General features: G+C 42.2%; 4 protein-coding genes across 4 annotated transcripts; 1 reads left to right on the forward strand and 3 right to left on the reverse strand.

The window, feature by feature from the left end:
- Positions 1-23701: 23701 nt before the first annotated feature.
- Positions 23702-24977, reverse strand: sox32 (SRY-box transcription factor 32). The gene is made up of 2 exons (XM_021564366.2): positions 24659-24977; positions 23702-24555 (listed from the first exon to the last, which is right to left on the reverse strand). The coding sequence occupies exons 1-2, from the start codon at positions 24966-24968 to the stop codon at positions 23900-23902; spliced, it is 966 nt and encodes a 321-aa protein (XP_021420041.2). The 5' UTR covers positions 24969-24977; the 3' UTR covers positions 23702-23899.
- A 7262-nt stretch (positions 24978-32239) lies between these two features.
- On the reverse strand, positions 32240-36963 carry LOC110489927 (39S ribosomal protein L15, mitochondrial). The gene is made up of 5 exons (XM_021562942.2): positions 36769-36963; positions 36171-36328; positions 35829-35994; positions 33453-33576; positions 32240-33341 (listed from the first exon to the last, which is right to left on the reverse strand). The coding sequence occupies exons 1-5, from the start codon at positions 36871-36873 to the stop codon at positions 33004-33006; spliced, it is 891 nt and encodes a 296-aa protein (XP_021418617.1). The 5' UTR covers positions 36874-36963; the 3' UTR covers positions 32240-33003.
- An 18-nt stretch (positions 36964-36981) lies between these two features.
- On the forward strand, positions 36982-39678 carry lypla1 (lysophospholipase 1). Its single transcript, XM_021562943.2, has 9 exons — positions 36982-37300; positions 37596-37627; positions 37762-37827; positions 37961-38008; positions 38099-38169; positions 38305-38378; positions 38486-38587; positions 38807-38983; positions 39128-39678. The coding sequence occupies exons 1-9, from the start codon at positions 37232-37234 to the stop codon at positions 39176-39178; spliced, it is 690 nt and encodes a 229-aa protein (XP_021418618.2). The 5' UTR covers positions 36982-37231; the 3' UTR covers positions 39179-39678.
- Positions 39679-48619, reverse strand: LOC110489929 (regulator of G-protein signaling 20). The gene is made up of 5 exons (XM_021562944.2): positions 48374-48619; positions 47208-47368; positions 41344-41427; positions 40660-40894; positions 39679-40519 (listed from the first exon to the last, which is right to left on the reverse strand). The coding sequence occupies exons 1-5, from the start codon at positions 48566-48568 to the stop codon at positions 40325-40327; spliced, it is 870 nt and encodes a 289-aa protein (XP_021418619.2). The 5' UTR covers positions 48569-48619; the 3' UTR covers positions 39679-40324.
- Between the last annotated feature and the right edge of the window lie 95560 nt (positions 48620-144179).

Genomic DNA, 144179 nt, shown 5'->3' on the forward strand with positions numbered 1-144179 from the left:
ACGTTTTCAATCTTCCTTTAGTCATGCTAACAGGAGGATGTTTGAAAACTTTTCACCTAAAGTTGTGGTAACCTCTGGTTTTGTGGACTTCCAGGGGGTCGAGCAACAATAAGACGGAAACGCAAAGTAAAATAATCAAAGTCACTTTCCTGAGTACATGACAACTATGGTGGTGTTTCTTCACTCATGTAGAGTATGGCTTCATAGGATATAAAAGCATTCCTCTTCAGTTTACAGTAATGTACTGTTAAACCAAGTTCTCTTTGGAATTTAAGGTAACATACTGTAAAAAAAAAAAAAAAAATTGCAGTAACTTACCGTAAAAAAAGCACAGGATTGTTTTTACAGTGCATATACAGAAAGGATAATGGCAAGGAACAAACACTTAAAACGTTGAAATGCCAAATGACCAGGGATATACGGACTAAAATGAAAGATAAGAATATAGGATGAGTCCCTTTAGGTCCCTACTGCAGTCTGTAGAGTGATTGGGGACGTGTGTGTCTGAGTCCAAATGAATCCAGACTTAAATGAAGGTACAGTCTGATTAAAGTGACCCCCTCCTGTCTATTCCAGTAACTTTACCTGTGATTGATAAGTCATTGTGTCATCATCACCATTTTAGGATAAAAAGGATAAAAGTCTCACTCACTCGTGAATCACATTTTAAAATAGAAGCACAGGGGTGACTATTAGTTAACCGGGGAAAGGGAAAACCCATGTTTCCTTACTCAAATGAACAGAGAGGTCAGTCCTTAAAGGGAGGACAATGACTGAATCCCAAATGGCGCCCTATTCCCTATGTAGTGCACTATGGCCCTATGGTCCCGGGTCAAAAGTAGTGAACTATATAGAGAATAGGGCACCATTTGGGACGTAACCGATCTCTTTCATCTTGATCACTTTTACTGCCCTGACCTGCCTAACTCTCCACCAATGACCACTGCATTGTCTTGGCCCGACGGGCTAATTGTGACTTGTGTTTATCATTTTTATGACTTTATCCGTGAAGACAGAGGTATGGCTGGCTTCCTGACACTCCAGGCTTCTTTTTAAACCAATCACATTATTAGGGTCAACATTGGACGCCCCGTCTTCAAACTGTATTGTTTTCGGCAGTGCAATAATGTTCCCAAACTGATAAGACCCTATCTATTTTGGGTTTTGCGCAGAAAGGGATTTGTCCCTGATACATGATTTCTGTGTTCCGGGGAAGAAGTTATTTTAAGAGTTAAGTTTCAGGGACAGCATACACTGTGTGATAAATGGGAGATACAGTCAAATCTGAAAAATATCTCTAAGATCTGTGTTGTGGTATGATCAGGATGACTTGTGGTGAGAAAAAAGTGTAACCTTTATTTAACTAGGCAAGTCAGTTAAGAACAAATTCTTATTTACAATGATGGCCTACTGGGGAACAGTGGGTTAACTGCCTTGTTCAGGGGCAGAACAACAGATTTTTACCTTGTCAGCTCAGGGATTCGATCCAGCAACCTTTCGGTTACTGACACAACGCTCTAACCACTAGGCTGTAGATTGTCTTTAAAGGGGCCATCAGCAGTTAAGACATCTATTTATGAACTTAAAAATGAATGACATGTACCCATTTATTAGAATATAACTTAGAAATGCCTCATGAGCTTAGCTCAATTGTCGTACCCAATCAGAACTCAACATACTGTATATGCTTGTTTACCTCCAATGTTTGTTTACAAAGTAAAAACTATCATTTTGATATCATGGATGGTCAGTCCTTGCATCCAGGGCTCTGTCTATGAATTTCTCCAGCCCCATCCCTCAGATTTTTACCGCTTTGTTATTGTTTCTACTGTTGATTGCCCGTTTAAACAGCGGTATTGTTCCTCTGACAACTAGCTACCACATAAATAGTACTCTCCACGTCTTGGCATGCATTTGACCCCTCCGCCCTGAAAAGAAGTCCCTCAATTCATCTCATCTGTCACACATACAAGCGACGCATAATAGCACCTTCCTATTTCTATTCCTACAGTTCAACACATGTAGATGCCTATGCATCCACGTTTGTGTGCCTTTTAACTAACTGGTGAGTGCAGAATATGAGTTAATTCCTAATCTGTGCACCGTGTGGCCCATGCCTTTGAATGGGATGAGAGGGACAGTGGGGCCTTTGTATGTGACAATCAGGGTATGAATCGATTCCTCAGGCGGTCAAATACTCCTCTCTCTTTCATGCTTGGCCTTTGCCTGGTCGAGGTGCTAAAGCGTCACCGCAGAACAAAACGCTGATACCCCCAAGGGTGCTAACTGAACACCATGTTGGCGCGAGAGGCGACCAAGGCGACCAATACCGATCAATAGTGTGTGATCAGTGGTCTACTCTCGCTCTCTCTCTCTCTTTCTCTCTCTCTCTCTCTCTCTCTCTCTAGGCACAGACAGGGGATCTATGGATCAATACGGTGAAGCACGAGAGCTGGAGAGGAAGAATGATCTCTTAGACAGAAGATAAGAGAGACACCATTGCATTCAGCGACAGCATAAACATCTGCATCACCGGTCTGGCTTGACTGGACTTCTACTTATTCAACACAGTGCCTTATGAAGAAACTCAATGCTACTGCATTGATATAAGTTTATAATCTCATGTGTGGTTTGTTCATTTGTTGACTAATTGATCGTTGTTTATTGCCGTGATTGAATGTCATACATTTGTCGTAAAGAGATTGCAATTACGATTTTTTTTTGGACACCATTGTTCATTTTCGGGAACTTCCTCACAAACGTAGTGACTTCTCCTTTGACGTTTGTTTGTGGCGACACGCTCTTCACAACGCTCATATCCCCTTCATATATGGAGATCACTGCACCGTCACAATGATGCTGACATAATACACATGCAGTGTATTCGGAAAGTATTCAGACCCCTTGACTTTTTCCACATTTTGTTAAGTTACACCCTCATTCTAAAATTGATCTTTACACAATAGCCCATAATGACAAAGCAAAAGCAGGTTTTTAGAAATGTTTGCGAATTTATTTAAAATAAAATAACGGAAATATCACATTTACATTAGTATTCAGGCCCTTTACTCAGTACTTTGTTGAAGCACCTTTGGCAGCGATTACAGTCTTGAGTCTTCTTGGGTATGATTGGCACACCTGCATTTGGGGAGTTTCTCCCATTCTTCTCTGCAGATCCTCTCAAGATCTGTCAGATTGGATGAGGAGGGTCACTGCATAGCGATTTTCAGGATGTTCAATCGGGTTCAACTCCGTGCTCTGGCTGGCCCACTCAAGGACATTCAGAGACTTGTCCCGAAGCCACTCCTGCATTGTCTTGACTGTGTGCTTAGGGTTGTTGTCCTGTTGGAAGGTGAACCTTCGCCTCAGTCGGAGGTCCTGAGAGCTCTGGAGCAGGTTTTCATCAAGGATCTGTCTGTACTTTGCTCCGTTCATCTTTCCCTCGATCCTGTCTAGTCTACCAGTCACTGCCCCTGAAAACATCCCCCACAGTATGGTGCTGCTACCACCACGATTCACCGTATGGGATGGTGCCAGGTTTCCTCCAGATGTGAAACTTGGCATTCAGGCCAAAGAGTTCAAGAATTCAACTCTAAGCGGGCTGTCATGTGCCTTTTACTGAGGAGTGGCTTCCATCTGGCCACTCTACCATAAAGGCCTGATTGGTGGAGTGCTGCAGAGCTGGTTGTCCTTTTGGAAGGTTCTCCCATCTTCACAGATGAACTCTGGAGCTCTGTCAGAGTGACCATCGGGTTCTTGGTAACCTCCTTGACTAATACCCTTCTCCCCCCCGATTGCTCCGTTTGGCTGGGCAGCCAGCTCTAGGAAGAGTCTTGGTTCCAAACTTCTTCCATTTAAGAATGATGGAGGCCACTGTGTTCTTGGGGACCTTCAATGCTCAACTGTGGGACCTTATATAGACAGGTGTGTGCCTTACCAAATCATGTCCAATCAATTGAATTTACCACAGTTGTAGAAACATCTCAAGGATGATCAATGGAAACAGGATGCACCTGAGCTAAATTTCGAGTCTCATAGCAAAGGGTCTGAATATTTATGTAAATAAGGTATTTCTGTTTTCTGTGGAAAAAGTCAAGGTGTCTGAATACTTTCCGAATGCACCGTATCAGCCCTTACAAAAATGTCCATTCAATATAATAGGATTATTTTCCTACTGTAGCAAACTGGCTCAAATTAAAATCCTACACCTGTATAATGCCCATAAAGGAAACACAGGACATTACACACAAAATGTGCTTGTCCACAAAGGACACACACAGCCATATCCATTAAAATATTCTTAATTAACAGTTCTAAATAATGAACTTGTAGTTGTGTTCATTAAATAACTTTCTCCAGCAATCCATGTCCCTACATGTTTTACAATATAATATAAAAACACCTTCAATTATGGGTATTCTTTAATTTATTGTGTTTCATATGTATGCCTAACATTCCAAATACAGCCTAATCAACTTGCAGATTTGTTCCACTTAAAACAATGGCTACTGCACATGCAGCTACAGTTGAAGTTGGAAGTTTACACACACATATGTTGGAGTCATTAAAACTCGTTTTTCAACCACTTCACAAATGTCTTGTTAACAAACTATAGTTTTGGCAAGTCTGTTAGGACATCTACTTCGTGCATGACAAGTAATTTTTCCAACAATTGTTTACAGACAGATTATTTCACTTATAATTCACTGTATCACAATTTCAGTGGATCAGAAGTTTACATACACTAAGTTGACTGTGCCTTTAAACAACTTGGAAAATTCCTGAAAATTATGTCATGGCTTTAGAAGCTTCTGATTAGGCTAATTTACATCATTTGAGTCAATTGGAGGTGTACCTGTGGATGTATTTCAAGGCCTACCTTCAAACCCTGTGCCTCTTTTCCTTGACATCTTGGGAAAATCAAAAGAAATCAGTCAAGACCTCAGAAAATAATTGAAGGCCTCCACAAGTCTGGTTCATCCTTGGGATCAATTTCCAAATGCCTGAAGGTACGACGCTCATCTGTACAAACAATAGTACCCAAGTATAAACACCATGGGACCACGCAGCCGTCATATCGCTCAGGATGGAGATGCATTCTGTCTCTTAGAGATGAACGTACTTTGGTGCGAAAAGTTCCAATCAATCCCAGAACAACAGCAAAGGACATTGTGAAGATGCTGGAGGAAACAGGAACAAAAGTATCTATATCCAAACTAAAACGAGTAATATATAGAAAGTAACCTGAAAGGCCGCTCAGCAAGGAAGAAGCCACTGCTCCAAAACCGCCATAAAAAAGACAGACTACGGTTTGCAACTGCACATGGGGACAAAGATCAAAATTTTTGGAGAAATGTCCTCTGGTCTGATGAAACAAAAATAGAACTGTTTGACCATAATGACCATCGTTATGTTTGGAGGATAAAGGGGGAGGCTTGCAAGCCAAATAACACCATCCCAACCGTGAAGCACAGGGGTGGCAGCATCATGTTGTGGGGTTGCTTTGCTGCAGGTGGGACTGGTGCACTTCACAAAATAGATGGCATCATGAGGATGGAAAATTATGTGGATATATTGAAGCAACATCTCAAGACATCAGTCAGGAAGTTAAAGCTTGGTCGCAAAGGGGTCATCCATATGGACAATGACACCAAGCATACTTCCAAAGTTGTGGCAAAATGGCTTAAGGACAACAAAGTCAAGGTATTGGAGTGGCCATCACAAAGCCCTGACCTCAATCCTATAGAAAATGTGTGGGCAGAACTGAAAAAGCGTGTGCGGGCAAGGAGGCCTACAAACCTGACTCAGTTACACCAGCTCTGTCAGGAGGAATGGGCCAACATTTACCCAACTTATTCTGGGATGCTTGTGGAAGGCTACCCAAAACGTTTGACCCAAGTGAAACAATTTTTAAGGCAATGCTACCAAATACTAATTGAGTGGATGTAAACTTTTGACCCACTGAGAATGTGATGAAATAAATAAAAGCTGAAATAAATAATTCTCTCTACCATTATTCTGACATTTCACATTCTTAAAATAAAGTGGTGATCCTAACCAACCTGAGACAGGGAATTTTTACTGGGACAAAATGTCAGGAATATTGAAAAACTGAGTTTAAATGTATTTGGCAAAGGTGTATGTAAACTCCCGACTTCATCTATACATGCAGGCCTACCCTGGCATTATATTGTCCTCTATGGTGCTTAAATTACAGAAAAAGTAGAGGAATGTGCAGTGTGTTGTTATCACACAGCTGTGGTTTTATGGAGGAAATGCACTGTGTGTGAGTGCTTCCTCTCTGAGCTCTTCCCTTTACTCTAACGGTGTATAGAAGCAGTACTATTGACAGGAAGGTCCTACTTTAATGTTTATACCACATGTTAATTAGCCTCACATTTTAATTACTCTCCCATACGTGTTCTCATCACTCACAATGTAAGGAGGCCATACCATTCACTTAACGCTCACATGTAGCATCCAGGAAATTAATACTCTCAAATATGCCTGTCTGTGCAGTCATATATCAAGACAGATGGTTTGTGACACTAATGATGCTGAACAAATGACTTGTGAAAATTGTATTTATTTTCTTCATTTGATGACAGCTTTTTTGTGGATATTATTTTACCTTTCAGTGCAGGAATTTAATTGAGTTAAGATAATTGATCATCTACAAATATGACAGTCAAATGAACGTAGCCAGTTGTCTACATGACATACATTTCCTAAACTTTACTCAGTGACATGCACACAAAGGAATCGTTTTATCAATACTTAAGGTTGGATGTCTTTTCGAAATTCAAAGGGACTTATTGCTCCGGATGACCTGTCACTGTCTGAGTTCCTGATGTTAAAACAGAGATAATCTCCTGACAGGTCATTTACACACAATGGTGTGGAGCATCAGTATCAACCCAGTCACCACTCAGTACCCTCACCAAGTCAATGTGCTTTCAAAGTCGACCTCAATCTATATATAAAGAACAACAACATTTTCCTCCATTAGAACATAAACTTATTTCCCAAAAGCCTTTCAAAGCTAACCCAAACAGATAAATTAGTCATGTAATTAGTAGTCGAATTCCGTCTATTATGGAAGGTAGAATGTCTTACAAGGATCAATAGTATTGTGTGTTGAGGACAGTGTCTGGATCTAAGCATTACACTTAGCCTCACACTTAACTTTTGAACTTTCAACCTAACCTCAATGACCAGTGTCAGATGACCAACTTCCCCCTGTGATATTCTCACAAGATAAGAGGGGAAACTCTCAGACATACAGTACATACCCACAGTCAGAGACTCTGAATACTATCCACTGCCATCAGTATACACATGCACAATACAGCATTCATACACTTACATGGTCAGCGTCCGAAATGGCGCCCTATTCCCTATTTAGTACACTACTTTTGACCAGGGCCCATAGGAAAAGTAAGGTGTGTATAGGGAATAAGATCCACAGGCATATTTTGAGACCTAAGAGAAACTTGACCACTTCTGAATGTAAAACATATCTTTCTGACATCGTGGTCGATGCGCAGCAAGTGGACCTTGAACTTTGTAGCGATTGCTGCATTTGCGCAGCAGGTTATAAGGCTTTCTGGCTCGATACCATCAAAAACATTGTCTTATTGCTGGGGGCTGTGGAGTATTTGGGACCTTATCAGATGGCCTTGTGGCTTTACAATAACACTGGCTCTATCAGGGCCAGGCAGACCCCTATCTGGCAGCGCTGGCCTACAACAACTATAAATACAGCATGCAAACTACGCACACACACACACACACTCAAGACGCTCCCAACCTGGGGTGTGTGTGCATTCACTAAAACATGGGATTTATAACAGACTGACCATGACACTGCAGGGCAGTAAAGGGTATTATTCTAGGACCATACGTGTCAAGTGTTTAAAGTAGGAGTGGTGATCTATGGTCAGTTTTGCCTTTTAGATCACAATGATTAACACTCCCATTCGGAGTCTCTTGGCCGATGATGAGAACAACCCTATTCCACCCGAGGAGGAACTTCATTTGAATGATGTGGAGACAACGTGTGACGTTGAATCGCTGAAAGCAAATTTCACATTTCATAACCTGCTGCCACATGAATGACCACTTCAATATAATTCAAGGCCCTAGGCCTACAGTTTTGGCATCACCAGTGTGGTGCAATCAAATACATTTCCACAGAATTGTGATATCTGTGGCCACAATATTGTACGGCGATGCACAGTATGAATTCCCCTTTATTAGGTAGGAGGTCAAGCACAGATTTGATGGACCGTTTCTTATGAGGTGCAGATCTACTCCCATTGTGTGATGAAGCACAGATTTGCTGAGAAAATCAAAGCTGCTGATTTCCTGCGCTGAGGAAACCCCCTTTACGGAGAATGGCTTGATAATGCCCCAGAGCGCCCCAAGCATCCGTTCAGATAAATACATTCATAAATAAAAACACGTCCGACGACATTAAATGTATTGTTCCTCTTTCAGGCTATGAAGTAGGAACCATATTGTTTATAATAAATAAGTGTATTAGCAGTTTTGGGCCAGGTGGGTGACAAGGTCCGGGATATCCCCCTACGGCCCCCGCCACTCACACCCCTAGGCACCTACGTGCCCTGGGCAGAACGCTTCCATTTAAGGCGGTGGTGGCCTAGGAAGTGGGGTGCTGGGTAGTGGCAGGCTGACTAGGCTGAGCCCCTGTCACGTTTTCTCGTGTGATAAGAGCAGGAGCAGGAAGCCATGTGAGGGCAGGAAGGAAGAGTGCTTAAGCTGCCTGGAAGGAGTGAGAGAGGGAGAGAGTCGGGAGCAGTGGAGAGGGAGACTGAGCGTAGAGAGAGAAATACCATCAACGTATATACGGGGAGTGAACGATAGTAGCAAGAGGAGAGCGGGAGTGAGAGGCGAAAAGAGAAAATCAAGCTGTATGGGTACGTCCCCAACGATACTATGGGTCCTGGTCAAAAGTAGTGCACTACATAGGGAATATGGTGCGACTTGGGACGTTTCCTGTACTCCAGTCCAATGACCTTAGTGGAGTCTCTCTGTCTGTCTGATGAAACCACAGGCTTAGACAGGTGGGAAGGCTACAGCCCTCTGGCCACAGTGGACTGAGTTCTCTGTTGGGAAGCCCAGAGGGAAATAGGGAACCTGAAGTCCATGGGGGAAGTGGGTGGACGACTACATTTGGTTAGAGAGGCCAGGAAACACTGCTACATACATCCACAGCTCCAACAGACCACACAATGACTAAGAAGTAATATGTGTGGAAATGATTAATCATAATGCCATATTGTGGTAGTAGTAGAGATAAAATATGCTTATATGATAAATGTGAATTACATAAAACCCACAAAAAAACATATACAGCTAATAATAAGTCAAACAACACATTCAACAACCCTTTCCTTCCTATGTTAAAAGTGGAAATAAATATGCGCTATGAATATAAAGACGGACACCCCATGACACACCTGAACAATTTGGGTCGTCATAGTCACAGGTGAGAATGTCAGAATCTCAGCTCCACCACTCAACTCTCTGTTTTTCTCAAATTCCCTCTTTTTAATCAGTCTGTTCATCTAAAAAGGATTTCTCTATTTTGAGGATTTTAATCCAGGGTCTGTGTTAATCTCTGGAACTCAGGGATTGGAAGAGAGTATGGACGGGGCATCAAATTAATTTCATGGGGCTCAGTGTGAACTGGGTATGGCCATGAAGGTCAAATAATCGCTGCCGCTTTGGTTTATTTTCCAGTCACATGAAAACATATTTGGAAACTTGAAGACAGGAATTCATGTCAGCCAAAGGGTGGAAATGTAACTCAATTAAATGTTATGTGAACAAGGACTGATTATATAAAGAGCAGTCATTGTGGCAATGTAGTCTTGCAGGCCAATGGATGTGGAAAAATACAGGTCAAAGATGGCTGTGATTAGGATTGATTCCACACAGCGCAGGTAGACGTTGCAGGCTAGAGTGAGCCCTCCCCTGGAGCTAACTGGGATTGCACCATTCTTCCAGGGCACTCAGAGTTTACTGCACTCCATGGATGTGTGCCAAATGGCACCCAATCTCCAATAGTGAGAGACACATACATACAGTTGAACTCAGAAGTTTACAATTCCTGACATTTAATTCTATAATTTAATTCTATAAAAAAAAATTCCCTGTCTTAGGTCAGTTAGGATCACCACTTTATTTTAAGACTGTGAAAGGTCAGAATGATAGTAGAGAGAATGATTTATTTAAGCTTTCATCACATTCCCAGTGGGTCAGAGGTTTACATACACTCAATTAGTATTTGGGAGCATTGCCTTAAAAATGTTTAACATGGGTCAAATGTTTTGGGTAGCCTTCCACAAGCTTCCCACAATAAGTTGGGTGAATTTTGGCCCATTCCCCCTGACAGTGCTGGTGTTACTGAGTCAGGTTTGCAGGCCTCCTTGCTCGCACATGCTTTTTCAGTTCTGCCCACAAATGTTCCATAGGATTGAGGTCAGGGCTTTGAGATGGTCACTCCAATGCCTTGACTTTGTTGTCCTTAAGCCACTTAAGCCACTATTTTGGAAGTATGCTTGGAGTCATTGTCCATTTGGATGATCCATTTGCGACCAAGCTTTAACTTCCTGACTGATGTCTTGAGATGGTGCTTCAATATATCCACATCATTTTCCGTCATCATTTTCAGTCATCATGATGCCATCTATTTTGTGAAGTGCACCAGTCCCTCCTGCAGCAAAGCATCCCACACAACATGATGCCACCCCTGTGCTTCACGGTTGGGATGGTGTTCTTCGGCTTGCAAGCGTCCTCTGTTACATCCGTCGTTGGAATGAGACCAAGGCGCAGTGTGGTGTCGCCGGAAGCTGTGAAATGTCGCCGGAAGCTCTGGACTGGGAACTCTCGCCAGAAGCTCTGGACTGGGAACTGTCGCCGGAAGCTCTGGACTGGGAACTGTCGCCGGAAGCCCTGGACTGTGGAGGCGCACTGGAGACCTGATGCGTGGGAGTGGTACAGGTGGCACCGGGCTGATGACACGCACCTCAGGGCGAGTGCGGGGAGGAGGCATAGGACTTACTGGACTGTGGAGGCGCACTGGAGGTCTGGAGCATAGAGCTGGCACAACCCGTGCTGGCTGGATGCTCACTTTAGCCCGGCAGGTGTGGGGCGCTTGCACAGGACGCACTGGGCTGTGAAGGCGCACTGGAGACACGGTGCGTAGCACCGCATAACATGGTGCCTGAACGGCGACACACACTCCAGGGCGAGTGCGTGGAGGAGACACAGGACGCACCGGACTGGTGAGGCGCACCAGAGGCCACCGGTGCACATGACTGGTGTCACGCTCTTCAGCACACCCGATCTACAGCGCTCTCAACGCCAGCACCTCTCTCCGGAATCTTGCGTCGAACTCCTCACTCGACTCCCTGACTGGCTCTGGTTCAACCCTCGGCTCCGCGACCACTCCGTGTGCCCCCCATCAAAAATGTTTTTGGGGCTACCTCTCGTGCTTGCGTCGTGTCCAAGATTCCTGATCTTGTCGCCATTCTCTCTCGCTGCCTCCACCTGCTTCCATGGCAGTGTCTTGTCCCCTGCCATTACCTCCTCCCAGGTCCATGATGTCCTCCACTCCTGGGCACGCTGCTTGGTCACTTGGTGTGGGATCTTCTGTTACGTCCGTAGTCGGAATGAGACCAAGGCACAGCGTGGTAAGCGTACATCTTACTTATTTTTAGATGAACACCAAAAAAAAAAAAAAACACGAAACGAACGTAAAGCTCTGTAGTGCTAAACAGGAACTATACAAAGACAAGATCCCACAAACTAAGGTGGAAAACAGGCTGCCTAAGTATGATTCCCAATCAGAGACAAGAAGAGAGGGGCGGCAGGGTAGCCTAGTAGTTAGAGCGGTGGACTAGTAACCGGGAGGTTGCAAGTTCAGACCCCCGAGCTGACAAGGTTCAAATCTGTGGTTCTGCCACTGAACAGGCAGTTAACCCACTGTTCCTAGGCCGTCATTGAAAATAAGAATTCGTTCTTAACTGACTTGCCTGGTTAAATAAAGGAAGGAAAAAAAATAAAGATTCTTGTTTCATCAGACCAGAGGACATTTCTCCAAAAAGTACAATCTTTGTCCCCATGTGCAGTTGCAAACCGTAGTCTGGCTTTTTTATGGTGGTTCTGGAGCAGTGGCTTCTTCCTTGCTGAAAGGCCTTTCGGGTTTGTCTATATAGGACTCGTTTTACTGTGGATATAGATACTTTTGTACCTGTTTCCTCCAGCATCTTCACAAGGTCCTTCACAAGGTCCTTTGCGGTCCTTTGCTGATTTGCACTTTTCGCACCAAAGTACGTTCATCTCTAGGAGAGAGAACGCGTCTCCTTCCTGAGCGGTATGACGGCTGCGTGGTCCCATGTTGTTTATACTTCAGAAGCTTCTAAAGCCATGACATTGTTTTCTGGAATTTTACAAGCTGTTTAAAGGCACAGTGAACTTAGTGTATGTAAACTTCTGACCCACTGGAATTGTGATACAGTGAATGATAATCTGTCTGTTAACAATTGTTGGAAAAATTACTTGTGTCATGCACAAAGTAGATGTCCTAACCGACTTGCCAAAACTATAGTTTGTTAACAAGAAATTTGTGGCGTGTTTGAAAAACACTGACTTCTGACTTCAACTAATAGATAGATAGGTAGATAGATAGATAGATAGATAGATAGATAGATAGATAGATAGATAGATAGATAGATAGATAGATAGATAGATAGATAGATAGATAGATAGATAGATAGATAGATAGATAGATAGATAGATAGATAGATAGATAGACAGTACCAGTCAAAGGTTTGGACACACCTACTCATTCAAATATTTTTACTAGAATAATAGTGAAGACATCAAAACTATGAAATAACACATATGGAATCATGTAGTAACCAAAAAAGCACTAAACAAATCAAAATATTTTAGATTTGAGATTCTTTAAAGTAGCCACCCTTTGCCTCGATGACAGCTTTGCACACTCTTGGCATTCTCTCAACCAGCTTCATGAGGTAGTCACCTGGAATGCATTACAAATTAACAGGGGTGCCTTGTTTAGAGTTCATTTGTAGAATTTCTTTCCTTACTAAAATATTTGAGCCAATCAGTTGTGTTGTGACAAGGTAGGGTTGGTATACAGAAGATAGCCCTATTTGGTAAAATACCAAGTCCATATATATCATCCCATCTGGTTTGCGCTTAGTGGGACTATCATTTGTTTTTCAACAGGACAATGACCCAACACACCGCCAGGCTATGTAAGGGCTATTTAGCCAAGAAGGAGAGTGATTGAGTGTTGCATCAGATGACCTGGCCTCCACAATCACTCGACCTCAACCCAATTGAGAGGGTTTGGGATGAGTTGGACCGCAGAGTGAAGGAAAAGCAACCAACAAGTGCTCAGCATATGTGGAAACTCCTTCAAGACTGTTGCAAAAGCATTCCAGGTGAAACTGGTTGAGAGAATGCCATGAGTGTGCAAAGCTGTCATCAAGGCAAAGGGTGGCTACTTTGTGGATTTCTTTTTGAATCCTACCTTCTTTTTGTATCCTACTAAGTGTGGGTTTCTCCCTTGCTGTAAACTCTATCAGGTACAGGGGCCTCCCCAGCTGCCACTAAGCAGTAAATAAATATGAGACTATTGTTTTCCTTCAGCCTAACTGTCCTTGCTCTCCCGTGCTGAGTAAATGCACACATACAATGGGAGGCCGGACCGCAGTGTCAGTCGTCATCCCCCTGGATCCCCCGCTCCAGCTCTCCTCACCATGGGAAAGTGGCTGCGGAGGAAAGGAGAGGCTGACAATGAGGTAAGTTGCAACCGATGCTTTTCCCAAATGAGATTTTACATGGAGTCAGCCTGCATACGTTCGACAAAACACCCGGCTCACAATTTTTTATGGCTTCCACAGCGACATTACAGTAAATGTGAACGGGTCTCAGATCCCAACAAATCTAATCGAATCAAGTTTTATTTGTCACAGGCGCCGAATACAACAGGTGTAGACCTCACAGTGAAATGCTTACTTACAAGCCCTTAACCAACAATGCTTTAAGAAGTTTTAAGAAAAATAAGTGTTAAGTAAAAAATAGACAAGTAAAAAATAGAAACTAAAAGTAACAAATAATTAAACAAACAATAGAAGAAGAAAAACAATAGCGAGGCTATATACAGGGGGTACCGTTACAGAGTCAATGTGGGGGGGGGGGGGCAGCACCGGTTAGTCAAGGTAATTGAGGTAATATGTACATATGTACTCTACATGTAGGTAGAGTTAAAGTGACTATGCATGGATAATAAACAGAGAGTAGAAGCAGTGTAAAAGAGGGGTCTGGGTAGCCCTTTGATTAGCTGTTCAGGATTCTTTTGGCTTGGGGGTAAAAGCTGTTAAGAAGCCTTTTGGACCTAGACTTGGCGCTCTGGTACCGCTTGCCGTGCGGTGGCAGAGAGAACAGTCTATGACTTGGGTGGCTGGAGTCTTTGACCATTTTTAGGGCATTCCTCTGACACCATCTGGTATAGAGGTCCTGGATGGCAGGAAACTACCCTCTTTAGTGCCATGCGGTCGGAGGCCGAGCAGTTGCTCTCGATGGTGCAGCTGTAGAACCTTTTAAGGATCTGAGGACCCATACCAAATCTTTTCGGTCTCCTGAGGGGGAATAGGCTTTGTTGTGCCCTCTTCACAACTGTCTTAGTGTGTTTGGACCATTAGTGTGTGGACACCAAGGAACTTGAAGCTCTCAACCTGCTCCAATACAGCCCCGTCAATAAGAATGGTGGCATGCTCAGTCCTCCTTTTCCTGTAGTCCACAATTACCTCCATTACAACAGGGTTACATTATTGTTGATATCATTTTTTGTTATCTTATATGGCACTCTTTAAGTGACATTTTATTAACCTTCGAGAGGAGAAAACAACTATAGCATTTGGCGTGTTGATTTGTCCTTCCTGAAGGGTGTGCTACTGCTGGGAAGATATCCCCCATTAAAGACTGAAAGTTGTGAGGCTTAGTGGCCACCTCAGGGTGGGTGGCTTCCTCTGCTGTTTCTCCACAGGAAAAAGGCGGACAGCCATAGTACTGTAGTCTCCGAGAATGCCTGGAAGAATGAGCTAGGAGGCCTTGAGCCATAGGCTGTGGCGATTTTAACATGTAATCGTGGTGGGGCAACCTCAACCCAATTTTTTTATGCTTGCAAGCAAAGCCACTACAAAACACAACACTAAACAATTCATAAATTGGACTACAACGGTGATAAATGGCGCCCACAAACCAAATGGTGCCCACAAACCTTTAGCGCCGACATAAAGCTGTCCCAACAGCAGAGGCCCAACAGCAGTCCCAACACCTTACCACTGCTACACCTGGCTATCAGCGGAGCCTTGTCTGGCAGCGAAACAGTTAATTCAGCCTCATTTACTGCCTTTTAAAAAACATAGTTGATATGGGTGACTTGCTTAAACAAAAGTGGTTTCTACTGACAATTGAGATGTACAAACTATGGCATAAGGGGATGACAAGCGGATAAGAGGCACTAAGGTTCTGCATTTATTTTCTTAGTCAACCTTGTGTTCTGGTTCGTTGTGTTCTTGAACGTAGCCCTGTCTTTCATTTTTGTTCATTGATTTCACCTGTGTTAGTTACTTACCTGGTCTCCTCAGCTCCTTATTTAGTTCTGTTTATGCCTTTGTGGTATTATTCGTTTTGACTCTACTAAGCCTTTTCCTAGCTCGTTTGTGAGAACCAGTTATAGCCTTCAGTCCTAGTTTGGATTCACCTGCCTGTTTGCCTACCTGTGTATGACCATTACCTGTGCCCAAGATTCCTGCCTTCTGCAAAGGCAAAATAAACACCTGCCGTGCTCTGCGTGTGATTCTACACCTTTTTCTCTGAGTATTCATTAGAGGCAATCCGTAATTTTGGTTAAGACATTAATGAGCATGCTAGGACGGAAGTAGTCAATACACCTATTTGTTCAGCACTTTTGATATGTACAGCAACAGAATTCAGAACATGGGCCATTCTTACAGCATTCTCCCTGTACACCAAGTCATATCTCTAGGATAAATAAAGGGGACATATAAGCATACAATGAAAGTTCTTGCAGTATTCAATGATGACATTTCTCTAAAAAAAGATTATTGGCTACATGTGCACCACCAAGTCAGAACAGTAGTCAAAGTTATGATGGGCAAAAGGGAGCAAATTATTATGGTGAGGCACATTGGCTACTAACAGCTTACTACACAACATACACTTAGTACTTTCTTAGCTACAATATACATATTTCCTTTACATATTAGAAGACCTTTTTAGACTCACCTTGCTGTGCTTACTTCAACAGGAAGGTGGTGCGACGGTCCTTCGTGTGCAAATTTTGTCATCAGTCTGGCATTCTCTGGATTTATGGTTCTTTCAAGACAACTGGGAACTTGATCTTTAGGTCGGAGCACTGAAAAAAGGCTTGAGTTCCCGACTTGGAATTCGAGTTTAATCCCAGTCTGCGCTCATTTTTTTTTCCAGAGTTCCCATTTGTCTTGAACTCACTGAAGTATGAGATTTCCCAGTTCTGAGTTTCCAGTTGTTTTGAAAGCGGCATTGGCATGGCCAATGCTGAATGTTTGTCCTTTTAAGCTTGGAAAAGAGACCTTTAAACCCAGACTCGGACCACACATCCACTACACTGAATAGCAGGCCAGTGATTACTTTGCAATGCTTGCAGTTAGCCACTGATTCCTTTCTAACCACTCATTGTTGAATTTGCATTTTCCAACTTCTTGTGTAAGGTTTATGGCCAACGAGCACCAATATGTTTTATCTATAATTTCTCTTCATCGTTTCTCTTCATATGACAAGTATTTGGCAGTGAATTGTCAACTTTATTCATGATGACTGCTAGCTATGATTTTGAAAGTATGTTGCATTGATCAACCCAATCAAAGCGTGTGTGTGTGTGTGTGTGTGTGTGTGTGTGTCGTGATTTGACATCATTTTCATTTTATCTGTGGCCAATGACCTTGAGCCTTCTTGGATGGGCACTTCCAATGTAACTACGGCAGCACCCAAGGGGCTTGAATTTTTGAGCTCTCCCTGTAGATTTTGCGATAATGTAGTGTCCCCATGAGTGAGCGAACACTGAGCCAATCATGGCACAACTAGAGAACATTACCAACCCCTACGCTTCGTATTTTCCGCTGGCTGCCCAATGACCACAGAAAGCACTGAGCTGGGCTGAAACACCTGCATTTTGGAGCTGCCTTCCTCAAGAAAGCAAAAAAGAGACCATGTTCGTATGCGGCTTTATTAACTCAATGATTTTGGTGGATTTAAAAAAAAAAAATTGCAAACTGATGTGACACGTATTAATAGCTAAATAACATGCAAAACATGCACAAAAAGCATGACACCTTTGCTACAGGTTGCTACTGGCTATAGGTACCCAGACCCAGAGAGGCCCCAAGAGGAGGCACATTACTCAGGCTTGTCCCTACCCTAAGCGAGCTCAATTTGCCCAGGCCTGCCTATGCCCGGCACAGGCAGCGGACACTGCAGCCCCATCGCATAATCACCGATGACATACATGGAGTAGTTTTCCAGATTGGTTTTCCTGTTTCTCCAGCTGCGAGTCGGCAAACAGTACAGGAAGAATAACAGAGGTTGCAGCCAGGCTCCCAGAAAGTGGCATTTATAAACAGAGCACAAATAAAAGTTGAAAGGCGCACTGCTCTACTCCTGAGAGCCTAAGAGAGAGGGGGAAGTGAGGCCACGTCCTCCCTTTTAACACCCACTGCCTTTAAACAGCAGGCAGCCTAGTGCTTAAGCGCATTTGCCCAGTGACCGAAAAGTTGCTGGTTCGAATCCCTGAGCTGACTAGGTGAAGAAAAAAAATCTGTCAATATGCCCTTTAGCAGGGCACTTGTCCAACATTTCTCCTGTAAGTCAGTCTGGATAAGAGCGTCTGCCAAATGACACAAATGTAAAAACCCTGCTCACTTTGCTATACCACCTTCAAATGCTTCCAAAAACGTTCTGTGACCCCCCCCCCCCCCCCCCCCCCCCCATTTCCTCCAGGTGACATTTTTATAATTACAGTAAAAGGCCATGTCAATCTACACACCTTACGATAAGATACCGCAAATCAACATATAGGCTATGTGAAATAACAACATCAATCTCATGGGTGTGTACTCAGGTGCCAGTGAGCTTTATGTGGTGGCCCTCTTTGCTCTGTCAGGTGAGGTGGCTATCCTGTAGGCAGAAGATATGGGCCATTGTCATACAGTGGTGCTCCGGTCAGCATTGTGACTGCAGCTGAGAACTAGCTACCCTGCTGAGAGGCTGGGGCTGTATCACTCGGGCTTACCCTGCTAAGCCAATTACCACAGGTGTTAAAGTCCTCGTGTCAATACAAGCTAACAGGTGCCCACCATTGAGGGTGGAACAGCAGGATGGAGAGCGTGTGAGGACGAAGGTGTGAGGGGACGGCCAGATTGTGCCCCCATGAGACGTGCTGTTGGAATTGCTACTGGAATTCTCATCGTGAGGAGATGTCAGGCAGTGACACACACGGACGGACGTCGGACGCACGCACGCTCACACGCACACAGGTATTGTTCACATCCCTGACCATCACACATTGCTAACAGATTCCTTTACCTTCGAGAATAGGTCGTCCAGAGAAGGCACATTCCACAGACACATCAAAGACCATTGAGGAAGAACTGTGACCGACACATCTTAAATTGTATAGGAGCTTGTTACTGGGATTTAGAGTTTAAACTGCAGAGGAAGGGTGTGCTTTGTTTTAGTGTCCACTACTGACCTGATATTTATTTACAAACAACATGATAACAGCGTCATTATTATTACCTAATCAATACCTTTCTATTCCTATGGGATTCTAGGCTACATGGGGCGGCAGGTAGCCTAGTAGTTTGAGCGTTGGACTACTAACCGAAAGGTTACAAGATCAAATCCCTGAGCTGACAAGGTAAAAATATGTTGTTCTGCCCCTGAATAAGGCAGGTAACCCACTGTTCCTGTTCCTAGAATTTGTTTCTAACTGACTTGCCTAGTTAAATAAAGGGAAAAAAATAGGTAGCACTGAGCACATTTCAGTAAATATCAAATCATTACCAATTGTTAAATACATATGAATGACATTCATTAATCATTATAATGTATTACATTTGTAAAGCACATGTAGGTTAAATATTGAATTTTTAACCTGATAGTGACCTAGAATTATTTTGCTTATGAAGGGATGTCCCAGGTGCATTGAGGTATGGAGAAAGCACAGGGAATCTTTTCCTGTGACGTGTCGACACGGCAACACGCCATCTGGAAGGCACATCAAATCAGTCTCATCAAATCATCAAAACACAACTGCACAAACAGTCAAACACTCACATGCATACTCCTACTCTGAGTCATAGTGCACTGTGAGACATTCAGGAAGCGCTCTGACGTCATTTCCAGAGGATGTAGTGTACGAGTGTAGGGTAGTGGGCTTGGTGCTAAATAAACAAACTCCAGATGATCACTGTGAGGGTAGCTCCTGTGAGTTACTCATCGTTAGTTACTCATCGACCTTACACTGATCTAAGTGTCCAGGGACGGGTTTTTCAAAAATGATCTATCCTGATTTTTAAGCTGTCCGATTGGATTAAATAGAAGGAATAGAACGGGAGTCCCCATTCAAGTCAAGGATTCGTCCGTTCTATTCATTCTATTGCTATGCATTTAATCCTTAGGAAAAATCCAAACAGATAACTTTGGAAAAACTGGGCCCAAGTGATCATTTACAAAAGTATAACTCAACAGATTGTTTTTGGTCAAACATACACAAATACAAATTGCATGCACGCATGCGCTCACAAACACACACACACGTACGTACGTACGCACACACAGCACATACGACTACACATACATTGAGGGTTGTTTGTGTAATCAGTTCCTATATGTGTTTGTTGACAGTCTCTGGGCTCAGGGGCTCTAATGGAGTATTGTATCTTCCCAGCAGGTCACAGGGGCCACACCCAGATGCCCCATTGTATTCAGTCTATCTGTCAGACTAAAACCCTATTTCTGTAATCAGCTGTCTGGTTCTCTGGTGGTGTCTCCCAGTTCCCAGGTCTCTGTCTGGGTCCCTGAGTCCAGAGGCACTTACTCCACTCCACAGAAGGACCCCCACTGTGTTCCCCGTGGAGACCAAAGGTCCCCACTCCCCATCACCTCTCCTCTTTCCTCTCTCTCTTCTCCCACCTCCATTCTCCTCTCTTCCTTCTCTTCTCCCACCTGCCTTCTCCTCTCTCCATTCTTCCCCTCGCATCTCTACCTTCTACTTATCCCTCTCCATTGTCCCCGGAGACAGTGGCCAATGCCAGGTTCCTACCCCAACCAGTCAATTATAGCCTGTGTCTGTGTAAAGACCTGTGAGATTAACAGGTGAAATCCCTTTGAAACTGTGGGACTGAGACTACCCTGATGAGGTTATTGTAATCTGATTGGCCCAATTAGAGCTTGATGGGAGTCGCCCCCGATAGACTCATAATTAACTGTTCTGCCATCAGATTTTTATCAGAGACAGATATTTGATTAATGAATTGGTTTTAAAAGGTGGTGGTTTTATAGGTTTTAATCTCAAGCACGCTGTACACCTACAGCGGACGGTGGGCATTTTAAGCTGGAGTCAGACACACATTCCCCTGCCTATTTATTTTAATTAATTAATGAATGCATTTAATAATTTCCCGGGCTCTTTATGTGGTCCATTTCAGTGGCATGTCTATCAAACAGACTTTATATTACATTATATACAGGAACACAGTCAGTTTCTAGTTAAGAAGCCATTGAGTGTCTTACTTCATACTGTTTCCTGTTTGAGTTTCCTTCTCGTCCACAGACAGAGGAGACATTCCTGAAGGAGAATTCACGGATGAGCACTATCAGTAGAGAGCAGCCCTGGATTTACCCCAAATGCACCCTGTGCCTAGAACAGGAAATCATTGATGACCTTCATGTTTGAGTTGAAAGAAGAAAATCTCCAATTATAGCTGTTAAAATCTGAAGAATGCCCTCTGTAAGCAAATGCCGACCTATTTTTAGGTTGAATGTAAACCCAAGCTATTTATAAGATCAATACTCTACATACCGAATTCTAATATTTATGGATGTAATCTCTAACTACGAAACTGTTTTAGTCCTAGGAATGTCTCCTTAGGACCTGCCACATAGTTGACACATCAGTCTCCAGATTCCATAAATTCTTCCCAACTGATAACTGAATGCATTTCTAAGACATTCCACCTTGAAAGTATACACATTTCCTGAGTATAATGTAAATATGCAATATTATGCTAAACTAAATTTAGATCACTTCAATTTATATTTATCCCCTGTCTCGGCACAATAGCGCAAAAAGATGGATAATTCACGTACAATTTCTACTTCACAAGTAGATTCACTCATTATAAATCTAAGGAATTAAATTAATTGTTTCCACTTGCCCTACTGGTGTCCTCTGCTGTTTACTGTTGATCATAGGAATCCTTTCACTGCTATTGTTGACACTGTCTTTGTTTGTCCTTCAGGAAATCCCTGAAACTGAATATTAATTGTTGCTAAGAGACTAAACTACAACAGAAAACACACTTGAGGAAATTTTTATGAGTTTAGAGAGAGAGAGAGAGAGAGAGAGAGAGAGGGAGAGAGAGAGAGAGAGAGAGAGAGAGAGAGAGAGAGAGAGAGAGAGAGAGAGAGAGAGCGAGAGAGAGATGCAGATATATCAAGCCTTATCCTGTTTATTGAGTAGTTGTTATAAACTACATGACCAAAAATACGTGCATTCATATGGAGTTGGTCCCCCCTTTACAGCTATAACAGGCTTTCCACTAGATGTTGGAACATTGCTGCAGGGACTTCCCTTCACTGGGAGGTTTCCCTTCAATGGAACTTAGGCGTCTAGGCCGAACAATGAAAAACAACTCCAGACCGTTGTTCCTCCTCCACCAAACTTTACAGTTAGCACTATGCATTCGGGCAAGTAGCGTTCTCCTGGCATCCACCAAACCCAGATTCGTCCGTCAGACTGCCAGATGGTAAAGCGTGATTCATCACTTCAGAGAATGTGTTTCCACTGAGTCCAATGAGGGCGAGCTATACCACTCCTCCAGCTGACACTTGGCATTGTGCATGGTGGTCTTAGGCTTGTGTGCTGCTGCTCAGCCATGAAAACCCATTTCATGAAGCTCCCGATGAACAGTTCTTGAGCTGTCGTTGCTTCCGGAGGCAGTTTGGAACTCGGTAGTGAGTTTTGAAATTGAGGACATATTTTTTTCTTTCAGCACTCGGCGGTCCATGTGAGCTTGTGTGGAATACAACGTTGTGGCTGAGCTGTTGTTGCTCCTAGACGTTTCCACTTCACAATAGCAGCACTTGCAGTTGACCAAGGCAGCTCTAGCAGGATAGAAATTTGACGAACTGACTTGTTGGGAAAGGTGGCATCCTACAAGTGTGACGGTGCCACATTTGAAGTCACTGAGCTCTTCAGTAAGGCCATTCTACTGACAATGTTTGTCTATGGAGATTGCATGGCTGTGTGCTAGATTTTATACACCTGTCAGCAACGGGTGTGGCTGAAATAGCCGAATCCACTAATTTGTATATATTTGTATATTAGTGTATTTATGTGTGAGAGAGAGTCTCTCAGTCACACATAAACACAGTGTCTGAGGGGTTTACATGAGTATCATGGGAATGGATCTGACGTCAGATGTCTTCCGTTCATTCAGGTGGCTGTCGGTTGGAGCCTGGAAGTGCTGAGGAGAGCAGCTCTTCAGGCCCCTAATCAGCCCTCTCTCCCTGGGCCTCCATCCTGCACTTCCCCCTTCCCCACAATAATAACCGTCCCTGTCATTATTCAATGTTTCCTCATGGCCAAGCCTTCATAAAGGATGCTTATGAAAATATGTGTTGGTGAATCTGAGTGGGGTTGGTGGGGAGTGGGAACTTGTGATGTGTTTTAATTTTAGCATGGAGCTCTGCCTGTCTGGCCCTATGCCCTGCCATAATGCTTGACGAGTCAATAGTTTGCACTGGGTTAGCCCAGTCAGGTTGGGGCAGAGTGGGATAAACATTTTCATAAATGGATAAACATTTGGCAGCCAGAGGCATACGATTTGGGAGATGTGTAATATTTTTTGGCATATTTTTAGAGCCTTTGTGAGATGTTTTAAAATGAAACAGGAAGTTTGGAAGTTTATGCCCCTGGCGCCATTTCCCTCCCAACGCCCGGGGACGAGAAATACACAGGGCTAGAGATAAAACAGTATGTCAACAGCCTGGCTTCTGCCAACGGCTGGACAAGCAATAACTCGGACAGCCTCTCAGTCCACTCCAGTTTGTTGATATAACTAATAAATATTCCAGATCATTTGTAGCCAGTCATCCATCATAATAGAAATTCAAAAGAAACTCGTTCTTTATAAACGAATCTGTTGAAATGTTGTATAATTTGGTGCACCACACTTTTGAATCTGTTACATGTAGCATTCGCATTAGAGTATGTTCTGTTAATTACTACTACAACAACAAAAACGTAAAGGTTCTTTTAGATATATTTATAAGACATATTTGGTTGGGAAACCACTCTTTTATCAATAAGAGTACATTTTGACAACAACAGAACAAACCATATGAATAATAATGCTAAACATGTCATGTTTAAAACGTGTAACGTAATTTCCATACATCTCAATAGTAACAATAGGTTGGGGGAAAAAATATAATTTCAATAAATACATTTGGGAGTTGACATGCTGTACATGCTGTACTGGTGATCATTTTACTCCAGGGGCTCCGGCTGGCATGTGGACGGGCCAAAGTACTGTTCAAACTCACTGGGGTCCAGATCATAGAGCATGTCCAGCTGAACCTGCTCCAGGTAGAACTCCAGAGAGGGGCCAGTAGGGGGGTACAGCTGGGGGCCCGAGGCCCTGAAGTCCCCTTGCTCCCCGTGAGACATAGCACAGGCTGGGTTAGGGGGCCCACACTGCTGCAGCCCATGCTGGGTAGAGTAGTACGGATGAGGCTCTGCTGGGTATGCCTCAGTGTTAGAGTACATTAGAGGCTTGTTAGAGAATGTGGCTGCTGGATTTGTGTAAATGAACCTGTCTGGGAAGGTCTCCCTGGGAAGATGGGAAAAGTATGCCTGGGAGGATGGGTAGGTGGCTGGATGTGGGTAGGCTTGCTGCTGATGGGACTGGTTTTGGATGAGGTAGTTGAGGTCATAAGGCCTGGTAAAGCCTTTACTGCAGAGGGTGGAGAGAGGGACAGTGGCCTCCACAGGCAGGGGCCCTTTGGGGCCCTTCTTCAGCTGCTTCTTTCTGCGAGGCCGGTACTTGTAGTTGGGATGGTCAATGGTGTGCTGTACTCTCAGGCGCTCTGCCTCCTGCATGTAGGGCCGCTTCTCTGCCAGAGACATGGCCTTCCAGGTCTTACCTGCAGCAAAACAATCATGTCAGTTATCAGTATATAATTGTTGAAATATGAATAGTCTCGTCATAGTTTTAATTTAAATGGGAATTATTTGAATTAAACTTACCGAGAATTTTGCTGAGGTCGGTATTCTCCAGGTCAGGGTTGAGTTGGGCCAAGCGTCTGCGTTCCTCCTTGGTCCAGATAATGAAGGCGTTCAGCGGCCTTCTGACCCGCGTCTCTGCGGATGATTTCGGCTCAGGACTAGCGCAGCTGGAGTCAGAGTTGACCGAGATAGGACTGGTTGGGCCAGAGCCGGGGGACTTCGCCTCGGACATCAGCTCACTCTGGGAAGACTCACAGCAGAACTTGTCGCTTTCAAACATGGCTTTCGTTGGGCACAGTTCGAAATGTGTGGAGATCGGATCAAAGTACATGGTTACTATCTTTTTAACCTTTGACGTTGCTCTCCTACTCCAGTATTGATGGAGATCGGCTATATGCGCTCCTTCCACCAATGGGAGCCCAGGAGGAGTGGATTTAAGGTGTGAAATCCAGGTGTTTTCTCAAGTCATTGATAGTCCTTGATGCCTCAATCTATTATCAGTCATTCATCAGTCATGAAACCGAAATTGACATTTAATATTAAATCAAAAGAATACACGTAAGCCTATTATTTCCTTTTCGACAAAAATTAATTTATAATATCCCTTTTAAAATGTTTCGTGATAAATGCTGTCATGATTCGCTGCAATGACTGCTCGATTGCATCACGGCAATCTTGGCAAAGTTGACATAGGCCTAGATGTCTTCACAGGCTGTTAATAAGGTATTCATTGCGGATTTACTTTTTAGGAATCTGGCAAATTCCTATGCCTAAAATGAATCGGATGACTACTTTATTCCCCCTTTGATATATCTTTCTGTTTTTTTTATTGAGGCATTACCTTTTCCTGTGTGTGATAAACAAAACGAGATAAATTGGCTGTCACTCTAACGTTAAAGTTATGTGGCAGTACTTTGGTTATTCATTAAAAGACCACGGGCCACGTGCAAATTGCCCTCTCCTCTTATCAGGTCCACTGTCTCTATCAAAGCACATTTTACAGGACGGTAACAAACATGATCAAGGCAGATTTATTATAAGATTAAGGCGCACAAATGTTTACCACCAACAAAAGAGGTATATCAACTTTTGAAAAGGCCGCATTACAAGCTCACCTTTGTGTGTGACAATGGTCTATTTCAAGTCGATTCATCAGTAGGTCTATAATAAAAGAAATAGGCTATTGAGTTAATGCCATCTTGGACATGCTGTGGGTGTTCATGGGTTAACACAAAGACATATCCATTATGTCATATCCAGTAATACATATGTAAGAAAAATATGTAGCCTATTTTAAACAGGCCTTTTTGACAGTTGGCGTGCATGGTCCTGTTGCCTTTGCCCTGTCAGGTTTTTCGGAGTGATAAGATTTGCACAGGAAGTCCTAAAAGGTCAGGAAGGAAAATCTATTGGAGTTGTGTGGTACAAGGGACAGTGTAACCCCCCAGAGAGCTAGGGCGAGCTTGTTTTCATATAAACATGTTTCATTTTTACAACTCCTGAGATTGTTCATGAACTCACAAACTTCGATGTCATAATAACTCTGCGAGTCAACAAACCCTGGCTGCTCGCGCAGCCTTTGAGTTCAGTCAATATATTCCTGTTGATTTTCAATTTGCATGACTAGTCTAAAAAAGTCTTAACATTACATAATTCCTCTCGGTTTCATCTGATAATCCCACTCTATTTTCTTTGATTACACATCTGATTATACATCCCATCAACTTCAACAATGGAGGCTAGGGTCATTACAAGCAGTTTATGTCGATGTGGAATCAAGACTACATAGAGGAACGCCCGTCATCCATTCTGGCCTGTACCTGAAACTTTTTCTTTGTGGCTAGACGACTTGCTGTCATGTCTTCAGCCTCTGCTGTTAATGTCAAAACGGCATATAATGGGTCTTATTGTGAGAATACACACGACAGTGTGCTTCATTAATTTCGGCCTCCACCTGCACTGTTTTGTAGCGACAGACCAATTGCTGTTATGTAGTCCATGTCTTTAGGCCCCGTAAAAAAAAGGTAATGGATGTTGACACCTTGGTCAAACAGAGTCAGTTCTGATGTTGTTGCCTCGGTTAATTCAATAACAGGGGGGGGGGGGGGGGGGGGGGGGGGTCAAGGTTTCTTTTTCTTTTAGATCCTCCTCTTTTAGACCGTTTAAAGTAGACTCTTCAAAGTAGAGAGATCGGTCTGAGAGTCGGCACAACGAAACTTTGGGCCCGGAGGTGTATGTTTGTGAATCGATACAATCTATGCTTGCTTATTAGACCGTCTAATGGTAACATAACGAAGTAATCGAATTGAAGTGAAGTACTCCAATTGAAGCATAGGCTAGCCACACTAAATGTGGCTGAGTAGGCTATAGCCCTATTTGTTTAAATTGCTCTAGGCCTAGTAAAATATGTTAATGAGGTTTATATTTTCATGATCTCGCACAGGGTCCGTTGATTGCGCGCTTTGACGTTGCATACGAAACTAATCACATTAAGTTATATAGCCCAATGGAAATTTCAAAGGATTTTTTCAAATTCATTTTCGTTATTGTTTATTAGTTTACAAACGAATGAGTTAAATACATACATTTTGTAGGAATATAGCCCATGTCATATACTTTACTAGATGTCCACACGATCGAGTTACACGACACAAGGAGTACTTATGTGATAGCAAGTATTATTAGCATAATAAAGCCAATAAAAAACGTATTTTTTGTATACCCACAAAATGTATTTCAATGTTTTTCAGGGACTGTAAGAATTAGGGTTAGAATCCACATCCGAGTGTTAGAAAGCACACAGACAGCTGCCGTGAGAAAAGCGCTAATGGATTTAATTAATTCGCTTCAACGACTCAGCATGAATACAATAATGTTAGTTTCGGTTGACGTTTCTGTAAATTGGGCAAATATTGGAGAATTTAGTAATATCTGACATTGAAAGTAGCTCATCTTATTTCCCCCTTAATTATGTTATCTATTTACAGTTGATGTCGGAAGTTTACATACACTTACGCTGGAGTCATTACAACTCGTTTTTCAACCACTCCACAAATTTCTTGCTAACAAACTATAGTTTTGGCAAGTCGGTTAGGACATCTACTTTGTGCATGACGCAAGCCATTTTTTCCAACAATTGTTTACAGACAGATTATTTCACTTATAATTAATTCACTGTATCACAATTCCAGTGGGTCAGAAGTTTACATACACTAAGTTGACTGTGCCCTTAAACTGCTTGGAAAACTCCTGAAAATGATGTCATGGCTCTAGAAGCTTCTGATAGGCTGATTGGCATAATTTGAGTCAGTTGGAGGTGTACCTATGGATGTATTTCAAGGCCTACCTTCAAACTCAGTGCCTCTTTGCTTGACATCATGGAAAATCAAAAGAAATCAGCCAAAATTGTAGACATCCACAAGTCTGGTTCATCCTTGGGATCAATTTCCAAACGCCTGAAGGTACCACGTTCATCTGTACAAACAATAGTACGCAAGTATAAACACCATGGGACCACGCAGCCATCATACCGCTCAGGAAGGAGACGTGTTCTGTCTCCTAGAGATGAACGTACTTCAATGCGAAAAGTGCCAATTCAATCCCAGAACAACAGCAAAGGACCTTGTGAAGATGCTGGAGGAAACAGGTGCAAAAGTATCTATATCCACAGTAAAACGAGTGCTATATCGACATAACCTGGAAGGCCGCTAAGCAAGGAAGAAGCCACTGCTCCAAAACCTCCATAAAAAAAGACAGACTACGGTTTGCAACAGCACATGGGGACAAAGATCGTACTTTTTGGATAAATGTCCTCTGGTCTCATGAAACAAAAATAGAACTGTTTAGCCATAATGACCATCGTTATGTTTGGCATTTACTGGTCATAAAATAAGACATTTTGATTTATTTTTAGAGTTGTCCTAGATTTTCATTATCTTCTTAACCATTCTGTTTTGTCATGAACTGCAGGTAGGTGAGTAATGATTCATCGAATTGGTTTCTTAATCTCTGAATGGATGTCCGTATGCCCAGAGTAGGCATATCATTGCATTGCTTCATGCATGCCATTGTGACGGTTGACATCTAAGCAACTAGGGACAGTGCTGTTGCTGAATGGTCACTATAATGTTTGTATGGGGATTGTTCTCTGAAGATTCCCCATCACAATGTTCCATTGTATTGGACAGAAGTCATATATGAGACACTCCTCTCTGTCTTCAGTCTGATTTGGAGTGAGCCAGGATGGAGGTCTCCAGGTGCCTCCACTCCAGTCGACCTGCCCGAGGAGCACCTTCTCTGCTACACGCTCACTGGATTACCGGGGCTGTGGGAAGATGCAGCCATAGACAGGTCAGAATAAAGATCCCTGCTAGGACAGTGGCTTGGATGTGGATCATGTATGTACCTGCCTAGGACATGCTGGAGCAAATCCTGTCCCTCGATGGACCTAGGACATGCAGTAGAAAGAGGAAGCTCACTGGATGGAGTGACGTGAGGCTGATTAGCTGGATATACTCATCTTAATCACCAGTGGGACCATATTGCATTGTGTCAGTGTGCGGTGTGCTCGCAGGGGGTTACACTTGTAGAATGATCTTCACCAACCATACTTTGAAACGCTGTGTGTTTGAAATAACTACAAGGACAAGTGTGCAACAAAAAAATGGAGACCCCAAAAAATAGAGTATTTCTAACAAGAGGATGTAAAGCAAGGTCATGTGTCTTGGGGGCTTTGTTAACGAACCTCTGTATTCCAGTGGACTCGTATAAAACAGGCCCACATGGAGATACGGGTGAGTTTCCATACAGTGGCTGTTCATAGCAAACTGTGATCTGAGGTTTGAGGTGTGACCTGCATTGTCACAAAACCGTGTGAGATGGCATTATGTGGAGTGGGTCTCTGCATGGTGACTGTTGGTTCAGACTCCTACTGTATTGTATGGACCCAGGAGGCTGGCATCGGTTACACTGTCAGCCTCAGACATCATTCTATGCAGCAGCCTTCCCCCCTCTTCTCTCCTTCTGCCTGCATCCAGCCAGTGCTAATCAGGTATTTGAGCACACACTGAGGCCTCAGCCCTGGGTGCCAGCCCCAGCACTTGTAAACAGTGCCCTGCCCTGGTCTGTCCTACGTGGGGTTAACTGAGAGGATTACCCCCCCCCCCCCCCCCCCCTAATGTGGCTTAATGTGGTCTCATTAGTTGAACACAATGATGTCCCCACCTCTCAGAGCAGATAACACACCATGCTTTTAGCCCCAAACAGAGCTTAAAACCCATCCTCAGACCATCAAACTCAGGCTGCAGACAGCGCTGCAGTAGCAGGGGCCAGACACAGAATGGGTGTATTAGGCTATCATATCATTTTTGCGGTTATTTCATCATGATTATGTATTTATTTAAGGGTGATTTGCATTTTTTTTTTAAAGATACACTTGAAATATATATTTTAATACATCATTTTTTTCTGTTTTCTTTTCATATGTTTAAGTCCAATGCTTGGAATATTAAATAAAACAAGACAAACACGATCTAGGCACTGATATTACAATGTTGTAATACATTCAGTGGTTATGAAGAAGTCAAATATATACCCAATCAACAGCATGTTAGCAAGAACACAACACTGTTGGTTTAGAAAAGACAAATATAAAAGAGGCATCTAGAGATCCAACAGGAACCAATGACGGCTGTCTATTGTGTCAGGCCTCTGTGACATGATGAGGAAAAAGCACTTCATTGTCCTTATCCTATCATCGGATTAAAACTTCGTTCCTGCCTATGATGATTTATTGGTGTAAATCCCTTGTGGGTTACACATAAATGTCTTCCATTGCTAAATGCATTGCGCCCCAGCTCTGAAATACGCTATTGAAGGGAAGATCATTTTCAGTCATGCCTAAAAACAATTCTATTCTTTGTAAATGAGCAATTGTATTCTGGACCTGGCCCTCTGATAAGAACCTTATCTATTAAATTGAGTGCTTCTTTTATTATCCGGGCTATTGAGCTTGGGCATTTGATGAAGTGGTGTTGTATTGCCACAGCAGGCTATTGCACTATACATCCAATCTAGACAGTCTCAGTCACTGATCCTCTCTGCTGTTCTACAGCGCTGTCATGGACACTGTATCCCATCATGGTGCTGTGCACTATACCAGATTCTCATAGTTTAACCAAAGGTAAAGACTTGTCCCCTAGTGATGTACAGTATAGCCCTTTGATCTGTCCCACTGTACTGTCCCACTGCTCCTCCCTGTCCTGTCTGTGTGTCTGTCTTGCCTGTGTGATCCCCCTGGCAGACAGACAGACAGAGCTCCATCTGATTGCAATCGCCTCTAATTATTAACTGGTCTGGATAAGTATCAGTGTATAACCCTCACCAGACCTGCGAGACACCATGATATCTGCGTCTGTCCCAAACGACCTACTCAGCGATAGCCGACAGGCAATCACAATGACCTGGTCTACTTGGACAACGACAATGTTGAATGTTTAATTAGATAGTGTGAACTGGGCAGAATATCACACTCAGACATTAGATGATTTGGAGCACAAGCCATGGTAAATGCTTTGTAAACTCCCAGCAAATATTTGAAATCTTAAATGTTGGATAATTGCTTAGGGAACTCGATTGATGGCGTTTCTATAAAACGTTGTTTAGTCAGTCTAATTTAGGGTTAGAGTCTAATAACACTTTAGTCTACTATTATACTAAAGTGATGCTTTCTGTGTAGATACTTAAAATTCAACATATACTCCAGGTTAGGGATTTCAGAGAACCATCCCGAAGATTTAAACCAGAACCAGATTCAAACGGATTTCTGTTGCTTTGAAGATAAGGACTGTAGCTCTGCAATAAACAGTAATTGTTTAGTTGCTTTCCTGTGGTGTGATTTATTTCAAGTACTGTGCTGTAAGATTTCAGGCTTGTTTTCCCGGCAGGGCCTGACGTGTGTGTACAGTGTCAACTAGGTGTATATGTTGGTTTATTATCGTCAACAAGATGCCAATCCTGAGATTCCCACCTCCATCACCCGCACCCCCCATTCACACATGACTCCACCTAGAAAAACACTCATGATGACCTTCGAATGTGACCTTTGCACAGTATACAGAAATAGCATAATACGATCTCTAACTACCTAAGTAGTAACAATGGGATTAAGACATTTTTCATTTAGAAATTAACAGCTGTGCACTGTAAAATTCCTTTAACATTTCAATTGTGAAAGTCTAAACCGTTGGCAATTCCTATTACAATACACCCAAGCTATTTACAATACACACACTAGATAATACAGATAAAATAAGTAAATAAGTAAATTCATATCAACATTGTTTAGTTCATATGAACCAAAGTTTATTTCTATTGAAAATCCCTGCATCATCAGTACGAGTATAGAAAGAGCATGGCAGTGGGACTACTGAGGTGCTGCTGCTCCCCTACACGCTCACACACAAACATATGCTTCCCTAGATAAAGACTTTCATGCAGCAGAAAGACAATGTCAGCGTAGAATACCAAGTTATTTATGGAGAACGTTTTGTCTTAAAAAAAAAATAGAAGTGGGATGGGAAATACAGTATGAATATAAGGGCCTTTTCTGATTTGATTTATTATTTTATTGATGTGGAATACCTCATCCTAGTATTGCCGGAAAGGGTTATCACTTAGATAGCAATCAGGAAGTGATTTTGGAGCATTACATCAATACAATCATGGCATTTTCTAAATAGTCTTTACATATCAGTCAGCTTTAGATCATAACAGGGGTAGAACTACAAGTGTGTGTGCCTCAGATTGTGTTCCAAACAAGGGGGGGGGGGGGGGGGGGGGGGTACAGTCGTTTGAACGTCCAGGCCAGGATACAGCTGCCTATGACTCATTTCAAACTCCCCCTTCTCCAGCCGAGGCAGCCCATTTTACATTTAACACACATCAGCAGGCATCTGCTTCCTGTTTTCATTCTTTGAGTCATCTTATGTTTCTTATTTCCCCCTCACCTGTTGGGGTCTATGTTCCTTCCATCATGTTGGACATTGGTGTTTCCAGCTAGGGGAACTAAAGCACCACCAGCGGAAGTGATCATTACAGCACTTTCATCCGAGACTGCAGTGGGGTTACTTATCAAAGTCAACACATTAGTCCAAGTGTCCGCTGTCCCAAGAATTTCCCTGATCAGTGCACGACCGTACCATGTTTGTAACCTAATCAAAATGAACTCCTCCAACCACTATATGCGTTGATCATAAAGCATTGGTGCATTACCTACAGAGCTGCACCATAGACATTCCTTTTAAAAACAATCACAAAAAAAATCATGACATTTATGTACATCAACAGAGCATGTTAATTTGAATCATTTATGAACTGTAATATTGGAGCAGTTTATCATCAGTCGGTTTCAGTATCTTCTTCTCGGCCATGTTGACGACCCAGCCTGGCGAGAGGCCAAAGAAGATCTGTCTGGGGTCCTTTATCATAGAGAGCATGTGGAACAATTCGTCTTTGGAAATGTCCGGTAAAACGTAGCCATACTTCTGGGCCAAGGCTATCCGTGCTTTTTGAATCTTCTCTGGATCTGCCAGGTAACCCCGGTTGGCAGCATCTGTGTAGTAGGGGACCATGTCTTCCCCAGGCAACATTCTCTTTGGAATGGGCTGTCCACTTATGAAGAATGGGACAGGCTTACAGAGGACCGCTAACAGACAAGAGGAAAGCACAGGGTTACAAACACTCCAAAATGCATACAATTTAAGTGGCGTCATGGCAAGATCATTAAGTTTTGGCCTAACGTGTCACTACTACTCACCAAGACTTCTGGGGTCATAGAAACCTGTAGTGACCATCCCTCCGTTTCTCTCAATGGCAGCAATGGCCTCTTCAGACGCCATCTGAACTTCTATGTTGACTTTCGCCGCAAAGATACCAGCACCCTAGTAACACACACAATTGAATGCAACATTAAATAAAATAGACTTCCAAAACAGAACAAACTAGCGGGATGGGAAAAACAGTCTTTGGGTAATGACAGCTACAATCTTAACTAAATACTGCCACCTACTGGCAAAAGATAGGTGCACTAAATAACTACAGATCCAAATAAAATCTAAATCAAATGTTATTTGTCACGTGCTGAATACAACAGGTGTAGTAGACCTTACCGTGAAATGCTTAATTACAAGCCCTTAACCAACAACGCAGTTCAAGAAATAGCCATACTCCTTGCATTACATATGTAACAGGGTTGGTTATGTTTCCACGTGCCTCTAAAGAAAGATGTATTTAATGTTCAAGCATTCTTATTGGTTGGTTCAATTCCGATGACAAGGCATGCTAGTTTTTGCCCCGACTGAAGAACTTGGATTGCAATGCTTGGAGTCCGTTTTTGAGCGTCTCAAAGCCCATAATCTGAAGTTGGCTCCAAAGAAATGCCATTTCATGAAGAGGTCAGTGCGGTTCTTGGGGCATGTCATCAGTGAAGGTGTGGCCACAGACCCAGAAAAAATGAAGGCTATTGCAGGGATGATAGAGGATCTCATGGAGGATAACACGGACGTGCCCTCCCAGGGGAAGATTCGGTTCTCTCGGAATGATAGTCTATTACCAGGAGTTCATTGAGGGGTGCTCCACCATCGCTAAGCCTCTGCATGGGCTGACAAATGGGACGAAGGCACCAAGCCATGGTAAAGGCAAGAGGAAACGAGAAATCCATAGGAAACTCACAGCAGCAGACTGGACTGGTGAGTGCAAACAGGCCTTTAGTCAGTTGAAACAAGCTCTCCTCGATCAGGTCATGCTAGGCCAGCCTGTGAACAGAGATGGGTTGCTAAACTCACTCCATTCGAGTTTGACATCAAGTACATCCCCGGTCCCAAGAATGTCATTGCTGATGCACTCAGTAGACAGCCATTTGTGCAGCAGAGCGCTCTCCACCACATCACAAGGGTTCCATACAAGTCCCTGCTGGAAGAAGCTGCAGGAGTTCATGCTGAGAAGGTGCAAGATGTGTTCCGCTGGTCGAACCACCCATTCAACCCTGAGAGCTGCTCACCGTCAATTGAGGCCTGTGAAATTGTCGTGGATTGCCAAATTACCTCCCAACCTTCTCCTGGTTCTCTGTCAAATGAAGTGGTGCCAGCAGTCCTGAGGTCGCAAGGGGAGGCTGGTCTACAGAACGGTGCGCTGCTACTGCCTCAGCTCACTCAGTCACTGGTGCCATCTGAGATGTCAGATGTGAGAGTGCTATCCCGTGACGACCTGATATCAAAGCAGCGCCAGGATGATGCACTCGAAAGAGTTGTCTTCTATGTGGACAGGGGCCGGAGACCTTTTAGGAGGGAACGTGGCCATGAACCACTCGAGGCTCTGCAGATTCTGAAGACCTGGGAGAAGCTCACTCTGAAAATGGGTGTACTATATCACGTTACCAAAAGTTTGCTGTCAAAAAAGAAGACGTACCAGTATGTAGAACCCACCTCCATGAGGGCGACAGTTTTGAAGGGTGTCCATGATGAAGGTTCTTATCGTCACTGAGTGTACTGAACATGTAACATGCATGCTTTCCTAAGGGGTCTTTAAATTCCCCTAATTCTCTTTAGAGAATAGTCTTTGCACTGGAATATTTAGTGACATATATATTGCAAGGTATTGCATACCTCGTTTTGTTTCTTTATAGTATGCAAGTGTAATTCAGTGGGGGAGAATGTAACAGGGTTGGTTATGTTTCCACTTGCCTCTAAAGAAAGGTGTATTTAATGTTCAAGCATTCTTATTGGTTGGTTCAATTCCGATGACATGGTGTGTCATTGGCCCCGCTTGCAGATAGGGGGAGATCGAACGTCGGGTCTCCCCAGTATGAAAATGTGATGCAAGGGATTTTGCCATCGACAGCCATCAACATCATTAAGCCCTGCACAACTAACATGCTGTTTCCTATTTAACAACAGCTAATAAATCATGATCAACTGGGACCACTGGCTGGGGTGATTTATTTGGACAAAACACAATGCAAGGAGAGTATGATTAACATCTCTTACACATAAGCACTTAACTGCCTTTGTGAGATTGTGCTTCATCTCCAATGTTTAATTGAAGCTTCTGTAACAATTAACTCCCCCAAATCAAGCGGAGACATCGGCTAACTATGACAGTTTACGTGTGAACGTAGCCAAGGCAACCATCTTACCTCGCCAACAAGCTGAACACCATAGTCCCTCTTCTGTGGCTGGATGGTCACTCCCCTGCCATTAACCAGCTGAGTCAGGTCAATGGGCTGAGTGGGGTCAACCCGGCCCAGGTCAATCAGATACTGCAGCCTGTTCAGGGTCAGGGGCTGGTACTGAGCCCGCCGACTGGGAAGAAGAGCACAAATTTGTGAGTATAATCTCCTGTCTCTAGCTATGTATGTACAGAGATGCAGCATGAAAAGTTACAATACCTTTTTTGCTTCTAGGCCACCAACTCTGTATAGTATGATCATTTGATGATAGAACATGGAGTGTTCAACAATGGACATCAATGTATTTACCTGTGTCCCTCATTGTAGCCGTATTTTGGGATGGCTAGATAGAAGGGAGTCTGACCCCCCTCGAACCCCAGACGAGGTCGGTTGCCTCGCTGCCTCTCCCCCTTGTGACCCCGGCCACTTCTGTTTCCTCCATGTTGGCCTCTGCCTCGCTTCTTCTCCTGCAAAATAATAGACAAGATGAAAAATACCAGCGTTAAAACAGCTGTACATATTCTTCACTATTAATGTTCAATAATATATCCATAGTAATTAATCGCTAATTGTTTATCATTGGCACAATGAATTCCTGCAACGAATGTCTGTTTGAGACGAGACCAAAACTGTCTGACTAGAAATTATAACTACTATGCTATTTGCTTGTGTTTGATATAGCAGACAGTGATGATAACTGACCAATTGTGTTAAAATCAGATGTTGTGCTTACATTCTAGGGGTAAACAAGAGATTTAGCTATAGATAGCTACTATTTGTACAAGCAAGCCATCTTTGGCTGGCTAAGTTACAGTAGCTAGCTAACGTTAGCTGATGGCTACTACTAGCCATGCTAGTTAGCTTGCTAGCTATTCAGCAACTGATGGTCTGGTAAACGCATACTTACAGCCTTCTTGGTCCCCGGTTCAGGTCGTAAGTTTGCTAATGAAATACGAGGCAAATTCTGCAAAATATCTAATGCCTTCCCACTAGGTTTTCTCGTAAAAGACATCGTCCTCTCCACATGTCAACGTCACCCAAGGACAAAATCGGCTACCATGGATATTGCTCACGTGACACACAATCTAGCATTTGCGGGAAACGGAAGTGCCATTGTTTCACAGACTTTTAGACCATCTGTATTTTCTACGAATTGAATGGATTAGTACATTGTCCTATCCACTGGGTTTACCAGTTAATGAATTCTTACTGCGCTCTCTCTTTGCCAAACTGATGCCCGCGAGTACGAAAACATACTGTTCCCGCAACTATCGCATGTAATAACAAGGGCGATACAAATTTAACGTTTTCGTTCCATCCAAGGATACATCGTCAATTCTCTTGGAGAATAACAGCTGCCTGTACGTTGTATGTGCGGTAATAGTATGTCAGTGCCCTTGCCTGCTATTGTACCTGCCGCTCGGAAAGCCACTGCAGCGGTGAGTTAAGATGATTTTTGACAGCGAGTTTTGAATGCATAGTTTATTGTTGCGGACAATAACTTGCCCTCACATTAAAACTATAGTCTCACTTACGTCTGTATTCTCAGTAAAGGACCACTAGTGGGAAGCTAGAATCAAGTGTTTTAGTGTAGGGCTGTAACAAAATCCTGCACAGTAGCTCTCCAGGTGGAGGGTTGGCCACCCCTGACCTAGATTTACCAACCATAGACATTGAAGTGTTGTCAATAAAGCTAACCACATTGTACGTTTATGTATATATTTTGCATTACAGGTGATATTTCTTCATGGCCTAGGTGACACTGGGTATGTGCAGCTTATTAGTTTCATCCCTCATCTTACTCCTTCCACTCACCATTGACTTCAGGGTTATCTGTTGTTATTATTCCCTTTCACTATAGTCTATAGCTCATAAAATGTAATTTGCTTTTTGTTCATAGCCATGGCTGGGCAGAGGCCTTTGCTGGGATCCGGACACCACATGTGAAATACATCTGTCCTCACGCGTGAGTACCTCTGTGGACAAGTACAGCTCCTGTATTTGAATAATGTTGATGATAGTGATTATTGATGACATTGGGTTTAGTATACACATTTATTACTGACATTTAAATATTTTTGTTTATTTTGATTTTTCAGTCCAGTCAAGCCTGTTACATTAAACATGGGGATGTCCATGCCCTCCTGGTAAGAAGGGAAGTCTCTTTCATTTGATATAAAGTAGGCAATATCGAAGAACAGTACTGTTTGGGTTAATCACTCCCCTCTATGTTTTAGGTTTGACATCATCGGATTGCAAACAGATGCAGAGGAAGACGAAGCTGGTATTAAACAGGCTTCAGAGAATAGTAAGTTAGAGTAGTAGGTTTGAATGTAGCAGTACTAGGACATTACAGTATGATGGAAGTTTAAAACGGTATGAACTTGAGCTTGACATGATTCTATTTGAGCTTGATTTGATTTACTGCTTCCAATCTCCTCAGTTAAAGCACTGATAGATCAAGAAGTGAAGAATGGAATACCATCACACAGAATTGTTCTTGGTGGATTTTCTCAGGTAGACTAGTGTATGACAACAAAAAACTGTAAAACAATGCTGAAATCTACATAATTCAGTGGTAAGACAGTGAGTATTCATGTTTTTGTGTGCTTTGGCATAAATAGGGTGGAGCGTTGTCTCTGTACACAGCTCTCACAACCCAACAGAAGCTGGGGGGAGTGGTGGCCCTCAGCTGCTGGCTCCCTCTACGGAACTCCTTCCCCCAGGTAATACACTGTATCCTGCATTAGAAGTGTTCTGTGGTGCACTTAGGTTATGCATATGATCCATTCAATTGTTTTGGAATGCAAACAGTCTATCAGCTTGTTACTTTACCAAATCACACAAATCAACAATGTTCAAAGTCCAAGACAGACCAAATCATTTAAGAGGCATTGCAAATTGTAGCTGATTTGAAATATAACCCTAATGAAATCTTTTTTCAGGCATCGAGAAACTCTGCCAACAATGAGATGCATGTCCTGCAGTGCCATGGCGAGGCGGACCCTCTGGTGCCCGTAATGTTTGGATGTCTCACTGTAGAGAAGCTAAAGACCCTATGCAATCCATCCAACATCATCTTTAAGACCTATCCCAGAATGCCACACAGTGCCTGCCCTGAGGTTAGTATGGTTTGCACAGTGGCTGTGAGAAGAGACTAGAATGAAGATTGGAACTTTTTGAAGACTTTGGACATGCACTATTGAATTGATATGAAATGACTTTATATTTTGTGCAGTAATACTTGTCTTTCTTGCATCCCATAGGAAATGATGGATATCAAGCAGTTTATTGAAAAGCAGCTTCCTCCAATCTAACAGTTAGACCCACACACCCACCACCATCAGAGCTCATCGAAGGTGACACCTGTGACGCTCCATAGACTGTCTGAACCACAGACCTCACTCAATAGAACCTGCTAACTCTGGCTGTCAGAGACAGAGTCCGAGACAGGCCCTAGGGCTAGAGACAAGCTGGGGTGAGGGACATCATAACTAAAACTATTGTATTTTCTGCTGGAGCCAGGTGGAATCCTCAGTATTCGAATCGTTAATGTTGTCAGTTGCCAGTAGTGTAGCTGTTTGCTATTGGGATGCCATCTTTCCCAGGGAATACATGTGTTGGGAGTATCTTAGATTGTATGGTTTGAAAATATGATCCTTAATATGTTGATTTGTAATAAATAACTTAATGAATGTATAAAAGCCTGATATAATGCAAGAGTAAAATAAGAATATGGCATAAAAGTATTGTGCTTTAATAGATTTGTAAGAATTGGAAGCAATGTTCTGTCAATTCAATACACAAATACCATATATGAATGGTCACATTCTATTTATTTCATACATATATTATATTCCTGTTTACGTTTTGTGTGAGAAAAAAAAATTGGACTGAATCAGCATCACAATATTAAAATCCACAGGCAAGATCTATTTCCAGGTATCAGCTTACACTATATGTAAAAAGTTACTATTATTGTGATCAACTGTTGCACCATTTCTGTGATATTTTATTCAAACGATCTTGAAGGTGAATGATCTAATGCCAAGGCACTTCCCCATGTCTTCTTCACAATAAGTCAAACCTCATTTTATGCTTTAAGGCTGACAATAGACCTACACACGAATGCAGTGCTCACTGAAACAACATGCTTCCCCCTCAGAAAAGTGCAATGCCAAGCGCCAGGGAATATATAAAAATATAAATATATATATATATATGAAATCGGGAACTGAATCTAGCGTATGTTCTTGCTTGCTCTGAGTATTTTGGAAAGTCAATATTCAAGGTAATATAAACAGTAGTTTACACCTTAATAAATACTGTTTGGCAAATACAGCTTATTAACCTGTTGATCAATCAACATTTGAACTGTAACTGAAAGCTAAACCTAAAACCCCCTTTGGATAAGACAAGTGTCCTCTAAAAGCAGTGCAGAGTGATTGATGGTGAGTGAGAGTCTATGGCTCTGTGACAGGTGGCTGTTCGGCCAGGTCCTGCAGCAGCTCTGCGTACGCTGTGGAGTTCATGTAGCGTGGGTATGAGTCTCTCTGCATTAGCGTGTAGATCTGCTGCTGGGCGTCTTCGAACGTGTGCGACGTGGGCTCCAACATGTTCTTGTTAATCACGTCTCGAACACGCGAGTCCAAACTCACCTGGAGAAGGAAATAACCATTTAAAGGGAATAAGAATACTCTATAGAGAGAGAAAAATGATAGGCTTATTGCTTGAACTTAGAGCGTAATTAGAGTAAACCACCTCAGTCATATAAATGCCTAGGGTGGTGTAGGCTCACCTCTTTAGGGGAGAGGATGGAGATGAAGTCCTTGTAGATCTGTCGTACTTTATCCTCCACCACAGTTTTGTTGGTCTCCTTCTTCAGCTCCTCGCAGGCCAACCAGAACATCATGTTCTCTTCACTGAACTCTGTCCTCAGGAACTGGCGGAAGCAGCCACGCCCTGCAGAGCTCTTCATCAGCCTCTCAAATGACATGGTCCATGTCATCGCATCCTCCAGAATAGGCTTGGGGCTACAAAAGAGGGACCATGCGCTTTATTTCATACAGTAGATATCGTTGAGACTGTTCAATGTCAATGTTTCAGCTCTAGCTCCATACAATTACATATGGAACTCCGAACATATAATTACTCGAAACATTAAATGACATACAAGTCATTTAATAGGATCTCCATGTCTAGAGACCACATTTAAAGACGACATTAAACAGGCTAAACTATATCCCCTCTTCTTTTTTTCTTACAGTATGTGGCTAGCTGTATAGGGGATATACTTGTGAAGAGCTGATTCTCATTATTATACAATAGTTATCACAATATTCTAATCAATGATATGCATACTCTTAAGACCTATATGCTCACACAACCATAGTCATCTGATTGACTGAAATCTTGAACTAGTGAAGTGTTATATGATTTTGATGTTGATCGCTAACGGCGACCAGAGTATTCCAGAAGTTACCTGTCATCACAGTTTGCGATTTCCTCTGCTCTCCTCTCATAGGTGTTTTTTTTTATCCTCTCATCCTCCGCCCTAACAGTCAGACTGAAAAACAGTGAAAAACAATAGAAATAGAAAATGTATCAATGTACAATGTGTGTTTCTGCTATTGTCAATTGGGATGGTGGGTAACAGATAGAGAGGCATGTTGTTAGTTTCAAGCGGTGAAAAAAAGTGGTGGGAGGTGCACATCCTGCTTCGTGAGCTCTGCAGGGGGGGGTCTTCTGTAAACACTACTGTCATCCAGTCCTTGGAGATGTGTTGAAACACCTGGTGTGGCAGTCACCTGTAGTCTAATTAAAGCCCTGTGAGAATCCACCACATCTGTGCTCCCCGGCCACACTCTGTAGCGCTGCGACAATTAGCATAACTGAATTGAGGTTGATGTGGAGACAGAGACTATTCCCACTCAATGGGGACTGAATTAGCATGCTCTTATTCTGCACACAACAGGAAGAGGCATAACTTGCTTACGTACAGTCGGGCAAAAAAGTATTTAGTCAGCCACCAGTTCAAGTTCTCCCACTTAAAAAGATGAGAGAGGCCTGTATTTTTCATCATAGGTACACTTCAACTATGATAGACAAAATGAGAAAGAAAAATCCAGAAAATCACATTGTAGGATTTTTAATGAATTTACAGTGCCTTGCGAAAGTATTCGGCCCCCTTGAACTTTGCAACCTTTTGCCACATTTCAGGCTTCAAACATAAAGATATAAAACTGTATTTTTTTGTGAAGAATCAACAACAAGTGGGACCAATCATGAAGTGGAACGACATTTATTGGATATTTCAAACTTTTTTAACAAATCAAAAACGGAAAAATTGGGCGTGCAAAATTATTCAGCCCCTTTACTTTCAGTGCAGCAAACTCTCTCCAGAAGTTCAGTGAGGATCTCTGAATGATCCAATGTTGACCTAAATGACTAATGATGATAAATACAATCCACCTGTGTGTAATCAAGTCTCCGTATAAATCCACCTGCACTGTGATAGTCTCAGAGGTCCGTTAAAAGCGCAGCGAGCATCATGAAGAACAAGGAACACACCAGGCAGGTCCGAGATACTGTTGTGAAGAAGTTTAAAGCCGGATTTGGATACAAAAAGATTTCCCAAGCTTTAAACATCCCAAGGAGCACTGTGCAAGCGATAATATTGAAATGGAGGGAGTATCAGACCACTGCAAATCTACCAAGACCTGGCCGTCCCTCTAAACTTTCAGCTCATACAAGGAGAAGACTGATCAGAGATGCAGCCAAGAGGCCCATGATCACTCTGGATGAACTGCAGAGATCTACAGCTGAGGTGGGAGACTCTGTCCATAGGACAACAATCAGTCGTATATTGCACAAATCTGGCCTTTATGGAAGAGTGGCAAGAAGAAAGCCATTTCTTAAAGATATCCATAAAAAGTGTCCTTTAAAGTTTGCCACAAGCCACCTGGGAGACACACCAAACATGTGGAAGAAGGTGCTCTGGTCAGATGAAACCAAAATTGAACTTTTTGGCAACAATGCAAAACGTTATGTTTGGCGTAAAAGCAACACAGCTCACACCATCCCCACTGTCAAACATGGTGGTGGCAGCATCATGGTTTGGGCCTGCTTTTCTTCAGCAGGGACAGGGAAGATGGTTAAAATTGATGGGAAGATGGATGGAGCCAAATACAGGACCATTCTGGAAGAAAACCTGATGGAGTCTGCAAAAGACCTGAGACTGGGACGGAGATTTGTCTTCCAACAAGACAATGATCCAAAACATAAAGCAAAATCTACAATGGAATGGTTCAATAATAAACATATCCAGGTGTTAGAATGGCCAAGTCAAAGTCCAGACCTGAATCCAATCGAGAATCTGTGGAAAGAACTGAAAACTGCTGTTCACAAATGCTCTCCATCCAACCTCACTGAGTTCGAGCTGTTTTACAAGGAGGAATGGGAAAAAATGTCAGTCTCTCGATGTGCAAAACTGATAGAGACATACCCCAAGCGACTTACAGCTGTAATCGCAGCAAAAGGTGGCGCTACAAAGTATTAACTTAAGGGGGCTGAATAATTTTGCACGCCCAATTTTTCAGTTTTTGATTTGTTAAAAAAGTTTGAAATATCCAATAAATGTCGTTCCACTTCATGATTGTGTCCCACTTGTTGTTGATTCTTCACAAAAAAATACAGTTTTATATCTTTATGTTTGAAGCCTGAAATGTGGCAAAAGGTCGCAAAGTTCAAGGGGGCCGAATACTTTCGCAAGGCACTGTATTTGCAAATTATGGTGGAAAATAAGTATTTGGTAACCTACAAACAAGCAAGATTTCTGGCTCTCACAGACCTGTAACATCTTCTTTGAGAGGCTCCTCTGTCCTCCACTCATTACCTGTATTAATGGCACCTGTTTGAACTTATCAGTATAAAAGACACCTGTCCACAACCTCAAACAGTCACACTCCAGATTCCACTATGGCCAAGACCAAAGAGCTTTCAAAGGACACCAGAAACAAAATTGTAGACCTGCACCAGGCTGGGAAGACTAAATCTGCAATAGGTAAGCAGCTTGGTTTGAAGAAATCAACTGTGGGAGCAATTATTAGGAAATGGAAGACATACAAGACCACTGATAATCTCTTTCGATCTGGGGCTCCACGCAAGATCTCATCCCGTGCGGTCAAAATGATCACAAGAACAGTGAGCAAAAATCCCAGAACCACACGGGGGGACCTAGTGAATGACCTGCAGAGAGCTGGGACCAAAGTAAAAAAGCCTACCATCAGTAACACACTACGCCGCCAGGGACTCAACTCGTCGTTTTTGGAGGACAAAGAATGCTGAGTTGCATCCAAAGAACACCATACCTACTGTGAAGCATGGGGGTGGAAACATCATGCTTTGGGGCTGTTTTTCTGCAAAGGGACCAGGACGACTGATCCGTGTAAAGGAAAGAATGAATGGGGCCATGTATCGTGAGATTTTGAGTGAAAACCTCCATCCATCAGCAAGGGCATTGAAGATGAAACGTGGCTGGGTCTTTCAGCATGACAATGATCCCAAACACACCGCCCGGGCAACAAAGCAGTGGCTTCGTAAGAAGCATTTCAAGGTCCTGGATTGGCCTAGCCAGTCTCCAGATCTCAACCCCATAGAAAATCTTTGGAGGGAGTTGAAAGTCCGTGTTGCCCAGCAACAGCCCCAAAACATCACTGCTCTATAGGAGATCTGCATGGAGGAATGGGCCAAAATACCAGCAACATTATGTGAAAACCCTGTGAAGACTTACAGAAAACGTTTGACCTCTGTCATTGCCAACAAAGGGTATATAACAAAGTATTGAGATAAACTTTTGTTATTGACCAAATACTTATTTTCCACCATAATTTGCAAATAAATTAATTAAAAATCATACAATGTGATTTTCAGGATTTTTTTTCTCATTTTGTCTGTCATAGTTGAAGTGTACCTATGATGAAAATTACAGGCCTCTCTCATCTTTTTTAAGTGGGAGAACTTGCACAATTGGTGGCTGACTAAATACTTTTTTGCCCCACTGTAGATGTCAATAACTCCATAACATAAATGTCCCTGTGTGTTTTTCCCCCAATGAGACTGTGTGTGTAACCGGCTGACACTCAGTTTTCATGCTCTGCTGTTTGTGTCCTGTGCAGAGCATATGTAGCGTAAGAGTTTGGAGTGTTGGAAGGAGCATGGTATGGAATCTCATTATAGTAGGTCCCCCTATGTCCCAAATGGCACCCTATTCCCTATGTAGTACACTACTTTTGTCAAGAGCCCTATGCACCCTGGTCAAAAGAAGTGCACTATATATGCAATAGGGTGCTGTTAGGTAAGCAACCCCTTACTATGGACAGTATAGTCACAGATAGAACAATGAGACAGATCTTTCACTGGATGTATAAATATGAAGCATCAGCTTGGCATTGTCACGAAATCCAGCAGCCGGCAGTGGGAGAAGATGGAAGGATATGGATTTTGGCCTACATTCTGCACATTTTCTCATCTATGAAACTTTTGATCTCAATACAGTTTTATGTTCCCAAAACTAGAAACTACAAAGTTTGGTTGACTTTAGGCTTTGCCAAAGTTTTTAAAAAGCTAGTTGTTTAACCAGTTAGAGCTCTAGGGGCGCTATTTCATTTTTGGATAAAAAACGTTCCCGTTTTAAGCGCGATATTTTGTCACGAAAAGATGCTCGACTATGCATATTCTTGACAGTTTTGGAAAGAAAACACTCTGAAGTTTCAGAATCTGCAAAGATTTTGTCTGTAAGTGCCCCAGAACTCATTCTACAGGCGAAACCAAGATGATGCATCACCCAGGAATTAGCAGAATTTCTGAAGCTCTGTTTTCCATTCTCTCCTTATATGGCTGTGATTGCGCAACGAATGAGCCTACACTTTCTGTCGTTCGCCCAAGGTCTTAGCAGCATTGTGACGTATTTGTAGGCATATCATTGGAAGATTGGCCATAAGAGACTACATTTTCCAGAGGTCCGCCCGGTGTCCTTTGTCTAAATTTGTGCGTAATCTTCAGGTGCAGGCATTTTCTCCTGGGATTCAGGAGAGAAACCATGTTTCCAAGAACGATGTATCAATGAAGAGATATGTGAAAAACACCTTGAGGATTGATTCTAAACAACGTCTGCCATGTTTTCAGTCGATATTATGGAGTTAATTTGGAAAAAAGTTTGCGTTTTGAGGACTGAATTTATGGATTTTTTTTGGTAGCCAAATGTGATGTATAAAACGGAGCTATTTCTAATACACAAGGAATCTTTTTGGAAAAACTGAGCATCTGCTATCTAACTGAGAGTATCCTCATTGAAAACATCAGAAGTTCTTCAAAGGTAAATGATTTTATTTGAAGGCTTTTATGTTTTTGTTAATGTTGCGTGCTGGATGCTAACGCTAATGCTAACGCTAAATGCTAACGCGAAATGCTAACTCTAGCTAGCTACTTTTACACAAATGATTGTTTTCCTATGGTTGAGAAGCATATTTTGAAAATCTGAGATGACAGTGTTGTTTACAAAAGGCTAAGCTTGAGAGATGGCATATTTATTTCATTTCATTTGCGATTTTCATAAATAGTTAACGTTGTGTTATGCTAATGAGCTTGCTGATAGATTTACACAATCCTGGATACAGGGGTTTTTTCATAGCTAAACGTGACGCAGAAAACGGAGCGATTTGTCCTAAACAAATAATCTTTCAGGAAAAACTGAACATTTGCTATCTGAGAGTCTCCTCAATGAAAACATCTGAAGTTCTTCAAAGGTAAATGATTTTTTTGAATGCTTTTCTGTTTTTTTGTGTAAATGTTGCCAGCTGAATGCTAATGCTAAATGCTACGTTAGCCATCAATACTGTTACACAAATGATTGTTTTGCAATGGTTGAGAAGCATATTTTGAAAATCTGAGATGACAGTGTTGTTAACAAAAGGCTAAGCTTGAGAGCTAGCATATTTATTTCATTTGATTTGCGATTTTCATGAATAGTTAACGTTGCGTTATGGTAATGAGCTTGAGTCTGTATTCACGAACCCGGATCCGGGATGGGGAGATCAGAAAGGTTAAAAGGAGTGCAAAGGCAAATTGAGTTACTGCACACACACATTTCACAAAGTAGACATTCCCTAACTGAAATGTGCAGATATATGCCAGAACGGGCCAATAGGAAACCTCACTAGCTCGTGCTTGGCTCTCCCCACCTCCCTGCTTGTTCTTCCCACTATGACTCATCTGTTCCCATTGGAAACGACAGGCTATGGTCTATGTTGGTTTAGTTATAAAAATATTTGGTATAGTGGTACCTACCAAGAGCAGCTGCAGCAACAACACCAGCAGAAGCAACAGGCATTGGAGGCGTTGGTGGGCGTGTTCCCCATCCCGTGCTGCGTTTGGAGAACACTGGCAGCAGCTTCCTGGTGCACCTGCATCTGTCTCTTGCGCATCTCTACCCGCTCTGACCCCATGGGCTGCAGACCAAGACACAACATCATGCTGAAGATGTAGGACAGACACACAATACAGGAGAACACACACCCCGACAAAACAATGCAGCACACTGCAATCAATTCGGTCCAGAACATGATGACATAGAAGGCAGGTGTCAGTCATCCATCCCTAATCCATATCTTCATGTGGATGAATACGACATTTTAAAGACTGGTACAACATCATGAAACCATGGTACTGTATAATCATCTCAGAGGAAAAATATTACTGAGGGAATCACCATGGCATGTCGTCACATAATTTCGAGTGCGCATGTCTTTCGGAATACTCTGACCACTTCAACATAACAGAATGATCCCTGCGCGAACTTTTACACTGTCCAAGCTTTAATTTATTATAGCGAGAAATGTAGTACCATTTGGCTATGCAAATTACGGTCACTGACAGTAATGCATAAATATATATAAGCTATTAAACGCCTATTACCAAGCATTATAGCCTTTCATTTGCAGGATCAAACTATTGTAGCGCGCTCTGCGATGAAAAATGCACTGGACGAGAAAGACGGAGGCGTGGTGTTAGTTATACAGACAAGGCGTTACTGCCTCCATCCTAGCATCCTCAGATGCAACACAGATGGATCCTTGGGGGTTAGACAGCATTTTAAGCATGTATTAGGTTCTAATAAAGACTAAGAATACATGTAACGAAATAATACAATACTTAAAGCATTGGTGTTTTTCTTAAAAAATGGACAACATGACATCTGGTGCAAGTTATGACTACAGCAATAAATACATAACCATTCAATTGGATAGCTACATCCCAAAGATAGAACGAGATTGTCAAGAAACTATGCTGGCAATAATTATCTAGTCCTCAATCATGTGTAAAAATGATCATTATTGTAGATTATGCTGACTGAATTCTCATTTGCCTTCTGGATTGTTGGTGTTGAATCTATAATTCACAGTTTAGCATTCAATTATATTTCAAAGAGGAAATTCCAATGTAACTGTACTCACTGTCACCATGAATGCCAGAATACAGGTGATTCTTGCCTCGATCACATCCGTCTGCGCTGGTCTGCAACGGACAAATTGCTTTGCTCGATGCGCATGCGTTTTGTTCGAGTGCAAAAATATGTTCTGTGGCTGAAGCTCTGAAGGGCGGACCAGCTTTTGCTGGAGGCTTCGCGCGATGGGTGATAATGCTCTCATATTATCATCTGTTGCATAGCCTACTTCACAGCAACTGATGAAACCGATACATCAACCACCGATCATTAGTGCTGGAGATTTTATTTTAAGTTTATCATCATGATACAGGGTCCAGACTTCAAACCAATCATAATAAGTCTATGTAATGGTTTGGGTCATTGATATGGCGTTAGAATTTGTGACCAACGTCTTCCCATGATACAAGGCCAAATATTTCAGCCAACTCGTAGCTGGAAAACCACTTTACCTCATTGGAGCGCATGGATATGGCCTATCTTTGCATATGAGAGCAGTAGGTGCCCACAGCCACCAGATAGCAGTAGCGATCTAGCTATGTTAAAAGAAAGGAACGTTCCAGTTTTGATAGGACTTGATGGATGCTGTATTGAATATGTTTTCGAAGCAGCGCCAAGTTAAATATCAGATATCTTTGCTGCTAATACGGGCGAGAAAACACATACAGTGCCTTCAAAAAGTATCCATACGCCTTGACCTATTCCACATTTTGTTGTGTTACAGGCTGAATTCAAAATTGATTAAATTATACAGTTGAAGTCGGGAGTTTGCATACACCTTAGCCAAATACATTTAATCTCAGTTTTTCAGAATTCTTGACATTTAATCCTAGTAAAAAGTACCTGTTTTAGGTCAGTTAGGATCACCACTTTATTTTCAGAATGTGAAATGTCAGAATAATGTTAGAGAGAATGATTTATTTCAGCTTTTATTTCTTTCATCACATTCCTAGTGGGTCAGAAGTTTACATACTCTCAATTAGTATTTGGTAGCATTGCCTTAAAAAAAGTTGAACTTGGGTCAAACATTTTGGGGAGCCTTCCACAAGCTTCCCACAATAAGTTGGGTGAATTTTGGCCCATTCCTCCTGACAGAGCTGGTGTAACTGAGTCAGGTTTGTAGGCCTTCTTGCTCGCACTCGCTTTTTCAGTTCTGCCCATACATTTTCTATAGGATTGAGGTCAGGGCTTTGTGATGGCCACTCCAATACCTTGACTTTGTTGTCCTTAAGCCATTTTGCCACAACTTTGGAAGTATGCTTGGGGTCATTGTCCATATGGTTGACCCATTTGCGACCAAGCTTTAACTTCCTGACTGATGTCTTGAGATGTTGCTTCAATATATCTATATCATTTTCCGTCCTCATGATGCCATCTATTTTGTGAAGTGCATCAGTCCCTCCTGCAGCAAAGTACCCCCACAACATGATGCTGCCACCCTCGTGCTTCACGGTTGGGATGGTGTTCTTCAGCTTGCAAGCCCCCCCCTTTTGGTTATTATGGCCAAACAGTTCTATTTTTGTTTCATCAGACCAGAGGACATTTCTCCAAAAAGTACGATCTTTGTCCCAATGTGCAGTTGCAATCAATAGTCTGTCTTTTTTTATGGCGGTTTTGGAGCAGTGGCTTCTTCCTTGCTAAGCTGCCTTTCAGGTTATGTCGATATAGGACTTGTTTTACTGTGGATATAGATACCTTTGTACCTGTTTCCTCCAGCATCTTCACAAGGTCCTTTACTGTTGTTCTGGGATTGATTTGCACTTTTCACACCAAAGTACGTACGGAACGTGTCTCCTTTCTTAGCAGTATGATGGCTGCATGGTCCCTTGGTGTTTATACTTGCGTACTATTGTTTGTACAGATAAACGTGGTACCTTCATGCATTTGGAAATTGATCCCAAGGATGAACCAGACTTGTGGAGGTCTACAATTGTTTTTCTGAGGTCTTGGCCGATTTCTTTTGATTTTCCCATGATGTCAAGCAAAGAGCCACTGAGTTTGATGCTAGGCCTTGAAATACATCCACAGGTACACCTCCAATTGACTCAAATGATGTCAATTAGCCTATCAGAAGCTTCTAACGCCATTACATACATTTCTGGAATTTTCCAAACTGTTTAAAGGCACAGTCAACTTAGTGTATGTAAACTTCTGACCCACTGGAATTGTGATACAGTGAATTATAAGTGATCTGTTGGTAAACAATTATTGGAAAAAATTACTTGAGTCATGCACAAAGAAGATGTACTAACCGACTTGCAAAAATTATAGTTTGTTTAACAAGAAATTTGTGGAGTGGTTGAAAAACAAGTTTTAATGACTCTAACCTAAGTGTATGTAAACTTCCGACTTCAACTGTATATAGACCCGTGATTAGTTTCCAAGCAGAGAATCATCTACTTGAAGACAAGGTAGGCCTTAGTCCACATGATTACACATGTGTAAAATCACATAATTTCACATGTGAAATGTCTACGTTTTGCACATGTGAAATCATGTTCAACCATGTGGTTTTGGAACACATGACATGTGATGATATTTCACATGAAGTTTCCCAGATGATGCCCTGCAAAGACAAATGAGTTGTGAGGATGTTCCTGGAATGTCTTGCAGTCGCAGTGCTTTCAACTTACATATTTTATACACTTTGACATACACGATTACATTATGTTAATTTTTACAGTAATTATTATTCAACATGTCCTCACCTGGGATATGAACTCACAACCTACTGGTTCACGGCATGCCGATATTCCTGCTACCATATCTGTGTCAATAACACATTTCACCTGGCTTTGGACTTCAAAGTAAATCTCACCTTTGTTAAAATGACACTAAAAGTATTATATTCATCATGGGGATTTAGGAGTGACATAAAAATAGAATAGTATGCCACACCAACATTATAAACTTTCACATGTGAAAATCTAACTCTCACATGTGGAAATGTATTTTCACATGTGAAAAACCTTCACAGGTGAAAATGAATTAGCAGTTGTCACATGTAGTTTCATGTTATTACATGTTTCTTTTACATGTTGTCACATGTTATCCCATTAACATCCAATAGGATCACATGTGAAATTGATATATACAAGACAATGTACATTTAGGCCTACGCCTACGTTATAGCATGCTTAGGCCTATATAGGTGATGTCTAGTATGGTTGAATATTTTTATGTATTTACAAATATTCCACCCCGAGAATAAATTACTTTTCTCCAGGGTTACCAGGTATTTCCCGCCAGAACAGGAAGTGCCATTCAAAATCAATATAAAGCATATAAATAGGCCTATGTCTGGATTTGATTAGACATTTGATAAAAAAAATTCAAGCCTGATGCAACCTGAACCTGAAGAGTAATACATTAAATCTATTGTATGAGCCCTACATTAAAGACTTTTAATGAGCCCAAGCCCCAAAATCCCAAATGATTGTGCCATTCTCCAATACATTTATGATATAAGCTATACTGCACATTTACACATGACAGAAAAACATACAAGCCCATAGATGTTGCTAGCTATATGCTCTCTTGGGTAAATAAATTAAACTAGTGTTATATAAATATTCATACACATAGCTCATATAAACAAAGACATTCCGTAGTAAGAACACATACACCCAACCATAAGACTGACCCCCTCTTCCTTATATAAACACACATCTCATCTCCCTCTAACTGGCCGGTCCCAAGAGCAAAGAACTTTTGCTGTGCACCAATGGGGCCCGCTCTGGCTAGAGCAAGGCCCGCCTCCAACCCTCCGACCAGTCAAGAAGACCGAAACGACAAGACTCCACCTACTTTATTCTATGTATAAAAATGTATGTAACCATTGTATAGGCCTCTTTTTCACCTGGCTCCTTGCCGAGTTATGTGAACTAGGTCCGTGCACGTAAAACTGCGGGACAAGATATCTCTGACTCATTAAAACTGTCTTTCGTTACAACTGAAATCCACTCTGTCCAGCGTCCGTGATTTGGTCTCAACTCTCCAGTATTTGAACACTAACAGAATTGGTAGCAGAGGATGGTTGTTCTTGAATTCGATCTATTATAAGTTAGTGTGAGAGGATGAGACTGATCACGGCTAAAAAATCAGACGGAAGAGTGACTTCCCCAGCCATTCATCTTGCCTCAGGAAATCTGATCGGAGCGCTCTATATAAAGGTGAGCAGAGCCCGTTATATCGAAATCTGCATATTGTATTATAGCCTAAACCAAATTTTGATCAGAAAGTACTGGGCGTGAGTATGAATCGGTGCCCAAATTTTTACATAAGAACCTAAGACATTGATCGGGGAGATCTTGTTTTGCTCGTTTTTATTTTTATTTGTATTTTTATTTTTTATCAATTGGCCTATTATTAGAAGTGTAGTATGCATGTAAAAGTTCCTATTAAATAAGTGCTTACTGTTTAATTGGTTGTGTTTAGAAGTGTAGTATGCACGTAAAAGTTCCTATTGAATAAGTTCTAAACTGTTTAATTGGTTGTGTTTAGAGATTTAGTTAATTAATAGATCGACTGAATCTGCATGTAAAAGATCCTATTGAATGAGTTGTAAACTGTTTAATTGGTTATGTTAGAGGTGTAGTCGAATAGATATAGGATATGTAAGTTTGGCCTTCCACAAGACAGAGATCGGGAATGATGTGGCTATTGCACATCAAACAATAAACATAATATGAACCAGAGTTGACATTCCATGATTTGGAGATGGGGGAAATTAAATTGACAGAAACGTTTGTCGCGGAGTAGGTTGGGATACGTAACTGGGCTATTAGGCACACAAAGCCACCTTAGTATCGAATGGCCGTGCAATTTTGATTGACATCAGCCGGGCTGGAATACTGATTTTCGTTTTTTTCATTCCTGTTGATATTGCCTAAAGTTTAAAATTATTCTGACAATTGCTATAGAATCGCTGGAATTTACTGATATAAGTTCATAAAGGAACTTACTGAATTGTTTCTAGAAAGTATTTAAATAAGCCGCCGAGCTTAGTACAGACTTTGTTTGACAGACGCTAAAAGCTACACACTGATTTTTGGGTTTTTCTATTCTATCCATATTTCCTAAAGATATAGAATTACTCTGAAAATTGTTATAGAACCGCATATATTCACTGATATATTGTTCCAAAAGGAAATCGCAGAATCATTTATAGAAAATACCTAAACGAATCGCTGAACAAATTCAAATAAAATACGGGAGAAACAGACACGTGGCGGGCGTCACATACTGATAACTCCCTTTGTCTCGACCAGGGACAGGCTAAGCATACAACGATAGAAATAAACACCACATAGTAAGGATTGAATATACCTAAATAACGCATTATACACATTATCAGACGAACTAGATAAAATGTCTGCAGCTACCACGCCCAAACTAAAATTCAATGATTATTTAGATCAGAGTATGATTGATAGAGCGGGAGGTAAAAAACAGTATGGGAAAGTGGAGAAAGTGTGGAAAGGATTACGGATAAGATGGACACAAGCAGGTTATTTTAGCGGAGGACCACCTACAGGGGGGAAACTCCAAGATATGCAGACAGAATTAGAGGACGCAGTAGAGCATGCAAAAGCGAGTGAGGCGGAGAGAAACAACATACACAGGTTCAAAAAAGTAGGTACAAGAGAGAGAGAGAGAGCAGAGGGGGAGCTCAAGATAGGTACATGGGCCATACAGGAGAGTAGGAGGGTGCTGCCCAAAAACACACCAGACATGATGGGCGTGGCTATTGTGGCGTCGGGGGATGTTAAAGCTCCGCCTGAGAACTTGCCCACGGCTCCCCCTGTGGCCGTTTCTCCCTCACTATATCCACAATTGACAATGGAGGCAGTTCAGCCCCAGCCATACTCAAAGGGACAAAATCACCGGAGCCCGTCACACAACCCATTCCTGCCCAGGGCACCTCCCACAATACAGGCTCCAGTTCTGAGAATAGACCAAGGGGAGTTAAAAGGAGAAATTACCCTGGGGATAACGGCTGGCCATATGGTATGTGAACAGTTCGAAACTGGGATTCCAGGAGCAGGAGACCTCCCCCAGGAACGGAGGCCGCAATGCTCCTCTGTGAACTCTCTCACCTCTGAAACCAGAGGACACTTACAAACAAGATTAGATTCAAACCACTTCTATCAGACGGATAGGGAGGACTGTCATCAGGACATGGATATCGAAAACGAAGAAGAAATTGACATGGTGCTCACCCCAGCTCCGATGGGAGCTCCAAACGTGACTAAGATGCAGGAGCTGCTGAAATCATCAATAGCTCGAGCTAAGGAACTCAGGGAGCTAATAGCTAACCAAGATAACAACAGAGAGGGAGCCTACCGTGTGGAAGGCATAATGAGAGGAACAGTAACCAAAGTTACCGAATCAATGGGGTCCGAAACACTCCGTCGGTCCTCCAGAATTGCTGATAGAAGAGAGCGAGAGCAGGAGATGGCAGGACAGTACCCCCTGCGACCGACACCAGGTGATGCACACACTGTGGAGTACCAGCCCTGGAAAATGACTGATTTAACAACACTGATGGGACAGATGCCTAGCCTACATGGAGGAGCTTCAGCGTGGCTACTTCAACTGCAGACACTTACGTCAGGCCTGCAACTCTGCCTAGGAGACATGAAAGCACTTCTAGCAAGAGCCACCGACCACGGAACCATGGAGGCCCTCATGACAGCAGCTGACCTTGGATGGCGGGCCCCAACACTGCCCATAGACCACTTCCGTACCAGATTATGGGAAGTTCTACGGAGAGCATACCCTACAGAAAGAAACCATGCCACCTTATCCTCCTTTACAATCAACCCAGGTGAGCAACCTGCAGCATACCTGGACAGGGCTAAGACCACATGGAGATCGGTCCACGAAGAACCATTCGATCACACTGATACCACACTCAGCATGTGGAAGGAAATGGTGGTCAACGGGTGTCCCGGAGATGTTAAAACCAAACTCAGAGGAACGGTAGGGTTGTTTGCACTTCCTCTGACCCAATTCAACACTCATGTGCACCACCATGTGACCCAGCACAACAAGGAAAGAGGGGGTGCTGAGAGCCAGGTGCAGTCCCTCCAGGTACAACTCCTGAAACTCCAATTGAAGGAAGCACAACAAGGAGAAAAACCTAAGAAACAGATGGTGGCGGAAGAAACGAAGGAGACGGGCACCAAAACAGACATCTCTCAAATAGTGGCCCAGACTATCTCCCACATGATTCAACAGCAGGCCGGTCCTCAACCAGCCAACCCGGGGCCTTGGTATCCCCCGCAACCACAATTTGCATACCAGCCGCAATGGATACCAGGCCATCCAAAAAGAGGGGTTTGTTTCAACTGTAGAACTCCAGGGCACTACTCACGAGAGTGTCCATACCCACACACACCACAACAACGCCAGTGGAACTCTACGAGAGGTCCATATGGGAAGGAAAGGGGTGGAAATAGACCTCAACAGTACGAACATCAGCAACCAGGACCCACACCCATGCATCAGCAACCCGCATACAACCAACCGCAGTTCCAGGGAATGACTGGGAGCACCATCCCCTGGTCATAAAAATGCCCACCACCCACGGCAGAAGAAGGAAACAGCAACTCCCAGACGGTTCACATGTCACCCTTCAATCAGCCATCAACCCTCAACCAGCATCGGCCAAATTAGCTGAAATCATCGGATTGACGCAGGTCCTCATCAGAGGAAAAGGAAAGACTGAATATCTATACAGACTCAGCCCATGCCCATGAAGCAGGCCACACTGATGGACCCAGAACTTTTATGAGAAACACATGGCCCCACACACGAAGGCAAACTAAAGACCCTCCAAAAAGGCCTCGCACATCTGGTGGCACCCTCACATAAAAAATATGACTGACTTATTTTATGACGATGATTTATTTTGTGACGAATGCAATGGTTGTGACAGACACAACCCAAAGAAACCATATCAAACACCAATGGGCTCATACGTAATACCTAATGCATGTTTTCAGGATATTAGTATAGACTACACCGACATGGGCCCCGAAAATGTATCTAAAGGCAAACTCTATCTCCTAGTCATAGTAGATAGGTTCTCCAAATGGGTAGAGGCAATACTAACAAAAGGGGAGGATGCTAGGTCAGTCTTTGAGTGGCTACAAACCAAACCAAACTAATACCCAGGTATGGCATCCCAAGACAAATCAAATTTGACAAATGGCTTACGTTTAACAAACACCTGAGACAGGTGGAAGAAAGATTTGGCATAACCCACAGTTTTGGATCTGTGTACAGGCCCCAATCCCAAAATCTGGTGGAACGTCAAACCAAAAGCAAAAGCTAAGATAGCTAAAGTATGTGCCTCATGGGATAATGACTGGTAGAGTCATGCATGGTCCACCAAGGGAGGGAGGTCATATGCCCGCCCTTGATGTACAACAAATTGTAATGTCTAATTATGTGAAAAAACTGACGGTTCTCTCTGCAGCACTCTCTACCCAGGTTCACAAGGTCCAGGAGGGGGAGCTGCCGGGGGACACGCCACTACTGAAGGTAAAGGTTGGTGACGGGGTGAGGGTTACAGTCCACAAGAGAAAGTGGCTGGAACCCAGGTGGACTGGACCGTACGAAGTGAAGGAGGTTACTTCACACTCAGTCCAGGTCAAAGGTAAATCAGGCACACCTTGGCACCGCCTTACACATTGCACCCCAGCCCCAATTCCTTCTAGAACACTGACTGAAGTCAGAGCTGATTTGAGCGGCCTAAATTCGATTCCAAATGAAGACACTCCTTCCTCAGGTGATGCGGCATCAAACTCCGCCTCCCCTGAGAAGGGAACCTCGCCCAGTTAGAGGGAAATTTCTCCCTCTCTGGGTGAGGCTGGGGATATCTGGTCCCTTATTTGTGATATTCATACTGATATTTGGAGTAACCCTAGGACTTTCACATGGTTAATTGAACAACTACTTCACCCTGCCACATCACATACACCAACCCCTACACATGTCCCTAACTCCTTTCCTGATATCACTCCCTCCAATCACTCCCGTCCCAAACGTAGCACTACACCTACAGACCCACCATGCAAACCAGACAAGGTTAGGAGCACCACCTTATGTATACCCACGATTGCAACCGCCACCTTTCTGCTATAGTTTTCACGTCTAATAGACGTGAAGAGGGGGATTTGTTATATAAATATTCATACACATAGCTCATATAAACAAAGACATTCCGTAGTAAGAACACATACACCCAACCATAAGACTGACCCCCTCTTCCTTATATAAACACACATCTCATCTCCCTCTAACTGGCCGGTCCCAAGAGCAAAGAACTTTTGCTGTGCACCAATGGGGCCCGCTCTGGCTAGAGCAAGGCCCGCCTCCAACCCTCCGACCAGTCAAGAAGACCGAAACGACAAGACTCCACCTACTTTATTCTATGTATAAAAATGTATGTAACCATTGTATAGGCCTCTTTTTCACCTGGCTCCTTGCCGAGTTATGTGAACTAGGTCCGTGCACGTAAAACTGCGGGACAAGATATCTCTGACTCATTAAAACTGTCTTTCGTTACAACTGAAATCCACTCTGTCCAGCGTCCGTGATTTGGTCTCAACTCTCCAGTATTTGAACACTAACACTAGCTACAGTAGGCTAATAGTTTTGAGCGTGAACTGTATCAATGTACCATATTGTATTGTATGGACTGGAATTACGCACATCGTTCAAACCATGATAACGCAGGGAGAGAACAAACCGATTCTGGTGCAGCAAATGTTGACTACAAAGTTACAAGTATAGGCTAGCAAATTGGATTTAAATGTTGAAATAAAATAGGGCCTATTTGTATAATTAATAGGCTGTCGCATATAAAGTTTAATAATATTTCCCCTAATGTTATTAGCCTACCTCCTCTTTCTCTATCATTGCTTCATTCCTTCCTCGCTTTCAACAGTTAAATGAAATGCGATTCGTTGTCCTTATCGTCGTTATTCTAATGACATCCTTGAAAAGTATAGGACTATAATTAGGTGCAGAAGGCTTTCATTTCTCTTCACAAAAATGTAATGTGTCTAACTGCTATAGCCTACTGCCATAGTCCATTTGCTCTTCTTTCAAACCGGTGGAGGTTGGGGCCGATGAGGGAGGATATTTTTTTTTGGAATGAGCATGGCCTTATTTCTATTACAGCATATTGGATGACTGTCATTCATATTCCATTCACCCAGCTCAATGTAACATCGATAGGTGTAGGCTACTACATGATACTCAAATGTTCTATGTACCCATCATACAATGTAGGTACACAGTTTGAGAGAATTGAGTAATCAAGGTGACAGACAGTGACACATTTAATACCGCCTTGCATACTCTTGTCTGCGTCTAGCTGATCTAGGGTGGTATCATTAGTCCAACAGTTGCAAATTAGATTTTCCTTTGGACAAATTCAGGCAAGTTTATCCCTGTTTCGTTCCATTTAAGAAACGTTTTTCAACAGAATCAGCAGAATGAACAGACCCCTGATCACACACAAAGACAGTTCACTTTCTATATAAAAACAGCATGATCACTTTGCTCTTTGTATATACAGCACCAGTCAAAAGTTTGGACACAGATACTGGTTCCAGGGCTTTTCTTTATTTTACTATTTTCTACATTGCAGAATAATAGTGAAGACATCAACACTATGAAATAACACATATGGAATCATGTAGTAACCAAATAAGTGTTAAACAAATCAAAATACATTTATATTTGAGATTCTTCAAAGTAGCCATGCTTTGCCTTGATGATGGTGTTGCACACTTGGCATTCTCCCAACCAGCTTCAATTCTTCTTAAAAGTATATTTCTGGAATTTCTTTCCTTCTTAATGCGTTTGAGCCAATCAGTTGTGTTGTGACAAGGTAGGGGTGGTATACAGAGGATATCTCTATTTAGTAAAATACCATGTCCATATTATGGCAAGAACAGCTCAAATAAGCAAAGATAAATGACAGTCCATCATTTCTTTAAGACATGAAGGTCAGTCAATGCGGAAAATCTCTAGAACTTTGAAAGTTTCTTCAATTGCTGCAAAGAAATCACTACTAAAGAACACCAATAATAAGAAGACACTTGCTTGGATCAAGAGTACACAAGCAATGGATATTTGACTGTTGAAAATCTGTCCTCTGGTCTGATGAGTCCAAATTTCAGACCAAATGTCTTTGTGAGACGCAGAGTAGGTGAACGGATGATCTCCGCATGTGTGGTTCCCACTGTGAAGCATGGAGGAGGAAGTGTGATGGTGTGGGGGTAGTTTGCTGGTGACACTGTCTGTGATTTATTTAGAATTCAAAGCACACTTAACCAGCATGACTACCACAGCATTCTGCAGTAATAAGCCATCCCATCTGGTTTGCGCTTAGTGGGACTATCATTTGTTTTTCAACAGGACAATGATACAAAATACACCTCCAGGCTGTGTAAGGGCTATTTGACCATTGAGCGTGATGGAGTGCTGCACCAGATGACCTGGCCTCCACAATCACCCAACTTCAACCCAATTGAGATGATTTGGGAAGAGTTGGACCACAGAGTGAAGGAAAAGCAGTCAACAAGTGCTCATCATATGTGGGAACTCATTCAAGACAGTTGAAAAAGCATTCCAGGTGTAGCTAGTTGAGAGAATGCCAAGAGTGTGCAAATCTGTCATCAAGGCAAAGGGTGGCTACTTTGAAGAATCTCAAATATAAAATATATTTTGATTTGTTTAACACTTTTTTTTATTTAGTACATAATTTCATGTGTTATTTCATAGTTTTGATGTCTTCACTATTATTCTATAATGTAGAAAATAGTTAAAATTAACAAAAACCCTTGATTGAGTAGGTGTGTCCAAACTTTTGACTGTACTGTATAATTCCTTCTTTCAACTATCTACGCGCTCTCCTCCTCTGACCTTTTCTTTTAGCTACTAGAACTAACTTGTTAGTAAACACGCTGCAATCATGCAGTACAGTGTACAGTAGTTGTTTGAGCCTGGTGTTTGAGTAGGCTAAACTAGCTAGGTGCATTCATCTAGGTAACTGAAAGCGAAAGAACAAAAAATACACCCAAATAAGGTCCTCCCTTTCCACCTCTGAGGAGCCTCCATTGTTTCAAACTACCTGTGAGTTCTATTGGCTACTGTATTTTTAACATTAACAAAATAATAGCTTGCATCCCTCTTCGGATAGTCTATTTGTATAAGAAATGCAAAAAAAATGATGTCCAGCAAGTTATTCTAGTCTAGCTTTTCCTGCATGAGATACGATTTTTAAGGAGAGGCCAGCGGAGCACAAGTGCGTGCGTATTGTGCAAGAGGCAGAGGCTATAAGTTAGAAACGTATTATGCATAACCCATCATTAATTAGGCAAATATATGGCTAATACTCTATTGAATTTATTACTTGAAAGAGGTAGTCTGTGACATCTATTTATAGGGCTATGTATCAATCTAGAACAGGATGATCTATTTTGGGTGAAATATGAAGGGAGTTGATGGAGAGAAAGACTGCAAGAGTGCTCGAGTTTGCACTGATTAAAATAAATTCTATTCGAGTGATAGGCTGTTTTAAAACTCTGCAGATGCAATTAAAAAATAATAATCTTTACAATTAAAAAGTAAGGTGACTGCCGAAAGCCAGATGGAGATGAGTAAATTACCCTCGCATTCGGTCTTTATATTACTGTAGCATAGGCTGCAGCAAATGCAACAAACCTGTTACAAGAAAAAAGTTCAATTTCACGCCACGCTGTTCATATGAATAATTTATTATCAATTTCTTATCAATTTTTATTATCAATTTCTAGCAGTTATGATTTTAGGAGCAATGATTTTTAGTAAATCTCAGTAACCGGGTTCCCACCATTCAACCCTAGTGTTTAGTTGTTGACACCATGCAGCACCTACTGCACTAAGCCAACTGAACTCTGTGGGTTCATTTGAGTTCAGCCTTAACTGACTTTATCAGAGAGATGAAAAAAACAAAAAAGCCTAATGACATCTGGGACTATCCCCAAGAATGGGCATGATGCCTCCATCAGTTGCATCTCTGTCCAATTACAGTAATTGACAATTCGTTTCTCTGTTCCTTGAGCTTGAAATTCAGCAGAGAGAAAGGACTTGTGCATTTATACCTACATAAGCAAATAGACAATGGCTTGTGCATTATAGTGAAATCATCTATCACCTATACTTGTTAGCCTAATCATCTCTGTCAGTTTCTTATGAGTAGCATATTGCAAGTTTGAGTGTATGCTAATGTGTGTGTGTGTGTATGTGTGTGTGTGTGTGTGTGTCTGTGTGTGTGTGTGTGTGTGTGTGTGCGCAGAGCCATGGGAAATACAGTGCATCCGGAGAGTGTTCAGACCTTTGACTTTTTTTACATTTTGTTACGTTACAGCCTTATTCTTAAATTGATTAATTTTTTTCCCCCCTCATCAATCCACACACAATGCCCCATAATGACAAAGCAAAAAAACTTTTTTATAATTTTTTGCAAATATCACATTTACATAAGTATTCAGATCCTTTACTCAGTACTTTGTTGAAGCACCTTTGGCAGCGATTACATCCTCTTGTCTTCTTGGGTACGATGCTACAAGCTTGGCATACCTGTATTTGGGGAGTTTCTCCCATTCTTCTCTGTAAATCCTCTCTAGCTCTGTCAGGTTGGATGGGGATCGTTGCTGCACAGCTATTTTCAGGTCTCTCCAGAGTTGTTCGATCGGGTTCAAGGCTGGGCTCCAGCTGGGCCACTCAAGGGCATTCCGAGACTTGTCCCGAAGCCACACGGGCGGCCACCTCTACGAAGAATCTTGGTGGTTCCAGACTTTGTCCATTTAAGAATGATGGAGGCCAATATGTTCTTGGGGACCTTCAGTGCTGCAGACAGTTTTTGGTGTCTCGGAGCTCTATGGACAATTCCTTCGACCTCATGGCTTGTTTTTTTGCACTGACATGCACTGTCAACTGTGGGACGTTATATAGACAGGTGTGTGCCTTTCCAATCAATTGAATTTACCATAGGTGGACCCCAGTCAAGTTGTAAAAACATCTCAAGGATGATCAATGGAAACAGGATGCACCTGAACTCAATTTTGAATCTCAATATAAAGGGTCTGAAACTTATGAAAATAATGTATTTATATTTTTAATTTTTAATACATTTGGTAAAATTTCTAAAAACCTGTTTTCACTTAGTCATTATCGGGCATTGTTTGTAGATTGATGAGGGGAAAAAAATGTAATACATTTTAGAACAAGGCTGTATTGTAACAAAATGTGGAAAAAGTCAAAGGGTCTTGTCTCGATCGTCGTTGTAATCATACTCGGACCAAGGTGCAGAGTCAGGAGTCAGACCTGAGCCAACTCCCCGTGCTTATCGTAAGGAGCCAAGGATGGAACCAGAGCCGGTCAGGGCAAAATTGGAGGGGGGCGACGGAAGCGAAGCGGAGACAGTGAATGAGTTAATGGGGAGATTGGAGGAGAGAGTAATGAGGGAGTTGCTGTGTTGGTGCATGAGGCATGACATCCGCCCGACGGAGCATGTCCTGAATTTGATGTCACATGAGTCAGCTCTCCATACTCGTCCTGAGGTGCGTGCAAGCCATCTGGTGAAGACTGTGCCAGCCCCACGCATCAGGCCTCCTGTGCGCCTCCCTAGCCCTGCACGTCCTGTGCCAGCTCGGCACTACAGCTCTCCAAGACGTGCTTATCATGGAGGACGTTGTGCTGGTCATTCACCGTCCCCAGTACGTGTACTTAGCCTGGTGCGCTACATCCCAGCTCCCCGCATCTGCCGGGCTAGGGTGAGGATCCAGCCAGGGCGGATGGTGCCAGCCCTGCTCTCCAGACAGCCAGTGCGTCTCCTCGGGCCAGGATATACTGTGCCGGCGCTGCACACTGTGTCTCCTGTGTGTCTGCACAGCCCATTGCGTCCTGTGCCTGCGCCCCGCACGTGCCGGGCTAGAGTCACCATCCAGCCAGGACGGGTTGTGCAGGCCATTAGTTCGTGCCTCCACGGCCCTGTGTATCCGTTGCTTCCCCCATGCACCAGGCCTCCTGTGGCAGCCCCATGCACCAGGCTGTCTCTCCGTCTCCTCCCTCCAGGTTCTCCCACCTGTCCAGCGCTTCCAGAGTCTCCCTCCAGCCCGGAGCTGCCAGAGTCTCCCCCAGCCCGGAGCTGCCAGAGTCTCCCTCCAGCCCGGAGCTGCCAGAGTCTCCCTCCAGCCCGGAGCTGCCAGAGTCTCTCTCCAGCCCGGAGCTGCCAGAGTCTCCCTCCAGCCCGGAGCTGCCAGAGTCTCCCTCCAGCCCGGAGCTGCCAGAGTCTACCTCCAGCCTGGAGCTGCCGGAGTCTCCCTCCTGTCTGGAGCTGCCGGAGTCTTCCTCCTGTCTGGAGCTGCCGGAGTCTTCCTCCTGTCTGGAGCTGCCGGAGCCGCCCGTCTGTCTTGAGCTGCCGGAGCCGCCCATCTGTCTTGAGCTGCCGGAGCCGCACGTCTGTATTGAGCTGCCGGAGCCGCCCGTCTGTCTTGAGCTGCCGGAGCCGCCCGTCTGTCTTGAGCTGCCGGAGCCGCCCGTCTGTCTTGAGCTGCCGGAGCCGCCCGCAAGTCAGGAGCTGCCGGAGTCGCCCTTCACTCCGGCGCTGCCGGAGTCGCCCTTCACTCTGGCGCCGCCGGAGTCTCCCGTCGATTCGGGGCCCGTTGGGGTGGGCATTCTATGTGCTGTTCTAGTTTTGGTTTTCTATGTGTTTGGCCTGGTATGGTTCTCAATCAGAGGCAGTTGTCAATCGATGTCTCTGATTGAGAACCATACTTAGGTAGCCTGTTTTTCCCACTTGATTTGTGGGTAGTTGTTTTCTGTTTAGTGTGTCTGCACCAGACAGAACTGTTTCGGTTTCATTTTTTCGTTCTCTTGTTGTTTTTTTTGTCATTAAGTGTTCCGTTCTATTAAATATCATGAACACTTACCACGCTGCGTGTTGGTCTGATCTCTCATACTCTTCGTCAGAGGAAGATGGAGAGGACAGCCGTTACACAACATGACTCCCCGTTCAAATAAAGGTTAAATAAAAAATCAACTGTAACATATTACATTTAGAAAGTAACTTATCAAACCCTGGTGATTGGGAGAGCCGCAGAAGGGGAATATTTATCCTCCTCCACTTTGTATGACAACTGGGCTATAAAACAAATTCAATATAGCAGATCGGTGCTTCAGGGGTCTCTCTCTCTCTCGCTCTCTCTCTCTCACGTCTCTCCCTCTGTGTGTGTGTGTGCGTGTGTCTGTATGTGTAATAAATCATAGCCAAGTAGTCATATTTCCAGACTGATATCCTGGTTAATAGGCCAAGCTATTGGAGCCCAGATAATGTACTACAGTAGTGCATGTGAGAGTGTATAATATTTAATAGCAAACCACGAGACAGCACATCTGAGTCTCTCTCAGTAAAGATTTAACCCTGCCTTAAGGGTTGTTTTTATTATGCATGTGTGAACTGCCTGTAATATATTAGATTTAAATAAATATTTGATCATTTAATTTGACAATAAACCACACATTCCATAACACTAAGGCCTTGAAATACACATTAGATAAATCAAATCATTTTCTGGTGGTTCAGCAAAATATGGCATATACCAATCAATCGTTAAAATGTCATTTATAATGCCCTTCTTTTTACATCAGCAGTTGTTACAAAGTGCTTATACAGATATCAAGCCTACAGACAGACAAAATAACAATAAAAATAAATACAAAATACCATTAATTAGTATACAGATCATAGACACACAACAATCATCAAACTGCACCATCACAATGTCAAGTATGTGAAAATTTAACCTACATAGAGTAGGATCATTCTCATGTAGCCGAGTCGAGCCAGGCCCGGCAGTCCTGAAATTAACATTTGGGCTTTGATTTGGTCAAGGTAGTTCAAGAAGGGGTCCCACATCATAAAGGGTAGACTCTGCAATATGACATAGATGCAGAACTCAAACAACACAGTGAGTCAATTTACGCAACAACTACATTAAGAGCGTTGAAGTGCGAGGCTCAAGTACTCCGCTGTTTTGGTGCCCTGGCTACAGAGTGAAGCGAATCTGTGTACATGTGGAGATACTGCATGTGACTGTATGAGAGCAAAGTCTTGCATCTCGCTCATCTCAATATCTGCGACGCTGCTCGTGGAAACGTCATTTCGCTGAGTTTACCTTTAAAGAAATGATACGACTTATTTTTCATTGCTGTAGAGAACGCTTCACTGGGAAGTAAATCAATGACCCTTTGTTCCCATTAAATTCTTGATTCTCGGCGAAGAATACATTTTCGCCCACAATATAGTAAAATGTGTAAAAGATGTGTAACGAAATCTAAGAGGCAGCTCATCTCTAGTTCCCAGTATAGTTGCACCTAGCTGGAGAGAGCATTCAAAAACTGTATCGGTCTCCTGTACAACTTCCAACCCAAATGTTTTTATGTAAGGACAAGCCCAGAAGTAATGAATAAGAGAACCTTCTGCACACTGACACATTACAAAGACAAGAAGGGTTCATTCTATGTCTAGACACAGGAGTGACATACAGTTGATGTAAGGTCTTAAATTGCATTTCCCAGGCTGAGTTACAAGCTAGGAAATGGGATGGTTGTACACACATTTCTTTCCAGTCTGCAAGCTTTATTGGGGAGCCTATATCAGCCTCCAATAACACCATAGTTTTGTCTGTGTTATCTTTCTTCAAATTGCACAGTGAGTTATAAAAGAGTTGTGTGATAGATTTGACCTGGGTATTCTTCAAGAGGAGATTGAGAAGCCCTCTGGATGCAATTTCAGCTTTGCAGATCTAAAACTACAAACCGGAAAGAATCTCTCTTAGAGATGACACATTTACCAACAATCTGGCCAAATGTAAGGATTTTATCATCATGCGCAATATTTTAAACATCATTGATACCCTTACTTTTCCATGTAGAGAAGCCGCCCTTCATCCCAGGTGGGAAATCAGGGTTCACATGCAAAGGGGAGGTACAATTATTATGACCTTCTGACTGAGCATGTTCTTCAGCATATACTGTAATTGTCTTTCGTCAGTTTGGTTATCGTTGTCTGGGATATGCATGAAAGATTACTGAGTGGTTTTGTCCCAACAGGAGCTGATTCACCATTAAGTCAAGAGGAACTTGGGTTTTCAATACACCGCTCGAGGATAAATCTCAGTTGAAATGCCAGTTTATAACATTTAAGGCTCAATACAGCCATTTAAAAAAGAAAAATCTCAATATCAACTTATTTCTGGGTCACAATTAAGTACCTCAAGGGTCTCCTCGGGGGACCAGTGTGCTTTTGTTGAGGGGGAGGTGGGTATCTGAGCTCCATCAGCCAGGACTAGACATTGGGCAATCAAAATCGACTCTTCCTGGAAAATGTTGGCGCTCCTCTCAACAACACAACGAGATTATAACTACCCAATGACTCAATTAAGTAGGTCTGCTGTCTGTAAAGAAATGGAAGGTCTGTTGGTTGATTCTGCTGCTACGATTGGATAATGTGCAGCTGTTTTCCCCATTCCCCGTTTATTGCAGCCTCCTTGAGATTTGTTTGATTGACATGAGCCAACGAACGAGACACACCGTCGCTAATGTTATGTTGAATGTTTCCAACTCAAACATCCTCACATTCGTGAGCTAACGCTAGCATCACAAACACAAATCCAGGTTGCGTCACATCCGGCCGTGATTGAGTGTCCCATAGGACGGCGCACAATTAGCCCAGCATCGTCCAGGTTTGGCCCAGGGTAGGCCGTCATTGTAAATAAGAATTTATTCTTAACTGACTTAAATAAAGATTAAATAACATTTTACAAAAATTAGGCAAAGTCATAGCAAATAAATCTTAGCTAAAACGTTTTGTGTTTGGAATTGCAGTATGTGTTTAGTTTGAGAATTTGGACACAAGCTAACTTTTGACAGACTGGTTTTGCATGGACAAACAAGAAGCGGTTGCTCAGCAACCAGATACCAACGTGTTCTGTGGAGAAAAAAATGGATGTTTGGGAATTAATCTTGTTACAAAAATGGATGGTTTGGGAATTAATCTTGCTTTTTAATGGTGGTAACCCCTGACTATGACCATGTCACAACCATGATACAAATGTGATAACACATGGTGTTTCATGTATTATTGCTTAAATAACACACCCACATCAAATCACACTCCCAAGACGCAAATCACGTTTCAGAAAACAAATCTCTTAATGAGGATAAGTTCAGTCCCCCTTTAAAGGGGGAGTTAGGTGGTTCTATAATATCTAATTGTTAAATGTTTGTAATGTCTACCACTGTCTTGCAATGTAAACTGTAGACTTCTGTCTGTTTTACAGTAGCCCTAAGGGGCAAATCAACAAGTGACCGTGTCTTGCAGTGGGCAGGGCGCATGCACACTGAAACGGTCGCCAGGTGCACAGTGTTTCCTCCGACACATTTGTGCTGCTAGCTTCCGGGTTAAGCATGCCTTGTGTCAAGAAGCAGTGCGGCTTGGTTGGGTTGTGTTTCAAAGGATGCACGGCTCTCGATCTTCGCCTCTCCCGAGTCCGTACGGGAGTTGCAGCGATGGGACAGGACTGTAACTACCAATTCGGGAGAAAAATGGGCCAAAAAAATTCACAGGCCTCCAAAGTTTCAAAGATGCCTGCAAAGTTTCAGAAAAAGCTGCTAAATATTTCAAAACGTGAAGTTTCATGAAAGGCTGCAAAATATTTCAAAACCTGAGAAGTTTCATGAAAGGCTGCAAAATATTTCAAAACCTGAGAAGTTTCATGAAAGGCTGCAAAATATCTCAAAACCTGAGAAGTTTCATGAAAGGCTGCAAAATATTTCAAAACCTGAGAAGTTTCATGAAAGGCTGCAAAATATCTCAAAACCTGAGAAGTTTCATGAAAGGCTGGGAAATATTTCAAAACCTGTGAAGTTTCATGAAAAGCTGCAAAATATCTCAAAACCTGTGAAGTTTCAAGAAAGGCTGCAAAATATTTCAAAAACCTGCAAAGTTTCATACAAAAATGGCTAAATATTCCAAAGGTCTGCAAAGTTTTATAGACACCTGTGAAGTATCATTACAGGCTGCAAAATATAAACAGTACTTTGACCCAACCCAAGGCTCCCGTACACAGAAGGATGCTACATTGGGAAATTAAAGGCCCCTGAACACAACACATGATCTTAATGTGATCCCCCTGTTGCAGGATTGTAGTGTATGTGAGGTTCAAAAAGGATCCTGAAGTTTTTCATTTCCACTTTGAAATTTCCGACTTGATTTCCCTTATGAAAAATGTACCAGTCAAAAGTTTGGATACACCAACTCATCTTTATTTGTACTATTTTCTACATTGTAGAAATATGCTGAGCACTTGTTGGCTGCTTTTCCTTCACTCTGCAGTCCAAGTAATCCAAAACCATCTCAATTGTGTTGAGGTCAGATGATTGTGGAGGCCAGGTTATCTGATGCAACACTCAATCACTCTCCTTCTTGGTTAAATAGCCCTTACACAGCCTGGAGGTGTGTTGGGTCATTGTCCGGTTGAAAAAACAAATGATAGTCCCACTAAGCGCAAACCAGATAGGATGGTGTATCGCTGCAGAATGTGGTAGCCATGCTGGTTAAGATTGCCTTGAATTCTAAATAAATTACAGACAGTGTCACCAGCAAAGCACCATCACACCTCCTTCTCCATGCTTCACTGTGAGAACCACACATGCAGAGATCATCCATTCACCTACTCTGCGCCTCACAAAGACACGGCGGTTGGAACCAAAAATCTAAAATTTGGACTCATCAGACAAAGGGACAGATTTTCAATGTCCATTGCTCGTGTTTCTTGGCCCACGCAAGTCTCTTCTTATTATTGGTGTTCTTTAGTAGTGGTTTCTTTGCAGCAATTTAACCATGAAGGCCTGATTCACGCAGTCTCCTCTGAACAGTTGATGTTGAAATGTGTCTGTTACTTGAACTCTGTGAAGCATTTACTTGGGCTCCAATTGCTGAGGCTGGTAACTCTAATGAACTTATCCTCTGCTGCAGAAGTAACTCTGGGTCTTCCTTTCCTGTGGCGGACCTCATGAGAGCCAGTTTCATCATAGCGCCTGATGGTTTTTGCAACTGCACTTGAAGAAGTTCTTGACATTTTCGGGATTGACTGACCATCATGTCTTAAAGTAATGATGGACTGTCGATTTTTTTGCTTATTTGTGCTGTTCTTGCCAGAAATTAACTTTTAACAAGGGCACACCTGTTAATTTAAATGCATTCCAGGTGACTACCCATTGAAGCTGGTTGAGAGAATGCCAAAGGTGTGCAAAGCTGTCATCAAGGCAAAGGTGTCTACTTTGAGGAATCTCAAGTATAAAAATATATTTGGATTTGTTTAACACTTTTTTGGTTACTACTTAATTCCATATGTGTTATTTCATAGTTTTGTTGTCTTCGCTATTATGCTACAATGTAGAAAATTGTAAAGAAAAGAAAAATCCTTGTATGAGTGGGTGTGTCCAAACTTTTGATTCTTACTGTACATATACAAATATACCCCTACAAAAATGATCATTCATTATAATCTACATAATAATTCACATTTCCTGTTGCTGCAGGGTTAATTTCCTGCTCTTGCAAACTGGGTCAAATTAAGATCCTACGTCTGTATTGCATTTGGCCTTAAATACATTCGGGAAATCGGATTATAACTCCATTATATCCAACCTTCGTCAGTTCTTAGAATACATCCAGTTTACAGACCAATCATCTACTAATCATCCAACATCCTTCTCCTCTCTCAGAGAAAGAGCAGGCATGGTCACTTCAAATATTATATTGTTCGAAAGTGTGCTGTTCGGAATGCTCTCATATCTCTTAATGGATAGTCATGTTTATGGACCCAAAACATGAGTCCTATGACCAAGGGATTTATTTATATTTTTAATTACAGATGAAAGGGAAAATCCAAATGGGTCACATCTCTGAGAGAGGAGTAGGACATTAAATTATTAGTAGATAATTGGTCTGTATACTGTATGTATTCTCAGAACTAATGGGGCCATCATGAATCCAATTTCCCAGCCCGGATTTTAAGAATGTATTCAAGGCCAAAAGCAACATGTTGTGTAGCATATTTCTGTGTACAGGAAGGAGCCTTGGGTTGGGTCAAAGTTTATTCCATGAAATTGCGCAGGGGTCTTTGAAACTTTGCAGGCCTTTGTGTCACGATCGTTATAAGGAGTGGACAAAGGCGCAGCATGATTTGGGTTCATCATAATTTATTTGAGTGTGAACCAGCAACAAAAACAATAAAGCGACACAAACAAACGAACGAACGAACGAACGAACGAACGAACGAACGAACGAACGAACGAACGAACGAACGAACGAACGAACGAACGAACGAACGGCCTTGTAGGGCGCAAAAGCAACAATACAAAAACTAGATCCCACAAACAACAGGTGGGAAAAGGCTACCTAAATATGATCCCCAATCAGAGACAACGATAGACAGCTGCCTCTGATTGGGAACCACACCAGGCCAACATAGAAATACAAAAACTAGACTACACATAGAAATAATAAACTAGAACACCACCCAGTCACACCTTGACCTACTCCACCATAGAAAATAAAGGCTTTCTATGGTCAGTGCGTGACACTTTGATATATTTTGCAGCCTTCAATGGAACTTTGCAGGTACAGTATCTATGAAACTTTGCAGGCCTATGAAATATTCCGCAGGCTTGGTTGAAACGTTGCAGTCTTCAACATATTTTCACAGGCTTGGTTTAAAGTCTTGCTTTATGTGCGTGTCCTGTCACTGTCACGTTCTGACCTTAGTTCCTTTGTTTTGTCTTTTGTTTTAGTATGGTCAGGGCGTGAGTTGGGTGGGTTGTCCATGTTAGTTTTTCTATGATTTTCTATTTCTGTGTTTGCCAGATTTAGTTCTCAATCAGAGGCAGCTGTCAATCGTTGTCCCTGATTGAGAACCATATTTAGGTAGCCTGTTTTCGATTGTGTTTCGTGGGTGGTTATTTTCAGTCTTTGTGTGTCTGCATCAGACAGAACTGTTCCGGTTGTTTCTTTGTTGTTTTTGTTATTCAGTGTTCAGTTTTGATCATTATTAAATAAGATGAACACTAACAACGCTGCGCTTTGGTCCTCTCCTTCTTCCACCGAAGACAACCGTTACAGTCACTTCATTTGGGAAGCTGATTTTCCCATTAGGACCACTGTAGTAATGTCATTATAGTTGCGTGTCGAAAGCCATGGTTCAGTTTTACTTTTTTATATTTAATTTTTTAATCATCTAGCAGACACTCTTATCCAGAGTGACTTACAGAAGCAATTAGGGTTAGGTGCCTTGCTCAAGGGCACATGGACAGATTTTTCACCTAGTCGGCTCAGGGATATGAACCACAACCTTTCGATTACTGGCCCAAAGCTCTTAACCACTAGCCTACCTGCTGCCCGTTTTCTCTAAACAACCACAAACAAATTCTGCTAACTTTAGCCACCGCTAGCTAAAGATCAATTGTAGTGGTAGGGGCATATTGCAATAGTCAAATTTTCTAGCTGTACAATCCTACACTTCCCCTTCAAGGTTTACATTACTTCCATTTCAAAATGGGAGAAAGTATTTTAACATGAGCTGTCACTGAAACCCATAGATAAATCCAGATCTGTTATCAACTCCCCACTTATCAACACAGAGTTGTGCTGCGTCAAGCGTCAGCCCTGTGCCAGTAGCAGAAGTTCTCTCTCTAATGGATCCTCTACATTTTCCTCCTGCCATTTTTACATACTTCAATTACAGAGCAGGGTGGCCTGCCTAAACTGTAGCAATTCTGAGGGGAGGCAGTCTGAGGATGGGAGGCAGCCCCTCAAGCAGCCCCTAAAACACAGTCACTCAGGCAGCTCCTTTTGGGGCTGTGCCAGTAGTAGAAGTTCTCTAGTGGTTAGAGTGTTGGACTAGTAACCGGAAGGTTGCAAGTTCAAAACCCCCGAGCTGACAAGGTACAAATCTGTCGTTCTGCCCCTGAAAAGGCAGTTAACCCGCTGTTCCGGGGCTCAGAGGCTGTCATTGAAACTAAGAATTTGTTCTTAACTGACTTGCCTAGTTAAATAAAGGTAAACATTTTTAAAAAGACAGCCTCTGAGTAAGCCCTTTGGCAGAACCTGCGGGCATTGCCCGTTGAGTCATTTGGTCAAATATTTGCCACAATGTCCAGGCCAAAGAGTTACATGGTGGTCAGTGAATGTAAGACCAGGAAAAGTCGTGCTTCATACCTTTTAAAGTAACTGTCCAATGAAAATAGTACTTTTAAAAGTTAATATTCTGTTAACTCATAACCAAATAATGTTGTTGACTCCTCATCTTGTGCTCGTATTTGTGGCCAAAGCATACATTAGAGAAAAATCTCTTGAAAAACCTCACCTCAAACTTGTATCTCAAAATGTTTTAAATATATGCTTGCTATTTCCTTATAGAGGATGACATCCTCATGAGGAGGATGAGCTGGCCAATCAGTGGTTTACTCATATTTATATTTTTTTTATGACTGATATACACCCACACAATTCTGTTGTTGGGGTACATTCACACATATTTCATAAAAATCTGGAAACACTGGACAGTTACTTGAAATCAAATATCTAGTGTATGCATGCCATAGCTTGCCTTTGTCTCAAGGATCTTGCGAAAGAATGGGACAGGTTGATTGGCCAGGAAAAAAGACACAGTTATTAGCATTTAGATGAGTGTTCTGTTTGTCTGTTGTTGCCATATGAAGAAATCGAATCATCTCCGAAAAACTACAGAAAACCTTTTACCACAATGTGAATAATAAACTGTACATCAAATTGTCTCTTTGTTCGACCGCATGCCACATTCCCAATTCCAATATAGTGCACCTTGTTATTACAATATTAATTCTAACAACCTTTTTATTGCTTCTTGAGAGTCAGGTGGATTTTTAGGAGATAGGAGTGAATTCTGTGTTTCACAAGACCATGATTAGATGGAATTGCCTTTGACCTTGACATGGGAGATACTTTTATTGAGCATCCATATTGGAACATTTTCATAATTTGATATTGCTTTCTCTTAGAAAACAGCCAGCACTTGAGTTTCAGATCATAGTCCATCTGCCCATAGTGCCAGTCTGGCCGCAAGAACAGTCCGCATCAGTCATTTATCTGTCAGGGAGAAGCAGATAGTGGGCCTGACAATGGTCAACCAATCGTTAATGTTTTACTGAAGAGTGACACTTGGAATTGAATGCAGATTAAAAAATATATATTCTAAATGTTAAGAGATATTGCCACGCCCTGACCGTAGATTGCTTTGTATGTTTCGATTGTTGTTTGGTCAGGGTGTGATTTGGGTGGGCATTCTATGATTGTATGTCCAGGTTTTTGTATTTCTATGTTTCGGCCGGGTATGGTTCTCAATCGGGGACAGCTGTCTGTCGTTGTCTCTGATTGGGAATCATACTTAGGTAGCCTGTTTTTCCACTTTTAGTTGTGGGTAGTTGTATTTCTGTTTAGTTGTTGTTTCACCTTGCAGGACTGTTTCGGGTTTTCCTTTTTGTTATTTTTGTATTCAGTGTTCAGTTCCTTATAACAAAGATGAACACGTATCCCGCTGCATTTTGGTCTGACGATTCCTCTTCTTCCGATGAAAGCTGTTACAGATATGTAACCTCTATCTGGACTGTTTATTGATGTATTTTAATCTAGCACAGACACCGTCTATTTTAGCGGAATCTTGCTTCCCAAAATGTTGACGACATCATGCTATTGTTCAGAAGTGCAGACACTTGCTGCCTCTCGGGCCTTAAAGTGCAGTTACTATTGATGTTTTTGCCCTTGTGGCAGTAACTATAGTCAAATGATCATGCTTCAAGAGGGCCACCATTGTTCCTGTTCCCAAGAAAGCTAAGGTAACTGAGCTAAACGACTACCGCCCTGTAGCACTCACTTCCGTCATCATGAAGTGCTATGAGAGACTAGTCAAGGACCATATCACCTCCACCCTACCTGACACCCTAGACCCACTCCAATTTGCTTACCGCCCCAATAGGTCCACAGACGATGCAATCGCAACCACACTGCACACTGCCCTAACCCATCTGGACAAGAGGAATATCTATGTGAGAATGCTGTTCATCGACTACAGCTCAGCATTTAACACCATAGTACCCTCCAAACTCGTCATCAAGCTCGAGACCCTGGGTCTCGACCCTGCCCTGAGCAACTGGGTACTGGACTTCCTGACGGGCCGCCCCCAGGTGGTGAGGGTAGGTAACAACATCTCCACCCCGCTGATCATCAACACTGGGGCCCCACAAGGGTGCATTCTGAGCCCTCTCCTGTGCTCCCTGTTCACCCACGACTGCGTGGCCATGCACGCCTACAACTCAATCATCAAGTTTGCAGACGACACTACAGTGGTAGGCTTGATTACCAACAACGACGAGACGCCCTACAGGGAGGAGGTGAGGGCCCTCGGAGTGTGGTGTCAGGAAAATAACCTCACACTCAACGTCAACAAAACAAAGGAGATGATTGTGGACTTCAGGAAACAGCAGAGGGAGCACCCCCCTATCAACATCGATGGGACAGTAGTGGAGAGGGTAGTAAGTTTTAAGTTCCTCGGCGTACACATCACGGATAAACTGAATTGGTCCACCCACACAGACAGCGTTGTGAAGAAGGCGCAGCAGCGCCTCTTCAACCTCAGGAGGCTGAAGAAATTCAGCTTGTCACCAAAAGCACTCACAAACTTCTACAGATGCACGATCGAGAGCATCCTGTCGGGCTGTATCACCGCCTGGTACGGCAACTGCTCTGCCCACAACCGTAAGGCTCTCCAGAGGGTAGTGAGGTCTGCACAACGCATCACCGGGGGCAAACTACCTGCCCTCCAGGACACCTACACCACCCGATGTCACATGAAGGCCATAAAGATCATCAAGGACAACAACCACCCGAGCCACTGCCTGTTCACCGCTATCATCCAGAAGGTGAGGTCAGTACAGGTGCATCAAAGCAAGGACCGAGAGACTGAAAAACAGCTTCTATCTCAAGGCCATCAGACTGTTAAATAGCCACCACTAACATTGAGTGGCTGCTGCCAACATACTGACTCAACTCCAGCCACTTTAATAATGGAAATTGATGGGAATTGATGTAAAATTGTATCACTAGCCACTTTAAACAATCCCACTTAATATAATGTTTACATTCCCTACATTACTCATCTCATATGTATATCTATATACTGTACTCTATATCATCTACTGCTTCTTGCCATCTTTATGTAATACATGTATCACTAGCCACTTTAAACTATGCCACTTTGTGTTTATATACCCTACATTACTCATCTCATATGGACATACTGTACTCTATACCATCTACTGCATCTTGCCTATGCCGTCCTGCACCATCACTCATTCATATATCTTTATGTACATATTCTTTATCCCTTTACACTTGTGTGTATAAGGTAGTAGTTGTGGAATTGTTAGGTTAGATTACTCATTGGTTATTACTGCATTGTCGGAACTAGAAGCACAAGCATTTCGCTACACTCGCATTAACATCGGCATGTGACAAATAAAATGTGATTTGATTTGATGGTAGCTTAGAATTGAAGTCGCTGCTCTTGTGCCCTTGGGACAGTACCTTTTATAGGCTTTGCAAGATCTACAAAACAGTTCAAAATGGTTTTCATTAGTTTCATCTGCATTTTTTTCTGAAGTTCTCATACTTTGGAGGGCCATTAGTTACACACGAGTTATAACATATTTATGTGTTTAGTAGAGAATTGTACCCCTTACTTCCCTCACCTTCAGATATAGCCATCAGGTACGTTTTCTGACCCATATCTCTTGCCATCTCCTCAAATGACCTAGTGGCTTCATGGATGGAATGTTTTTCATATTTCTTTATAATTTTATAATTAATAAACATTATTTAAAAAACAGCTGAAAATACGGTGTTTCTAGGTCAAACGGTTTTGTTATAGTTCAGTCTTCTGTGATGTGTATAAAGTGTAATATTTGTATGCATACTCAAAATTGAATACATTTCAACTCTATATCTGACATGGTACAGGTGTATTTTGTTAAGCCCATAACCATGTGTGTGAGGTGTATACTTTTGTTTCAAAGCAGATTTGTTTAAGACTACCAAGAAACACTCTGTGTGACCTAAATCTTGCCCACTGCAGTAAAAGGTTATTCATGTAACCAGGATTGCGTTCACACCCCAGTGCAGCTCAGTGTAAACAAATGTAACGGTAGGTTCAGAATCTGCTGGCTACTCCAGACTATTTTTATTTATTTTTAAATGTTAAATTTTACCTTTATTTAACCAGGTCGACCAGTTGAGAACAAATTGTCATTTACAACTGCGGCCTGGCCAAGATAAAGCAAAGCAGTGAGACAAAAAACAACAACACAGAGTTACACATGGGATATACAATTTAGCAAAGTAACACTGGAGTGATAGATGTGCAGATGATGATGTGCAAGTAGAAATACTGGTGTGCAAAAGAGAAAAAAAGTAAATAAAAACAATATGGGGATGAGGTAGGTAGTTGGATGGGCTATTTGCAGATGGGTTGTGTACAGTTGCAGCGACCAGTAAGCTGCTCAGATAGCTGATGCTTAAAGTTAGTGAGCGAGATATAAGTCTCCAACTTCAGTGACTTTCGCAATTCGTTCCAGTCATAGGCAACAGAGAACTGCAAGGAAAGGCGGCCAAAGGAGGTTTTGGCTTTGGGGATGACCAGTGAGATATACCTGCTGGAGCGCATGCTACGGGTGGGTGTTGTAATGGTGACCAGTGAGCTGAGATAAGGCAGAGCTTTACCTAGCAAAGACTTACAGATGACCTGGAGCCAGTGGGTCTGGCGACGAATATGTAGAGAGGGCCAGCCGACAAGAGCATACAGGTCACAGTGATGGGTGGTAAATGGGGCTTTGGTGACAAAATGGATGGCACTGTGACAGACTGCATCCAGTTTGCTGAGTAGAGTGTTGGAGGCTATTTTGTAAATTACATCGCCAAAATCGAGGATCGGTAGGACAGTCAGTTTTACAAGGTTATGTTTGGCAGCGTGAGTGAAGTAGGCTTTGTTTTGCGAAACAGGAAGCCGATTTTAAATGTAATTTTGGATTAGAGATGCTTAATGTGAGTCTGGAAGGAGAGTTTACAGTCTAACCAGACAACTAGGTATTTGTAGTTGTCCACATATTCTAAGTCAGAACCGTCCAGAGTAGTGATGCTAGCCGGGCGGGCGGGTGCGGGCAGTGATCGGTTGAAGAGCATGCATTTAGTTTTACTAGCGTTTAAGATCAGTTGGAGGCCACGGAAGGAGTGTTGTATGATATTGAAGCTCGTTTGGAGGTTTATTAACAAAGTGTCCAAAGAGGGGCCAGATGTATACAGAATGGTGTCGTCTGTGTAGAGGTGGATCAATGAATCACCCGCAGCAAGAACGACATCATTGATATATACAGAGATAATAGTCGCCCCGAGAATTGAACCCCATGGTACCCCCATAGAGACTGCCAGAGGTTCCGGACAACAGGCCCTCCGATTTGACACACTGAACTCTATCTGAGAAGTAGTTGGTGAACCAGGTGAGGCAGTCATTTGAGAAACCAAGGTTGTTGAGTCTGCCGATAAGAATACAGTGATTGAGTCAAAAGCCTTGGCCAGGTTGATGAAGACGGCTGCACAGTACTGTCTTTTATCGATGGCAGTGATGATATCGTTTAATACCTTGAGCGTGGCTGAGGTGAACCCGTGACCAGCTCGGAAACCGGATTGCACAGCGGAGAAGGTATGGTGGGATTCTCAATGGTCAGTGATATGTTTGTTAACTTGGCTTTCGAAGAATTTAGAATAGCAGGGTAGGATGGATATAGGTCTGTAACAGTTTGGGTCTGGAGTGTCACCCGCTTTGAAGAGGGGGATGACCGTGGCAGCTTTCCAATCTTTAGGAATCTCAGACGATACGAAAGAGAGATTGAACAGACTAGTAATAGGGGTTGCAACAATGGTGGCGGATAATTTTAGAAAGAGAGGGTTCAGATTGTCTAGCCCAGCTGATTTGTACGTGTCCAGGTTTTGCAGCTCTTTCAGAACATCTGCCATCTGGATTTGGGTGAAGGAGAAGCTGGGGAGGCTTGGGCAAGTAGCTGCGGGGGGTGCAGAGCTGTTGGCCGGGGTTGGGGTAGCCAGGAGGAAAGCATGTCCAGCCCTAGAAAAATGCTTATTGAAATTCTCGATTATCGTGGATTTATCGGTGGTGACAGTGTTTCCTAGCCTCAGTGCAGTGGGCAGTTGGGAGGAGGTGCTCTTATTCTCCATGGACTTTACAGTGTCCCATAACTTTTTGGAGTTAGAGCTATAGGATGCAAATTTCTGTTTGAAAAAACTAGCCTTTGCTTTCCTAACTGACTGTGTTTTTTGGTTCCTGACTTCCCTGAAAAGTTGAGTGTCGCGGGGACTATTTGATGCTAGTGCAGTACGCCACAGGATGTTTTTGTGCTGGTCGAGGGCAGTCAGGTCTGGAGTGAACCAAGGGCTATATCTGTTCTTAGTTGAGGTCAATATCCTTCCAGGATACCCGGGCCAGGTCGATTAGAAAGGCCTGCTTGCAGAAGTGTTTTAGGGAGCGTTTGACAGGGGTGAGGGGTGTTTTTTTGACCGCGGACCCATAACGGATACAGGCAATGAGGCAGTGATCGCTGAGATCCTGATTGAAAACAGCAGAGGTGTACTTGGAGGGCAAGTTGGTCAGGATGATATCTATGAGGGTGCCCATGTTTATGGATTTAGGGTTGTACCTGGTGGGTTCCTTGATAACTTGTGTGAGATTCAGGGCATCTAACTTAGATTGTAGGACGGCCGGGGTGTTAAGCATATCCCAGTTTAGGTCACCTAACAGAATGAACTCTGAAGATAGATGGGGGGCAATCAATTCACATATGGTGTCCAGGGCACAGCTGGGAGCTGAGGGGGGTCTATAACAAGTGGCAACAGTGAGAGACTTATTTCTGTAGGGATTTGTTTTTAAAATGAGAAGTTTGGGCATAGACCTGGAAAGTATGACAGAACTTTGCAGGCTATCTCTGCAGTAGATTGCAACTCCTCCCCCTTTGGCAGTTCTATCTTGACGGAAAATGTTGTAGTTGGGGATGGAAATCTCAGAATTCTTGGTGGCCTTCCTAAGCCAGGTTTCAGACACGGCAAGGGCATCAGGGTTGGCAAGTAAAACAAACATAGGATGGAGGCTTCTGATGTTAACATGCATGAAACCAAGGCTTTTACGGTTACAGAAGTCAACAAATGAGAGCGCCTGGGGACACACAGGCCTGGGTTAACCTCTACATCCCCCGGGGAACAGAGGAGGGGTAGGATGAGGGTACGGCTAAAGGCTATAAAACTGGTTGTCTAGTGCGTTGGGGACAGAGAATAAAAAGAGCAGATTTTGAGTGACGATGAGAGAGGTTGCATCTCTGGAGGCACTAGCTATGTTAGGTGAGGTCACCGCATTTATGGGAGGTGCGACAAAGAGGTATCTGAGGCATGTTGAGTGGGGCTAGGGGCTCCGCAGTAAAATAAAACAATGATAATTACCCTAAACAACAGTACAGAAGGCATATTGAAATTAGAGAGAGGCATAAAGCGAAGCATAAAGCAATCAAAGGTGTTGATTGGGAGAGCTAGCTAAGACAACAATGGGTAAGACAACAACAGCTAATCAGCTAAGACAACAACAAAAGTAAAATAAAACAATGACAATTACCCTAAACAACAGTATAGAAGGCATATTGACATTAGAGCTAGACATAAAGCGAGGTATAAAGCAATCTCAGGTGTGTATTGGGAGAGCTAGCTAAGACAACAATGGGTAAGATAACAACAGCTGATCAGCTAAGACAACAACAACAGGTAAAGTGGCAATGAATGGTCAGAGAGGGCCAGTTAACTATGCACAGGGCATAAGTTCGAGGCTGGGGCCGACAGATAAACAAAATAAACTAAATGGAGTACCGTGATTAATGAACAGTCCAGCAGGCTTCAGCTATGTAGCCAAGTGATCATAGGGTCCAGTAAACAGCAACAGATGAAACAGGGAAGCCGTTAGATAGTTGTTACTACGCTAGCAAGCGGGAGACACAGCATTCATAAAGTTAGCATGCCGGGGCTAGCAGAAGCGTGACTAAATAGCTAGTAGCTAATTAGCTGGTTAGCATCTGATGAGTATTAGCTGGTTAGCATCTGATGACTAGAGCCCTGCACAGCCATGAATTTGAACCCCGAGCCCCACCCATGCCCTCCAGGTTCAGGGCCTCACCCTTTCCGAAGCCCGAAATCAGAATTAACATCCACCGTCAGTAAATCCATTAGCTGCTCCTCGCTGTCTGTCACTTGCTCCCTGTGTCCTGCTAGCTCTGCGTGTACTCTGCTCATGGGGGCTCTGAGTCTGTTAGTTTCCATAGCAAAGGCTCTGCTTGGGCTGCTCTGCTCAATGAAGAGACATGAGACAGCAGTTAGCTGCAAATTTATATCACTCTAAATTCCGACAAAACTCAAACAACATTATTATTTTCTGTGAAATAATCTCACCTGTTTAATACACTGAGTGTACAAAACAGTAGGAACACCTGCTATTTCCATGAATCCAGGTGAAAGCTACAATCCCTTATTGATGTCACCTGTTAAATCCACTTCAAATCATTGTAGATGAAGGGGAGGAGACAGGTTAAAGAATGATTTTTAAGTCTTGAGATAACTTAGACATGGATTGTGTATGTGTGCCATTCAGAGGGTGAATGGGCAAGACAAAAGATTTAAGTGCCTTTGAAACAGTGTATGGTAGTAGGTGCCAGGCGCACCAGTTTGTGTAAAGAACTGCAGTGTTGCTGAGTTTTTCACGCTCAACAGTTTCCTGTGTGTATCAAGAATGGTCCACCACCCAAAAGACATCCAGCCAACTTGACACAACTGTGGGAAGCATTGGAGTCAACATGGGCCAGCATCCCTGTGGAACGCTTTCGACATCTTGTAGAGTCCATGCCCCGACGAATTGAGGCTGTTCTGAGGTCAAAAGGGGGTGCAACTCAATATTAGAAAAGTGTTCTTAATGTTTTGTACACTCAGTGTATTTGACGAGATTAAAGCACTTCTGACACCATGTTATGATCTTAGTCAGATATGACTGAAATGCGCAGCAGAGCACGAGCATATGGCTCAGCTTCAAAATGTTAGTGATCAATTTAGTGATACCTAAATCCTGCCCGCACCCTAATTATTGATTAAAAAACAGGCCCTACCCGGCCCTAACCGAACATACAATGTCGAGGCCCATCAGGCTCGGGTCGGGTAGCAGAGCTCTACTCCAGACTCATTGGTAGCACTGGTGCTCCCTGCTTATAATGTTAGGAGCACCACATAAAATTAAGGAGCAAAGGTAAGATTTTTTTTAATCGACTGAGATTTATTTGGGCCTCAACTTTCTGTTAAGAGTTAAAATAGTAGAATAACATTTCGAAAATTTGGTTGTGCCTCAGAGGTTTTCTCTTGTTATGTCATTCACTGACACCCACTCAATGTCAGCTAACAATTCTAACCCTAACCCTAGCCAGCTATTTAAGTAATCATGGCCGAATACCGACCGGGCACGCAGGGCCCGTGCTCAAGGCCCTGACCTCCATGGGGCCCCCATGGATTTTGTTAGTCACTCTCACTCAGCTATCATTTTAACATGGCATAAGTCATGGAAAATCTTGTGGAATTGCAGGAAATTGCCTGTTATACTGAACAAATTGTTCTCTACGCCCCATGGCAAAATGTGCAGAGTTGCAGAAAACTTGCTTTAAAACTTGTTCACTCTGCTTAAAATTATGCTAAAATGTTGATTCAAACACCTGTCATTGAAATTACAAAGTCATTTGTGGAATATTAGGTTTCTACATTGTGTAAAAGCACTATTTTCCTATTACGATGCATTACAGTGAAAGTTGTACACGGTCTCTTTAAAAACATCAGGTTTGTGATGAAGACATGCAAGAGATCTGTGATTCATTCATTGCTGTGATCATTGATCTCCTGAAGAAACTATCCTGAAGAAGCTACCCCTTTCTTTCTTTGCCCCCCCATATGTTTGGATATGCTGGTAAAGTTTGTTTTAGAACAGGCCACAACATTGTTCATTAATGTAAAATGCGGTCTCGTCAATCTGCATTTGACATTCAAACATTGCACCTGTAGTATGGAAAATAAATGTTGAGCTGGTTGAGCTAGAAACAAGCCGTTCTTTAATGGTTCTTCCTCAGCGCTTATGTTTCCCTGGAGAACTATTGCATGATAAAGAACCTCTTAGTTAAATGTGGGGTTCTACTGTACAGTTTTTCAGAATTCTAAAAGGTTCTTGAAATGTATGGAAGCCTGCAGGTGTGTTCCTTTCATAGCACACAACAAATTAGCCTGTGTTAACTAACGTTGATTTCTCAATGTAATATTTCTAGTATTGATTCAATAGTTAAATGAACACTGTAAAGAGTTGAATTAACACTCGGTAGTGTAAATGAACCCCAGTGTTGGTGATGAACCAAAACCACACCCATCATTATCATATTTCCCAGCCCGCTCTACTGCAGGTAGATTATTTTTGAATAGTTTACTTCAATATTAAAGTTTTTGCATGTACATTTATTGATTAATTAATCTTTTGCTACTGATTTTTTTTTCTAAACTGTTCAAATCTGTTACTTGGACTTATTGCACCTGTTACTGAAATAGTTGGTCCAGTTTAGATGTTTAAAGGGATACTTTGGGATTTTGGCTAACTAGCGCTAGCACAATTGCTTACTAGCATGCAAGTGGATATAGACTTCCAGTCATTGCACTAACGCTAGTTAGCATTGGCTTGCAAAACTACTTCTAGCTTCCTTCATACTGGATACAGAGAAATAGAAATGGTATCCACAAATTCAATCTGACTCTGGGGAAGCAGTTAAAGGGCCTCATTGCCAAAATCCCGAAGTATCCCTTTAAGGTAGTCTCAGATCGTCATCTTCATAACCCTGGCACTCATTCTGAATGCAGGATGCGGATGAATAACAATTCTGAATTACACATCACTTTGCAAGCCAGTATAATGTGACTTGATGTGGCATGTTAGCTATGAGATTCAGGCAAGTGTAGTAGGGTATAACAAGGTCCTCAAAATAAGGCCTTATGAAATATGTATTGTATTACTTTAAACAATGTTATTTTAATATCATATTCACCAAAGATCTCACTTGGTGAAGGCAACAGAACTGAATATTCATGAATGCAACAACCATTTCTCTGCCACTTGCAAACACATTCATGGGTGGTACTGGTAACTCTAAAATTCATTTGAAAAGCACCCTGGGAAATATGCAAATAAGGCTTGAAACCCTACACCAGGGCTATTCAATTCCGCAATGGTGCTCCAAAAATTGAATTCCAGGTCGTACCAAAAACGACTGTATTTAGGAGCACATGCGACCAAAATTATCACACTTTCAGATGGTAGCAGCAGGCTCTGAGATTCTAGTCATAATCTCCCCAAAGTTGGATCCCTATGATCTGCGATCTCTAAATAACGATTGATAAACATGCTGAGTCTAACTGTGTCTGTCATGGGATACTTTGCAGGCAAGATAAACTGATATGCTTGCAATTACATTTGTAGGATTTGCAGCAGGTATACAACTTTTGTCTTTATTCTGGAGTTGAATTAAAGATTTATGATCCCCTCCTCCATCCTTGTGCTTTGCAGTCCTTGTGCTCTGCACAGTGAATGATGCTTCCCGGATCTGCAGTATGTGTGTACTTGTGTGTGAGTTTTCGAGCCCGAGCATGCATTGACTGTGCTGTAGATTTGCTCTCCCTCTTCCTCCCACCTCCTGTCTTACAATGTTGATTGGTTGATCTGGGCTACAATATTTATTCTATAAGTTGAATGGTAGGAGTATACAGAAGGAGCCTGTTTCTTATGGCTCTAACACTCCTCTCTGAGGGGAAGATAATAGAAGCACAGAGAAGAGGGTAATGGACCGCTCAGCATTCACGCCTCATTCAGCAGCCACATGTTCAACACCGAAGTGCCTAAGGACCGGATTTGAAGAAATACATTAGGCATGCCCAAGTCCAGCCCTTGATGTCATTCTGATGGTGCTTCTTTTCCTTGCCACTCAACTGGTCAATTAAAGTTACTTGGTTGAAAACTCCTGGTTTCTCAAGAGTGGATTAGTTCTCATTAAAAAGCAAGCCCAAAACTTGATTTCTCAAATCTTCTGTCAGTTGAAGTGTATCTCCAGATAAATGGTTTCCGGGAACGCCTTGAAATGACATTGTACATCACTGCCCGCTCTCCAAAGTTCATCGTTAAAATGCCTATTGTTCACTGGTAACTGTCAGAGAGACTGTTAGCTTCACAGCCATCCTTCCCATTACTTTCTTCTCCATACTAACTCACCTGCAGCTCACAGAGGCTCTGGAGGTACATGGACTAATGTGAGCTCTATGGGGGAATTAATAGGAAGATAAAGACAGGCCCTCATGAAATAATTGCCCATGACAATGACTGCAGATGTACTGCCTCAATTAGAAAGCAAAAAGGAGCCCATCTCTCCACTCCCCTTCACTACCGCTCTCCACTTTTGCAGTACCTAGTGGACTTTATTTTACGTTGGTTAGATTGTAAGGGGGTGCATTTAGATGACAATGCCATATCCACCTATTACGAAGAAAATAAAAGGATGCAAGTTGGAAATGAACTGTGAGAGAACTAGGTCGAGGCCACATTGCTAGAAATACAGGGCCATTGATGAACAAGCTGGGTAAAGAAGCACTCATTGACTACAGTTCATGCATTCCTTTTCCTATTGCAAAACTCGGGGCGCTTTTCTTTCCTCCAGACTGTCTCTAGCATTTTCTTTCTTTTTTCTCTTCCCCCTACAGCGCCAGCAGCAGACGAAACTCTTCTCTTATTTCCCTCTGCCGTGATGCAGTGCTGCTGTTACTGCCAGGGGTGATGCCTCACCAGATCATCATGATAACCAACAGTAGGTTTATTTCTACTAAAACGTCTACTAATGGTGCCTTTTCTCTTTAGTTTCAAAGATTGTTGTCTTTATCATTGCATGTTACTGACATTGAAGACTGGTTGGAGCATACTCTACGAATCCTTTTCTATTACACAGCAAGGATTCATAGGATTTGACCTAAATCCTGTTTCATCCCTCTGGTGCTCCCTGCTATATTCCACCTCCCTGAGTTCTCAAAGGAACGTATCCTGAAAACAAGGCCACTTATATCTCAGAACCCATACAAAGAGAAAAGTATGTCCCACTTTAAGCACTCTAACGTACATTACATGATCCATCTAATAAAATAGTATTTTGGGGATGTTCAATAATGACTTTCAGGATGCTACAAGAAATATATACAGAGTGTTTGTATGTCATCAATAACAACTTTTCTGGACAGTAGACTCATACAAACATTTGATATGGGTTAACAATTCCCATTTTCCATTTTCCCATTGGCCATTTCAGCCAACACAGTTGTTTTATTGCATTCGGGGATGCACATCCCATTGTGTTGGTGTTTCTCGTTTGGCTGATGTCTATCATGTTTGCTTTTTTATTCCATTACAAAGGGACATTCGAAAAGATTGGGTGTTGTTCTGGCTTTTTATTTACAGTATTAAGATGCCAATTTGGAGCCACTGTCAAATTAGAGCGCTTTATTTGCGGTGGATTTCAAAACCTTGTAGCTGCTCTCTCTCTCTCGTTTCCCATCCTCTATTATGAATCATGATGATTCATATTCAGTCCCAAGGTCTTCTCTTGAGAGATTATATTTGTTTCTTGGGGCTGATATTTATTTATTTGGGCAGATGATAACTTTTTAGCTTCAGACTTCCTACTGGTGCAAATTTAAAACAAATCCTTCTGCTCTTCCCATAGTTTTCCCATTTACAGGTATACTACCATGTGCACCTCACCAAACCCACTGCTTCCAATTCTCTCATTTCAACCCCACTCCTCTCGACTGCAACTCTTCTCCTGGCTGTTATTGTACAGTAATTGAGAGTTGAGAGTGTTGTCAATCAACTCAATGAAATAAAGCTAGACATATTGTGTGCAGCCAGCTACAGTGGGTTTTGCTGCTGTAATGGGTGCGTGTCGGTGGCAGGGAAGTCAGGCGCAGGAAAACGAACTTGGTATAAACGGGGTCATTTAATATGTGCTCATAAAACGCCAAAAACCAAAACATGCAAGGGGGTCCTTTGTAATAACTCAAAGTTTACACTGTAATAAAAGCATGTAATGGGCGGTAATTGCAGTCTGTAATTACAGAAGTGTAACAACAAATACTTGTTCACATGCTTGTTACAAATGTGCAAGTTTCCACTAAATTCCCCAATTTAGTATTTTGTTTCTTCTCAGCTGCATCTGATTCAGTAACAACTGTCACAAGGTTGTCTTGGACAGATGCGCTGGGTGTCCGAGATGGACAAAAGGGGGTCAAAATCAAAAGTAACAGTCAATATCTGGTGTGGTCACCAGCTGCATTAAGTACTGCAGAGCATCTCCTCTTCATGAACTGCATCAGATTTGCCAGTTCTTGCTGTGAGATGTCACCCCACTCTTCCACCAAGGCACCTGCAAGTTCCTGGACATTTCTGGGGGGAATGGCCCTAGCCCTCACCTCCGATCCAACAGGTCCCAGACGTGCTCAATGGGACTGAGATCCGGGCTCTTGGCTGGTCAAGACAAAACACTGACAGGAAATCACACACAGAACGAGCAGTACTGCTGGTGGCAGGATGAGCCTGCAGGAATGGTACCACATGAGAGAGGAGGATGTCTTCTCTGTAACACACAGCGTTGAGATTGCCTGAAATGACAGCAAGCTCAGTCCAATGATGCTGTGACACACAGCCACAGACCGTGACGCACACTCCACCTCCAAATCGATCCCGCTCCAGAGTATAGGCCTCGGTGAAATGCTCATTCCTTCCAAGATAAACGCAAATCCGACCATCACCCCTGGTGAGACAAAACCGTGACTAGTCAGTGAAGAGCACTTTTTGCCAGTCCTGTCTGGTCCAGCGACGATGGGTTTGCGCCCATAGACGAATGTTGTTGCCGGTGATGTCTGGTGAGGACCTGCCTTACAACAGGCCTACAAGCCCTCAGTCCAGCCTCTGTCAGCCTGTTGCGGACAGTCTGAGCACTGATGGAGGGATTGTGCGGTCCTGGTGTAACTCGGGTGGTTGTTGTTGCCATCCTGTACCTGTCCGGCAGGTGTGATGTTCGGATGTACTGATCCGGTGCAAGTGTTGTTACACATGATCTGCCACTGCGAGGACGATCAGCTGTCCGTCCTGTCTCCCTGTAGCGCTGTCTTAGACGTCTCACAGTACAGACATTCCAATTTATTGCCATGGCCACATCTGCAGTCCTCATGCCTCCTTGTAGGCAATTGTGTGCCTTTCCAAATCATGTCAAATCCATTGAATTTACCACAGGTGGACTACAATCAAGTTGTAGAAACATCTCAAGGATGACTAATGGAAACAGAATGCACCTGAGCTCAATTTCGAGTCTCATAGCAAAGGGTCTGAAACTTATGTTCAGTAAGAAATTTATTTTTTTGATTTTTAATAAATGGACAAAAACATGAAAACCTGTTTTCAGCTTTTTCATTGTGGGGTGTTGTGTGTTGATTGAGGAGGGGGAAAAACTATTTAATCCATTTTAGAATAAGACTGTAACGTAACAAAATGTGCAAAAAGTCAAGAGGTCTGAATATTTTCTGAATGCGCTGTACTTACTCTTCATTACCAAGTGAAAATACATACCAAAAAGGATGAGCTTCCAATTTAGTAAACTTTATGTCAAAATACTTTACATTTATTACAAAATAATAAGGATTTTTATTGTTGAATTAATAATTTGATTAAATAGATTAAACAAAGATATAGGGCTAATCAAAAACACAAAATAACTATTTTAGTGGTGACTCAAATCTGCAGCCTATCGTATAGTGTGCAGAATAGCTCGCTAGCAAATTCAGAGAAAACTGTATTGTCTTTTTCTCCCCCTTTAAAACATTACAAGTAACGATGGAAATCGACAAAGTCTCTGCCTTCATCTGTTTCTATTTTGTAAGCATTTTCCCATCCTGAAGTCTGAGACCTTGTGGGACCTTGTGTCTCATGTAATACCCTTGGATATGGACAAAGAGCATCTACAGTTGAAGTCGGAAGTTTACATACACTTTAGTCAACTACATTTGATCTCAGTTTTTCACAATTCCTGACATTTAATCCTAGTAAAAAGTCCCTATCTTAGATCAGTTAGGATCACCACTTTATTGTAAGAATGTGAAATGTCAGAATAAAAAACTAGTTTTAATGACCCCAACCTAAGTCCACTCAGCAAGGAAGAAGCCACTGCTACAAAACCACCATAAAAAAGCCAAACTACGGTTTGCAACTGGACATGGGGACCAATATCGTACTTTTTGGATAAATGTCCTCTGGTCTGATGAAACAAAAATAGAACTGTTTGGCCATAATGACCATTGTTATGTTTGGAGGAAAAAGGGGGAGGCTTGCAAATCGAAGAACACCATCCCGAACATGATGCACGGGGGTTGCAGCATCATGTTGTGGGGGAGCTTTGCTGCAGGAGGGACTGGTGCACTTCACAAAATAGATGGCATCATGAGGACGGAAAATGATGTGGATATATTGAAGCAACGTCTCAAGACATCAGTCAGGAAGTTAAAGCTTGGTCGCAAATGGGTCTTTCAAATGGACAATGACCCCAAGCATATTTCCAAAGTTGTGGCAAAATGGCTTATGGACAACAAAGTCAAGGTATTGGAGTGGCCATTACAAAGCCAAAGTTAAACAATTTAAAGGCAATGCTACCAAATACTAATTGAGTGAATGTAAACTTCTGACCCACTGGGAATGTGATGAAAGAAATAAAAGCTGAAATAATAATTCTCTCTACTATTATTCTGACATTTCACATTCTTAAAATAAAGTGGTGATCCTAACTGACCCAAGGCTGGGAATTTTTACTCTGATTAAATGTCAGGAATTGTGAAAAACTGAGTTTCAATGTATTTGGTTAAGGTGTATGTAAACTTCCGACTTCAACTGCATATACCAAAAGATAGTTTTGGGTTGTAGTTTTCCTTTAATTCTATTATTAAAATGAGTTGATAATGTGATATAATATTAAATGACCCTTCCTCCACATTGAAATAATTGTATACCTGCTGATGCTCGCTCTTCTGTGTAGTGTCTGGATGCAATAATAATATGAACATACTGAACAAAAATAGAAACGCAACATGCAGCAATTTCAACGATTTTACTGAGTTATGATTTCATATCAGGAAATCAGTCAATTGAAATACATTCTTTAGACCCTAATCTATAGATTTCACAAGATTGGGCAGGGATGCAGCCATGGGTGGGCCAGGCAATCAGATTTTATCCCACAAAAGGGCTTTATTACAGACAGCAGTACTCTTAGTTTCATCAGCTGTCCGGGTGGCTGGTCTCAGAAAATCCTGCAGGTGTGGAGGTCCTGGGCGATATATAAAACGATATAATTAAATAAAAAGTTACAATAACGAGGCTATATACAGGGGGTATCGGTACCGAGCCAATGTGCGGGGGTATAGGTTAGTCGAGGTAGCTTGTACACGTAGGTAGGGGTAAAGTGTGTGTGTGGGTGGGGGTGGTGTACCTTCTGTAGCGCCTTATGGTCAGATGCCGAGCAGTGCCATACCAGGCGGTGATACAACCATGCTCTCGATGGTACAGCTGTATAACTTTTTGAGGATCTGGGGACCCATGCATCCTGAGGGGGAAAAGGTGTTGTCGTGCCCTCTTCACAACTGTCTTGGTGTGTTTGGACCATGATAGTTTGTTGGTGTAGACACCAAAGAACTTGAAACTCTCGACCTGCTCCACTACAGCCCCATCGATGTTAATGGGGTCCTGCTCGGCCCGCCTATTCCTGTAGTCCACGATCAGTTCCTTTGTCTTGCTCACATTGAGGGAAAGGTTGTTGCCAGGTCTCTGACTGCCAGGTCTCTGACCTCCTCCCTATAGGCTGTCTCGTCGCTGTCGGTGATCAGGCCTACCACTGTTTTGTTGTCAGCAAACTTAATGATGGTGTTGGAGTTGTGTTTGGCTATGCAGTCGTAGGTGAACAGGGAGTACAGGAGGAGACTCAGCACGCACCCTTGATGGGCCCCAGTGTTGAGGATCAGCCTGGCAAACGTGTTGTTGTCTACCCTTACCACCTGGGGGCGGCCCGTCAGGAAGTCCAGGATCCAGTTGCAGAGGGATATGTTTAGTACCAGGGTCCTTAGCTTGTTTATGAGCTTTGTGGGCAGTATGGTGTTGAATGCTGAGCTGTAGTCAATGAAGAGCATTCTCACATAGGTGTTATTTTTGTCCAGGTGGAAAAGGGCAATGTGTAGTCAAATCAAATTGTATTTGTCATATACACATGGTTATCAGATGTTAATGCGAGTGTAGTGAAATGCTTGTGCTTCTAGTTCCGACCATGCAGTAATATCTAACAAGTAATCTAACAATTTCACAACAACTACCTTATGCACACAAGTGTAACACAATGAATAAGAATATGTACATAACAGTATATGGATGAGCGATGGCCGAACGGCAAAGGCGAGATGCAGTCAATGGTATAGTGTACAGTATATACGTATGAGATTAGTAATGTAGGGCATGTAAACATTATATAAAGTGTCATTGTTTAAAGTGGCTAGTGATACATTTATTACATCCAATTTTTATTATTAAAGTGGCTAGAGATGAGTCAGTATGTTGGCAGCAGCCACTCAATGTTAGTGATGGCTGTTTAACAGTCTGATGGCCTTGAGATAGAAGCTGTTTTTAAGTCTCTCGGTCCCCGCTTTGACGCACCTGTGCTGACTTCGCCTTCTGGATCATAGCGGGGTGAACAGGCAGTGGCTCGGGTGGTTGTTGTCCTTGATGATCTTTAGTGCGATAGGGATTGCGTCATCTGTAGATCTGTTGGGGCGGTGTGCGATTTGGAGTGGGTCTAGGGTTTCTGGGGTGATGGTGTTGATGTGAGCCATGACCAGCCTTTCAAAGCACTTCATGGCTACCAACGTGAGTGCTACGGGGCGTTAATCATTTAGGCAGGTTACCTTCGCTTTCTTGGACACAGGGACTATGGTGGTCTGCTTGAAACATGTAGGCATTACAGGCTCGGGAAGGAAGAGGTTGAAACTGCCATTGAAGACCCTTGCCAGTTGGTCCGCACATGCTTTGAGTACACGTCCTAGTAATTTCAACTCATGAAACATGTGACCTATAGCAACAATCACAAACAGAAGGGAGGATGTGCTAAGGATTCCTCTCAGAATCATACCTCCATATTGTAATTTAATTTGAGCTGGTGCTAGAGAATGTTTCGGGAACAGACAGGTTCCCGAAACAGAAAAAAACAGAGGTTTCTCTGTTCCAGAGCGTCTTGCTCTCTCGGCCTCTCACTGTTACAAAGAGGCCATCAGATTGCTTATTGTTATTCGTCAGGATGAAGGAATATTCAGATGTAATCCCTCTGACGGGGGTGCGAGGGAGATGAAAACAGGGTGGAGAAATGGGGGGTCATTGGCCGGGTCAAAGAGAACAGGAATCTGCAGGAAATAAAACACTGTGTTACATAAGCCGGGGGAATAAGAGGATTTAAGGCAACCCCTTTGACACTATAATTTGTAGGCTACAGAGGTTATTTTGTCCCAAGCTGATCTAAGAATATTAGTGCTGTGTCTGAATCAGGTATGATGATTTTTCACAAACACAACCTCAGGTAACACAACCTGAGGCTTCCCTTGACTGCGGGACGTTCAGAGCAATTATTTTCATGTTTGTCTACATGTCCTCTGACATGGTATATTTGTTCTGCCAAAGATGTGTTGTTATTGCTAAGATGTAGGGATTTGTAGTGGTTGTGTTTGAGTGTGTGTGTGTGTGTGTGTGTGTGTGTATGTGTATGGTGTGGTGTGTTTCAAGTTTTATTATTTGTATTTATGGGATATGCGTGGTATACACCGTTCAACAGAAGTCTTACTTTCAGATTCCTTCTCGACTAGGCTACAACAATAGGAAATGAGAAAAGATAAGAATACGAAAATAAAGTAAATGGCTCAGTAGAATAGAATAAACATTTGAACCTAAGCATAATACAGGGAGGCACAATTTATAGTCAAATATTTAACTGTGGATTGGGGAGGGGGGATAGGGGGGCAGTGTGTGTGTGTGTGTGTGTGTGTGTGTGTGTTCTCCACATAATGCATTTACTATATACACTGGAAGTAATTAGTTCAGCTTAACATCCCCTGAGTAAGTGCATCATATTTCCCCATCATAACAATAACTATGAGAGGCACTGAGGTGAGATTATTCCTGAGATATTCTCAGCCATATTAGATTTAGAGGCATAAACACCATTAAAAGCACCAGTGTGTGAGCTATGTGTGAAGGCTTGGGCAGACTTCTATACTCCAAAGTAATTTAGAGTCAATACGATGGAGTCCACTGAGATCAGCACAGCTCTGACTGGAAATGAGCCAACCGATCGCTCCTGACAACTCTTTACACAACTTACCTTCTCTGACAGAAAGTTTAGGAAGACTTTTTGTGCAGTTAAAGGGATAGTCCAGAATTTTGACAATGAAACCTTTTATCTACTTCCCAGGGGTCAGATGAACTCATGAATGAAATGTATATGCCTCTGCATCCAGTATGAAGGAAGTTAGAGGTCGTTTTTTACAAGCCAATGCTAACCAGTGTTAGCACAATGACTGGAACTCTACAGAAAAAGCTAGCATGCTTTCAGTCATTGCACTAATGCTAGTGAGCAATTGCGATAACACTAGTTGGGAACTTCCTTCAAACTGCACATAGAGACATAAAAATGGTATCCATGAGTTCATCTGACTCTGAGGAAGTAGATCAAAATCCACAAATATCCCTTTAAGCTTGTTTTCTCTCCAGGGGAAGACGATACCTGCTCTCTCTGACGTGTACGCGGTCCTCTACTTTCCTGACTCAAGAACACACAACACTATTGGCAGCTGCCATAACACCAAGTTGTGAGGAAAGGTACGTTTTCAAGGCTGCTGTTGTACCCAGAACTCTCTGGTTGCCTTCGTCATCTTAGGCCCGAGGCTGCACCTCTGCTTGGGCCTCCGTGTCCTTTTTTCTCCCACCATGTTCTGGTGACAGGTTTGCAGTGTTATCCTTGTTGTTTCCACTGTTGTCTTCGTTCTTTCTGAGTCAAAGATCCGGTTTTGTTGCCATTCTCGAATGCTAAGATCTATATAACATTAAACAAGCGCTTTAGTATGGCTTTTAGGGCCGTCTGGAAATAAATGAAAACGAATTGATTGGAGGGTCGGGAAAACCCAGCTTTTGAGCAGTCCGCCATAAATGGAAGCCCTATCTCTGGTCTTTACTTTCCATTCTGAATGGCATTCGAACTTAACAGCGGCAGCATCCTGACATGCAGTTGAAACACAAAGAGCATGCATAGGTACCATGCAGACCAGGATTTATAGGATGAGTACAGTAACCACAGCAAAAACAGACAAAAAGGATTCTGGTAATAAATACAAAAACAGATGCTCTCTGCATCCCAATGGCACTCTATTAGTGGTGGAAAAAGTACCCAATTGTCCTACTTGAGTAAAAGTATAGATACCCTAATAGAAAGTTATTCAAGTAAAAGTAAAAGTCGCCCACTAAAATACTACTTGAGTAAAAGTAAAAAATTATCAGTATCAGAAGTAAATGTAATTGCTAAAAATATACTTAAAAGTATCAAAGGTAAAAGTACAAATCATTTCAAATCCCTTATATTAAGCAAAGCAGGCTGAACCATTTAACTTGTTTTAAAAATGTATGGATAGCCCAGGGCACACTCCAAGACCCAGACATCATTTACAAAGAAGTGTGTTTAGTGAGTCCTCCAGATCAGAGGCAGAAGGATGACCATGTGTTCTCTTGATAAGTGCGTGAATTGGACCATTTCCTGTCCTGCAAAGCATTCAAAATGTACTGTAACGAGTACTTTTGGGGGTCAGGTAAAATATATGGAATAAAAAGTACATTATTTTCTTTAACAATGTAGTGAAGTAAAAGTGGTCAATATTATAAATAGTAAAGATCAACCAAAAAAATACTCAAGTAGTATTTTAAAGTATATATTAAGTACTTTACACCACTGCACTCTATTGCCTACATAGTGCTCTAGCCAAAAGTAATACTTTATTTCAGGAATAGGTTGCCATTTGGGAGGCAGTCACTGTTCTGGGCACGTGTCCGCGAAGTGTCTCAGAGTAGGAGTGTTGATCTAGGATCCGTTTTGTCTTTTAGTAATAATGAATAATGAATAAGATTGTATGGATAGATCCTAGACTCCCCGACTGAGATGCTTTGTGGATACAGGCCCCGTTCTTTATCATCGGACTCCAGCTAAGCAGAGTTTATTTCCAGATTGGGCTAATTGATGTGACATTTTGTGTGCTTGTGTGTGAGTTTAGTAATGGCCTCTTTTATTAAGGAATTAGTTGCTTTTCATCTGGCTTGCCTAATGTCCTGCTTTGATGTAGGCCTATAGGCGTTATTAAAAGTAGTGAACAGATTTTTTTTTTTGAAGGTGTCATTTGTAGTGATGCACCGATATGACATTTTTGGAAGATACTGATATCCGATATTTTCCTTGCCAAAAAACCCAATGCCGATAACCGATATTTAAAACTTTAGCGACCTTTTCAGCATTCTACTACATTTAAATATTTACAAACACACACGTGGACGCAGTGGCCTAAGGCACTGCAACTCAGGGCAAGAGGCGTCACTACAGTCCCTGGTTCGAATCCAGGCTGTATCACATCCGGCCGTGATTGGGAGTCCCATAGGGCGGCGCACAATTGGCCCAGCGTCGTCCGCTTTTGGCCGGGGTAGGCTGTCATTGTAAATAAGAATTTGTTCTGACTAGTTAAAGGAAGTAAGTTCTTTCAGGACAACCTTGTACGTGGCTTGATTCATGTGTCCTTCACAAAGACAAATCTGCCCGATTCCAGCTTTGCCAAAGCACACCCAGATCTCCACCAAGCACTCCACCAAATTTCCCAGTGGGTGCGAGACACTGTGGCTTGTAGGCCTCTCCAGGTCTCGCACCCACTGGGAAATTTGGTGGAGGATCAGTGGTGATCTGGGCACGCTTCAGCAAAGCTGGAATCAGGCAGATTTGTCTTTGTGAAGGACGCATGAATCAAGCCACGTACAAGGTTGTCCTGGAAGAAAACTTGCTTCCTTCTGCTCTGAAAATGATCCCCAACTCTGTGTCAATAAATATATATATATAACATAACACCCCGGAAAAAATGAAGGGAACACTTATATATATATTTATACTGCTCAAAAAATAAAGGGAACACTTAAACAACACAATGTAACTCCAAGTCAATCACACTTCTCTGAAATCAAACTGTCCACTTAAGAAGCAACACTGATTGACAATACATTTCACATGTTTTTGTGCAAATGGAATAGACAACAGGTGGAAATTATAGGCAATTAGCGAGACACCACCAATAAAGGAGTGGTTCTGCAGGTCATAACCACAGACCACTTCTCAGTTCCTATGCTTCCTGGCTGATGTTTTGGTCACTTTTGAATGCTGGCGGTGCTTTCACTCTAGTGGTAGCATGAGACGGAGTCTACAACCCACACAAGTGGCTCAGGTAGTGCAGCTCATCCAGGATGGCACATCAATGCGAGCTGTGGCAAGAAGGTTTGCGGTGTTTGTCAGCGTAGTGTCCAGAGCATGGAGGCGCTACCAGGAGACAGGCCAGTACATCAGGAGACGTGGATGAGGCCGTAGGAGGGCAACAACCCAGCAGCAGGACCGCTACCTCCGACTTTGTGCAAGGAGGAGCAGGAGGAGCACTGCCAGAGCCCTGCAAAATGACCTCCAGCAGGCCACAAATGTGCACGTGTCTGCTCAAACGGTCAGAAACAGACTCCATGAGGGTGGGGGTTGTGCTTACAGCCCAACACCGTGCAGGACGTTTGGCATTTGTCAGAGAACACCAATATTGGCAAATTCGCCACTAGCGCCCTGTGCTCTTCACAGATGAAAGCAGGTTCACACTGAGCACATGTGACAGATGTGACAGTCTGGAGACGCTGTGGAGAACGTTCTGCTGCCTGCAACATCCTCCAGCATGACCGGTTTGGCGGTGGGTCAGTCATGGTGTGGGGTGGCATTTCTTTGGGGGGCCGCACAGCCCTCCATGTGCTTGCCAGAGGTAGCCTGACTGCCATTAGGTACCGAGATGAGATCCTCAGACCCCTTGTGAGACCATATGCTGGTGCGGTTGGCCCTGGGTTCCTCCTAATGCAAGACAATGCTAGACCTCATGTGGCTGGAGTGTGTCAGCAGTTCCTGCAAGAGGAAGGCATTGATGCTATAGACTGACCCGCCCGTTCCCCAGACCTGAATCCAATTGAGCACATCTGGGACATCATGTCTCGCTCCATCCACCAACGCCACGTTGCACCACAGACTGTCCAGGAGTTGGCGGATGCTTTAGTCCAGGTCTGGGAGGAGATCCCTCAGGAGACCATCCGCCACCTCATCAAGAGCATGCCCAGGCATTGTAGGGAGGTCATACAGGCACATGGAGGCCACACACACTACTGAGCCTCATTTTGACTTGTTTTAAGGACATTACATCAAAGTTGGATCAGCCTGTAGTGTGGTTTTCCACTTTAATTTTGAGTGTGACTCCAAATCCAGACCTCCATGGGTTGATAAGTTTGATTTCCATTGATAATTTTTGTGTGATTTTGTTGTCAGCACATTCAACTATGTAAAGAAAAAAGTATTTAATAAGAATATTTCATTCATTCAGATCTAGGATGTGTTATTTTAGTGTTCCCTTTATTTTTTTGAGCAGTGTATATATTATACACACACAGTATATATATATATATATATATATACAGTGCCTTGCGAAAGTATTCGGCCCCCTTGAACTTTGCGATCTTTTGCCACATTTCAGGCTTCAAACATAAAGATATAAAACTGTATTTTTTTGTGAAGAATCAACAACAAGTGGGACACAATCATGAAGTGGAACGACATTTATTGGATATTTCAAAAAAAAAATTACAAATCAAAAACTGAAAAATTGGGCGTGCAAAATTATTCAGCCCCTTTACTTTCAGTGCAGCAAACTCTCTCCAGAAGTTCAGTGAGGATCTCTTAATGATCCAATGTTGACCTAAATGACTAATGATGATAAATACAATCCACCTGTGTGTAATCAAGTCTCCGTATAAATGCACCTGCACTGTGATAGTCTCAGAGGTCCGTTAAAAGCGCAGAGAGCATCATGAAGAACAAGGAACACACCAGGCAGGTCCGAGATACTGTTGTGAAGAAGTTTAAAGCCGGATTTGGATACAAAAAGATTTCCCAAGCTTTAAACATCCCAAGGAGCACTGTGCAAGCGATAATATTGAAATGGAAGGAGTATCAGACCACTGCAAATCTACCAAGACCTGGCCGTCCCTCTAAACTTTCAGCTCATACAAGGAGAAGACTGATCAGAGATGCAGCCAAGAGGCCCATGATCACTCTGGATGAACTGCAGAGATCTACAGCTGAGGTGGGAGACTCTGTCCATAGGACAACAATCAGTCGTATATTGCACAAATCTGGCCTTTATGGAAGAGTGGCAAGAAGAAAGCCATTTCTTAAAGATATCCAGAAAAAGTGTTGTTTAAAGTTTGCCACAAGCCACCTGGGAGACACACCAAACACGTGGAAGAAGGTGCTCTGGTCAGATGAAACCAAAATTGAACTTTTTGGCAACAATGCAAAACGTTATGTTTGGTGTAAAAGCAACACAGCTGAACACACCATCCCCACTGTCAAACATGGTGGTGGCAGCATCATGGTTTGGGCCTGCTTTTCTTCAGCAGGGACAGGGAAGATGGTTAAAATTGATGGGAAGATGGATGGAGCCAAATACAGGACCATTCTGGAAGAAAACCTGATGGAGTCTGCAAAAGACCTGAGACTGGGACGGAGATTTGTCTTCCAACAAGACAATGATCCAAAACATAAAGCAAAATCTACAATGGAATGGTTCAAAAATAAACATATCCAGGTGTTAGAATGGCCAAGTCAAAGTCCAGACCTGAATCCAATCGAGAATCTGTGGAAAGAACTGAAAACTGCTGTTCACAAATGCTCTCCATCCAACCTCACTGAGCTCGAGCTGTTTTGCAAGGAGGAATGGGAAAAAATGTCAGTCTCTCGATGTGCAAAACTGATAGAGACATACCCCAAGCGACTTACAGCTGTAATCGCAGCAAAAGGTGGCGCTACAAAGTATTAACTTAAGGGGGCTGAATAATATATATATATGTATACACACTACCGTTCAAAAGTTTGAGTCACTTTGAAATTTCCTAGTTTTTGAAAGAAAATCACGTTTTTTTTCCATAAAAACATTAAATTGATCAGAAATGAGTGGTTAAGAAATAGGTATTCCTATATGCTTAATTTTGAGTTAATGTAACTTTAGTTCTTCTACAACCATTGTTGTTATATGTTTTGTATTAGAAATCATTGTAAGGCTGCATGATGCGACTAATGATTTGAAAAAAGTTGCTTGAAAAGGCACAAGCTCTGTTTTGCTGTACACACTACATCAGTCACTCATTCACCATTTGACAAGCACTTGATAATGCCTAGAATTGTGGCTGCCTCCCCTTTGTGAGGCCATAATGCACCCTAAACAAAATCCATGCCTTTTGAGGACAGTGGCCGTTGTGCCCTTCTCCGAGTGCTGAGCGCTCAGAATCACCTCACATGGCTCTCCATCATGTGATCTGATATTTCGCACAGGTTACATGTGAAGATGGGGACGCAACTGCACGAGTCCTTATCCAATTCCGAGGTGCATATTGAAGATACTGGAAGACCTCCTCGTTGGCTGACGACAAAGTCAATTTAAAGGCCTAACAAACAGCAACTATGCCCGTCTACTATCCCTCATAGTACAAAAGTCAACCTATTCTGTTCTGTACGAGAAATACATATTCCAAACGGTCTGGGACAGTTGTATGCGATAGATCCCCCCCAAAAATACAACCACTAGCATCAAAAAACATTTTTTTTTACGCAATGTGGCTGACGCAACAGAGCAGAACATTTAGCTTAAATTGATAAACTATTAGGCTATTTCTTCGCATTATAAGCGCGGCAATGTACACATGGTAGTAGGCTATAAGAGCAAATGTTCCATTAGCGGAAAAAAAACATCAAAGTGACCGCAAATGCAATCATACATTTAATGCTTATATTATAAAGATGCATTTTATGGGGAAAATGATCTTTCCCAAACTTGAAACTCACACACTGCTTATGTACGCCAATTAGACTAGACCCCTTGTAAGGCAGATTAATGTGCTTCATTTTAAGAAGTTATTTGGCCACTTTAGTTGTGATACAAACCTTATAGGCCTGTGGGCTAGGCTACATGAGGTGTGTGACTGTTTTGAAAAAGTCACAAAGAAAGGCATTGTTTCTTATGCTGGGCATCAAATTATATATTGCTAATAAGCTGACGTTGTCGCCCATCAGACTACTCTTGATTTAATCTGGTCTTTACAAGATTAAAACTTGTTTTGATTTAGAACAGACCATTGGGCATGCAACGAAACGGGGGCAGCAGAAAAATACATATCTATGCACTTAAACAGCGAAAGGAAGACGCTGTTCACCTGGTTCGTTCTCATCCCAGTCAGGTAGGCTATACTTCTGTTGTAAATATAAGCAATGTGCTTGTATTAGGAAAGTTGAGAAATATTGTAAGAATAGCCTATAGAAAGCTGATTGGATCCTCCTCTTAGTAGAGGCCATCACTGTTCTCATGCAATGGGCTCTCATGTGTTTGATTAGATTTGCAATTACATTTGCATTGATGTCAGTGTGATTAGAGGGACAATAGAGTACTGAGTACCAGGCAGTTAGCAAGTTTAACAGTCTCCCAATGACCAGCTGCAGCGAGAAGCCTGATTACTGTGACGAAACGGTCACGTGGAATTTGAATGACCACCAGTGTGGTTGTAATATGGTCACCGCAAAAGCCCTAGATGCAGGTCTGTAGTTTGACTTAAGATGAGTCGAGTGTTGATTTCTTGAGGGGAGCAATTCGGGCCATTTTGAGGTCAGAGGGGATGCAGCCCGTGATCAGGTATGAGTTGATGAGGAAGTGAAGAATGGAATAACGTGATGGTCAAGCAGGCAGGTTGTCGGGCAGCCAGACCTCACTAGTCACAGCATCTGGAGAGAAAGAGGTCAAGACATAGGGTAGTTCTGTGTGAGGTGAGACCTGTGGGACTCAATAGGCTGAGTGAATGAGGAGAAGATGTCAACCTTTTCAAGTGGTTGACAATGTCATCTGCAGAGAGGGAGCTCAGCTGGAATATTATGGAGGGAGAATACGTTGGTAAAGAGTTACCTAGGGTTGGAGGCAGAAGCTTGACATTTAGAGTGACAGAAAGTGGCTTTAGCAGCAGTTCCAGAGGAAGGTAGAGAAAGGATGATTGAAGTTCAGTTTCCTCATTTTTGCACAGCTGCCCGCAGCCCTGTTCTGGAAGCTTGCAATGAGTCACTCAGCCACAGAGCAGGAGGGGAGGGACGAGCCAGCCGGGAGGATAAGGGACAGTGCGAATCATAGGATGCAGAAAGGGAGGAGTGTAGGGTCAAAAAAGGCAGAATCAGGAAGGAGAATGTTTTGGCAGAAGGGAGAGATAATAGAAGAGGAGCGGGAGAGAGCACAAAGATTGCGACTGACCATCTGGGTATGGATTGAGTGGCTAGGGTTGGAGTTAAGGGATACAGAAAAGGGAACAAAGTAATGATCAGAGACCAGAGGGTGGGGCTGCAGTGAGATTAGTAGGTGAACAGCCTCTGGTAAAGATGAGGTCAAGCGTATTGCCTGTGAGTTGGAAGGGACTGGGAAAGTGTGAGGCCAAAAGAGGACAGAGTTGGAAAGAAATTAATCAAAGGCAAACGTCGGAAGGTTGAAGACACCAAGCACGAAAAGCGGTGAGCCATCGTCAGGGAGTGATCATATCTAGGTGTCAAGCTCATTGAGGAACTACCCAAGGGCACCTGGTGGGTGATAGATGATGAAAATGTTAAGCTTGAGTGGACAAGGGATAGGATGAATTCAAATGAACAGATGGACAGGTGAGGAAGAAAAGAGAACTCCAGTTAGGAGATATTAGTAGCTCTGTGCCACCACTGCAACAGCCAGATGCTCTTGGAGTATGAGAAAAAAAAACATGTTTAGATGGAAAGAGCAGCTGGAGTAGCAGTGTTCTCTGGGGTGATCCATGTCTCCATCAAGGCCAAAAAGTCAAAGGACTGAAGGGCATCATCAGCTGAAATTAACTTGTTCTGGACTGCAGATTTGCAGTTCCAAATGCTGCCAGAGACACGGAGTGCCACATGGGTTGTGCACAGGGGTCACTAAATGACAATGGTTGTAGCCAAGGGGTGAGGAGCAAACTGGAAAAGAGAACACAGTTGCCAAAGCCACAAAAGATCAAAATAAGTAGGTAAAATACTCAATAAGTGAGAGCGTATCCTCAAACAACTCCGCAGAACCGTCTTAGTTTTGCCAATGAGACTGCCACTTACAGCTGCTGCTGAGAAACTAGGGGAGACTGAAGTACTAACACTAATTGCTAATTGCCTAGCAGAGGTGAAGAGCACACCTCCGTGCACTAATTGCTGATTGCCTAGGAAAGGAGAAACCACGCCCCCTCCAATATAGTCACTGATTACAAAAAAACAAATCACAAATTGACCTGCCCCTTGATCCTGGTTAATGTGTCAACAATCATCTGCAAGTTATGAGCAGTTAGCAGTTCACACACCAAGTATGCTACTGGGAGGACAGATATCAAGTAGCCGGCCCTAGCTAGCAAAAAGACAGTACTAGACAACAGATAAAGACACACATTTGATGTATTACCCCTGGAGATATCAGGAGTCCTCTAGCTATAGAATGAAGCAAATATCATTGTATGCAGATGTATTTATCTGAACCAGAACATTCCCAGTCATTTATTTTGCAACTGTTAGACACATGGAGCTGTATCATGATAAAGTGAATTGGAAGAAATAATGCCCATTGCTAAATATGACTTCATTTCAGTGGAAATTGACAAAGACCCATATTAAAAAACCTGGATGTATTGATGCCATGCAATTTGGAGGAGGCCTATAAGATCCACTACTCTCCTTTACTGGATAAGATTGAATCCGATTTTCAGAGATGGAGAAATCAAATCAAATTTGAATTGTCACATACACATGCTTAGCAGATGTTATTGCGGTTGTGGCAAAATGCTTGTGTTTCTAGCTCCAACAGTGCAGTAATATCTAACAAGTAATATCTGACAATGTCACAACAATACACACAAATCTAAAGTACAGGAATGGAATTTAAGAATACATAAATATTTGGATGAGCAATGTCAGAGCGGCATAGACTAAGATACACTCTCCCTATTTCTATGTTAGGTAGGGTCAACATAATCAAAATGAAGATAGCCTTACCAGTTTCAATTCCATCCAACTTCTTTAAAAAATCAATCAATTAAATTTACTTTACAACTTTAATTGGAATGGAAAAAAATCTAGAGTCAAATGTACTGTTTTACACGTCTTTCAAAGCTGGAAGTCTTGGACTCCCTCATATGAAAATGTATTTCCTGGGACGCACAACTGCGTTCCCTTAAACAATGGACAGCACACTATCCTTGTGAATGAAGGAGTATTGAAGCCATAAATGTAATACCCTATGATTTAAAACATATTCACTACTTTGGGTCCAAGGATTTAAAGAAAATCCAATGATTTTCAATTCAATTTGTATTTGAGAAAACTGACATTACCTCCAGCATTTAATGACAATACCTTTATTAAGTTCTGGTTCCAAAGTGGCATCATGAATTTGGAGCATATTTATTATAATCGCTCTCTATTGTCATACAATCAATTACAAGATACATTTATGTTGTCCAAAAATATTTAAATTCTTACAACTGAGAAATCATATGCAATCACTTTAGTATCAAAAAAATACTGAGAGAAGCTGCAATGCCAAAGAATTTGTTTGCCAAATTATATCAAGGGTTGATTGAATCTGTACCTGATAGCTCAGAACCTATAAAGAAGAAATGGGAAATAGATCCCAAGGAAGAAACTGATGAGAAAATTGGTCACAGAGATGTGTAAAATGTTCAATATAAGCTCCTACAACATAAAAACATAAATTCTTGCAATTCAAGATAATCCATAGGATGTGTTACACTCCTGCCAGAATGCATGTAATGTACCCATATCTCTGTTAGATATGCAAAAAACTAAAAGGAACCCTATTACTGTCACGCCCTGACCTAAGTTAACTTTGTTTAGGCTATCAGGAGTTAGAACCTAAATTATTTTCCAATCGTTTCGTTCTGAACAAAACCATACATTATTTTTAGTTCTGAACCGGTTAGAACCTCCCAAAAAACTAGCAGTTTAAATTGTTCCTTTTTAAACCTCTGCAATAATTTTTATTTTAGCTCGACATTAAATTACTTCACCAATGGGTAGAGCAGCTTGCTATGGAGCAGGCAAGCTACAATATATACAGTGGGGCAAAACAGTATTTAGTCAGCCACCAATTGTGCAAGTTCTCCCACTTAACCTCTTAGAGCTCTAGGGGCGCTATTTCATTTTTGGATAAAAAACGTTTCCGTTTTAAGCGCGATATTTTGTCACGAAAAGATGCTCGACTATGCATATTCTTGACAGTTTTGGAAAGAAAACACTCTGAAGTTTCAGAATCTGCAAAGATTTTGTCTGTAAGTGCCCCAGAACTCATTCTACAGGCGAAACCAAGATGATGCATCACCCAGGAATTAGCAGAATTTCTGAAGCTCTGTTTTCCATTCTCTCCTTATATGGCTGTGATTGCGCAAGGAATGAGCCTACACTTTCTGTCGTTCGCCCAAGGTCTTAGCAGCATTGTGACGTATTTGTAGGCATATCATTGGAAGATTGGCCATAAGAGACTACATTTTCCAGAGGTCCGCCCGGTGTCCTTTGTCTAAATTTGTGCGTAATCTTCAGGTGCGGGCATTTTCTCCTGGGATTCAGGAGAGAAAGCATGTGTCCAAGAACGATGTATCAATGAAGAGATATGTGAAAAACACCTTGAGGATTGATTCTAAACAACGTTTGCCATGTTTTCAGTCGATATTATGGAGTTAATTTGGAAAAAAGTTTGCGTTTTGAGGACTGAATTTATGGATTTTTTTTGGTAGCCAAATGTGATGTATAAAACGGAGCTATTTCTAATACACAAGGAATCTTTTTGGAAAAACTGAGCATCTGCTATCTAACTGAGAGTATCCTCATTGAAAACATCAGAAGTTCTTCAAAGGTAAATGATTTTATTTGAAGGCTTTTATGTTTTTGTTAATGTTGCGTGCTGGATGCTAACGCTAATGCTAACGCTAAATGCTAACGCGAAATGCTAACTCTAGCTAGCTACTTTTACACAAATGATTGTTTTCCTATGGTTGAGAAGCATATTTTGAAAATCTGAGATGACAGTGTTGTTTACAAAAGGCTAAGCTTGAGAGATGGCATATTTATTTCATTTCATTTGCGATTTTCATAAATAGTTAACGTTGTGTTATGCTAATGAGCTTGCTGATAGATTTACACAATCCTGGATACAGGGGTTTTTTCATAGCTAAACGTGACGCAGAAAACGGAGCGATTTGTCCTAAACAAATAATCTTTCAGGAAAAACTGAACATTTGCTATCTGAGAGTCTCCTCATTGAAAACATCTGAAGTTCTTCAAAGGTAAATGATTTTTTTGAATGCTTTTCTGTTTTTTTGTGTAAATGTTGCCAGCTGAATGCTAATGCTAAATGCTACGTTAGCCATCAATACTGTTACACAAATGCTTGTTTTGCAATGGTTGAGAAGCATATTTTGAAAATCTGAGATGACAGTGTTGTTAACAAAAGGCTAAGCTTGAGAGCTAGCATATTTATTTCATTTCATTTGCGATTTTCATGAATAGTTAACGTTGCGTTATGGTAATGAGCTTGAGTCTGTATTCACGAACCCGGATCCGGGATGGGGAGATCAGAAAGGTTAAAAAGATGAGATAGGCCTGAAATTTTCATCATAGGTACACTTCAACTATGACAGACAAAATTAGGAAAAAAATCCATAAAATCACATTGTAGGATTTTTAATGAATTTATTTGCAAATTATGGTGAAAAATAAGTATTTGGTCACCTACAAACAAGCAAGACTTCTTCTTTAAGAGGCTCCTCTGACCTCCACTCGTTACCTGTATTAATGGCACCTGTTTGAACTTGTTATCAGTATAAAAGACACCTGTCCACAACCTCAAACAGTCACACTCCAAACTCCACTAAGGCCAAGACCAAAGAGCTGTCAAAGGACACCAGAAACACAATTGTAGACCTGCACCAGGCTGGGAAGACTGAATCTGCAATAGGTAAGCAGCTTGGTTTGAAGAAATCAACTGTGGGAGCAATTATTAGTAAATGGAAGACATACAAGACCACTGATAATCTCCCTCGATCTGGGGCTCCACGCAAGATCTCACCCCGTGGGGTCAAAATGATCACAAGAACGGTAAGCAAAAATCCCAGAACCACACGGGGGGACCTAGTGAATGATCTGCAGAGAGCTGGGACCAAAGTAACAAAGCCTACCATCAGTAACACACTACGCCGCCAGGGACTCAAATCCTGCAGTGCCAGACTTGTCCCCCTGCTTAAGCCAGTACATGTCCAGGCCCGTCTGAAGTTTGCTAGATAGCATTTGGATGATCCAGAAGAAGATTGGGAGAATGTCATATGGTCAGATGAAACCAAAATAGAACTTTTGATAAAAACTCAACTCGTCGTGTTTGGAGGAAAAAGAATGCTGAGTTGCATCCAAAGAACACCATACCTACTGTGAAGCATGGGGGTGGAAACATCATGCTTTGGGGCTGTTTTTCTGCAAAGGGACTAGGACGACTGATCCGTGTAAAGGAAAGAATGAATGGGGCCATGTATCGTGAGATTTTGAGTGAAAACCTCCTTCCATCAGCAAGGGCATTGAAGATGAAACGTGGCTGGGTCTTTCAGCATGACAATGATCCCAAACACACCGCCCGGGTAACGACGGAGTGGCTTCGTAAGAAGCATTTCAAGGTCCTGGAGTGGCCTAGCCAGTCTCCAGATCCCATCCCTATAGAAAATCTTTGGAGGGAGTTGAAAGTCTGTGTTGCCTAGCAACAGCCCCAAAACATCACTGCTCTAGAGGAGATCTGCATGGAGGAAAAATACCAGCAATAGTGTGTGAAAACCTTGTGAAGACTTACAGAAAACGTTTGCCCTCTGTCATTGCCAACAAAGGGTATATAACAAAGTATTGAGATAAACTTTTGTTATTGACCAAATACTTATTTTGCAAATAAATTCATTACAAATCCTACAATGTGATTTTCTGGATTTTTTTTTCTCATTTTGTCCGTCATAGTTGAAGTGTACCTATGATGAAAATTACAGGCCTCTCTCATCTTTTTAAGTGGGAGAACTTGCATATTTTTTGCCCCACTGTACATGCATTGGACTGACAAGTGCAGTGTACAGTAGGGTGCGAAATGCAACTGAAATTTCGCAGGTGAGGAGAGCACTGAGCATGAAGCACTGGGAATCTTGCTGTTATGATATGGATTATCTGAATTAGGCAAATATAATTATACCTACAGAGGAGCGGCTTCTATGAGGAACTTTGAATGTCTTTGAACTTCAGAGAGTTGGCGCAACTAACTTTGTACCAGAGCTAGCCCTTGATCATGACTCTGTTCAATTACATCACTGTCACGCCTGCTCCCGCTCTTCCCCCCTGCCGCTCGAGGGCGCCAGGCTCCCCAGCGTTGCACACTCCTGCCTTCCCCCTGTCACGCGCATCAGTGCTTATTGGACTCACCTGGACTCAATCACCTTTGTCATTACCTCCCCTATATCTGTCTGGTTCCCCGCTCCGTTCGCTGCTCCAGGATGAATTGTCGTTTGTCATTGTTGTACCCGTGTGCCGATGTTGTCTGTTCTTGATTAAATGTTGACTCCCCGTACCCGCGTCTCATCTCCAGCGTCGGTCATTACAATTACATCTAATTCCGCCGAGTCGACGAGAGCTAGACCAGAGCTAACTAACAAGCTTTTGTGTGCAGAGGGGCACCAGAATCTCACAACTAAAACTACCTTTTTGTAGTTCATAAATCCAATGTGAAACGTGGTGACGATTGTATCCTTAACTCGCATTGAAAGTTAATTAGATTCTCTAATTAAAAAATCTCTCTCTCCTAATTTCTGAAGCACGTGTGTGATGTCAGTAGCTACAGCAGACTATACTTTAATGTTTGTTTTGTGGGACAAAAAAAATGCTTGGAACATAAAATAAGGTTATTAACCAGTTCCCATGCTTTTAAATAATGAGTCTGTTCCAGAACAGTATAGATCACTTTCGTTCTGGTTCTGTTCCTCTAAAAATGTCATTATTTGATTTTTGGTTCTGTTCCATGAAACCGGTTCCAACCCATGGAGGCTACTGTGTTTTTGTGCGTTTATGGACAGGTTGTGTTGTGGTTTGTATCGGATGTGGTGCTTGTGTTTTGTGTTTCTGTTTGTGTTTAGAAATGAAATATGTGTGTGAAATCTCTGCAGTGACACCATACCCTTGAGAGTGTGAGCTGCTGTCACTGCACATCTGGTCTGTGACAGACACCACAGATGAATGGGGTTTAATGGCTGATGTGTTCCACAACAAATCTGTAAAAATGTCTACACACTCCACACTCATCGAAACCACTCATCGAAACCACATCTGAGGCTTGTCAAACTACAGTAAATCAAGATGGCTATGTTGGTCTCTTACCATTAATTGTATTCACTTCAAACTTTATTTTCATTGGTTTACAGTCAGTTGAGGGAGTGCATCTCCCTTTTTGGGCCCGCGACCCCATTTTGATATCAAAATGTTTTTGCTATCCCACCATGTCAAAAAAAAAGAAGTGTAATCAATGTTTACTTTTTAAATTGGGGCTACAACGGTCTATTATAAATCAGTCTGACAGTACTTTTGGCAGTATTTCAAGCTGAAGGAAGTATGGCTTGAATTGACTGAAATGCATCAGAAAGGTATTGGGATGTTCAAAAGATCCTCAGGCAATCATTTTGTATGATCTTCTGTGTAGGATGAACATCACCCCTAGTTTGGGAAATGCTGCGCATGTTATTAGTGGTTCTAGGAGAAATACATTACTTCAGTGGGAATGTTAATATTGTCCATTATAAATGGACAGAGTGCTATAATATGGAGACAGACTATGTACCATGTTTGATTTATGGTTGTTTTGCCTTCTACCCAAGTAATATTGTTTTTGTTTTATCTGCTGGATAACAGCCATTTGGGCTTAGTGTATGTGTGTGTGTTTGCGTGCTTGTGTGTTTCCTGAAACTTGAAAGTTTGAAGATGTTGCTGGATTGGGGGGCCTCCTGTGATTTGGCCGAGAACACAGAATCTGCGGCCCATCTGGAGCCATGGCGTCTCCACAAGTAAGCTTGCCTTCTGAATTATGGATGCAGCTCAATGGGCCTGTTTGGCTGGAAATTGGATAAGCTGAACAACACAAAAATAACAAATTCATTCCCCATACAGCTCCATGTTAATGGAGCATTCCTATTCCACATTGATAAAAATGAATTCAAATACTCTTTTCTATGTGTCTTCATTGTGATGCCATTTAATCACTTTGTTTTTGAACTGAAGCGCGGAGTTGATCGTTTATTTGGGAAATAATGAAATCATAATACCTCTCTGCTCAACCATCTCCTAAAATGTCGCCCTGGATGTAAAAAACGCAGTCTGAGAGTGTCTGACACAGTAAGATAGCCTCATCTGATTTGTGATGATATTGCGCCAACACTCCTTTGATTCTGTGCTTTGAATCGTGTCAGACAACACTATTTCTTAATAGGCTTATGTCCTTGATATCCTGGTGTCTGTCTGGGTCATATCACAACGCATAGTCTTCTCACCCTATCACACATTCTCTCTGTCTCTCTCGCAGACTTTATTTATGTCTATCAGACGCTCTCTAATCACCCCTACTCTCGTTCTCTCTCCTCGTCTGTCTCCGATTTCTTCATGCTTTAAAGTGACAGTCTGGGATTCAAACGTAACTTTGTAAAACTTCTAAACGAAGGACATATTGATTCTCGAAGAATATTTATTTTATTTATTTATTTCACCTTTATTTAACCAGGTAGGCTAGGTGAGAACAAGTTCTCATTTACAACTGCGACCTGGCCAAGATAAAGCATAGCAGTGTGAACAGACAACAACACAGAGTTACACATGGAGTAAACAATAAACAAGTCAATAACACAGTAGAACAAATAAAAAAAAGAGTCTATATACATTGTGTGCAAAAGGCATGAGGAGGTAGGCGAATAATTACAATTTTGCAGATTAACACTGGAGTGATAAATGATCAGATGGTCATGTGCAGGTAGAGATACTGGTGTGCAAAAGAACAGAAAAGTAAATAAATAAAAACAGTATGGGGATGAGGTAGGTAAATTGGGGGGGCTATTTACCGATGGACTATGTACAGCTGCAGCGATCGGTTAGCTGCTCAGATAGCAGATGTTTAAAGTTGGTGAGGGAGATAAAAGTCTCCAACTTCAGCGATTTTTGCAATTCGTTCCAGTCACAGGCAGCAGAGAACTGGAAGGAAAGGTGGCCAAATGAGGTGTTGGCTTTAGGGATGATCAGTGAGATACACCTGCTGGAGCGCGTGCTATGGGTGGGTGTTGCCATCGTGACCAGTGAACTGAGATAAGGCGGAGCTTTACTTAGCATGGACTTGTAGATGACCTGGAGCCAGTGGGTCTGGCGACGAATATGTAGCGAGGGCCAGCCGACTAGAGCATACAGGTCGCAGTGGTGGGTGGTATAAGGTGCTTTAGTAACAAAACTTGCATATGCCTCGTGAGCTTAGTTCCACTGTCTGAATCCCTGATTGCCCCTTTTAATGCTATGTTGTCATTATCTTTCTATCAGGTGTACAGTATGATAAAGAACATACAGGGATAAATAAGGCTCTCCAACTATTAAAATCCAAACATCTCTTGCAGGCAAAGTTTGAATTCTGTACATGTTGTTCTCTGAATCCTGTAGTTATTTTGGAATCGCTCACTGGAGATATTGATATCACCTCGTTCACATTGTATTGTTGCGGTGTTCATACAACATCTACAAACTTCAGGACTAGGACTATCAGACTTTGAGACTTCATGAATTTGTTGTAGTTTTAGTTCTTACAGCAACTTTGAGATTCCTTGTGTCATGAAGAGCCCTATAAAATAAATATATAATATTATTAGAAGTATTATTATTATTATTACTTATGCAATATCACAGACATTGTTTATGCCAGCAGTAATGATTAGTGATCTCTATAGAGTAGATATTTCTCTAGTCATGATTAATGTTAAGTATTTTTGTGGTGGCTCATTTTAAATACCATTTGCAGCCAAGACTCTTGGCTGCAAACGGTTGACCGATCAGAAAACTATTGCAATTTATCTCAGGTAGCACTGCATTCTTCTGTCTCATTCTTCAGCTTACTGGAGCTGCTAGGGGAGGTCATGGGTATGGCCTGGGAGCAAAGCAACCTGTGTGTGTGTCAAATCAAATCGTTATTTGTCACGTACACAGTTTACACCAGGTATAATAGGTGCAGTGAAATACTTATGTACTTGCTCTCTCAACATCGCAGTGTGTGTGTGTGTGTGTGTGTTCTGCCATTCCTCTGTTGTGTAAGAGTTCCAGGTAGGGCTCCCATATATCCGAGCACCACTGGTGCGTGGGAAGGCAGGGCAGCCAGGTTCAGTGATGGAGTGTTATAAATCAGCAAACCACAGACTTCGCTCCTGCTCAACTCTTCCCCCTGCAGACACAGGAGTGGTTGGGGTTTGATACAGGAAGACGGCTACAAGGACAACCAGCCTAAAATATTCAACATCACCTGAGTTTCAGTCCCTTAGGTTTGTTACTACTTCGGATTCCTCTGATCTGATTAAAGTCTGATCTCATGTTTAATTAATGCCGCTTACAGAACGTAACATCATATAAGGAAGTGTAGTAGCAACACACTATAAATAAGACGGTTTTGTTATCACAGTATTATAATAAACGCAGCCAGTTTTACTGCTTTCAGTTTTGTTACGTGGTATTGTGGTATTGTTTGGTGTGTATGGTAAATACAAACCGATTCATTATGTATGATAAGATGTATCTCTTTTTTTTTAGCTGGCGTTTGTCAGACGGCGGACATGTTTTTATCTTGACATTGCAGTGGATATGCCAGTGTTCCCTCCAGCCTCCCTCCCTCCCCTCTGCCCCTCTCCTGCCCTGCCTCTTCTCTGCCTTAATGGGGTATTGACAGGGAGTCTAGCCTGAGGACTCAAAACACGTTGTCAGATTGTACTCCGAGATTCCATTAGAATGCTCAGAGGTGATTCAGTAATTGAGTGATAATCTTGAAAGGTCTGTAAAAGTCAATTAGAAAAGAAGGGCACCTATTAACCTTTTTTTGAAGCATGTGAGATGGTTTTTAATGAATGTCTATGACATGCCTGATAAGATCTTCATAAGGTCTCTTGAAAAGACTAGCCAGTCAATCTGTCTGTGGGGAGTATACAGGACACTTTGTTCCCACACGTTCCTTCCATCAATAGTCTTTCTGTTGTCCCTCGGTAGCCTGCGAGTCAAAGGCTTAGGTTTTTACTTCCATGGGAATTTACCACAAAACATCTGAGCTGTCGATTTCAATCGCTTTCAAATGGGGCAACATGACTGACCAGCCATTTTAAATGTCCCTTTAGTCTCTTTGTTACTCTGTGCAACATGAGACCAGGGAGTCACCGTTAATAACCAATTTGAGAATAAAGTGGGTTCGCACAACAGTAAGAGCTGTTCGATGTCTAAGGATCTTATCTAAACTGTGTTCAGTGTTAGGGTCCAGAAATAACACACAACTATTGTTGTAACAAGAGTGGCTGTTAGACAATCATCATCTCCTAAATGGAAAGATCCTGCCCTGGCAAAATGGAAACGGGTGAAGAAATTGCCTAGAGAAGTGCTGCTTCCTGATCCAAAGCACACCTCTCAGGCCTTGAGGGACGCCAACTGCCAAGGTTCAGCAGCAGAAGGGGTGAATTGGATCCTAGTTAAGGACATGCTCCGGAACTTTGACGACTAGTAAGTATTTTTTTAAACCTCCCACTGGATGTGTCAATGTGTAGTTCATACTGTACATGTACAATCTAGGAGCAGAATTATTATTTTACCTCAATCAGCCACACAAATCCATAGTTTGAAAGCAACTGTTTTTCTAGATGCTGTGCTACACCATTTTCCCATACATTTCCCCCACATGGGACAGCCCAGTAGCAATTCGAGTTCTAGCCTATGAGCTTCAGCCCCTCGCCATTTGAATGACAGCTAGCAAGACACACACACAGAGAGAAAATATGTGGTGTACATATCTGTACATATGTGATGTGGTACACCATTTTCAGGGACCACTTTTGTCTCGTGAGTCCTAATTTCAGAACCACTGGCTAAAAAGTATACAAAAGTACCAGAGAATCACTCTAACGGAAGCTCATAAAACACTCCTCTGAAAACTAAATACACTACATAGCCAAAAGTATGTGGACACCTGCTAGTCGAACATCTCATTCCAAAATCAGTTGGTCCCCCCTGTTGGAACATTGCTGCGGAGACTTGGTTCCATTCATCCACAAGAACATTAGTAAGTTCAGGCACGGTAGGTTTCCCGATTTGATCAAACATGTATTTGCTTTGCTTAATTTGACAAAACACAGAATCTAATTGAATGTAACGTATTGCAGCCCTCCAGTTCGTATTTGACAGTGAGTATGATGCTTTCCAATTGATGTATATGTAAAAAATGTTTTGCAGCAATTAGACCTAGAACTTTCTTTGATATTGGTCACCAATATTTTCATTTCTCAAAAGACATAATCGTGGAGAGAAATTCCTAAACACAATGACATAAAAGCACAGACATTATCCCAAAATGGTCTCAGTTTGTCACAGGACAGCAGCTTATGTAATAGAGTTCCTTTTTGTTTTTTGCATTTCCAACTAAATATTTTCCTGAGTACATTACATACATTCTGTAGTACATCTGCAGTAACTCTTATGGATTATCTTGAATTAAAATCATTTATGTCTAAGGTTGTAGGAGCAAATACACTGCATGGCCAAAAGTAGGTGGACACCTGCTCGTCGAACATCTCATTCCAAAATCATGGGCATTAATATGAAGTTGGTCCCCCCTTTGCTGCTGTAACAGCCTCCACTTTTCTGGGAAGGCTTTCCACTAGATGGAACGTTGCTGCGGAGACTTGCTTCCATTCAGCCCCAAGAGCATTAGTGAGGTCGGGCACTGATGTTGGGCGATTAGGCCTGGCTCGCGTTTGGCGTTCCAATTCATCCCAAAGGTGGTCGATGGGGTTGAGGTCAGGGCTCTGTGCAGGGCAGGTCAATCAAGTTCTTCCACACCGATCTCAACAAACCATTTCTGTACGGACCTCGCTTTGTGCACAGGGGCATTGTCATGCTGAAACAGGAAAGGGCCTTCCCCAAACTGTTGCCACAAAGTTGGAAGCACAAAATCGTCTAGAATGTCATTGTATGCGCGTTAAGATTTCCCTACACTGGAACTAAGGGGCCTAGCCCGAACCATAAAAAACAGCCCCAGACCATTATTCCTCCTCCACTAAACTTTTCAAATCAAATCACATGTTATTTGTCACATGCGCCAAATACAACAGGTATTCACCTTACAGTGAAATTCTTATAAGCCCTTAACCAACGATGCAGTTCAGGAAATAGAGTTAAGGAAATATTTACAAAATAAACTAAAGCAAAAAAAATGTATCAAAAAGTAACACAAGAATATTACATAACGATAACGAGGCTATATACAGGGGACACCAGTTCCGAGTCAATGTGCGGTGATAGTTGAGGTAAGTGACTATGCATAGAGCATTGGGGCAGGTAGCGTTCTCCTGGCATCCGCCAAACCCAGATTTGTCCGTCGGACTGCCAGATGGTGAAGCGTGATTCATCGCTCCAGAGTCCAATGGCGGCGAGTTTTACACCACTCCAGCCGATGCTTGGCATTGTGCATGGTGATCTTAGTCTTGTGTGCAGCTGCTTGGCCAGCGACTCCTGTGGCGGGCCGGGCGCAGTGCACGCTAACCAGGACGCCAGGTGCACAGTGTTTCCTCCGACACATTGGTGCAGCTGGCTGAAGTAGTGCTGCTTGGTTGGGTTGTGTATCGGAGCACACATGGCTTTCGACCTTCGTCTCTCCCGAGCCCGTACAGGAGTTGTAGCGATGAGACAAGATAGTAGCTACTAACAATTGGATACCACGAAATTGGGGAGAAAAGGGGGTAACATTTCAAATCAAATAAAAAGTAAAAAAAGGATATCCCTACCGGCCAAACCCTCCCTAACCCGGACGACGCTAGGCCAATTGTGCGTCGCCCCAACAACCTCCCGGTCACGGCCGGCTGCGACAGAGCCTGGGCTCGAACCCAGAGTCTCTGGTGGCACAGCTAGCACTGCGATGCAGTGCCTTAGACCACTGCGCCACCCGGGAGGCCCTGCCAGCTGATTTTTACGCGCTACTCGCTTCAGCACTCAGCGGTCCTGTTCTGTAAGCTTGTGTGGCCTACCACTTTGCGGCTGAGCCGTTGTCGCTCCTAGACGTTTCCACTTCACAATAACAGCCCTTACAGTTGACCGGGGAAGCTCTAGCAGGGCTGACTTGTTGGAAAGGTGGTATCCTATGATGGTGCCACATTGAACGTTATTGAACGTCACTGAGCTCTTCAGTAAGGCCAATCTACTGCCAATACTTCTGGCCCCTCATTGGACACTGTGTTAACTAACCTCCAGACGAGCTTCAATGCCATAGAACTCTCCTTCTGTGGCCTGCAACTGCTCTTAAATGCAAGTAAAACTAAATGCATGCTATTCAATCGATCACTGCCCGCACCTGCCCGTCCGTCCAGCATCACTACTCTGGACAGCTCTGACTTACAATACGTGGACAACTACAAATACCTAGGTGTCTGGTTAGACTGTAAACTCTCCTTCCAGACTCACATTAAGCATCTCCAATCCAAAATTAAATCTAGAATCAGCTTCCTGTATCACAACAAAGCATCCTTCACTCATGCTGCCAAACATAGCCTCATAAAACTGACTACCAATCCTCGACTTCGGCGATGTCATCTATAAAATAGCCTCCAACACTCTACTCAACAAATTGGATGCAGTCTATCACAGTGCCATCCGTTTTGTCACCAAAGCCACATATACTGTACTACCCACCACTGCGACCTGTACGCTCTCATAGGTTGACCCTCGCTTCATACTCGGCGCCAAACCCACTGGCTACAGGTTATGTACAAGTCTCTGCTAGGTAAATCTCCGCCTTATCTCAGCTCACTGGTCACCATAGCAGCACCCACTCGTAGCACACACTCCAGCAGATATAGCTCACTGGTCACCTCCAAAGCCAATTCCTCCTTTGGTCGTCTTTCCTTCCAGTTCTCTGCTGCCAATGACTGAAACGAACTGCAAAAATCACTGAAGCTGGAGGCTCACAGATCACTGCATCTGTAAACAGCCCATCTATCTACCTCATCCCCATACTGTATTTATTTATTTATCTAACTCTTTTCCACCCCAGTATCTCTGCTTGCACATTCATCTTCTGCACATCTACCATTCCAGTGTTTGATTGCTATATTGTAATTACTTCGCCACCATGGCCTATTTTATGGCCTTAACTCCCTTATCTTACCTCATTTGCACTCACTGTGTACAGACTTTTTTGTTTTATTTTTTTCTACTGTATTATTCACTTTATGTTTTGTTTATTCCATGTGTAACTCTGTGTTGTTGTATGTGTCGAATTGCTATGCTTTATCTTGGCCAGGTCGCAGTTGCAAATGATAACTTGTTCTCAACTATCCTACCTGGTTAATAAAAGGTGAAATAAAATAAAATAAAAAACAAGACAATTACATAAATCTACACGCCGGGAAACAAGAACAATACCAACTGGTGAGAAAACATAAGGGGAAGAAATGATGAAGGTAATGAAGTCTAGGTGTGAATCATAATGATCAACAGGTGCGCGTAATGATAAGCGCCAGGTGTGCGTATTGATGAATCCCAGGACCGGTGGTTAGCATTCTGGAAACGTCGTACACCAGAGGGAAGATGTGACATACCAGATGGAAATGTGACATATGCAGAGCCATCAAAGAGGCAAAAGGACAGTATAGGCACAAGGTGAAATCCTATTACACAGGCTCTGACGCCCGCTGCATGTGACAGGTGCTAGCCGTGATCTGCCCAACGATGCCTCTCTACTAGATAAACTCAATGCATTTTATGCACGCTTCGACAAAAACAACACAGAGCCGTGCGTAAGGGTCACAGCTGACCTCGCTCTCAACTGATCTCGCTCTCATAGGCTGACTTGAGTAAGGTTTTTAGGGCGCGTTTTAGGGTATGCTCAGAACAGCTGGCAGGTACTGTATATTCACTGTGATTTTCAACCTCTCCTTGTCTGTAACCCCAAATGTTTCAAGCTGACCACCATCATTCTTGTTCCCAAGAACTCTAAGGCTACCTGCCACAATGAGTACCGCCCTGTAGCACTCACATCTATAATGAAGTTCTTTGAAACGCATCAACTCCAACCTCCCAGACACCCTAGACCAGGGGTAGTCAACTCTTACCCTACGAGGTCCGGAACCTGATGGTTTTCTGTTCTACCTGATAATGAATTGCACACGTCTGGTGTCTCATGTATAAATCAGTCTCTGATTAGAGGTGAACAATGAAAAAATGCAGTGGAACTGGCTTCGAGGTCCAGAGTTTAGTTTGAGGGCCCTAGACCCACTCCAATTTACATACCACCCCAACAGATCCATAGATGACACAATCTCAATTGCACTCCACACTGCCCTCGTCCACCTGGATAAGAGGAATACCTATTTGAGAATGCTGTTCATTGACTACAGCTACCCATTCAAGGGTTTTTCTTTATTTTTGTACTATTTTCGACATTCATGAGGAATGCTTTTCATGAAGCAGTTCCTACATATTCTGAGGACTTGTTGGCTGTTTTTTTCCTTCACTCTGCGGTCCAACTCATCCCAAACCATCTCAATTGGGTTGAGGTCGGGTGATTGTGGAGGCCAGGTCATCTGAGGCAGCACTCCATCACTCTCCTTGGTCAAGTAGCCCTTACACAGCCTGGAGGTGTGTTGGGTCATTGCCCTGTTGAAAAGCAAATGGCAGTCCTACTAAGCGCAAACCAGATGGGATGGCATATCACTGCAGAATGCTGTGGTAGCCATGCTGGTTAAGTGTGCCTTGAGTTCAAAAAAAAATCACTGTTAGTGTCACCAGCAAAGCACCCCAACACCATCACACCTCCTCCTCAGTGCTTCACAGTGAGAACCACACATCTGGAGATAGTCCATTCCCTTACTCTGCTTCTCACAAAGAAGCGGCCGTTGGAACCAAAAATCTCAAATTTGGATTCATCTGCACATTCCCAGCAGCGATGATGTATCCAAGGAATGAGATGCTGGAGCGATGGAATTCGCATTTTTTGGCTTTGACAAACAGGTGGTTGGCAACAGGCAAACAGAGAACATAGGTATAAATACACAGGGGATAATAAGGCAAATGGGTGACAGCTGGAGGGGGGTGGAGACAAGCACAAAGACAGGTGAAACAGATCAGGGTGTGACACCATTCCCATTAAGTGCCCTTGTGAAGCTTGCACAAATTGAAATGAATTGCAGGATGTCAATCTGTGGTAAACCTTTTTAAAGTAAATGACTAGATGAAATGTGATGGAAGTTCTGTGAGCTAAATAAAAGTGCCTGTGGTATACTTTTCAATCATAACATACTTGCATGACATCGGGAGGACTACTGGAGGACACTTAACAAAGGTCTGCTATATTTTTAGCCTTTGAACCTTTTTTCTATAAATGGGGTATACAGTAAATGGTTGAAAATGTACCCATTTGTCACACTTGAGTAAAAGTTATTAAGATACATTAATAGAAAATGACTCAAGTAAAAGTGAGTCACTCAGTAAAATACAACTTGTGTAAAAGTCTACAAGTATTTGGTTTCAAATATACTTTAGTATCAAAAGTAAATGTAATTGCTAAAATATACTTACAATTCCTTATATTAAGCAAACCAGACGGCATCATTTTTAAAACATTTTATTATTACAGATAGCCCGGTGCACACAACATTCAGACATCATTTACAAACATTTACAAAGCATTTGGGTTTAGTGAGTCCACTACATCAGAGGTAGTAGGGATGACCAGGAATTCTCTCTTGATAAGTGTGTGAATTGGAACATTTTCCATGCTAAGCATTCAAAATGTAAATGAGTACTTTTGGGTGTCATGGAAAATGTATGCAGTAAAAAATTCATTATTTTCTTTAGGAATGTAGTGAAAAGTTAAAGTAGTCAAAAATATAAATATAAATAATAAAGTAAATATACCCCCAAAAACAACTAAAGTAGTAGTTTAAAGTATTTTTTTCTTCTTTACACCACTGCCAAAAGTTCCCACAAATAAAAGAAATAGACATATTATGTGGCAGTGTCTCAATGTGATCAAAGCATGAAATTATTGTTATTTTCAAATACAATCTCTTTTTGGGCTTAATTGTGGTCAATTTGCAGTGTACAAATTATTAGAATTCAGTTCTGGAATCCCGACCATCCACTCCAACAAAAATCGCCCAGCGGCTGAATCTAACTGCCTTAGTATTCAACTCTCCATTGCATCCCCACCAGGAGGTAGGACGTAGCGGAAATTGTCTCAGAGGGCAATTTTGAGAGAGCAGCTTGGCAAATTGATGTGAGAAGAGCTCCAGTTAACTGAGCTGTTGGATGTGGATGGATGATGGATTTGGGTCCTAATGTCAGCGGACCATTGGGACTCATTGCTAGTTTATCCCCTTCTAGGCTAATTTAGCTCATAAAGATTTGCCCAGTAAAGCTGCGTGTGACCAAAGACAGAGAACATCACCGCTGCTTGTGGCTGATAAGAAGGGTTTATTGTGTTCCACTTGTGAGGGACCCTGTTAGAGATGTGTAATATGATTTCAACAGAGGCATAGGCTTGAAAGGACACAATATGAAACTGGCCAACTGTCCACGAAGGACATGATCTGGTGGAGACTTTGGGTCTTGAATGGGTCTGCATGTCTCTGTAGTTTGTTACATAATTGTCTCAGTGTTTAATTATCATTTTGCAGTAGATAGTAGATATCATCTATGAAGTGGATAATTACAGTAGCCAATCATATCAGCAGAGTGCCTCACACTGGAGTGCCAATTAGAACCAGAATGAGTGTTTTGCAGTGGTGGTTGGTGCCGTTTAGGATGAGGGAAGAATATTTTTTTAAATGTTTTATGAGCATGGCCTTATGTCTATTACAGCATATTGAATGATTGTCATTCATATTTCTTCACCCAGCTCAACGTAACATTGATAGGTTTAGTCTACTACATGATACTCAAATTTTCTCTATATCCATCATGAGGTTGCTACAACCTATCCTATGAATGAAAGTTTACAACGTAAACAGGTCGAGAGATATTTGTGTAATCAAGGTGACAGAGATTGACACATTTAAGACCGCTTTACACACTCTTGCCTGCGTCTAGCTGATCCAGGGTATAATCATTAGTCCAACAGTTGCAAACAATTGTTTTTATTGGACAAATTCAGGTATGTTTATCCCCGTTTTGTTCCATTTGCTTCCATTTAAGAATTTTTTTTCAACAGAATCGGCGGAATGAATACACCCCTGATCAGACACAAACTCAGTTCACTTTCAATGTACACATTTAAACAGCATGATCCCTTTGATCTTTGTATAATTCCTTCTCGCATCTATGCGCTCTTCTCCTCTCAACTTTTCCCTTCACTTGTGGACTTCAGGGCACAACACATCAGCTGTCTGTGACCAGGTGAAAAAAACTTTCCAAGACAAACATTCATATGATAACCGCTAAACACAGCCTACCTCGTTGTCACCCTATTAGCTAACGTCAAGTCAACATAGCTACTAGAACTAACATATTAGTAAACCCGCTACTATCATGTAGTAGTGGACAGTTAGCAAGCAGTTTAGAAGCATTCTGCTGATATGACTGGCTACTGTAATTATCCACTTCATAGATGTTATGAAGCGGTGATGTTCTCTGTCTTTGGTCACAAACAGCTTTACTGGGCAAATCTTGATGAGATAAACTAGCAATAAGCCCCAATGTTCCCTGACATTAGGACCCAAATCCATCCACATCCAACAGTCAAGGTCAGCTTTTGGTTACATTTATGTATATGTATTTGTTTAAAAAAAAATTGAGGATGGTCCTCCCCTTCCTCCTCTGAGGAGCCTCCACTGGTATTGGCATGTTCTCTGTACTACTGTATAACTGTGGCACCTGCTGTTCTCGTGAATGGGACTCTGATTACAGCACCAATCATTTAACATTTTGTTTTTTACATAAATGTCCAGATGCCAAGGCTGGAAGGCATCAGTACGGAAAGTAATTGACTCATGGAGTGATAGGGTTGCAACGTTGATAACTCATGTTGAGGCTGTCTGAAAGTCTGATATTCTTTCAGCTCTGGGCAAGTATTTTCTTAAAGCATTGAACTGAGCCCAAATGTGTCCGTTGCCCTCACAATGAATATCGAACCATTGACCAGACCGTAACCCTGTTTCCCTCCTCCTTTCATGTATTAAGGGTTAAATGTTGTTTTAAGTGAGTTGGATTGATTGATAATGCTCTGTTAATTACCAGAGGCGTTTTGGAGAAGGGCTTATTAAATGTCACCCAGAGCTTTGCTGTCAGACCCGAGCAACGTGGTCTCATGGCAATTCATAGTCTTCTGTACTTGAATCTGTTATGCCATTTAGTATGGAATGTTGCGCTACGTTAGGTTAACTAAAACAACAAAGGTTAGGTGAATTTATGTAGTAAGTTATGTGAAATGGGTTAAGTGTAGAATAAGATGGTTGTGAAAGACGCCTACCCATCCTCCCCGACCAACCTCCCTACTTTAGTTTCTGTCTAAAGTAACTAGACCATTAGTAGGTATCACATATATTGGAGGTGGTCAGAAATACGTAAAGTATGTTTCGTATGGCTCTGAGGCCAGGCTGGACCGAGGGGAGGGATACAGCACTCATTAGTGGCCTGCGTGCCTGGCTGCCAGCCACACTGACCATTAATATAAAGCCTGTGTCTGCTAGCTGCTAGTGTCGCCACCATTAGCCTCTGAACCTGTCTGACTCTACGACTCTCTATGCCTCTACCGCCACAGACGTGCTACACGGCCCTCTTAATCGTGAATAAAAGAGCTGATGAAGAGCTGGAGTCATCCAGAGGCATTACCGGTTCAATCATTGTGTTAAAGGGTGAAATACCACAGTACAAGGTCTTTGTCTATTTGTCCATTGGGCTTGGGAATATGGTCTGACTGCCCCCAGTGGGAGCACAGATGAAAGAATTATGGATCATAATCCATAATGTAGGCCGACTTGAGCAATAATAAACTAGACTTTATCATTAATTGCTTTTGTCAGTTTGAACGGATTTGATGCTAAATGCTATTTTCCGAGAATTTGCTTACACAACTAGACCTGGGAGCACTATAGGCGACTAACGTCCTCAGGCAACATTTCCCCTGTACATGGTGCTGCCGGTATGCATTTCCTCTCTAGGCTGAGGTGTTGTAGCGGGGAAAAAAATCATATAAAAATTAAACATTTGTCTACCACAGTTATACCACTACAGGTACAACCTTATACTGTATATGCCTGGTATGTAACCTACAGGTGTCACGTGTTACATCATCTTATGGGAAATGTGTTAAATGCACTGAGAGGCTTTAGAAGTGTTGTGTCTTAATTGAAAGAAACTTTAGGTAAGAGAAGGTTGTCGTTTCCTTAGAGTGTGTCCTTACACCGACATTAACTTGAGCGATGCATAAGTAATTCAGGACTATGGACAGCACCACCATCAGCGCTAACTAAAGAAGAGAGTTGACACTGACGCAGCACCATCTATGTGTACGGCCCCGCAGACAACTTTAAACGAGAGGAGATATTTCAATATTGCTCAGCCTTGGTGGTTTCTCACAACGAATAAGCTGTAAATGGATTTGTGCAGTTCAGCAATTATGTGGATCAGAAAAACTTGCTGCACCTGTATCTTTCAGTGGAGATGCACGCCTCGCAACTGAGTTGCCTGAAGAACCACAGTGCAGGAGGTTTATAGGAGACTTTATTGACCATTTTGCCTCTGTCCTAGTCTATCAGAACTCTAGAGATCTGTCACTCCAAGGGCTAGGGGCCTCATTTATCAAATCAAATCAAATCAAATCAAATTTTATTTGTCACATACACATGGTTAGCAGATGTTAATGCGAGTGTAGCGAAATGCTTGTGCTTCTAGTTCCGACAATGCAGTAATAACAAGTAATCTAACTAACAATTCCAAAACTACTGTCTTGTACACAGTGTAAGGGGATAAAGAATATGTACATAAGGATATATGAATGAGTGATGGTACAGAGCAGCATAGGCAAGATACAGTAGATGGTATCGAGTACAGTATGTACAAATGAGATGAGTATGTAAACAAAGTGGCATAGTTTAAAGTGGCTAGTGATACATGTATTACATAAGGATACAGTCGATGATATAGAGTACAGTATAACGTATGAATATGAGATTAATAATGTAGGGTAAGTAACATTATATAAGGTAGCATTGTTTAAAGTGGCTAGTGATATATTTACATCATTTCCCATCAATTCCCATTATTAAAGTGGCTGGAGTTGAGTCAGTGTCAGTGTGTTGGCAGCAGCCACTCAGTGTTAGTGGTGGCTGTTTAACAGTCTGATGGCCTTGAGATAGAAGCTGTTTTTTAGTCTCTCGGTCCCAGCTTTGATGCACCTGTACTGACCTTGCCTTCTGGATGATAGCGGGGTGAACAGGCAGTGGCTCGGGTGGTTGATGTCCTTGATGATCTTTATGGCCTTCCTGTGACATCGGGTGGTGTAGGTGTCCTGGAGGGCAGGTAGTTTGCCCCCGGTGATGCGTTGTGCAGACCTCACTACCCTCTGGAGAGCCTTGCGGTTGAGGGCGGTGCAGTTGCCATACCAGGCGGTGATACAGCCCGCCAGGATGCTCTCGATTGTGCATCTGTAGAAGTTTGTGAGTGCTTTTGGTGACAAGCCGAATTTCTTCAGCCTCCTGAGGTTGAAGAGGCGCTGCTGCGCCTTCTTCACGATGCTGTCTGTGTGAGTGGACCAATTCAGTTTGTCTGTGATGTGTATGCCGAGGAACTTAAAACTTGCTACCCTCTCCACTACTGTTCCATCGATGTGGATAGGGGGGTGTTCCCTCTGCACACATTTCTCACTAAATTCTGGCGTACGTGGAGATTCTAGGATTTGCGTGAGCTACAAATGATTGTGATTTATCAAACTGTTGCAGGCAACGTACACCCATGTTTTCATTGATAAATCAGAGCCATATTACATTTGTGCGGTCATGAACAAGCGCTACAACCCCGCCTGCAAACCGCCCCCCCCCCCCCCATTCAGTTTTTCAGTAACAAATGCACCCTAATTTTATGTATGATTTGGAGATGTTGGAACTCGGCCACGATAGTTCCTAAAATAAAGCCTGCATGGCAAATTTGATCACATTTCTGTACAGGTGTGGGCAGAATGTTGCAGTGACTTTTCCAAACTAAAAATGCATGCCTCTTAGCGAGTGACAAACACCGGCTGCCATTCTGCAAGATGTATTGTATTTTAGATTCATTGAAAAGTAAATCAAATCAAATTTGATTTGCCACATGCTTCGTAAACAACAGGTGTAGAGTAACAGTGAAATGCTTACTTAGGGGCCCTTCCCAGCAATGCAGAGATTTTTTTTTTTAAATGATAGAAAAATAAGAGGGATAGGAGGTAATTGAGCTACATGTACATATGGGGCAGGTAGCCTAGTGGTTAGAGGGTTGAGCCAGTAAATGAAAGGTTGCTGCTGTCGTTGTAAGTAAGAATTTGTTCTTAACTGACTTGCCTAGTTAAATATGTAAATAGGGATGAAGTGACTAGGCAATAGGATAGATAATACAGTACATGCGACAGCCCACACTTCTATGCAAAGACGAATTGTTGGTCCATATTTTGTTTATCAATACATGATTGTGTTTGTATCCCCTGCCGGCTGCCTTGTTAGGCTATAGGCTCTGAAATGAAATAGGCTCGGCTATGACGTCGCACTCCTAATCCTATCGCACAGCAATACTGCAGTCTATACTGTCGTGTACTGTCAAGGCTACTGGTCTATTTACTTTCGAGCATGCTTGGCTATTGAATGAGAGATTGATAAAAGGTATCCTACTATTTGTTGTGTAGCGGGAATAATTTAAACCAGTTATTTAAGAAAAGGAGAGACATGTCCTGGAATATAATTATGATTTGAAAGTAAAATAAACATATTAGACGACATGCTGCTATGCGATCTCCTTACCAACGGCGAATGCATCTGTTTTATCATTAGGCCAACGTTAAAAAAATGTATTAGCCTACCCTTATTATAATTCCCGTTCATCAAACACCTCCCATTCCCCCAAACGTACAATAACCCTAGGCCTATTTGCTTGCAATACAGTTGACCAACCTTTTAGAAGTTGTCCGCACACACGGTTTGAGATGTGGGTGGAGATAAGCACACTTTCTTGTTCGACATGGATAAATACCAACCTGTGCGGGAAAACTTGCGCACGCAAGGTTTAGAGTATTTTGTCCGGCATGGACATCCTGTGTCAAGTCAAGGTGCCAGCGCTGGAGGGTAGATATAAGAAAACTCTCTCGTCTTCAAGGGACACCTCAAACAAAAATCTAAGTTATAGAATAGGGCTAAATCAAATCAATCTTTAAATGCAATTAAATCAAGTTTTATTTGATTTAGTCCTATTCTTTAACTTTGACTTTTTCCCAAAATATAAATTATTAATTTGTTGACGAACTGGAATTAAAGCCAGACTAAGTCTATGGCACAGATGGAACTATCCAAGAAGAAGATGCATCTCCTTCAAATGTTAATATTAGGTTGCACTGACAACCAATGACAATTCAATATCACTAAATATCATCACATTTGAAATCAACCAGAGCTTATAACCCTAAATATTGTGAATGAAAAAAAAAATTCTGAGTTGAATTTAAACAATAGCTTTTGATGACTTTGCAAATGCTATATAGTCTGAAATATCATCATTGGTGATTACTCTGTACTCTGTTAAACCTACCCATTAGAATGACTTCAATAGCAACAGTGAATCTATTTCGTTTTTAAGTGGAGATCTCTTTACAGTCATTCTCACAATAGCACATTGGTCATTTATTATTTAGTTAATTTATTCAGGGGAGCCCAATTGAGACCAGTGTCTCATTTGTAATGGTGCCCCGGGGACCAAAATTCCAACAACACAACAAAAATATCAAAACTACAAGACAGCTATAAATACATTACATCGGGTTATTACAAGTTATAATAGTCAATTGAAACAATTGCACACTCCCATAAACTCATTTAACAACAGAGTTTTGACATGCCCTATCGGCACCAGGTAATCCAGGTGTCGTTTGTTTTTTTAAGGTATTCCAATACTGTGGTGCATTAAAACTATTTTCCAGTAGGTAGTGACAAATATCATAGCTAAGCAGGGCTTGGTTGAAACCCTGAATGGGAGACCAAAGGGTAGCTGTAGATAGATCAATTCTCCAGTAGGAGGTGCTGCCCAGCCTATTGTTTTATATTTTATAGTAGGTTTATGTGTCTATGTTGAATTTTGGTTACCATGAAGACATAATCCCGTGGTTGAAATTTCACTGTCAAATCCAATGTATTTTCCACGTAGATTCCACGCCACAATACATGCCCAGTGGGTTTTAACCAGATCCTTATGGTCGAAAGTAGTGTACTATACAGGGAAAAGGTTGCTATTTGGGATGCAGCCTGAATGTACAGACTCCCATTTTAGGTGGAGATATATCTTTTTTTTTATCTTCCTTTATCACCTGTCCCCTATAGTTTAGTGATCTTTGGAAAACAGTGAAGACTGATTCTTTCAGGCAGTCAAGTGAAATGAAGAATGCATCTGTTTGAGTGGGCTTGAAATTGGGAGTGGAAACGGGTGCGGAATTATCATCCTCAAAATATTATTACATGCCCCTGTAATTCTGACTGGGGAGAGGGAGATGTAATATCCCTGAAACAAAAGCAATTTGAGTGGAACTCGGTGCACAAACCATGCATTCACAATGACTTCTCAATGTCTCACAAGACAATTTATCTCTTGACTTCTAATCAGAACTAATCAGCTCCATCTCAGCCAGTGAGAACTCAATCATGTTCTCATACATCCTCTGACTTTGAGAAAAAACAGATGGATCTGGAATTTGGACTGTCCTTAGTGTGGCATTAGCATGGCAACATCATCCTTGTTTTAGGCATTCAAGGTGGACTGATGTCTAGGGGCAGGATTGAGGATGGATCTTTTGGCTGTCCCATTTTGACAGAGCTTATTAGTAAGAGTAATGCCCACTGTCAGGATGCCACCTCTGCCCCCAACTGATTGCATCTACCTGGCACTGCAGGATGAGCTGTTACTTTGGGCTTTGTTCTCTTGATTTGGGGAGGAGGGTAAACATGTCATGCCTGCTAGAAACAGACATATTATGAGCTCTGAGTCTGTTGGCACTGTCTGGGTAAAAGGGTGAGAGAACCATGTGAGGGAACAGTCATTGTACTGTAGATTTCCTTCTGTATACCCGTGACAAGCTGTGACAGATATTGTCAATCATCCACCCAGACAGATTTAGTTCTTTCTGAGATTTTTCTGGCACCCGCGTTGAGGTCCCGGCAAAAGCCTCTGGTTGTTTTAGCATGACCCACTCAGCTTTTATATACAGCTCAGTCATTTGTTGTTTCACCGCATGGCGTGGACAACCCAAAAATGAAACACCATGCCCAGCAGAGTAAAAATAAAATGTCTGTAGAGTGGAGCGGTACTTTAAAGACATTAGGGGGAAACAGTGCCAATGGCCATTTTTAATGATTATGTTTTGTTGAGGAAGCAGAGGTGGGGGTCGCCGGGGGGAGTGTGGCGCATCGGGTACGTATGCTTCTGTTCTATTGGACGTGAAATTATGTCAGAGGGGGAAAAAAATACAGTGTTCATTGTTTGCATTAACGTCTTTGTTGTTGTAACTTCGCAAACGGACAAGGCAGTTTCACCATTAAGGATTCCAGCTTTAAAGCCTTGAGATACTGTCCCAAAAACAGTGTGCAAAAGGTAAACCCGGACCTTCACACAATCTATCCGCACCTTCTCATCTGGGGAAGCATCGGTCTGAACGAGATCTGGAGCGATATAATTAGAGCTTCTGTATTGGACCAGGAAGAGTAATGAGACATACTGTAAGGCAGATCATTGTCTGTGTTTGCTGGGGGGAAATAGGTTGTTGTATAATAGGTTGTAAATAGGTTGTTGTTGGTCCAAGGTGAGGTGCTAATGGAAAAACATACACTTGTTGCCTGGGCAGGCAGGGGGCTTATGGTGAGGTTCTCTGTGATGACTGATCCATAGTAACATGCAGCCCCATTCTCCACCCTCCCTCCCCCATCACCAACAGTAGGTACCTAACTGACTGGTGTCTGTTCCTTCTCACACTTGTACAATTTGACAGGGACTTACAGTATAGCCTGCTCTAAGTCTGTTTCTTGCTGCCATGGAAACAGCGTAGGCCTATGGTGAAGCTGTTTGGACTGGATGCCATTTTTAGCCTGTGTTTGTGTTATACTTGCCATATATGACAAGACATCACTTGGCAAGTTGCAAGTGTTCTTTCCTGTTGCCTGTCTCGTTTACATTCGGCTTCGCGGAGAGATTTCATTAATATAAACCCAAGAAAAGCGAGCTGGTATTGATTTTTAAAACGCATTAATGATGCAACAGGGTATTATTTACGAGCCTCACACTCCTCTCCGTCACACACTCTCTGTGAGTACACACTCACACTTGCCAACGTCTGAATTAAAAAGCAGCAAACAAGAGGTCCATGCCAAACAGGGAGTTGTGCTTGGGGCATCGTTATACTTCCGAAGCAATGGAATCCTTCCCTGTGCTAAGCTAAACCTTTGCCATTGAAGAAAAAACACTCTCTCCTCAAGACCTCAAGCTTTGAATAATACACCTTCTCTGTATGACTCCTCGCAGTGGTGAGATATTTCTGCTTACCTACATTTAAGCAGTACACAGTAATGCACATTGCTTTGGTACCCCCAATCACCAGGAATTATAGAGAGTCTATATATATCAAAAAAATACCTTGGAGAAGGAGAGTTTATATAACACACAATCACTCCAAAGGCTCAGGGGATGCATTCCAAATTGATTTCCTATTCGCTATATGTTGCACTACTTTTGACCAGAGAACAGGGTGCCATTTGGAATGTATTCTCTGAGTGGTTCTCGTTTAGTCTCCTGATTAGGATCCAAACTCTGACGAAGGGTCTCCTAGATGAGGGAGAGAGAGGGGGAGAGTATACGTTATCTCAGCCTTAATCTGATGCAGTCTGTGATGAAGAGGCCCATCTGTGTCATATGGGGCTGCCTAGCGCCTGATTAGTTTGGGCGTGTCATTACACAACAGGGCTTAGGGAGAGACAAATAAGTCACAATGTGAGAGTCTCTATATGCAGTCCATCCGGTCAGCGTGAATTTGAATCAACGTGCCTACATAAAATTCCACCACATTGAGGGCTCTATTTGAACAAACCAGTAACGCTACAGGTTCTGAAATATTTGCGCTATTTTCACAACCAGAATTATGTGTGCAATAGCTTGCAGTGGCGTGAAAGGGCTGTGTTTTGATGAATAAATACGTTTGTAGGTATGTCAAGGCCCTCACTGGCCAAACAGAACGTGCTCCATGGCTAAATACTGTATGTGGTTGCTTCACGTTGTGTATTTTATGTATTGAATTGTCATCAACTCCAATGAATGTTTGAATGTTAGTCTGTTATAGCCTAGTTTGTTAAATAGCCTACAGAAGCAACGTAACAAAATGTAGGCCTATCCCACATTTGCTAGATATATTGAAAATGTTTGCAGTCCACATGGTTCTAAGTCATTACCTGGCTTCAATATGGAAATAACAATTATTGAAGCCAGGTAATGACTTAGAACCATGTGGACTGCAAACATTTTCAATATATCGAGCAAATATGGAATAGGCCTACATTTTGTTACGTTGTTTCTGTAGGCTATTTAAACATAGCATTCATTCTGGTATAGGCCTACTGTGAAATGTGTCATGTCTGAGCCACGGACCTGCCAGACATTGTCTATAAGCAAGATTAAATTCACCATTGATAGGACCTTAAAAGACAGTGAATACTTTTAATCAAATTCTAATAAATGAAACAACAACTTGTTTTAAGTAGGCTATGGCTAAATACATTTACGGGGACCTACGCTCTTAGAAAGAAAGGTATGTCCGTTTTTACATGACGAAATTGCAAACTGACATGAGTTTGACATTTTTGCCTCCTTAGCTCCAGCAGAAAATAGAGCCCTGAGACTGTCAGAGTTTAATGAGCCAGTCAGGGGCTTACTGATTCGTTCAATTTCATTCAGAATCTGTTTGTGACACACTGAGCCAGTCAGTCTTACACAGGGTTTTATATTGAGGGCAGTTTCTCTGTCTCTACTGGCATACTGATTGTTCAGGATTATTCAGTCGCCGAGGTCCTCGACTTTTGTCATGAGGTGTCAGCCTTGACTGGAGCTGCTTCTTTAATTAATGTGCATTTTGGAGAGTCTGCTCTGCCTACATCATCATTATGATAATGGGGATGATAAAGTGCAAACAAACTCTCTCTCTCTCTCTCTCACACACACACACACACACACACACACACACACACACACACACACACACTCTCTCCTTGTCCTTGAGACTTTCCGAACAAGAGTACGTGGAGAGAGAAAGAAGAGAAGGTGATTGCAGGTTTTCGTCATCTGAAAGACTTTATCATAGCCATCAGCGGAAATCTATTTAGAGGGAATGGCATGTTCTGTACCCCTAAATGGAAACCGATATGTCCGCTCTCCCCAGGTAGCTGCTCGCTAGGCATACATGGTAGATTCTATAGATAAAACCACCTTGAACCCCTGACTGTTTCGCAGTCTGCATCTATGATCCTTTCATGATCTTTTCTTCCTCCTTTTTGTTTTGAGCACTCAGTGACATGGCTGTCTTCCTGTTATTTACAATCACATCCTCTACTGTAGCTCCATAAGAACTCTTTGGCCGATTGCGGCTTGCAGTGCCTCTCCAGTCTCTATAAGTGGCAGTGGTTGCATGCTCCGCTGCTTCCCCTCCTGTTTCTCATATGCTGATGCTTTCTGGATCTCCGATTCATCTTGGGATGAATTATCATCAGCTGCATCTCTCAAAGGGAGCCTTTCTAAATGAGTGTGACTGAGTCTCAAAGAACACTCTGCTGCTCTTAAGTCATTACATTCTAGAAAGCCTTTGGCCTTGAGATTAGCTGTGGTTATTTCGAATTGATGGGCCGGAGGAGTGAGTCGGGGCAGAGTGATGATTCTAGCCCTCTCGTTTACAGGCAACCTCTGGGACGAGGCCACTACTCACTCTCCCAGGGAAGGCCACGCTCCTGGTCCCCTGGCTTACGAACCCACTCTCTCTCCTGTAGCTTATCATGTTGTTTCTAGCAGACGGGCTTTGGGCCACCTCGTGGATCTTCATTTGGGGCCCCTTGCTGTTAAATCACAGTAGCCAGAGTGAGGCAGTCATCTTCTCAGTGTGAGTGTCTCAGTAGAAAAGCATTGACACCAATTACTCTGGCAGGAAATATCAACAGGTAACTGACTGCATAGGCTACTCATCTTCACTCGCTCATCATCCAAAATGGCATCATATTCCCTTTGTAGTGCATTGCTTTTAACCAGGGCCTCTAGTATGCCATTTGGGACACAGAATAAAACGTGTCCACTCTCTCTGCACCCCCCATTGTTTAACCTTCCCAAGTATTCTATTTGATTGACATTGGTGTTACAGAAATATTCTGTCTGAGACCTCTCCTAACCTCTCCATGCCCATGTGGCAGTGCAGTGATTGGTCAAAAAGTATTCCACAGAGATAGAGATTGGCTGCTTTTATACGTTGAATAATTTGTTTCCATACCAGGCTCCATAATAATTGGACCTTTTCTGCTAGATATCTAAACATTCAGTAATGCTGTTCTTAAACTCTGTTTATCCTCTTAATCATCCAGATAGTAATTATGCTGGAAATCAACGATGCCACATGTGCTACAATGGGGATAGTTTTGTTGTGTTTAGTCAAATGAATGTATTGTGTTTGAGGGTTTTAAAGATGCTTGTATCTAAACCAAAGTAGGTCATTTTAAAATGATTCTTTACATCAATTGGGGTCTCTATACGTTTCAATATGAAACCTATCATGAAAGTGCATCCTTGTAGTTGTGTGGGCTAATATAGTCCAAATGTTTGTCTTGGGTTATGTTGAGCAAATGGCCATGGGGTAAGTTGAGCCAATGGTTGAAGTGTTTTCTTCCCAGGCATAATGCAATGCATTATCGCTGGGATATGAGGTAACAACAGGTTTGGCCTATGTTGAAAGTGTTTAAAAAAGTGTTTGTTAGGTGTTAAACCTGTTAAAATATGTTTACAATTATTAAAATACCCCAAAAATAGATTGTGTTGAGTCATGTTTGGGAAATAAAGATAGACATGGTTTTAAAAAGGTGGTGGTAATATTTAATTTAGTATAGAAAGGTGCAGGCGGCTTAACTTACCCTGTCCCACGGCTCAACTTACCCCATACAAGATACATTTTCAAAACTGTAATGTTTACATGAATTCGGATGATTTCCAGGAATACACAACATCCTGAAGTATATGTAGATATTTCTGTTAGAAACAATACTATAATTCCATTGACAGAGTGATGCTGAATGTAAAACATTGCTCAACTTACCTCTCTCCCCCAATGAATTCTTCTTCTTCTTCTTCCCTTTGAAAATGAGGTGAAAGGAGGAGGAGAACACACTGTATGCTTAAGCAATAAGGCACGAGGGGGTGTGGTATATGGCCAATAAGGGCTGTTCCTAGGCACGACGCAAAGCTCTTAGCCGGGGTATATTGGCCATATACCACAAACCTCCGAGATGCCTTGTTGCTATTATAAACTGGCTACCAACATAATTAGAGCAGTAAAAAGACATGTTTTGTCATTCCTATGGTATACGGTCTGATATACCACGGCTGTCAGCCAATCAGCATTCAGGGCTCGAACCACCCAGTTCATAAATCCTTTTGAGGACTGGTGGGAACAGACTCAAAGTCACTGCTCAATATTTCATCTGATTATTGTCACGTTCTGACCATAGTTCTTTTGTTATGTCTTTGTTTAGTATGGTCAGGGCGTGAGTTGGGTGGGTTGTCTATGTTCCTTTTTCTATGATTTGGGATTTCTGTGTTTGGCCTGGTATGGTTTTCAATCAGAGGCAGCTGTATATCGTTGTCTCTGATTGAGAACCATACTTAGGTAGCCTGGTTTCACTTTTGAGTTGTGGGTGATTATTTTCCTTGTCAGTGTTTGTGCCACACGGGACTGTTTCGTTTGTTTCGGTATTTCACGTTGTTATTTTGTAGTTTAGTGTTCATATAAATAAAGTATCGTTATGGACACTTACCACGCTGCGCATTGGTCCTCCGATCCTTCCTACTACTCCTCTTCGTCAAAACCTATAGCCAATTCTACATTCATACCAGTTCAACATTTATAATACACTGAGCTCTCTGCCTTCACATTCATCCGAGATGTGCACATGACTTTATGGATATCTGAGCCCGCTAAACAGGGAATTAATGATTTAGGCCTACAATGGTTACTTCTCATACCGTTGCCTTCTTATATTTTAATCATTGCTGGATGTGTGAAATTGCTGCCTCTCAACCTACCATCAAATGTTGGCAAGGAGGTCCTCCCTAAAGTAACTTTAATGTGTCTCAATGGTCCCCTTTAATGCAGTATGTTTTCTATTCAAAACTTGACTCGTCTGTCTTCATGATGTAACGATAGATCAGATAGGGAGGAACTGCATTTACAGTCCTGTACCTCCTCTCTATATTACCTTCCTCTCGCTGTCTCATCCAAGGAGCACCCTTAAAGGGAAAGTTCACCCAAATTACTAAACTACATAATGGTTAGCGTTTGGAGACAGTGTCCAGGTAAACAAAAGCAAGGCATGGATTGCTGTCTTACCTTGTCCATAGACTGCTTACAGGGTCATTTGGCTGAACTATCCCTTTAAGACAGCACAGGTAGTTTATTTAACAGAACATGTGTGCTTGACTGGCACATCAAACCAAGAGAACAAGGGGAAGCCATGTCACTGGAGGCCAGCTACATGAAATATCAATGACTGTTTCCCCATTTAATTTACTGGTTAATTAATGATTAACTTCAGTCCTGCTTTTCCTCCATAGTTAATCTGACCTAGGAGAGCCACTGTCTTTGCTTCCCATCTCTCCTGGTCTGGATGAGTTGGTTGATCTGGAAATACAGGCCTATTTTTTTTTTGTCCAAAATGGCACCCTGTTCACTATGTAGTGCACTACATTTGATCAGGGCCTATACTGTAGGTCCTTACAAGGCTTTGGTCAAAAGTAGTGCACTATATAGGGAATAGGGTGCTGTTTTGGATGCGACCCTCCTGGAACCAATAAAGCACCCAGAGGTCAGGAGAAAGTCAGTGTTATTGTAGATATTTATCATCTGTATATTTCATCTTGGCCTCTTGTCTTTGGAGATTTTCATACTGGTCTGTATAGGTATCAGATGTTCGAGGGTTGATTCATTAATTTAATATCCTGAGCTCAACACCCTGGGGGATTATGATGAGGCTATAGGAACAGTAACATTGAAATAGAATTACTATTTCATTAATTACATTTTCGATGAGCAGAGACAGGCCTGCAAATCGGGTTTCCTCAAGATGGCACCTGAGGTAATGTTCTTGTAAGTTCATGTACTGTAGGAAACGTAATCACAATTTACACTGAAATGTACAGTGAAGGGTGGATGGGAAAACATATTGAGACCATTGCAAGTCGAAATGATTGTACAGGTGTTTGCTGTGGTTAGGCTTTCTGTGAACTGTGATGACAGGAAACAAACATTTTATAATGTAAATAAAATAAATGTCATGTGGAAAATCACATGATTTCACATGTGAAATTCTACATTTGTAAACGTGTTTCTGGAACACTTAACGTGAAATTTCACATGTGAAAATGTATTTTTAGAACACTACAAATTATGTGTTTCTGAAAAAAATGTCACGTGAAATGTCACTTGGAAAAGAACACCACATGACATCATGTTTTCACATGTGTAGTTTCTTGTTATCACATGTAGACATTTTGCATCCCATGTTGTCACATTTATTTCACATTTACTTCACAAGGTCATGTTTTCACAATTGCTCACATGTTGTCACATGTAGTTTCATGTTACCACATGTTGATTTACATGTTGTAACATGTTATCACAAACTTCACATAAGATCATGTGATCTCAGGTTCACACGTGATCTTAAGTGAAGTTTGGATAACACAATTATCACATGCTGCTTTACATGTTGTCCCATATCACAAACTTGATCGTGATCTTATGTGAAGTTTGTGATAACATGGTTGTCACATGTTGCTTTACGTGTTGTCACATGTTATCACATAAGATCACACGTGATCATGTGATATCACGTGAAACGTGAAATTCATGTGGGTTTTCCGTGAGGACCATGTTAGGATGTCTGTAGGATGTTTTCAAGACTCTACCAGTCGTCAGGACAACACGTGATGTTCCCAGATGTTCCAAAAATCAACCCAAACCATTATAAGTAAAACATTTAATGGTATTGAGGTTTTTAAAGGAAGTGGTACGCTATTCAGCTAAAGAATGACTCCACCTGGGATTTGAACTCAAAAAGATCTGGATTTTAGGTGCACTGAGCTTTCTGCTACACCACAAAATCTGTATTATTCTCAAGTCCTCTACACAAGTCCTCTACACATTCTGTACCTATAATACATCTCTGTACTTGGGTAAAAGAGTGCCACCTATTCTCATAATTGATTTCATTTATTTATTTCAGCAATTTGAGGGGTTTTCTGTATAGTTGTATATTGTTGGTGGGGCATATTATTCTGTTTGTATAATCCTCCCGAATTCCTATGATATATATTATAATTCTTCTTGAGCGTATTCCTAACAAAGCTGAGAGGTACTTTGAAGTCCGAAGTGTAGGATTACAGATGTAATCAGTTATTCACACAGACATGGTGGCGTAGCAAGAAGATTGGACATTTGGATAATACTGTATAAATAAACATACACAATGTCGGAAGTTTACATACACTTTAGACAAATACATTTAAACTCAATTTTTCACAATTCTTGACATTTAATCCTAGTAAAAAGTCCTTGTTTTAGGTCAGTTAGGATCACCACTTTGTTTTAAGAATGTGAAATGTCAGAATAACAGTGGAGAGAATTATTTATTTCAGCTTGAATTTCTTTCATCACATTCCCAGTGGGTCAGAAGTTTACATACACGCAATTAGTATTTGGTAGCATTGCCTTTAAATTGTTTAACTTGGGTCAAATGTTTTGGGTAGCTTTCCACAAGCTTCCCACAATAAGTTGGGTGAATTTTGGCCCATTCCTCCTGACAGAGCAGGTTTAACTGAGTCAGGTTTGTAGGCCTCCTTGCTCGCACATGCTTTTTCTGTTCTGCCTACAAATGATCTATAGGGTTGAGGTCAGGGCTTTGTGATGGCCACTCCAATACCTAGACTTTGTTGTCCTTAAGCCATTTTGCCACAACTTTGGAAGTATGCTTTGTCCTTTTAGAAAACTATTTGCGACCAAGCTTTAACTTCCTGACTGATGTCTTGAGATGTTGCTTCAATATATCCACATCATTTTCTATTTTCTATTTTGTGAAGTGCACCAGTCCCTCCTGCAGGAATGCAACCCCACAACATGATGCTGCCCCTTTTGATACTTTTGTACCTGTGTCCTCCAGCATTTTCACAAGGTCCTTTGCTGTTGTTCTGGGATTGATTTGCACTTTCCTTCTTGAGTGGTATGACGGCTGCGTGGTCCCATGGTGATTATACTTGCGTACTATTGTTTGTACAGATGAACGTGGTACCTTCACACATTTGGAAATTGATCCCAAGGATGAACCACACTTGTGGAGGTCTACAATTGTTTTTCTGAGGTCTTGGCTGATTTCTATTGATTTTCCCATGATGTCAAGCAAAGAGGCACTTAGTTTGAAGGTAGGCCTTAAAATACATCCACAGGTACACCTCCAATTGACTCAAATTATGTCTATTAGCCTATCAGAAGCTTCTAAATCCATGACATCATTTTCTGGAGTTTTCCAAGCTTTTTAAAGACACAGTCAATTTAGTGTATGTAAACTTCTGACCCACTGGAATTGTGATACAGTGAATTATAAGTGAAATAATCTGTCTGTAAACAATTGTTGGAAAAATTACTTGTGTCATGCACAAAGTAGATGTCCTAACCGACTTGCCAAAACTATAGTTTGTTAACAAGAAATTTGTGGAGTGGTTGAAAAAAGAGTTGTAATGACTCCAACCTAAGTGTATAAACTTCCAACTTCAACTGTATGTTGAAAGCACTGTGTGTATCCTAACAACTAATTGCAGGGCATCACCTGTTTAATCCACATGTGAAATATCATCACATGTGAAGTGTTCCAAAAACACAGTATATCATTTGGGAAATTCATTTGGGAAATGTGCAAAACATGACAGATACTGTAGCTAGGCTAATTTTAGCCACAGCCAAACAGTGGTTGTAGGCTTGTAACGCTTATGTCATGGCGCAAACTCCATCTGGCTAGCTACCGGGGATGTTTACGGCAGGGCTCTGGAAGGATTTTCTGGTGCCCAACTCCGCCCTTTCCTCTCTGCCAAATTGACGTTGGTTTAAGCACGGAAGTGAATGCTAGAACACTGGTACATTGTGGGAAGAAAATCTCTATCTAGAGAGACTTTGCTCTTTCCAGTATCACTTCAGCCTCGTTAATACCTGGTTCTAACATCCGTTCTTTGTCCTGATCTTGTCCACATTCTGATTGTGCCCACGTTTTTAGACAGGTGTAGACGATTAGAAGACACATTGTGGTCTGATTGTGATTCGACCTTCCTGACCACTTCCGGAGTTAGTCAAACAAACATTGTGTCTGGATATCTTCGAAGTGTAGATGGATCGGGACAGTGAAACCATTTAAATCACCATTATCCCACCTCTAAAATCATTGACAGGTGACGTGATTGACTTGTGGCATCAATATGTCTCTTAAAGTAAATAAACAAATATAATTTTGAAAGAATATGCATACATGGAGGGAACAGGTCACAGGGATGGAACTTAAGGATTTTGGGCACTGGCCACCCGGGCTAGTAGACAACATTTTTTACTAGCTCAGTCTGAAAAGTACTAGCCACAGGCTAGCGGACTAGCTTAATTTTCATCCTTGGACCAGGATATCTTGTCACAGTGTGGACACAGTGGACGGATAAGAGATACATTTTTACAAACATTTGTATATGCAACGGCTATAATGTGGGCACAATAAGAATGTGGATAAGATCAGGACAAAGAATGCATGTTAGCACCAGGTATAAACAAAGCTTTAAGTTATGTAATCTTGTGAATCGGCCTGTTGGCCTTCGTCAGAGGTTTTGTGATTTTTCTGGCAAGAGCAGTTGAAGATACTGTATCATCAAATGATTCCCACGTACCTGCAACAAGCAAACTCAGATGTGCGAGTGCTTTTTCTATTAGGAAATAGATACATTCAAGTATGTTTTGCTGTTGTGCTCATCTGCCTTGACAGTCCAGGACTCTTACAAGAGACTCAGACAATTATGCATGTCCTAAACTGAGTCATTGTGTCAGTGCGAATCTTCAGCCATTGTCGTTGCACCATAGTGAAGTGGTTGTATACTTCTAACTGGCTACACAGTGAATTTTAATGAGTTTTTTCAGCGGCATTTGAAGACCTATTGGGATCAAAGGATGTGTGAGTTAGAGGGGGACTGTAGCTAAAAGACCGATATACAAACTCCCATACCATCATTATACCATAGCTGGAGGTGGTTTTTAATTGGAGGCAGTAGAGGGGGGGGGGGGGGGGGGGGGACAGAGAGAAACAGGGAGAGATGGAGAGATGGAGAGACTTTCTCCCACTTTCTCCCCTCACTTTTGTTATGTAGGCACTTTTTCTCTAGATAAAACTCAGGTAATTATACTCTCTTGGATACTTTACACTACCGAAATCTCTATATGTGTGTGTAAGGTTCCAATCCGTACGGGCTGGCTGTCAAGTGTTAGGCTCCCACAGGTGTTGAGTGTCAAGTCCGATTACCTCAGAGAGTGTGTAAGTGATAGAATGTATATTTCTTCCCCTCTCGTTTGATACAGACACACGCCTCCACCCTGTCATCCCTCCTTTAGATATGGTAATTACACACTTCGCTTCTCTCCTCAGTATAAATGTACAGCTATTAGGACAGCCTGTGCTCTCTGGCACAGCATGATATCTGGTTATTTAGGTTTGCCGACTGGGCTATAGTAGGCCTCAATTCTCTCTCCTTCCTTCAGAGTGAATGGTTGCCTCCCTCTAAGTCTCCCAGAGGCACTCCTGTACCAGTTGCAGAATTAATGGGAATGAGATGGCTTGATTTATTTGTCATGGAGCCTTTACACAGAAAGTTCCTCAAAACGTCATGGTTCGTTCACCTCGGACGTAATCCAACAGTGGGTTTAGGCTTGGATTTTTAGACTTACTCTGAAGTCCTGGGGTGTTGAGAAATTGTCCCTGTCCTCTCCTGGCAGCAAGAGTAAATCATCTGACGTCGTTTATTTACGCGTGGCAAAGCGGTTTGAATTTATAACTTGGATACAGATGAACCTGGAGGATTAAATGTGGAGCTCCAGCCCGGAACCCCACATGAATGATGTCTCCCCGCTCTGTGCTTTCATTTCTGTGGCACCCATTATAAATGAATATAATATGTAGATTGTTAAAGGATTACTTTGGTATTTTTACAATGAAGCCATTTATCTACTTCCAGGTGAACCTGTGGATAAAAAAAAACGTGTGGCTCCGCATCCAGGATAAACTGTTAAGAGGTAGTTGTCAAGCCAATGCTAATGTCCAAATGTTGTAAATGAATGAATCAGTTTGACAGTAATCTATCTCCATAGTAAGACTCCATAGTCAGACCATAGCCTGTTTGTTAGAACAAGTTCAAATACAACAGAGTGGAGTCCCAATGTTTGAGAGTGACCTGAGTATGGTATTTTTGAGGTTGTGTTTTTGTTCACATTGCTGCTGTATAAATAGTCTAACTGTGCATGCCTGTTTGTTCCATTTCATCCCAGTGCCATAGGGAGCGATTTGAACATTAAATGCAAAACAGGAACACATCATAAATCAAATCCATTCTTTTACCTGGTGATTAGCCAGATCGATCAGTTTCCCATTTATATTATTTTGAAAAGCTCAATAATTATTGACCATTTTAGGGCTGTAACGGCTGTCGTCTTCCTCTTCTGAGGAGGAGTAGGAAATAGCGGACCAATACGACCCATCACGCCCCTGGTAAATCTCAGGCCACAGACAAATTCCTAAGTTCTGTTACTATGGAGAACCAGCCTCAGAACATTAAACATGAAATAAAGGGACTTTGGAACAATGGTTTCCGTCAGCCACAATGGTGGTCATGACAATAGATGGAATATGAAAATGTATGTAATTTTTGTTTTGTTATTAAAGGTTAATAGATGACGCTATTACGAAAACATTGTAATGTGAAGAGTTTTCCTAGTATATGTTTGATGTTTATACATTGTACGTTGTATGGAAAATATCCAAATCAAAGAGAATGTTTTGGGGAAGATTAAATGTTAAGTTAGTTGTCTAAAATTGGATTTGAATCAAATCTAGACCTTGCCTCATTAACTTGGTACGCCCAGAGAATTACCCTAAAGGCGGTTACGCCCACTTCTCACCCAAGGGTATAAAACATGTGAGTATAGAATTTACAGGAACACTACGTGACCCCAGCTGCAGCAATGTCTAAAAAGTCAACGAACCCAGAAGTTTGAGGACTTACCCATTGTGTGTAACACGCGCCATAGTGTGTTGGCCGTTATACTAAGCTCTAATCAATAGCCTATAATGTGTTTCGTCTGTGTATATTTTATAATCATTTTAGCTTTTTAGTAAATAAATATTCAACTAAGATTGGTGTGGTACGAACTCATTGGTGAGACCCGGGTCAGTGCAGATTCACGGGCTATACGACATTCAGAACCAGATTGGTAGAGGCAACTGGTTAATTAGCGGCTGTTGTAAAATCGATATTCTGATATTCTTTGAGTTAATTTGGGAAATAAACACTCAATAAAAACGAGTTTTCTCATGGTGCCCCAGGTTAATGAGTTAATAATTGCTTGATTCAGTTAATCACGCAATTAGAAACTTGTAATCATTCGATGAGCAACAGTCGTCACATTAACTAATACAACGTCACGACAGAAGGTTTCCGGAAAGCCTTTCCATCTACCAGAAGCCTTTTAATTAGCATCATGACAAGTCATTAGATTTGATAGGGCCCCACTATTTGCTGGTAGGAAACAAGTGCAAATTCCACAAGTCATAGAGAAACAATCTAGTGCAAGGGAGTGTACTGTAGGCCATATTTGGCCTGGTTCTGCTAAATTGATCAACTACCTTTATTTCACTGCCACTTGGGAGTCAGCCAGTGATGAAGTGGACAGAAAAATCATCAGTCCATTTGTAATTAACTGAAGCTAGCACGACAGCTGAATTACATTAAAGCAAGGCCCTGCAGCCACACAGAGAGCACTGCATGTGAGTGCTCCTTACACTAACTAGTTAAAACAAGTACATTGGCATAGCGACAAACACAGATTGCCAGAGTATGCAGATTGCAATGTTATGATAAACATTTGTATTTATATATTGAACAAGGGATGTCACTTTGAGATTGACTACTGTGAACACAAATAACCATGATGCAGTAGACTGGTGATATAGATTATGATATAGGGTGGAGTTATAGTTCATGGGTTTGAATCCAGACTGGTAGCTATGATGGAGACATGGCCTGCGTCCCAAATGACACCCTATTTCCTTTAGTGCACTACTTTTTTTACCAGGGCCCATAGAGCTCTGGTCAAATGTAGTGCACTGTGTAGGGAACAAGGTTATATTTGGGACGCACACCCACGGATTCACGCAAGTAGCATGATTCATATACCACAAAACCAACATACCAAATCTGTGTCTGTCCTTCAATGACTTCAATGACTGTAAAAAAACAGCTATGGAGATTTTCCCCTGACATACAAAGCTAACCGTTCCCTTTGTGAAACGTGGTGGGCATACAGAATGGAAGTTGAACATACATTCAGGAATGATCTTCTCACACATTCTCCTATCCATCCGTTACAGCCTAGCATGTAATCATGTTATCTTCATTACACACGCATTGGTTAATCAAACTCAGTCTGCATCCCAAATGACACCCTATTACCTATATAGTGCACTATTGTTGACTTGAACCTTATCGGTCCTGGTCAAAAGTAGTGAACAATGTCGGAAATAGCGTGCCATTCGGGACGCAGCCTCAGACTGGTGACACAATGACAAACCAACACAACAAACAGTTAATGCACATGTTACAGTCACCTATGTCGCAATCAATGTCAATCCTACGTGATCAGGTAATAACAATAACCCTAACTAGACCGGACCATTATAGTACCTGGTTAAGTGTTTACACATCACAAACCAGTCATATAAGAGTGTGGTGTTTAAGCGTGCGTTTGCATTTAATGCGTGCATTTGCATGTGTGTAGGATGAAGCTGCTGAGATAGGCAACACCGCTATCGATTATGCCACTACTCACTGCTCTGCTCTCACCTCTGGTTAAGCCACACACATCAATCACAATCTGCTGGTATCCCTGGGGATGTCCCTATGGAACATGGAAGGTTCTCTTGCTGGGGTCCACACAAAACATGACATAATACATAACATTAATAGACAAGTACAGAACAAGGACACTTATCATTCCATGTATCATCAAATCAAATCAAATTGCATTGGTCACATACACGTGTTTAGCAGATATTATTGTGGGTGTAGCGAATACTTGTTCTTCTAGTTTCCGACAGTGCAGCAATATCCAACAAGTAAGTAAGTAATCTAACAATTTCACAACATATATCTAATACACACAAATCTAAGTAAAGGAATGGAATTAAGAATATATAAATATATGGACGAGCAACGTCAGAGTGGCATGGACTAAGATACAGTAGAATAGAATACAGTATATACATATGAGATGAGTTATGCAAGATATGTAAGCATTATTAAAGTGACATTATTTAAGTGACTAGTATTCCATTTATTAGAGTGGCCAATGATTTCAAGTCTGTGTGTAGGCAGCAGCCTCACTGTGTTAGAGATGGCTGTTTAACAGTCTGATGGCCTTGAGATTGAAAAATAGCTCTCGTTCTCAGCTTTGATGCACCTGTACTGACCTCTCCTTCTGGATGATAGCGGGGTGAACAGGCAGTGGCTCGGGTGGTTGTTGTCCTTGGTGATCTTTTTGGCCTTCCTATGACATCGGGTGCTCTATGTGTCCTGGAGGGAAGGTAGTTTGCCCCCGGTGATGCGTTGTGCAGACCGCACCACCCTCTGGAGAGCCCTGCGGAAGGTGCAGTTGCCGTACCAGGCGGTGATACAGCCCGACAGGATGCTCTCAATTGTGCATCTGAAAAAGTTTGTGAGCGTTTTAGGTGACAAGCCAAAATTATTCAGCCTCCTGGGGTTGAAGAGGTGCTGTTGCGCCTTCTTATGGATGGACCATTTCAGATCATCAGTGATGTGTATGCCGAGGAACTTAAAACATACCACCTTCTCCACTACTG

Source organism: Oncorhynchus mykiss, chromosome 15 (assembly GCF_013265735.2).
Source record: "Oncorhynchus mykiss isolate Arlee chromosome 15, USDA_OmykA_1.1, whole genome shotgun sequence".
In the NCBI taxonomy this organism is placed as follows: Eukaryota; Metazoa; Chordata; class Actinopteri; order Salmoniformes; family Salmonidae; genus Oncorhynchus; species Oncorhynchus mykiss.

Bases quoted from the DNA above. Each gene is read 5' to 3' on its own strand.
- sox32 (XM_021564366.2), bottom strand. From the start codon at position 24,968: ATGTACTTTGATCCGATCTCCACACATTTCGAACTGTGCCCAACGAAA. The intron at 24,556-24,658 runs GTAAGTTTAATT...GTTTTGCTGCAG, and splicing joins CGACCTCAGCAAAATTCTCG to GTAAGACCTGGAAGGCCATG.
- LOC110489927 (XM_021562942.2), bottom strand. From the start codon at position 36,873: ATGTCTTTTACGAGAAAACCTAGTGGGAAGGCATTAGATATTTTGCAG. The intron at 33,577-35,828 runs GTAAGATGGTTG...GTGTGTTACTAG, and splicing joins GTGTTCAGCTTGTTGGCGAG to GGTGCTGGTATCTTTGCGGC. The intron at 33,342-33,452 runs GTGAGTAGTAGT...CTTGTCTGTTAG, and splicing joins CTATGACCCCAGAAGTCTTG to CGGTCCTCTGTAAGCCTGTC.
- lypla1 (XM_021562943.2), top strand. From the start codon at position 37,232: ATGTGCGGTAATAGTATGTCAGTGCCCTTGCCTGCTATTGTACCTGCC. The intron at 37,628-37,761 runs GTATGTGCAGCT...TTTTGTTCATAG, and splicing joins CATGGCCTAGGTGACACTGG to CCATGGCTGGGCAGAGGCCT. The intron at 37,828-37,960 runs GTGAGTACCTCT...TTGATTTTTCAG, and splicing joins AAATACATCTGTCCTCACGC to TCCAGTCAAGCCTGTTACAT.
- LOC110489929 (XM_021562944.2), bottom strand. From the start codon at position 48,568: ATGAGAGCATTATCACCCATCGCGCGAAGCCTCCAGCAAAAGCTGGTC. The intron at 47,369-48,373 runs GTGAGTACAGTT...CTTGGTCTGCAG, and splicing joins TTCTGGCATTCATGGTGACA to CCCATGGGGTCAGAGCGGGT. The intron at 40,895-41,343 runs GTAACTTCTGGA...CCTCTTTTGTAG, and splicing joins ATCGCAAACTGTGATGACAG to CCCCAAGCCTATTCTGGAGG.